This window comes from Spermophilus citellus (genome assembly GCF_964194105.1).
Source record: "Spermophilus citellus genome assembly, chromosome: 14".
NCBI lineage: Eukaryota > Metazoa > Chordata > Mammalia > Rodentia > Sciuridae > Spermophilus > Spermophilus citellus.
In genome coordinates, this window is record NC_138194.1 from 103,688,149 (window position 1) to 103,830,126 (window position 141,978).

General features: G+C 57.1%; 1 protein-coding gene across 5 annotated transcripts; it reads right to left on the reverse strand.

Annotated features, from left to right (window-relative positions):
* Positions 1-7,585: 7,585 nt before the first annotated feature.
* On the reverse strand, positions 7,586-120,652 carry TSNARE1 (t-SNARE domain containing 1). Of its 5 annotated transcripts, none has more exons than XM_081266748.1 (12): positions 120,245-120,652; positions 76,566-76,709; positions 68,052-68,558; positions 54,546-54,623; positions 53,869-53,938; positions 40,669-40,759; positions 38,333-38,404; positions 37,935-37,991; positions 28,928-29,089; positions 17,558-17,630; positions 15,058-15,507; positions 7,586-8,665 (listed from the first exon to the last, which is right to left on the reverse strand). In XM_081266748.1, the coding sequence occupies exons 1-12, from the start codon at positions 120,558-120,560 to the stop codon at positions 8,049-8,051; spliced, it is 2,637 nt and encodes an 878-aa protein (XP_081122874.1). In that variant the 5' UTR covers positions 120,561-120,652; the 3' UTR covers positions 7,586-8,048. The 5 variants fall into 5 exon arrangements, with proteins under 5 accessions (XP_081122874.1, XP_081122873.1, XP_081122872.1 ...); XM_081266747.1 differs by having other exon boundaries at positions 28,928-29,086; positions 38,333-38,407; positions 120,245-120,651; XM_081266746.1 differs by having other exon boundaries at positions 38,333-38,407; positions 120,245-120,651.
* Positions 120,653-141,978: the final 21,326 nt, after the last annotated feature.

The window sequence follows — 141,978 nt, forward strand, 5'->3', positions numbered from 1 at the left end:
GCCTCCCCTGGGGCACAGGGTGAGGCACAGCACGGCAGCAGTGCACTGTGGGAATGGACTGGCCTTGAGGAATGCGGAGCCATGGGGTCCAGGCGCCCTCCCTGCAGAGGCCAGGGCTCCTCGACACCCAGCTCTGCGCTGTCTCCCTGGACCCCAGGTCTCTGTCCCCAGCCTGGTGCAGCTCAAGGTCCTCCCTTCTCCAGGAAGCTTTCTTTGATATCCTGGAGCCATGGAGAGCTTCCTCCTTGGGCTTCTGCAGCCTTGAACCTAGAGCCTGACACCTGGCAGGCTCCCAACAGGGCAGGGGACACTCGGCCTGGTTCAAACCCCTAATCTCACAAAGAAGAAGAGAAGGCAGGTGTGACTGCAGGACAGTAGCTGAGCCTGAGAGGAAGAGCTCGGGGGAGAGAGGAGGGAAGAGGTCTGTGCCGCTCGCTTTCTCCAGGGCGAGGAAGACGGTCAGATGACGGTGGCAGTCCATGATGAAAGGCACTGACGCGAGGAGCCTGGGCTGGACCAGGCCTGGCAGACTAACTGGCTAGCGGATGCGCTGACATGATCCCCTGGAGGGAAGTGGGGGGACCATGATTTCCCTTCAGAGCCCCCTGAGCTCCAAAGAGGCGAGTCACATGCATACCGTGGCTTCCACCGTACCCCTGGTAGGCACCTCACAGAGCCCCCCAAGGGTACCCAGCTCTTCGCACACCACAGAGCCCCTCTTGTCCTTCAGAGCTGCCCTGGAGAGCACAGGGTCTCCAGGACCAGAATGCAAGAGTCTTTTAATTGCTATGCTCCTCCTGGACAGAGCTCCAGAGGCTGGTGTGCATCTAGGGAGCCACGGACCATCTCCTGATGGCTGCTTCTCCATCCCCACCATGCCAGGGCCAGCCAGCTCCCACACCCCAGCAGCCCTCAGCAGTCAGCACATCTCCTAGAACGTGAGGCCGGTCACCTCGCCAACCTGCTCAGGACTGTGGGGCTCCTCCTCTTCCTCCAGGACAGGTCCCAGCCCTGCTTCTGGCATCATTCAGATGGACATTCTCTCAGTGTGAAGAGGGCATGTTCTCCACCTTACTTACAGTTTTTAGGACTTCGTTCTCATTTTACAATCAGCTTGCCAAATCCTTCGAACACCCTGTGGGCGTTTTGAATCTCTGAATGGATCTGGGGAGCACTGACAGCTTCTTCCTGCCCATGAACATGGTACGTGTGCCAGGACTTTAAAAGTTTTTAGATAAATCTTCTTAATTTTCTCCATAAATATTGTCCTCAGATTCTTATGTGTTACCTTTTTGTTGCTATTATATCTGTATTATTTAAAATATGACTTATTTGTTGACTACATACAGAAATGCATTTGATTCTCACCTCTTGATTTTAGAACATGCCACTTTACCAAACTCATTATGATTTCTACTAATTTGCCCAGGACTTCTATGATTAAAGATACATTTTTTTCTTTTCCAATCTTCATTCGATATTTCATTTTGTTTTTTACTGAGCTAGCCATGACCCTCAGCTTGCTCCTTCTTTGAAAGTGTGCTTTTAATGTTTCACCATTGATACTTGCACTAGGGTTTTGGCAGATGATCCTGGTTAAGGAAATTCTTTTTATGTGGCCAAGTTTCCTTTTTAATCTTAATGGGCATTCAATTAAACAAATATTTTCTTGGAGATTTTTGCAGCGATCTCCATGTTCACCCCGTGAATGTGGTACATCTTGTCGACAAGTTTGTACTGATGAAATCACTGAATGGCATTCGCGTTAAGTGGCCTTGGTAGGGATCCAGCCCTAGCACCCCCAGGATGCTTTGGTGAGCATGTGCACATTCATGCTCCTGGGACAGGTCTGTGCCTTCCCTTTCGCATGTGCTTGTCTCTTAATTCTGACCTCATGCTATGCATTTGGGAATTTCCCCTTTTCCTATTCAATCCTTATAAAGGTTGTATAAGACTGGGCCTCTTGCTGAAAGCGAGGCAAAGCACACTTTTAAAACCATCTGGGCTTAATGTTTCCTCATGGGGAAACACCTTTCCTGATTTGATTACTGTAGTGGGTACACAAGTATTGAGAATATTTAGTCTTCAGTCCATGCTGGCATTTCCTCCCAAGTTTCCAAATTTCTTGGCATGATTCATAGAATTCGCTTCTTATTGTATTTTATATTTCTGCTCCTTTTTTTCTTCTCATCTTCCTAGTTGTCTGTCTCTTGTAATGGCCTTTCAAAGAGTGAGTTTTGCCGGGTACAGGCTCTCAATGGCACCTTGTGTAAATACATGTTGCATTAGATTCCGCTCATCTTTTCAAGATTTTTCCAATTTCTTTGAGTTTATTCTGTAGTTTTTACATTTTTCTTAACAAAGTCTTCTTAATAATCTTCCATTTCCTTTTTCTGTTGTTATTTTTAGTTGTCAGTGGATCTTTTATTTATTTTTATGTGGTGCTGAGGATCGAACCCAGGGCCTCGCACAGGCCAGGCAAGCGCTCTACCGCTCTACCACGACTCCAGCCCTTCGGCTGCCTTTGGCACTCAAGCATATGGTGCTATCACCTTACTTTGAAGTGTCCCACAAATTGTGCTTTGTTTAATGCCAGATGCTGGGATTTTCTTATCTGATGATGAGGGAACCAAAATGGAGTCAAGTGAGCAGACCCACCAGCAAGTTCTCACTGGGGCTTTCTCTTAGAAAGGGAGACAGAGCTCTGACAGGAAGTTGCTGAGCTGGCCACTGGGCCAAAGGGAGCTTCCTTGGGTTACTTGCAGGGCTGGGGATGTTACCTGGCACTCAGCTCAGCATTATGCCCTGTGCTAGATAAATCACAGCAGCTCTTCAGGACACACACACAGGGCAGCCTGACCTCAACGCAGCCGGGCTGACACTGGTTGAGGGTAATGCACACCAAGCCTCCTGGGGCTGATGACAGGCTGTGAGCCAAAGTGCACTTGCCCTTTGTCCCTGCAACAGTCCCTGTATCAGGTGAACCATCCCTAACTCAAGAGTCCCAAATCCAAAATGCTGCAAAATCTGTAACTTTTTGAGTGCTGATATGATGTGTAACAAATTCAGATTTTGAAGAATTTCAAATTTTGGATTTCAGATTATGAGTTAGGGATGTTCAACTTGCAAAGTTTCTGAGTTCACTCATTTGGACTCTATGTTGTATTCATGATTTGCATCTTTTTGGATGGGCCTGTCTTTATACTTTCAACTTTCCCTGTTCTTAAAGTTTTAGTGTCTCTCCTGAGAGCAGGGGTGTCACGGGAGTGAGATGACACCCCTTGAGTTTTGAGGGCTCCCTGACCCAACTGTGCTCACCTGGTCTGCTGGGCATTTCCAGATGCCTGCCCATCGGGAAGCCTCGCGTGGCAGTGCCATACTGTCCTGTGTACCGTTCTCCTTTCCTTTGGTTACCATTCTTCCCTGGCCCTTTTTGAATTCAGCAAGGATGTTGGTTTAATTGTTCTTCTTTCATTTCTGCCAGCATGGAAATCGTGTGCTCAGATATCATTGTTTTAGAGATTTCTTTGACCTTAAGTTTTATTTCACCGTATTTCTTTTTCACTTTTGGGGGGATGTGTACAGTTCTATGAAATCATCACACATGTAGGTTCCTGTGACCACCACAGCCACCGAGACTCAGAAGAGGCCCCTCACCGAAATGAACGCCCCACACAGCCCCTTTCCAGGCCCACCCCACCTATCATCTGGCAGCCAGCCACTGGCCTGGTGGCCCTCTGTAGCTTCATCGTACTTGAAGGCTCCCAGTGTGGCCTTTTCGGACTGGCTCCCCACCAAGCCCTGGAGGACCGTCCACGTGTCCCATGTAGGTTGCCACCACAGGGATGTCCTGGCTCCCTCACCCACCACTGAAGAGCGTCACAGACACTGTGCACACATGTGCACGCGCGTTGGTTCTCATTTCTTTGGGATTAGTGTTCTGGAGGGCACCTGGTGGTGTCTATTGTAAGCATCATGTTTTCTTTTTAAATTTTTTTAGTTACTGATGGACCTTATTTTATTCATTTATTGATATGCAGTGCTGAGAATCAAACCCAGTTCCTCACACATGCAAGGCAAGGGCTCTACCACTGAGCCACAGCACAGCCCCAAAGCATCAACTTGTTATTAAAAAAAAAAAGAAAGAAAAACTTCATACCAAGCAACTTTTTATGAAACGAACCATTTTTCCAAGTAGCTGTCACATCTTACACCCCACCCCAGGGTGTGAGTGACCCCTTTGTCCGTATCCTTGGTCTCATTTTAGCCATTCCAGCAGGCGTGAAGGGCCACCTCCTGGTGGCTTTAATTCGCATCTCCCTGGTGGCTGTGGAACATCTTTCTATGTGCTTATTTGCTATCTGCATATCTTCTTTGATGGAGTGTCTAATCAAATTCTTTTCCATTTTCTAACTGATTTTGTTGTTGTTGTTTGCTGTTGAATTTAGAGAGCTCTTTATATATTCTGGATGCAAATCCTTTGTCAGACATGTGATTTGCAAGTACTTTCTGCCAGTTAGCTACTTTTCTTTTCATCTTCTTAACAGGCTCTTTGGCAGAGCAGAGCCTTCCGTTTTGAAGAGGGAACCCTTCAGGAGTTTTGTTTCTGAATCATGTAGAGTTATTAATGGAGGCGAAAAGTTCCCTGCAAATAACACAAGGAGCTCCAGCTCTCCCATGGTCCAGATATTGTTCTGTCCTTTCAGACATTCTTGTCACCTGGGCTGACAAACCCTCGGCTCTCAGCCTGCCTTGCCCACCTTCCTCCAGGGGCCCTGCTCCCGCATCCTGACATCCACGCTTCAGACGTCCCTGCAGTGCACCTGGTCTCCCCCTGTGTGGAATGGCTCTGGAGGAGCCTGGCTGGTTGCAGGGTTCTGCAGGTCCTTAGGTACCGTTTCCTGGGCAGAACTGCCACCCCTCTCCCATCTTTCCTTTCTCCACGGTGCTCGGTAGCTTCCTACAGAGGATGTGCTCCTCACGGTGCCACGGGCCCGACTGGTGCTTGTCTGTGTGTCCTGGGCCCTGTGCAGACACCCTCTTCACAGTGCTTCCTCACTTGCTAGTCTTCTGGGATGCCCGTGGGGGGTGTGCTGGGTTCTGATCGCTGAAGCACCTTTGGTACCCTTAACACCTTCCGTGTGCCTCTCACTTGGGTCCAATACCGCGCGCACCCTCCTGCCCCGGTTTGAGTGTGGACACTGCCTTCCCAAGGCCCAGGTGTTAAAGGCTTGATCCCAGGGCAGTGCTATTGGAGGTGGTGGGGACTAGTAGGGAGTCCTTAAGTCACAGGGGTGTGCCCTTAAGGGAACTATGGCCCTCTCTTCCTCTTCACCTCAGCTGCTGGGCTGCGGTGTGTGGTTCTCCTTGGCCACACACTCTGGCCAAGGTGTGCTGCCTCACCATGAACTGCAAGCTCCAAAACCAAATGGGCCCTCCCTATTTGGAAGTTAAACTGCCTCAGTTGTTTCATTATAGTGACAGGGGAAAAATGACACATCCATCCAGTTCCTCATGTCTCAAGGGCACCCTGGGTGGTTCTTTCGTACGCCTGACAGCTTCTGACCATCTCATCCCCACCCCCCATTTTGTGATTTCGTCATTTTGTTTTGATTCACAAGTTCACGCCATGTGTCCGAGCCTCTGGAATGTAGCCTGTAATGCAGTCTTGCTGCTGCTTCTCTGGACTGCAGCTCAGGGGCCTGGTCCACGTGGGGTCCTGACCACGAGATGTCCTCCAGACAGGACCCTGCAGACCCGCCTGTGCCAGGCCCTCAGGCCCTGCCTTTCCTCTGCCTCCCATTCCTCTCTCTCATCGGGGATGGAGGGCTGTTGGGGAGACCCCGGTGACGGTGCCTTCTCCAGCGGACCAGCCAGGCACTTTGAGAGCGAGTTTTTCCACATTAAACTGCAGGTAACGGAAAGTTCTTTGGCTCATCCAACACACTGCCCACTGGGGCAGATCTGCCCAATTTCTGGGTCCCCTCCTCTGGAGTCAAATGGACGTGGCACCCTGGGAATGCTCGCATCCACCTGACAGGGATGGATGGGGGAGGGACACACACTTGGGGCCCAGCAACTTAGTGCAGAGAGCACCCGCACCCCCACCCCCACCCCAATCCTGGACATGCATTGCCATCTGGGCTCTGCTGAACTGCCAAATGGGGCACTTGGTGAGCGGCCCTAGGTCTCCCTGCTCTGATGGAAGCTGCCCTGGCAGCCCAGCCCACCTCTTCTAAGCCATGCTGCAGAAGATGCACCATCAGGCTGTCACAGAAACGTCTCCAGCTGTGGTCACTGGTGCCTCCGAGGCCCCAGACCAGGACCTTTTCCATCTTTGCCCCAACAGGATCCCGGGGCTCCTGTACTGCAGCCTCGGGAGACCACTCCAACCCCGAGCCGCTCCTCTGTGCCCTCTACATCCCAGGTGGGGGCCCCGGGAGCCCTGCTCATGCCGTTTCCTTCTAGGTCACACAGTCCCTAGAAGACTCGGGTCCCGACCAGGGCTTCGTTAAGCACCCATGCTGGGGGCGGACCTCCCCCTGCGGGATGGACGCTCACCTGGGCACCCCTGGCCACACCCCTGGTCCTTGCTCTAGGACATTAACCCTGAGCTCACTGCCCTCTTTGCCACTTCCCCCTCACTTCCCTTCACAGGTTCGTGTCTCCCACCATCACTCAGGGTCAATGTGTGGCCTGCTGGGGACAGAGCATGGAGCCCAGCCTAGGAGGTGGATGATGTCAGCCTGAACATGTCATGTCGTCACCCAGATGGGCTCTTCCTGGGAAACTGATCCTCCTTGGTTCCAGTTTAGGCCAAGACCCAGGCTCTCTCCAACGGGCCCCTGGTCAGCCCTGCTGCACACCTGGGGCACCAGCCCAAGTCTGGGGCACGGCTGCAGCCACCTGGTGCTCCTTCCACACACGAGGCCAGGCAGGCACCAGCAGTCCTGCCACCTGACTCTCTGCCTCACCCACTATCCCAGCCCTGCTCCCGCCCAGCTTCTCAGTATCTGGCCGGTGGGGGCCAAAGGACGGTGGGGGTGGACAGCCCAGGCTCCCCCCCCCCCCACTATGCTTTACCGGAGCCCTGCAGCTCAGTCACAAAGCAGACCTGGGGGGAGCCATTCTCCCCAACCTCCTTCTTCCACAAGCATCAGGCTGGAGGTCCAGGCCACCAAGGCCCCACGGCTAGGCCTGGCTCACACCTGTCCTCTCCTGCTCTCTCCCAAAAGCCACTCAATCTGTGGTGGCAGACTGTGCCCTGGCTGCTAGGGGCAGGAGAGGGTGTGGCCCACAGAGGGAGTTCTTGGCCAAGGGAGCTGAAGGGCGAGGAGGTCCTGAAAAGGAATGTGCTTGGACTCACTGCCAAGTGAGAGTGCTTGGACTGAGAATGGAGGCACAGCCACCAGGGCAGGAACAGGACCCCTTGCTGGCCCCCACCACTACCAGCAGCAGCAGAGGACTGCCCTCTCTGTTGGGATTTGTGCTTATATATGAGAAATACTTTTTGTAATAAAAGTCAACAGGTACAAAATAGCACGACACCCCATGCAGTACCAATTAACATTCATGTCTGCGTGTTTGTATTTATGTATTTATGACATTGATATAAAATTGAAGAGAAATAACTCCAGGCTCATGGACATGGCTCCCCTGAACCAGAACCAAGGAGTCGAGCCCGGGGCCCTCTGAGCCCGTGCAGCTGCCAAGTCCCCACTCCCCAGGGCTCCGAGGCCCCGGGCTGAGCGTCTTTTCCCCACCTCCCACTGGTGCAGGCCTGCAGAGGTGACCCGCAGCCAACTGCAGCCACTGGCCCAGTGGGCTCAAGTGGGAGCTGGCAGTGGGGGGTCAGACTCACTGCCACTGTCCTGAGTAGACCCGGCCTGGCCCAGCAGGTTGGTGCTGAGGCCAGACTGGCAGGTTGCCACACCCACCCAAGGCCAGGGACGGAAAGGCACGTGGGGAGATGCCCCACAGCCTCTCCAGGCTTCCTGCAGTCCTTGTCCTCTCCCTGGCCTGGTGCCAACGGGGTCCCTGGGCCAGTCCTACAGCTCTTCCTCCACCTTTAGGATCATCCCTGAGAAGACCTCTGGGCCTGGGTGGGCACCCTGGGGACTGTCCTGGGGGCCTCTGGTGGGTCCACAGGCCCCTCCACCAGCAGGGGTACCTTCTAGGATGGAGGGTGAGCCCTCCTGGGCTGGGCGCACTGCCACCAGCCGCTCCAGGGTCCGGCTGAGGGCCTCGACACCATCAGCCAGCCGCTGGCTCTGCTCCGCCAGCCGCTGCAGCAGCAGGTTCTGCTGGGCCATCAGCGCACCCTGCTGCTGCGACCAGGAGGCCAGCAGGGCACCCTGCCGCAGGTGGGAGTCCAGCAGCTGCTGCTCAAACACGGAGGCCTCAGACGCTGTGGACAGGGTCCTCCCAGAGGGCAGGGGCAGCGTGGATGCTGGTGCTGAGGAAGGTGGGGAGGGCCCAAAGGAACCCATGCCCGCGGTCCCTGGGGGCACAGATGCCAGGGAGGCAGGCAGGGAGGGTGAGGAGGTGGATGCACGGAGAGCTCCTCGGAAGTCCAGGGGGTCAGGTTCAGGTGGACTGGGCCCTTCCGGGGTCCTCAGGGGTCGCCACAGGCAGCTGGCAGTTTCATCCTCATCTTCCTCGTCGGCTAACAGAGGGAGACAGGGGAGTGTCAGTCTGGGCTGGCCACCAGTGGGCAGTACCAGGCACCACAGGGGAGCAGGTGGGAGGCAGCAGACGCACGAGGCCCCCTGCCTGCAGCCGTTTAGAGATGCACAAGGCCAGGTGCGTGAGGCAAAGGCACCTGCTGCAGCAGATGGGTTGGGGGGGGGCCCCCACCCCTGCCTTTCCCGTCTGCCCACCCAGGGGTCCCTCTATCTACTGGCACCCTGGCCGTTCCTCTGTCTGTCTCTCCACAGCCATCCTCCTGCCCACCCACCTGCTCACCAGCCACTCAGCCCTCACTTACCCTGTCATCCACTTTTTGTCACTTCATCCACCCATCCATCCGTCCCTCCCACTGAGCTTTCTATCCAGCCCCGCCCCCCGCCTGTCTTGAGTTCCCACAGTGACATCTCAGAAGGAAGGGGGGCTGCGCTTCCCAGGGTCCAAAGGACTTGAGCTCCCAGACCAGCTGGGCCTGGTCTCCACGGCTGGGCGGCACTAGGACCTCCCCTGCTTCTCTAGGCTGCCAATTCCTAACCTGAAAAGGGAAGGCCTGGGGCCTCTGGGCGGGGACAGGCCAGCAAACATCCCTTCCTGATGTGCTTGTGGAAGAGCCATGCCAATGGGGGCAGGGCATTGGGCTGGTGGCTTTTGGCAGACACCTGCTGTGTCCACTCACCCCATCTACAGTGGGGAAAGTTCTGGGCCCCACACCCACCGGGAGAAGCCCACTGGGAGGAGCTGGTCGGTGCGGCTACCTCCTCTCCTGCTTCCTCCTCCTCCCCATGGTCACATTTTTCCTCTGCTGCCCCAGGCATCTGTGCATCCTTCCTGACTAGCTGGTCCTGGGCACTCAAGTCCTCTTGTCACTCAGGACAAGGTCCTCTGTGTGTGTGCCTCCTGATGCACCAGCCTGCAAGTCTCACCCCAGGAAGCTTCTGGAAGGGCCCTGAATGGAGACCTGTCCATGCCACAAAGTGGCTGGGACTGAGGGTTGGACAGGAGCCTGAGTGGCCATCCCCAGGAGGACCTTCCACAAGCTGCCCCAGTCCCACTCACCAGCCATCAAAGAGCCACCGCTGGCCACACTGACCTTGAATCTGATGGCCACGATGGAAAATGGGGGAAGGCAGCTGTGGCCAGGCCCTGACCATCATTTCGTCACACATTCCTGCTGAATGCCAGCCGAGGCCTGCAGCCACCCACCCCAGCGTGGAGGTCAGCCTCAGCCTAGGGGCAGCAAGCCCAGGACTGCTCTTCCTCAACTCGCCTCTACCTTCTGCCCACCAAGGCTCTTCTTTCCCTGCTCTCCAAGGCTACCGAGGGCTTTTGCCAGGCACATTGCATTCCCCAGACCCCCCAGGAAAGCAAGGGCACTGTGGCTGCCCCTCCCTCGTCACAGCCCTCACACGACCATCCTCACTGGAGCGGGTGCAGTGGCCTCTCCTTGGGACTCAGCAGACCATCCCTCAGCTCAGTCGCTAGCAGATGTGTGCTCTCCGGGGAGCCCTCCCACCCCACCCGACCTGGGGGCCTCTGAACTCCCAGGGTGCCCCACCACCCTCATGTCCAGACTGAATGCCCACCTGTCTGGTCCTTAGGACACAAACTCAAACTCAAGGGACAGGATCTGCTCGTAGGAGCCAGCAGGGACCAAAGGAACACAGTGAGCAAGTGAGCCAGGGGACATGGCTGCTGGGCCCTCCTTCCTGCTGCACTAAGGTCTCCAGCCTGCCTGGCGCGGTCAGGCCCTCCTCATGGTGGCGGGCACAAGGCGATGGTGGCCCTCAGGTCTGCTCTGGGTCCTGCTCGTGTGCCACAGGGGAGGTTTGTCTCCCACCCACACCTCCAAGCAGCAGCCCCAGGCAGCTGCAGAGCCACAGGCTAGCACCCAACAATGAGGCCTGGAGAGCGCTCAGGAAGGGCAGACAGGCAGAGTGGCCAGCCTTCCTGGGACAGGGAGTCAGGGCTACCTAGGGCAGCCTGCCAGTGAGGGCCACAGTGCACTGGCCTCCCCGGAAGCACAGCCACGCTATGCCCACACCCCATGGGCCAGCTCCCACTGTGTCAGTTACAGACCTAACCACCACCCTGTAGGCCAGGCGGGTAAGGAAGCTGAGGGGTCAGGTGGTGGGGAGTCCAAATGAGAGAAGATGGCGCTGACCACTGCGGGAGCCACACAGACCTTGGCTCTGTCCCTTCTTCTCCCCTCCCAGTGCCCACACGTAAGCCAGTGGCCTGACTCAAAGACCATGGGCTTTCCCTTCCAGGCACAGGCAGGGACTGGCTTCCCAGACAGATGGGTGAGGGACAAAGGGACCAAGGCCGGGCCAGCCAGCGCTCCTACCCTCAGACCCACTTACTGGGCATGGCAGCCCAGCCCGGGGCTCCCCGGCCGCCTCCACACGTGCTGCTGCAGTACTATCTGCAAGTCACCACAGCCGAAGGCGGTCACCAGGTGCAGGCCCACGTTTTGACCAGCCTACATCACCTGAGCTAGCCCCGGGGAGCCCGAGCCCAGGTTGGCTGGACGTGCATCTGCCCCTGGAGTCCCTGAGCTCCTTCCCATGTGGGTTGCACACTCAAGAAAGGAGGTCCAGCCTCTAAAGGGTGAGAGGCTGCAGGGATGCGACTCAGGGCCCACTCAAGGATCACCCTGGTGTGGACGGTGTTCAGCCTTGAGAGAAGGACCAGGGCCTGGAAGTGTCCTTGGGGAAGCAGACTTTGGAGGGGGCAGGGGAAAGCCTCTCAGGAAAGAGTGAAGAGGAAAACCAGAACCGCTGCGGCTGCCTTGGGCGGCCTCCCATCTGGCCATGGCCCCCCTCAGGGACATGTCCTGCAGTGCCGCTGAGAGGACCGGGCTGTGAACGTGGGACTCTGTGGTGACTGGGTTCCAATAAGGCCATTCAAAGAGCACGGGGCTGGCTGGGGACCAGTGGCTTTGGGAAGGCAGGGCCTGGGCCCGGAGGTGCCACCCCTGTGGAGACAGTTGAATCCTGGGTCCAGTCGCCAGGACAAATTTTACACCAGGCAGCGGCCAAGAAGTAGCACCACGTGGCAGAAGGCACGTCCAGTTGTCCTGACTCCACTGGGCAAACTCAGGCCACACAGGGGCAGAGGGCAGTCAACACCCAGGCCTCCCACTCACTGGGAGCTGGGTCTGAGGCCAGGAGGGTGACCTGGGCCAGGCTCCATTTCCTCCCCTACCAGTGGGTAAAGAAGAGGCAACACCCAGCGCGGCAGGCCCTCGCCTGAGACACGGGAAGTCCTTGTGGGAGGGGCAGTGGTCGGAAGGCCTGCCTGGGGAATCAGGCAGTGGACACCCACTGCAAAGGGCCCACCTGTAGCCCAGGAGGCCGAGGGCCATTGAGCCGCTGCAGCGTGCGCCCCCAGCCCCATGGGGCCTGCAGAGGGAGCGGCGACTCCCAGCCTTCCAGCGGGGGCGGCTGCTCTATGAGAGAAGGCGGCCTCATCCCTGGAGCCCCACCTTTGTGAAGCCCCACCTTTGAGAAGCCCCTAGGCCTCAGGCAGACCCTGAGCCCCCAGTCTCTACTTTGCTCCACCCTCCCACCCCAGTCAAGGCCAGGCTACAGGGCGACAGGTCTCCAGGCCACAGCCCAGCACGGGGAGGGAAGGGGCAACAAGGGTTGCAGCACACCTCTTCCTCTTCTGGGCAGGCTGCAGCTGCCCAAACTCAAGGTGTCCTGTCACATCAGAGGGCAGCCAGAAAAGGAAGTAGGAAGGACAGCCGGAGGCGCCCCTGGGCAAGTGCACCTGTCAGCAGCCTCGGAGCAGAGAAACTGTGGAAACCATGCGCTCTGCAGCTCACTTCCCCAGGCCCCCAGGCCCGGCCCTCCCTAAGCCCCAGGCTGTATGGGGCATGACCAGGTGGCTCTCTGACAGCTCACAAGCCTGGGCCAGAACCTTCCCTTGCCTTGAAGCTCCAGGTCCACAGGGGGAGCCCAGCAGTCAGGGCACCCTCCTGTCTCCCGGCACAGGGCACTGCATGTGGGAGTTGCCCTGCCTCAGACAGCCTCTGAAAAGCCCCAGGGCTGTGCAGGTCTCCAGGGGCTAAAGAAGATGGCACTGGTCACCAACCACCCCCCAAGACAAATGCAGAGAGCCGGAGGCGCCCCTGGGCAAGTGCACCTGTCAGCAGCCTCGGAGCACAGAAACTGTGGAAACCATGCGCTCTGCAGCTCACTTCCCCAGGCCCCCAGGCCCGGCCCTGCCTAAGCCCCAGAGGCTACCCTTGGACAGGCCTGCTGAAGAGAGGACGAGTCCTGCTTCCCCAGGCTGGCACTGATCTGGGGCACTCCCACCCCATTGCCGGCCCTGCAGCTACTTCCCTGCTTCTGGCCTCAGTGCCTATCAGGGCAAGTCTGCTCCTCCCACACAGTCATTCAACAAACATCAGAGGCATGCAGGCCTTCTCACAAGAGGTTCCCGGGCACCAGAGAAGCTTCAGTTGGGTTCTCCTAATGGAGGTAAACCCAGGGCTACAAGGCCATAGGGGCTGCGGCTGATCTATCAGGGATGAAGGAAGCTGGGCTGGGCCTCACCCAGGGCAGGGAATGCAGGGTATACTCCAGAGTTCCTGCTGCCCTCCAGGTTGGGGACTTGCAGAAAGTACCTGAACACCCAGGCCCCACAGTGCCCACCCTTTCCTGAAGCACCCAAGCCTGCCTCAGGAACACAGCTGCAGGCCTCTGCCTTAAAGGAGAGGGCACGAGGCCTCCCTGGGGATGGTAATAGTCCCACACCCCTGGCCTACCCAGGCCTATCAGGACCTGTACATCCTGAGGCCCAGCACAAGGCCTATCCTGGACCTACACATCTCCCACCCTGCCCAGGCCTGGCCTTGTCCACATGTCCCAGCAACAGGCACCACAGAAGGGAAGGAGCAGAGCAGGTATGGGGCTCCGAGTCCCCCCAAGACCACCTGCTGGTCTGTCTGAGGTGGAGTCCTGCTGTCTGCTCCCGCCCTGAGAAGGCTCATTTTACTCCTGGGGTCTCACCCCCACGTCCTTCCAGAGCTTCCCAGGAGGAGAGTCCAGCAGGCCTGGCTGTGAGGCAGGGTGGTGAGGAGGAGGGGCAGCAGAGGAGGCAGAGTGGTGACAGCACCCGAGCCCGCATCATGGGAGGGCTCAGAGGCAGTGTGGGCTGCAGGACAGGCCCAGCCAAGAACAGAGACTTCTGGAAAAGGTGGTTCCTGGAGCAGCCCCGCAGAAGAAGTGTTCTGGGAGGCCAAGAGCACCAGAGTGATTCTGAAGGGCCTGCTGGGGAGGGCACGCAGTCCTGCTCCCCCAGGCCTGGAACAAGGCAGGCTGAGGCGGGAAGGCACTGGGCCTGGACTCCTCCTGGCTCTGGCCAAGTTCTTCAGCATCATTCACCAATACAGAGGCCACCTCTTACACCAAAAGGCAAAGCAAAGGTTAGTGGCTGGACGTGGCTCCGGCCAGGCAGCCTCCACCTGCTGGTGGCTTGTCATCTGATGGCATCAACCCTGGGCACTCTCCAAGCCTGTGGCCACCCAAGCTTGCTGCCTTGCTTGGTTCCTCTGGTATTAAAACTTGGTGGCCTAAGGACAGTCACTGCCCTGACCTTTGTCATGAGCACTCATGAGAAGACAGAGTGGACAATGGCCTGGGGCAAAAGAGGCCTCCCAGCCACACCACACCAGACGCAGCAGACATGGCAGAGAGAAGCGGGGCCTTGGAGACTGCCTGGGCTTTGGGCCTAGGCTGCTCAGCCAGGCCCCTGGACCTCAGTCTCTGCACCCCCCTTAGATATACAGGGTAGGGCTATTAGGCCCCGTCAACCATCCTTCACCATCCGGGGACTTGTCTCTCTAGAGTGACGGGGAAATGGGGCCACGGGGCCCCAGTGTCCTCTCTAGATGCCAGGGAAGGGACGGAGGCACTCAGCTCCCTGCTGTGGCCATGGCTCAAAGTGGCAGCTGCCGTGGAGCCCTGAGCCCAGCAGCAGGTCTAAGCTCCCCAAGGTGCTGCCGCCAGTGGTGGTGGCAAACGCACTGACCCCCAGGCCACATGAGACCCAGGGGCTTTGAGTGACTTCAGTTTTTGAGATAGATTTGAGGGTCCCCTTGCTGTACTGTGCCAAGGCTGGGGAAAGTCCCAGTGGACCGTGAGCTCAGGGCCAGCATGAAACTGACCCCTCCTCCCAAAATGGGCAGACCTCTGCCTGGGCCTGGGCCTTGGGTTTCCTACGCAGGAGCCGAGGGGCTGGGAGGGGGATGAGCTGTCTCCTCAGGCCCCCAGCTCTCCCCTGGAGTCTCGTTCTTTGGGGGCTGTGCACTGGAAGCCAGCTCACTGCCCAGGCCAGGGTGTGGGCTGTGGGGAGGGGCCCACTTACTTGTTGCCTGGCTCTTGCCCTGGGAGGCTGGGGTCGAGAAGGTCTCAGCCACCATGCGTTCCACAGGTGTGAGGACGAATCCAGGAGCCGGACTCTCTGCCAGTTTCTTGCGCACGGCCCCTCGTAGGTCCCTCCATTTGTGCTTGAGGTCACCCAGGTCACGGCGGCAGTAGCCCAGCGCATTCACAGCCTGTAGGATCCTGCTCCACACGTGGTGCTTCCGAGCAGGTGTGCTCCGCAGTGCCCCGAACAGCAGTGGGTAGTGGCGTGCCACCCTCCGCACCAGCACCTCTGTCTCCTGGGGACTGAAGTTGGGTTTGCGTGTCTTGGTGCGGGAGTGGCTGCTGGGCCGCAGGGGTGTGGTGCCCAGCCCCACCCCTGGTAGCAGGGCTGCCTCTGCTGGCTCGGGGCTGGAGGTCTGCCGGCTGGTAGCCTTCCTGCTGCTGGACCCTGGAAAGGCACCAGAGGCTGAGCACTAGGCAGAGACTGTGGACAGCGTGCCACCAGGCCTGTGGTCCTGGTCCTCACAGGTCCCCACATCAGTGTCCTACATACAGGTGACCCACACCCACCAGTTGGGGATCTGGCAACTCTTGAAGCTCCTGCCTGCCAGCTATCTAGGGGACTCCCCTGCCCATGTGCAGGTCAGCCCTGGCTTGTTCCGCTCCCCACAGCTCTCCCATGGGTCCATTACGGGGACTGGGTGGCCTTAGGGTGGACAAGCCATTGTGCACACTCTGACATTCCAGCCCAGCCAGCCAGCCCCAGGGGGCAGTGGGCGGTGGCCACTTCAGAGGCAGACAGAAGGCAAGGGATAGGAAGATGGATGGGGTGGGTCCTGGGAGCAGTGACGAGGCAGCAGGCCCTGCTGGAAGCCTAGGCTCTGAAGGGGAGCAGGGTGAGTCCAGGAGCAACAGGGAGGGCAGCTGCCAGGCTTGGGCTCCTGAGTCAGGCCTCCACCGACCTGGGAGCAGCAGAGCTCCAGAAGGGTGCCAGGGCCCACCCAGCTCAGGGCGCTTGCTCCTCGTTAGAGGCACAGGCCTAGGTGAGGGGACGGCTGTCAGGGATGGAAGAAGCAGATGAGTAAGTGCAGGGGTCTGGGTCCTGGAGGGCAACTAAGCCGAGGGGACCATTGCCCTGGCCAGGGCGTCTCCACCTTGCAGCTGGGGCCAGAACTCTGGGTGGCAGAAGCTACGGAGCAGGGTGGCACCCCAGGGGCAACAGGATGGCCCACATATGAGCAAGCCCTTAGAGTCCCCACCTGTGCACCCCAGCCCCAAAGCAGGTGGGCACAGGGCCTCTACCACACTGGGTAAAGACACCAGTGTCCCTGTGCCCCCAGGGCTCTGCACAAGCAAGGAGGCCACCCATGGAGCCAGAACCTCGCTCAGTCCAGAAGGAAAGTGATCAGAGTGACCACTTCATGTTCAAAATGCCCTAGACCTAACTAGGCAGGCACAGAGCCCAGCGGAGAGGAAGGTCTGAACAGTGAGCCAGGTCCTGTCCAGTGAGCCAGGTGCAGTGGTGCGCACCTGTAATCCAAGCGGCTCATGAGGCTGAAGCAGGAGGATGGCAAGTTCTAAGCCAGCCTCAGCAACGGCGAGGCACTAAGCAACTCAGTGAGACCCTGTCTCTAAATAAAATACAAAATGGGGCTGGGGATGTGGCTCAGTAGTTGAGGGCCCTAAGTTCAATCTGTGGCACCCCCCCCCAAAAAAAATTGTCCAAATATAAATGGCCAGTTGCTGGGGCCAGAACTTGTGGAGCACAGAGGAAGATAGGGAGGTCCTCTCTGGGGAGGTCAAAGGTGACCCCACAGCAAGGCAGAGCAGAAGGGCTGGGGTAGCAGAGGGCCTGGGCGGATGCCACCAGGCCTCTCTGGTCTGTGCCCCTTCTATTAGAGAAGGCCCCTCTGTCACAATGGGTGAGGACACTGTGACGTGACCCTCAAGCCTCCCTGCTCCACACTACCCCAGCAACCCTCACCAGCAAGGGACAGGCCTGGGCCTCAGCCTTGGCCTGGCTTCTTATTTCCTCCTGAGAAGCAGGGCAGCTCCAGGGACAAGGGCCTCTGAGGTGATGTAAGAGGTGTCCCCATTGGCAGAGCTGGCCCAGTTCCTTTGGGGTGAGGGGTTTGGGGGATACCATGCCCTGAGCAGGCCCGCAGGCCCAGCCACTGCCCGTTCCACCCAGCTCAGGCACACCCATTTCCCAGAGGCACACATGGCTCCTGACAGTCACTGGAGACAGCACCAGACCCTAAGGGGCTCTAGGCCCCCACCCTCCATATCCTCAGGGCCATGCTGCAGTCACCTGTCCCAGGCAGCTGGCCTTCACTCCAGGGAGTCCCTGGTCAGTACAAGGCCCAGGGTAGAGGTGGAGCAGGAGGAAACCCAGGCAGAAGCCATTCTGGGCCTCCGTCATCTCCAGGCAGCTGTGCCCACACCTGGGGGAAGAGGCAGCTGGGGCTACGTGGCCTGAGGGTAGAGTGGGTACCCACCAGTGGCATCTCCTTGCTCCGACGCCATGGAGGCCAAGTCCTTGATGATCTGGTTCACGTCCAGCAAATTGCTCTGAGGAAACAGGATGGAGCTGCGTTAGGGGCAGCGTGCTACAGGCCCAGAGACTAAGGACACCGTATATGGAGAGCCCTGGGCCAGATGGGAACTAGTGATCAGTTGGTCTGCACTCTTCCTGTCAGAGGAGCAATCTGGGCCCAGAATGGGCAGGGTCAGGCCCAGAAAAGGTGAGTTCAGGCCAAGGCTGCCCCAGGTCAGAGGTGGGGCAGGGTCTGAGTGCTCCTCTATCTTGCTCTCAGGCCAAGCCCCAAGCTCTCCAAGCACCCCAGTGCCACGAGCTTCTCAATGCATGCACGAGCGCCAGGGTCTGCCTGGGCACGTGTGGTCTAGTGCAGGACATCATGTCCCCAACACTGGTGGAAGCCTGATAGGAGCAGGCCAGAAAGTGTCCGGCACAGAGCACTTTCGCCACACCACCTGCAGAGCTGCACTCCTATGGATACCCCATCCCCACTCACCTGGGACAGAGCACACCTGCCCCTCTGTGTATCAAGAAGGGGCCAACACACAGGTGCTGCTCAGCAAATTGGCAGAGTGGGATAGATGAATAGGATGGGTGGGCGGGTGGCCAGGTGGTGGATGAAAGTCGAGTAGGCCATGGGCGGCAGCCCCACTGACATCCAAGCACTGAGGCTCTGGGAAGCTGGAGAACCGGGCACGGGAGCAGACACCAGGGCCAGAGGACTTGGTCCCTCCATGTTGCATGTTACGCTGGTCCTTTGCCTCCTTTACACTGTCCAGCTTCACCCTGACTTCTGCCCAGCAAAGTGGCCATGAGGGTCGTAAGGGACATGGCCGTACCTCCATGACCTTTTACATCAGGCTGTGTCAAGAGAAGGGTGCACACTGCCACCTTTGAGCTGGCACCAACCAAAAGGGACGTCCTAGCCCCAATGCACAGGGAGGGAGGGGGACTCAAGAGGCCCCAGGATCACCCTGGCCTTTCCGGGTAGGAATTCTGTCCCCAGTGCCCACTCCTGGACACCCCACCGTTCCTGAATGACGTTCACACAGGGACAGTTTCTCCTCTAGCCAGTGCTGAGACCCTGGGAGACCAGTCCCCTCCGAGCCAGGCCAGCTCACAGAGCCTACCAGGCACAGCCCTGCTGAGCCTCACACAGTGCCTGGCATGAGGCTGGGTTTACTCTCAGGCCGGGAAAGCTCCTCATGCCTGCTGAGGCTGCAGGAGGAGTGCCACAGCCCCGCCCCAGCACGCCCACTCACTCTGCAGCTCATTCTAGAGCCAGGATTGATTTCCACAAGGGTCATTTCACCCCACTGAAAATATTACAGGGAAATTCATTTTCTTTTTAGGAGTGTTCTGGGAAATGAAGCAATTAGCATGATCTTAAACCGACATGTACTATCAATTGCAATTCAATTACTGGGCTTAAATATGGAGCAGGGTGTGTGGCTGCTCTGTGGGAATGGCCATGGCCCGGAGGGTGCTGAGGAGCATGGGGCTGGGATCTCGGCTCAGCTAGTGTCTGTGGCACCCAGAGGGTCCAGCAGCAGTCAGGAGGATGGTGCTGGCTAGCCCCAGACCCAGCCAGTTTCTAGGCTTCTCCTTATAACCACATGCTCTGGAAATGGGGTTCCTGGCTGTGAGTGCAGCCTAGGACGGAGATGTCAATGTCAAGCTGAGGGCTCTTTGTTCAGCCGGGCCGCAGACTGATCCCACCTCCGCAGACTTCCAGGTTACTGACACAGCTCTTTCAAAGAGCAGGCGCTGACCCTGCCAAGCACCAAGCCTGGCTCTGGTCACTGCCCATGCCAAGGCCTGCGCCCCAAGCCCGGCCTTGGCTACACTGGGTGCAGACTCCTAAGGCCTTCCTATGGGCTCCACAGGCTGCAAGTCATGCATCTCCCCACCAGGAAGTTCACTCACTAATATCTACTCCACAGACAGGGCAGAGGAGCAAGCTGTCGCACAGAGGGCACCTTACATAGGACACACAGCTAGGAAAGGCTAGAGCCAGCACCCAAACCCACGGCCAACCCAAGCCCAGTCACTACCTACACATCAGTCACACCACAGGGAGGTGGCGGTACCCAGGACTTCCCACGGTGCAGGGGCCAGAATGGACAGGCTTAACATGTGCATGCACGAGCGCTTGTTTCCACAGCAGAGGGTGCTGGGGTGTCCTGCAGGAGGTATGGCTCAGAGCCCCTGCCCAGCCTATAGACCCCAGCCTTGGTGAGAGGACATGGAGAAAATCAGGGGGCAGGGAGGAGAATCAACGGCAGGACCACAGGCCTAGGGACCCCGTGGCCCAGGAGTCCCAGGCTGCTGGCAGGTGAAGCAGAGCAGCTGTCCTTCCCACAGCCCAGCCCGTTTCTCCTCACAGCTCCACAGGGTCACTGCACTAGCTATTCTCTGCCTGGGAGCATCAACTCCTACAGCAGGGGCGGGGAGGGGAGGGGACGACACACGAGCTTGGGTGTCCCCAGGTCCTACCCCTGACGCACCAACAGGGCACAACAGCTTTCGTTCTGGGTCTTGGAGAGCTCACTGGAAGTGGGGTGGCTGAGGCTGCTGTCCAGTTTACAGTGGGTGTGCTGTGGCTGCTGCAGGCCTTCTGCACAGCCTGGGGTGCCCTCAGCTGTGGCTAGGGCTGGCTGCATGTTGGCTGCCACTGCCTGGCCATCTCTGTCCATCATGGGCTGTGGGTGCCCCAGCCAGGTCCCCACGGGCCCAACTAACCACACCCACAACACTTGTCAGGGCCCCAGCAAGCTCTGTCACAGAGGACAGAGAATAGGCACAGCAAAGGACTCAGTCTATTCCTGCTGAACTCAGCAGAAAAGGACATGGGAACAGTGACAACTGTCCACTGGCATGAGCTTGGACACATGGGAAGTTAATTTGTTCCACAGTAGTGCAGGGACACACACAGACACCCAGGGCTGGTGCGGGGGACACACACAGACTGCAAGAAGGCAGTGGCTTCCAGGAGTGTGACCAAGACTGCCCCCAGCAAGGGCTCTGACCCCTGCCGTCAGGGCCACACCAGATGTTCTACTGGCTGGCCTGGAGTCCCACGCGAGCTTTCACAGGAAGAGCCCCTTCCTCCCGGGCTCCCTTCTCCTCACCATGCTGCTCAGCAGGCAGGGCGGAGGCGGTGCAGGAGCAAGGCCAGTCCCACGTCCCCCGCCCTCTCTATGGGACACAGAAAGCCTGCTACACTGCTCAGACCCGTCATCTCTCCTTCCGTGGAGCTCCCTGATCACTGCACACTAACCATCTTGGACAAAAGGCTGCCGTGGAAACGCCCTGCCCTAGGGCCAGCAGAGCAGCCAGGGCGCCTCAGGTCGCACCTCCACTGACACAGGGAGGCCTGCAGGCACGGCATGGTGAGCCTGAGGCCACAGACCCTCCCTCCTCCCTTGTCCCCACACGAGGCCTACCACCCAGGCCACCTCCAGGAGGCCAGGACACCACCGTGGCTGTGGGGATCTCCTGGTGCTGCTCAGAGCACAGGTGGACCCAGCCACACGAGCTCGAGGAGGAGCCCCATCTGGCCTCCAGGATGATCAGGAATGGGCACCTGTGCCCTGAAGACAGCCCTCGTGGCCCTGGGTGCCCCGAGGCCCCAGGCCCTCTGCAGGAGCTCCCTCAGGACGGCGAGCATTTGCTTTCATCCCCTTCTCCAGGAATAAGGCATGGCTTCCCAGCTACGTCTCCCCCTCCAGCACCCAATGCCATGTGCGAAACAGAGGGATGAGGGGCCCCAAATGGACCTGCAGTGATAGCAGAACCAGGCAGGTGGGACCTAGACCATGCGTCTATAGTGGGCCCATGGTGCCAGGGCGATCTGAGGTGGGCAGCTGGCCCAGAAGGGATCCCCCTGGTTGCCATCACCACGTGGGCGCTGGGCACTGGGCACTGGGCAGATCCCAGTGAGGCCCAACCCCCACATACACCTGGAGACAGGGTGGGAGCCATTCCCAGGCAGAAGTCTGCCTTGTGGTCTAGAGTGACACAGGTCAATCCTGGGCCTAAGGACAAGGGACCTGCAAGCCCTAACACCCTCCCACCTGGATCAGGGGCTGCCCAGGAGGGAGCCCTCTGGGGCATCAAGCAGGCCCAGAGCAGCATTAGAGGCCAGGTACTGTAGCTGCACATGCTGGCACGGGCAGCCGGAGGCAGGAGGCCGTGGGAAACTGGCCGACACCAGCCCTTGGTAAAGGCTGGAATCATGCAGTCATTTTTCTGATTCCTCCCGAGTGATCTCACAGAATCTCCCCTCCCTGCTACCATGGAGCCACCTCACACAGACATGATAAAACCTCGGCGTGTGTGTGCGCTCATGCACACACGTGTGGTATGCTTCCTCTGCTTTTACGGACAAGAAAACACCACTGCACTTGTCTCAATTACACACTCTCTCCTCGTTTAGGATCCTGGCACCATCTACCTACAATTGCAATTAACGGAATAGCCAAATTCTGTTTACTTATTTTACTCACCTACCCATAGCTGACAGTAGCCACACCAATCACACCCCGGCCACCAGCTGCGTGCGCCCAGTGCAGGGAGGGCGGCTGGGGCTCTAGGCAGCCTCCTCGTCTGGTCCTCCGCCCTCCTGGGCCTGCCAGGTAGCCACGGCAACATGCAGCTGGTATGCTCAGCGCCTGCACCTGAGCTGGGTGACAGGACAGCTAGGACACTCCAGCAGGTGAGACGGGCAAGGTGAGGGGACGCAGCACATGCAGCATCTGGCCAGTGGGCAGAGGCCAGGGAGCTGGACAGTGCCACAGGGCTGTAACACATGGGCAGTGGCCCAGGGCCACGTGTCCATCTCTTCAACCTCATGGCCCAGGGACCAGTCAGAGTCTGCTATGCTGCAGACTGGTGCAGCACCTGTGGCCAGGGGTCAAGTCACATCATAGGGGTGGCTGGCCTCGTGGGCTGGCTCTTTCCTCCTCTGAAATGGGGCTAACCACGAGGCAGCTGTGAGAGCATCGCAGCAGCCCAGCCCTGTTCTGAAGCCAGGCCAACTGGCCGCGAGTCCCGTGAGCTCGTCCACACATGAGCTGTGACCCCTGAGCCTCTGCTCCTCCTTTGCTAACCTCAGCCCCTGCACACCCACCCCCAGGGGTCTTGTGTGGGCCCAAGTTGTGCCCACCGCAGCAGCAGCACCCACTCCCAGAGTTCCCACAGACCCCCTCACCTACCCACCTGGCCCTCAGACCTCCACCCACCTGCATGTTTCCTCACAAATGGTCACTGGGCACCCCTGGTGTCAGGATCCTCTGCCGTGCCAGGAAAACAATAACCAGAAAGAGCCAACTGCAGACTCCATGGGGCTTATGCTCCAACAAAAGGCAGTAAATAGAACCCAGGCAATCAAAGAGCGTCCCACAGAGCTCCGGAGGGTGGGCTCCGGAGGCGGGCAGCACTCTAGTAGTCTGAGCCCACCGGTGAAGGGAGCTGCTCCAGTGTACGGAGCAAGGCTTCAGGCCAAGGGTCAAGTGCAAAGGGTGGAAGCAGGTCCAGCAGGTCCCGGGGCCAGGAGGAGGCCAGGCTGCTGGGGGACAAGCACAAAGGGCTGCATCTCCCAGAGACAGCGATACGAACCACCCACTCACTCATCCTGCAAAGTGACACCGGCATGGCTTGACAACTGGGGGTGATGGTCCATCTCCTGGTCCTGGACAGACAGAACCTGGCAGAGATGCTGCACAATCTGCAAGGCCAGAAAACAAAACAGGGCTGGCTCCTTGTCAAGACGTGATCCCGAAACACGACACTAGAGGTGACTGGAATGGAGTCCTGCCGAGACCCCAGGTCAACCTCCACCAACAGGCAGCAGGGCCAGGATGCTGGAGGGTCTAGAACCAGTCACCACGGGTTCAAGCCTTACCCCAGAGGTGCAGAGAAGCTGTGGCTTGGCCCTGCTGCAATCCTGACTCACTGAGCCTGCAAGCACAGTAACCAGATTTCATCCCTAAACTTCGAGGCAAGCAATTTTGACCACTATAACCAGCTCAGGGACCAGATTATTCTAAGGTCCTTGGGGGGCTTAAACCATGGCCTTGGATCCCTGGATGCTTCTGTCACTGGTGGTGGGACCCAGGTCCCTCCCCTTGAATCAGGCAGGTTTCGATCACTTAACTACAAAGCACCAAGGGAAGTGACACTGTATACCTTCCATGACTGCAACACACACAAGAAGAACTGAAGAGCCACACGAGAAGTCTGAGCACGTGGGGCGGCCATGTTGTGGGAAAGCCCAAGCTGTGCAAAGTGGCCAGATGGAGACAATCCAATGAACAGTGCAGTTGAGCCTGGCCTGAGACATCCCAGCCCACGTTATCAGAGGCAGAGTGGAAGAGTCTTCAGCCTCCAGCTGTCCAAGTCACCCTTGGCCACTCAAGTCTTCCCACTGGAGGCTCTAGACAGCACAGTATATACTACCCAACCTCACTGAGCTGTGTCTACATCCTGATGTTGAACTCCATGGTGGTTTTTTCATGCCACTGAGTTTTAGCACAATTCAGCAGGTGGGAGGCTGGACTAAAGGGCAAGAAGGAATGTGCATGTTGGCTGAGTCCTGGCACTGGGTTTCCTTTGCAGTGACAGCCACCCTATCACATCTTGGCCAAACAGGGAAAGGTCATTCAGGGCCCACCTTGGGGACAGGGGTGGGCCGCCCACCCAGAGAAGCCACAGGAGGGGATAGGAGGGAGGACTGAATGACTCCAGGGACCAGACAGGACTGAGAGCTACACGGGTTCTCAGAGAACCGAGGGGATGGCCAGAGAGAGCAGAGACGAGGCAAGGCCCGACAGGAAGGAGACACAAGAGCCAGGGGTGTTGGGAGCCCCAGCAGGGCTGAGAAGGGCAGTGCTTCAGGGACCAACCAGGGTTCACCATCAGCAACTGGGACAACAGAGAGGTTCCCAAATGCCATTCATCCCTGCCACAGGGATGTCCATTTGCAGAACGCCTCACAGCCCGTTGTATCCACGGTCTCATCCAGCCCAACTAGGAAGCCAGGACTCAGAGAAGGACAAGGAAGGAGTGGCATGAGGATGTCTGGGTCTTGACTTGCCACCACTTGTCAGGGGCCTTACTGTGTGGCTGCAGGCCCCCCCACCTCCTCTTGGGGTCTTCAGGCTAGGCCTCAGAGGGTGGAGATGGCCACCCTGGGTACAAACTCCCTTCTGGCTGAGCAAAAAGAGGTGGGCTGGTCAGCAGCATGCACAGAGTCCCTCAGCTGTGGAGCTCTTGGGCAGGCCTGGGTAGACAGACAGAATCCAGAATGCCAGGGCAGAAGACAACCCTGGGGACAAGGCTGCCCGCCCTGGAGAGGGACAGCAAATCCTGGACGTGACCTAATTGGGTACTCAGACACCTCTCGCCATGGTCCATCGATCTTGCTTCCTCTTCATCCACACCTGGCCTCGTGCTGCTCAAACACAATTAAAGCTCATGCTCTTGATAATGAGATGGACAGCTTCTCCATCTTCACAGTTCAGCCAGGCTGACAGCCAGGAGGCCGGGAGCTGCCAGCATCCAACACCCTAGGTCCTGGGAGGGTGGGGCTCCCTCCTGGGACCAAATCCAGAGAGGCACCCTAGAGTAGGAGACCAGAGATAGGCTGCCTCAGGTTCATAAGAGTCTAAAGGTAGGAACAGGCAAGCAGTGGGAGTGGTACAGGGCCCTGGGCATGCCTGGCACAACACCAGGTGCCTATGCCTTGCCCAGGAAAAGGCAGACAGCCTGGGGTAGAGGTTCCTTCAGAGACAGGCCTCCAGGTCAGGGGTCACACTGGGTTCCACCTCGTAGCCTCCGTCATGGGAAGTGGATGACATTCTCTCTCGAGGAGCTGCATGCAGGGTGGACACGTGGTGCCCTAGCCTACTCCTGCTTACCAGCTGGACAGGGGCCTGTTTAGAAGAGGCCTCAGTCACAAGGAGAAGGCCTGGCACAGCTTGAAGGCCAAGCAGGTGAGCAGGCTGTGAACACCCAGGTACAGCAGGCTCTTGCCTGGGTCCGAGTCTCTTCCTGCACTGGGTGGACTCTGCCTGAGTCCAGCACCATTTTAATGTTTTTCTTAAGTCCACTGTTGTACAAGAAGGAGAGAAAGGCTCTTGCAAAGAATGTGTCGTCTCCAAGAGGGACAGCCTACAAAACTACTCATCAGCACCATCAAGAGCGTCAGTCATGAAAGACAGACCCAGGAACTGTCATGGACTGGAGGGGACCAGAGACGGGACGAGTCAATGTAACAGGAACCCCTGGACTGGGTCCTGGAACAGGAGACAACCCTAAGTGGGAGAACCAGGGGACCTGGAGACAGTCTAGAGAGTAGCTAGACCACGGTGGCAACGCTAACCGGCTGGTTTTGATAGCTATACTACAGTACAACACTAAGAAAAGCTGAATGAAAGTCCAGGTCCTTTCTGTGCTATTTTGCAGCTTTTCTTTAAATATAAACTTTTTTTTTTAAAGTTAAATATTATTAAACAAACAAATGAAAACAAAGAGGCTCCCTGGCTTGCTGGGAGGATCTAGCCTGAGGCCAGGCATACACGCCAAGCCAGGTCATCCACTTTGCCCTGCAGGACGATTCTGGGGAGGGGGAAGAGGGAAAGGATACAAGGTGGGCCACCAGTTGACTGAAAGGGGGCTCCCAGCACAGACAGCTCTGCACACCCCCTCACAGTGCCCGGCGCCAGGCCCAATCCAGGACTTCTCATCAACCACTCACCCATAACCCTCCCACATCCCCGAGGGGCTTTGAATTTGCATGACTACCTTCAGATCTCCAGAGGTGGGACTTGGGGTTCAGGCATCCCTTAGTGGCCTGCCCTCAAGGGCTTACCTTAAGGCAAGGTGGTGGCATGAGGGCATCTGACACAATAACCCACTGTTGCGACATCAGTCATCCACCCTAGCCTCAGTCTCCCCATCCACACCCCCATGTTTACCCAAAAAGGCCAGTTCTGGAGGGAAGACCACAAAGGGGCTCCTGGACCTCAAGTCTCACTCAGTGATTCCAAAACGTTCCAAAACCCCCAGGGGATGTGAGAGGGGGGAGTCCCAACTCCAGTGGAAGTATGCTGTGCAGGGAGAGGAAGGCACCACTCTGTCCTCCTGAGGCTGCTCCCAGGCACCCCCCTGCGCCCACAGGCCTTGCTTTGCCATAACTCCAGAGCAACTGGCCCATGGGGCCCCCAAGGTGTGGGCCATCTGCTACAGTCACATTACTCCCTAGAGGCTGGCTGGCTGGCTCCCACCCTCCCTGATCCCAGCAAGCTGTGGTCACAGGACCCTCTGGAACCTGGGGGAAGGTTTTCAAAGGCTAATGACAACAGGTATTGTGCTCTCTGTGAGTGACCATGGTCCACATGACACATGCCACCCACTGCCCCTCTGCCCGGCACTTGGGACTAGCTGTGTGCTGGCCCAGGCTCCTAGGCATTGCCGAGGAAACTGAGGCTGAAAGGCGAAGCCTGTGCTGAGCCCCAGCACGCTGTTGAGCTGAGAGAGGCAATGGGCTCATACCAGCCCCAGCCACCCGCAAGGGCCTCTGGTCTGCACACAGGCCCAGACCCTCCAATTAATCCTGCATTAACCATTGTTCTAGAACAGTCCAGAGCCCCAGCTCAGAGCCCTAGGCTGGGTCCCTCCACCTCTCAGCTGAGCCCGTCACCCCTGGGAAAGCCCCATTCTGCACACACCCTACAAAACCAGAAAGCACATCCCCTCCCACAGAGAAGGGCCTGACACATGGGCCGCCAAGGCCTCTGATTTTGAACCCGACCCTGGGGTTACCTCAGTGGCACGAGCCACTTGACTGTCACTGTCCACCCAGAGCCATCAAAAAGGTCACATAGGTCCCAGGTGGCCCTGAGGCCTCTGCTCGGGCTCTGGGAGCAGGACCTGCAGGCTTGGGATGAGGCCTCCCAGTGAAAGGGCAACAGCAGCTCCCACGACCCGCCTCTTCGCCTCTGTTGTCAGGTCCAGGAGGCCCACTGCCCAGGGCCACCCTTCCCTGAGCTCAGCTCCACACCCAGGGGTCCCCGTGTGGGGCCTGGGACCTGTGGCAGCACACGCGCTCCTTCCGGCTCTGCTCCCTGGACTCAGCAGCTGGCATGTCTCCCTGCTCCCTCCGCCTTCTGAGACCACTCTGTGCTCAAGGGACAAGCTAAGCCAGTGCTTCCCAAGGGCTGTCCTCAGAGAGGGGTGGGGTTTTAGAGCTGCCAGGGGCAGGCCCACACCCCTCCCAGACTTTCTGGGATCCCGCATCCTTATCTTAGCTTCTCCAGGGTAAGAGGCCCTTGCAGTTCCAGCAGAGACAAAACCCCCGCGGATGTTCAGTGTTCTCTGGACATCTCCATCTAGCCAGAGATAAGCCCAGCTATCTCCCACCAGGGCCAGGCTGGGGCGGGCAGCGACCCTCTCTGAGAAGCTGGAGTGGGGGACGGCTTCTGCAGGCAGGAACACATTCAGCAGAGGTCCTGGGACATAGCTCTCCTCCACCAGCCTGGGGAGTAGGGTGCAGCAGAGGCAGGGAGGAGTAGCCCTGAAGTGAGGGCCCAGGAAGAAAGGGGAACAAGCCAGGGCCACTTGGGGTGTCTCTGGAAGGAGAGAGAAAGCCCTGCTAACCGTCAGGGAAACAGAGGCGGAGACAGGCCTGGGCCAGTGACTTGGCTTACTAACTCGCCCAGGTCCCTGTTCTACCACCTGCTCTCAGGGGCCTTGAGCTTCAGAAGCCCAGCCCCTGGGAGCTGCAGGCCCCAGAGCCCCTGCAGACAAGGTGGTCCCGGGAGTGGGAGGAGAGCACACTGGGCAGAGACCTGGGCCCAGCGGAGCCACAGCCTGCCAAGCTGCATTCTGCACACACTTCAGCATCGAGTAGGCCAGCCAAGAGTCCTTGGTCTTCAAAAACCAAGGGCAAGCAGCAGCTGCCCCACCCCGCGTGGGCCCTGGGCTCCCCTGCCACCTGGGCAGCATCCTCAGCCATAGGCTATTCTGGACAGGGGGCTAGAGCTCTCAAAATCTGCCATTGGGGGCCCCAGGCAGCAAGGTTCCTTCCACAGTGCTAGTGACCTCCTGGAAGCCTGAGTGGGCAGCCCAGCAAGCAGTGGGTGGTGCATTCACAGCCCCAGGGCAGGGCTGGCTCCCTACCAAGGCCAGGAGGAGGAAGTGGGCTGGGCTGCCTGGACTCTGGCCCCACCTCCCACCCAGGCTACCAGGGACTGCAGTCCCAGCCACCTCTGTGGGCAGGGAACCTGGGGTGAGCCTAGACACCCACACTACCCTCGCAGAGACCCACCTCCACCTGCAGGATGGCTTCCTCTCGCAGCCGGATAGCCTCCAAGTCCTCCTCGGTGACGTCTGGAAGCAGAGCCTGCTCCTGGCCCTGCCACGTGTGGTCACCGCCGTTAAAGATCTTCTCATCATCAGCCAGCTCCACAAAGGGGGACTGGGGACTCTGCTGATGACAGACACAGTCCCTGTTGTCACTCATGGACTCTTGCTTACCCCGTGCCCAGGACCTGGGTTTCTCCCCACAGCCCCTGGCCCCTGTAGGCTGCCTCGGCTCAAGACCAGAAGGGGCTGCAGGCAGCAGGCCTCGGCTCGACGACCCCAGAGCCACTGGAGTCAGACTCTCTGACGGAGCCAGGGCCAGGACTGAGGGAGTCTCCGCGAGGCCCCACTCCACAGCCACACCACAGCCAGGAGGGCCGCATCCCAGGCCCAGATGCAGGGCTTGGGACACAGTCCTAAACCCAAGGACACAAAACATTGTGACTTCCCAGCTTCTGGGGCCACCATTGTGGCCAGAGAAAATATGCCCTGTGCACACGAACACAAAGTCCACCCTCTTGTCTGGGGCTGTGGAGCCCATGCAGACCCAGTGTCCAGCTGCAGGACAGGACCACTGAAGACTGATGCTCAGAGAGGAACTGCCAGGACACCACACAAACAGGGCACAAAAACCAAGGGCAAGCAGCAACCACCCCGGGACCCCAGCTGAGGGACCAGGGGGAGGGCTTCAGGGGTTTTCTCAACTTGCCTTTATTCTCTATTGATTTCTTTAATCCACCAAACTTTGAAATCAAGAAAATGGTGCCTTTCCCTTCAACTAACCACATTTTCTCTGCTGGAACAATCTAGGAACACTTCTGGGCTTTCCATGGGAGAGGGGTGGGAAGGGCAGTCGCCAGGCCTCCATCTGAGCCTCTGCACTGATCAGGATGAGAGAGAGTCCCCCAGCTACAGAGTCCAGCCCCTCTGTCCCCAAGGACTTGGACTTGGTCTCCCTGAGCTTCTGTGGAGGGCACAAAGTCCTCTCCCACCCTGGGAAAGGTCCCCTTCTGACAAGCCTAGCCAGCTTGGTGCATCTGCCTTTGCTGCAGGGCCCAAGGGCAACAGTGTGGGCAGAGTGTGGCCAGCTTCTCTGGGACCTGGCCCTGAACAATGGCTGGTCCCTGTCCCTGGCCGTTGTCCTGGGACAGGACATAGGGTAGCCAGTGTGGAAATGACTGGGGGTGGGCATCCCAGGTGGGCCTCTGCCTCTTCCCCATTTCCCCTGGGATGGACCCACTCGGAGCATGCACTGTCCTGCCAAAGGCAGCTCTTCAGACACCAACCAGCATAGGACACAGGGACAACATAGGGCAGGGCTGCAATCCCAGCCCAGAACTCTTTCTGGGCTCTCCAGGAGTGTCGGCAGCTGGCGAATCCATGCCTGGAACCTGCCTCCCCCACTTCCACTGTGACAGGCTCTAGTACCCTCCACTCTGTCACCTGCAAAGCCACGCTCACTCATGTTCTGTGACCCTGTAGGATTCTGATATCTGTCTGAAACAAAGACCACCATGCTGAAGGCCAAGGTGGTCACATGCAGGTTCTGGTCAGCTCACGCCAGGGGGAGTAGCTATTGGACTCCATGGAAGTTACATGGTGACCTGCACCTCCTGTGTGGCAGTCACTGTACCCCTCTGGCCTCTGGCCTCCCCAGCAACACTTCTCTGAGAGCAGCCCAGTCTGAGGTCTAGAAGACACAGTAGGAAGGACCCAGAGTCTGCTATGGCCACCTGCGGGATGCCCAGTGTGCTGAGCCATGGAGGAGGGCCCCTGTCAGCAGGTGGGGACAGGACCACAGCTCAGGGCTAGAAGACAGGCCCCAGAACCCAGTGTGAAGGGGCTTCCACCCTGCCCTGTGTCTTCTCCTGGCACTCTTCTGGGGGGACGGGGTAGCCCGTACTGAGCCCAGCGCGCCCTGGGGAGGAGCCCCTGGCAGGTCTCTGACCACTGTGCACTCGTGCAGCTGGACCAGGGCTGGGCATCAGGGTGGCCCCTGCACCAGTGCCTAAGGCCTCTGGAAATGACAGAGCTGCAGGAAGGACAATGGCCACCCCAGGCCTTCGGAAGGCCAAGGCACTCTTTCTCCCACCTCCTCACAACCCACAGGTGAGTGTGGTGACTCTCCTGAAGAGTGGGGTGGGTGGAGCACCTGGTCGGTCCTCCTTCCCATGCGCCACACCGACACGGGGGAGTCAGCAGAGGCCTTTAAATAAATAAATACGCAGACAGATGAATATAAAATAAAAGATCTAAAAAAATCTGTCGACAAGAGCTACTCGTCCAGGGCAATAATTATCGCCTCCCCTTCCCGTGTGGGTGGGAGGAAGTGAGCAGTGCCTGGCAGCGGGTGCGGGAGGGGTGCTGGCCCTGCGCCAGAGCCTGCGCCGCGCCTCCTCCTGCGGCCACAGCCCCCTCCAGAGCTTCCAGGGTGCTCTTGGAAAACCCCGGCCCACGACCTGTGTGGCACTGGCACCTGCTGTGAGGTCCAGCAAGTCACAGACATTGTCTGGGCCCTGGGGCTCCCATTTGTCCAGTGGGAACAACCACGCTCCCCCACCCCCGCAGCCCACAATCTGTGCTCACCAGGCACTGGCCGCGTGGCCATCCTGCCTGCCGAGCACAAGACTCATGCCCATAGGGACCCACGGACATCGGAGTCTCCTGACTAACAGGAGGCCTCTTGGCTATGCCAGCCTGGGCAAGGGCCTCACTTCTCGGAGCCCTGGTCTCCACTTCTAGGACACAAAGCCAACAGCACTGCACCCAGAAGCACCTTGAGAGAAAAGACCCATGAGCAAGGGCCGGAGTACAGGGAAGGCCAGGACCAGGAGGTGGCACTTCTGACTCTCCATGGGAGACAAGGAAGATCCGTGCCATTCCTGGTGCCGAGTCAGGGACGTTAGCCACTCAGGCCCCTGGAGCAACAGGCCCTAAAGCAGAGCCCAGCTGAGGCCTGGCCCACTCAACACTTCCAAAAGCTCCCAGCACACAGAGGACTCCAGAGGCGCACCCAGCACACCTCCAGCCCTCCACGGCGACCTGGCCCGGAAGGGCTGGAAGGGAACGCCCACTTCCTTGGCAAAGCTCTAGGAAGCAGGCCACATGACCGCCTCAGACACACTGGATGCCCCGGGCCTCTCGGGATGTTTGGTTTTCCAAGTCTGGGTTTCAGGGGAAGCCCCCACAAGCTGAGAACAGAGTGGGGTATGGGCCACCCCCGCGGGCCACCAGGAATGGTGCCTTGGCTGGCTGCCCCACTGCGTGAAGGAGGTGGCGCTAGGAGACGTGGAGGGCTGTGGTGGGGCAGAGCAGACCCTGCAGGGCGCCAAGCCTCCCAGCACGACACAGGACAGGACACAGGACAGGGAGGGGCTGGGCGGACTCCTCAGCACACCCTGCAAGTCTGGCAAAGCTCCTCTATGCTGCCCACAGAGGCCCGATTTGGGTCTGTAGCTCAAAGCCAGCCGGAAATGAATTAGGGGTTTGGGGGCAGGTGCTGGGGGTATAGAGCACACAGGCCACTGCGGTGACTCCAGCTCAGAGACCAACAACGGTGGCCCCACTCGCCTCCAGGCCCGGGGCCAACCCATGCTGGGCAGGAGGAGGTGCTACAAAGTGCCACTGGAAAAGGGACTCCACAGTTTCTCACGAAGGAGACCAAGCTCAAGGGGCATTTGTTTGGGGACGATGATGCTTGTAGGGGCCCTGCCTACCCTCCCTTGGGGGAAAAGGAGCATGATGGTACAGACCCAGGGCAGCATCCAGGGCTTAGTTTCTGGGAAATGAGGCTCTTTCTCAATCCTCCAATCCTCCAGTCATGGAGGGCAGGAGACCCTGCACATGCCGCAGGGGCTTCACACCAGGTCCACTCCTGTGGGAAGGGCTCCCACAACTGGTCAGCAGTTCCTCCAAATGGAAGTCTCTGGAGGCTATCAAAACTGTAGCAATCCTGCCCCCAATCCCATATTAAACAAAAGGGGGGCCAGGGCAGCAAGACACAGCAACTCTGCCTGGTGCCCCAGACCTCAGACGGAAGCCAAGGGACTCCCGCAAGCATGGAAACAGAGCGTTTTGACCGTCTGGCCTGGGGACCATGTTCGGGCAGACAGCAAGGCCAAGCAGGCCCATGGTCTCAAGAAAGATGACCCTCCACTGTGGCTTGCCCCCCACCCTCAACAGTCTCAGCTCTGCTTACTGAAACTGACCCAGTTAGAGCCCACATCTGACCAGGCTGAGGTGGCCAACTCCAGCCAGGCCGAGTGGCTCCCCACAGGAAGCTCGCTGCTCAGGTGCCCCAAGTCTACAGCACCAACCTGGCAACACGCCCCTGCTTGAACAGGGTCACATGTCATCTCACTATTTATGGTTTGCAAAATTCCTGGAAATAATCTAAGCCTCCACAATTTCTCAGAAGTGCTGCTGCCCATTCCTTCCTCATTAACAGAAATTGCCATCAAGCAGTGAATCTGCAGTCCAGGGCACACGTGCCAAGTGTCCAGTCCAGAAACACATGAGAGAGACACTGCCCAGCCAGGGCTCAGCCGGCACCAAGACATCCTCCTCGTGATGGCTACCCAGGGCCCTGGTGCTTGGTGCCAGCCATTCCTCTGGCCAGACCTTAACTCCACAGCATGTGAGTCTCCTCCTGTGTGAGCCCAGCACAGATCGCTTGTCTCCTCTGGGCACCAGGTTCGGGGTCCTGCAGGGGTGTTGCTATGAGTGTTCTTACATGTGCCTTTCAGGGAACACACATATGCACCTCCTGTGGGTAGAACTACAATATCACAGGTAGGAAAATGCTGGACTTCACAGACATTCTATGTTCCTGAGCAGGAACAAACAATCCACAGTCACCAGCAGTGCACAGAGCTCCAGCTGCCCCACGGGCCTGCCAACACCAGGCCCTCTCAGGTATGCTTATTACACTCTTGCTTTGGTGGATGAGAGTTTGTGTGTAACAATACACTGTTATGGTTTGCTTTCCATTTTTCTGCTGAGTAGTGTGTTAAGTGTACATTCACATGCTTATCTGTCATTTGGAAATCCTCTTTAGGGATGTACCTAAGGCTGCCTTTTTCTTGATTTGGAAGAGGTCTTTACATAGCGTGGACATAAGTCCTCTCAGATGTGTTGTGCAAATGCCCTCTCTCTCAATGTCATATTCATCTTAACCAAGTCAAGTCTGCCACTCTCATTCTTCAGTTAGTGCTTCTGCGTTGTGGAAGAACATCCTGCCCTCAAAGGGGGGGTGAAGGGCCTTCTCCGGATGTCGGAGGAATGCTCCTGCCTTGGCTCTTGCATGAGGCTGTGCCCTGCCAGAAACATCTCTGTGCACAGGTGAGCTCAAGTCTGCAAAGGGTCCTTTTCTCTAGATCAAACACCCATGTGTCCATAAGCAGTCCACCTAGGCAGGCCACGAACTCTGACCAGCATGTGTGTGAGGGTCTGTGTCCACCTGCACATACCGCAGGGGCTTCACACCAGGTCCTCATGTCTGCTGGTGGGAATCCTGCGCTGTGTTCTTAGGCAGGACTGGCCCCCTGCTTTGGTCTGCTCTGTTCCCAGGTACACGTCAGGGTCTGTATGACCACATAGACAGCATGTGCTCTCAAGCCATGAAGTCTCCCTCTGGACGGGGAGCTGCAGACCGTCTACTAAAAGCCAGCACCTCTGTCCGCCTGGTATTGCCCTCCCGTCTCGGGCCCTTCCACCATCTCTCTCAGCAACGATGCAGTTTCCACAGTGGCCTCAGGCAGCTCTTCACAGGCTTCTCCCCACCCTCGATGCTACTGAGTTGGTGTTGCTTTCTCTTCTCCTTCGAGATGGTGTCTGCCATGTGCCCGGCTCATCCTGACCTCCTGGGCTCAGTGGTCCTTCCCACCTCAGCCCCTGCACTAGCTGGGGCTATGGGCACTAACTGTGAAGAATGACTGAAGTAACATCACGTTTTCAATGTAATTTCTGTCTTCCCAGATGCTGAGCTAGCATCTCAACTCTCACCAGTTCCAAGTCCCGGCAGGTCCTCGGAAGCAGCCTGCCCCGCTCTGCCTGGTTCTCCCACCTGTCTCTTCATGCCCACCACACTGCACAGATCCACACAATGCCAATGGAGGGGACAGAACTAGGTGCCCTATCCCTGAGCTCAGGAGACGACGTTTGCCCAGCAGAGTGCAATGAGCTTCGGGTTCTGCAGGCCCCTCTTACAGGTCCAAGTCACCCTGCCAATTCCTGCTCTGCCCGTTTCGCAGCATCCCTGAGTGGGGCTTTTCTGGGTGTGCTGGGACAGCCCTGGCGTCGGCCCATGTGTTCTAGCAGGTGAATCACACCAACTGTTTCTGAATTGACCAACCTTGCACTCCCAGAGCCGACCCTGCTCTATGAGGACATGTCCCCGACCCATGTGCCCTGCCTTCCTCTGCAACTGTGCTTCCAGCTGAGGCCACACTCCTGTCTCCACTCAGAAATGGAGCTGCCACTCAGGAGTGCTCAGCTCTGCTTCTCTGAAAAGGCTTCCACTTTGCCTAAAGACCCCATCTGAAGACTCCCAGCAGCTGCAGGGTAAAGGCCAGGACTGTCGGAGCTGCCCTGGAAGCAGACGCCTGTAAGTCCTGACGCTCGGGGTTCTGAACAGTCACTGCCTTCCTCTGGCACGGCAGGGCCAGGCCACAGTAACTGGGGCGTTACCCCAGCTCGGATAACACAGTGTGGCTCCAGGAGTAGATGTCACCTGCTGGGTTGAGTCCACTCACCTGTTCCTTTGTAGTCCTACCCCTTTGCCCTTTGGGGGTAGAACATTCCATGGAACAGCCTCCCCCAATAACACCCGGGTTCCAGGAGCACGCTCTCTCTTGCCTGCCTTGCCTCGTGTGGGAGCTGGGTTGGAGGAGCCGTCACAGAACCAGAGGAAAAAGGTATTTCTCTGTCTCTGTGTGTTTACTTGGTGCAGCCCAGTTCACCTGGGGTGACCCTGACTGGGTTAGTCACGTGTCACGACCCAGTGCGACCCAGTGCAACCCAGCACGACGCAGCACAGGGGCGCTTCCGCCATCTCCTGGCCCTTGCCTCTTCTGTGAGCTGTGGTTCCTGTGCCTTCAAACACAGTGTGGCCTTCTCCTCTGGCCTAACGTGCTTTTAAGATTTTCTGTGGTTTCAAAATCTTTTAAGATTGAATTCTGCCTTTGGTTTTCAAGTTTTTATTACTATATAACCAAGGGTTTTATTTAAATCAGGGACAAACTTACTCTACTTACCATAAAGTCTCTTGGGTCTGTGCCTGCAGTATCTGGACAGTCTGGGGAAATTTTTAGCCATTACTCTTCAAACATCAGTTCTATCCATTCTTTCCCTCTGTTCATCTAGGCCTCCAACTACTACATTCTTCTGTGGACCTTTTTGGGGACGTTGTGCCACCAAGCTGCACCCCCAGCCCTTGTTCTTTATTTTTCATTTTGAGACAAGGCCTCCCCAAGTCCTTAGACTGGGCTTGCACTTGGCATTCTCCTCCTCAGCCTCCCAAGTTGCTGGGCACGGCCATGGCACTGGGCACCTTCCCACCCTACCTGTGTCATTGCTTTCCAGTTCACAGTCCTGCCTTCCCCTGAGGTCCTCCTTAGTCGTGGTGTATTCAACGCCAGACTCCCCCATGTGCAGATTCAAGTTCTCTAGGAAAGTCCCACCACCTCATCTAACCCTTCCACATTTGCACAGCTTCATTAAGTTCACATCCAATCATTTCGATCCACACTCCCTGAAGACTGGTCACTATTTATTCTTCCCAGTGCCGGGCATGCCCAGCAATTTTGGTCAAAATCCTAGATGCCATAAATGAGCAACCAGAGACATCAGACCATGGACTTGTCTTCCAGAAGGAACACGACCATCCTTGGGCAGCCAGCGGGCACGGTGTCAGGGCTTACTGGGATTGGCCTCCTCCTGGTTCCTCTGATGCTCAGGGCTCTCAACTGGTCTGTGGTGCCCACAATAGCCCTTCCTCCCGTGGACCTTACACCACATCTGCCTCAGCACTCTGAGTGCCAGGTCCCACTGGCTCTTCTGCTGACGGCCTCTGTCCTGCTCCCTGGCCTGGCACAGCAGGCCCAAACAGCATGCAGATCAGCAGAGCCCTCAGGGGGCTGCACGGGGCGGGGCGGGGCGGGGCGGGGCTATCTTTCTCCAGGAGGACGTGCTCCTCAAGCCCTGGCTGAGGAAGTCTGAGCTCTAGAACCTGTCCTCCTGGCCCAGTGAGGCTGCTGAGGCTCCAGGCCACCCTGCCCAGTGTGGCCAATGGAATCTGTCTCTCGTGTCCCGGCTGGTTTGTGTGTGGCACGTCTCTGAGTCGGGGTGTGTGTATATCCTGGCTTTACATGGCTCTCACAGGCAGCGTGCCTATGCTAAGGTTGGAGGGTGTGAGATCCTGGTCCCCAGTGCGGTGACAGGAAGGTGGAAGGACCTTATGAGGTGATCAGGTGGCTGGGCCTGCCCTTGGAAGGGCCTGCAGAGGTGCCAGGGCAGCCTGCTTAGCCCTGCAGGATGAGGGTTGTAAAAGTGCACCTGACCACGTCGCACTCTAGCTTTCCACGCACCACAAGACTCCTGCCACTGGGATGCCAACTTCCAGGGGACCCTCAGTAGAGGCCAAGCTGGTGGGGCCACTTGCACTTGCAGCCTCCAAACTGGGAGCTCAATAAACATTTTCTTTATAAAGCCCTCGGCCTCAAGTATTTTGTTATGGAAAATAAGAAAGTGTGATGCTACACGCAACCATCAGCAGTCACTTGGGAGCTTCCTAGGGTCGGCACCATGCCAGAGCCCAAAGGTCAGAACGCCAGAGCTCTACAAGCTGGACACTGAGGCAGACCCTTGAATGGGCCTGTCCCCAGCTTCCCACCCTCTCCTGGAGCACAGATGGCACCGGAGTCGGTACTGACCCCGCAGCCACTGCCTGACCACAGTACCCACGTGGCACCCACCTGTTTGATGCCCCTCTGAGCTGTGGGAAGCAGTGCTCGGGACTTTTCTGCAATTTTCTGTTGGAAAAAGTACCAGAGGAGAAAGAAATGAAGAACGTTAAAGGTGGAAAGAGAAGGGTCAGATAAACCACAGGCCCTGAGAGCAAAGCACACTGGGGGAGCCAGGCCCTGGGCAGGCTCGCAGGACTGGCTGGACAGCCTCAGAGGGCCTCGTTTCCCTGTCTGTCAAAACGGGGTGAGGCCTGCCCTGCCTGTCCCCAGGACGCTGTTGTAAGATCCCCTCAGGGCAGCACTTCTGGAGGAGGAAGGCCACCCCACGCCACCCAGAGATAGCCAGCCGAGGTAGGCTCCAGGGCCCACAGCCCCCACTGGCCTGCACCCCTCCCGCGGCACCTCACCTTTTGGACCACTCCGTACCGCTGAATGGCATCTGCTAGCTGGATCTTCAGCCGGTCCAGCTGAAGGCGCTCCTGCTGCAGACAGAGGGCAGGTTACAGGGCGCTGAGGCCTGGCCCTGCCCTGCCGCCCCTGTCATGGTGCTCTCTGCGCCCTTCTCTGCCCAGCAGGGCCACAGCCCAGCTTCTCCATGCATCGTCACACCCCCACCCTGAGGACGTGGCTCATCGCCACTGCCGTCATCAGCCAGAGTCCCAGTGACACCAGCACCATAGGACCCACGGAGCGCGACCAGCACTGTCAGGAGCCCGGAGCTACTGTGGCCCAGTGTGTGGCTTGGCCCCTCAGCAGCCCAAGCACTGTGGTCGCCCCACAGCCCAGGAGACCATGACCTGAGTCCTGACTGGCCCAGTCCAGGCCTCAGGTACTGGAGCCTGGTCCGAGGGACCCATGCCTTGTCCTACTGCTGTTCCCCTCCCCCGCAACACCGCCTCTCAGCCTGCTCCCCTGCTGTTCAGCATCACACCCCGCCACCAAGACATGAACCGCCACTGAGCTGGTGCTCCAGAAGCATTTATCAGGTGAGGGGCTGGGCAGGACAGGCCTGGAGTCAGTGTCCCTGCTCAGGTTGGCCACGGACCCCACTGACTGATAGGGCCTCCCCTCCTGCCTCCAGCCCTGTGGAACTGGCACCAAGGAAACCACAGCAGCTCTAGTGCCCTGCCCAGCCTGGGTGCTTCAGTGTGGTCCCAGCAGACCTGGCTGTCCACAGCCACCACACACCGCCACCCACTGCCACTAACGCCCATGGCGAGAGGTGCTGGTGTGGGCAGATGAGCTGTGGCCCGTGCTGGAGGGACAGGCTTTCCAACACTGGGCCCACACGCCCACTCAGCAGCTGGTGGAGCCTGTTTCCGTGACCTGGGTGGGTGGCCTCTGGTCATTGATTATCACACGTGAACCCCAGGACAGAGCAAGTAGCCTGGGGGAGCACAGCACTGTCCCCACTGCTGCCCATGGTGTCTGTTTGCTGCTGGAGCATTCCTCCAGAGAGCCGCCTGGCACCCACCCCAGCACGCACCTCTGGGAGGCTGCACTGATGTCCCCCTGTGCCCTCCTCACCAGACCAGCTCAGGAAGGAGAAAGGGGACCTGGGCATGCTTCCTAGAGCTACCAGGCCACGGAGCCCCCAAAACAAGGGGCTCCACACCCACCTTGCGAGGGAGTAGTGAGCACCACACAGAAGGCAGCCAGGTTGCCAGGGTCCCTCCCTCGGCAGTGGAGGTGGCTACGGTGACCCAAACCATCTCATTCCCTAAAGCTCGGGCCGGGTGAGGGAGGCACCGAGAGCCACATGGAGGGTGCTTCGCCACAGACTCTTGTTAGAGCAAGGAGAAGCCCATCCTCAACCCCTGCCCACATGGGCAGCTGAACCCTCAGGCCCGTCTGCTGTAACCGAGACCTCCCTCCACCCAGCATCCCCCGCACACTGGGCAGCTGCTCCCCATGCCTCCCAACACCACGGGCCCACAGCGATGCCCCCTCCTTCAGGCCACGGCATGTGGTGAGTCCTCCTCCTGTGAGGCCCTGTCGTGTCCTGCACTTGCCCAGGGCCAGTGGACACTGCGTGGTCCAGAGTCCTCCCACGGCACTGTGGGAGCCACCAAGGAAGGCTCCCAGCCCATTTGTGCCTCCTCGCCGCAATTTCACAAGCAAGTCTGTGGGGTCTCAGGTGGAGTAGGGCAGACGGACACCCAGTAGGCTGTCATTTAGAACATTGCCACACCGGGGTCCACCAACAGCACAGAGGACTCAGGCCACCGTGCCTGGCGCAGCTCACCCCTGCTCTCGCCATCACCCCCATCAGTGCGCCTACCACTGGCCACAGTCTCTGCACCATGCTGGTACCCCAGGAGCTCAGGTGACCTGAAGCACACACGGGAGGGCGTGCACGAGTCACCTACATATGATACACCACTCTATGCAAGGGACTTGGCTGAACACGGACTTTGGTATCCAGGGGGTGACACTGACCCTGGGGTCATCAGTCTTCATTCAGGAAGGCCCAGCCAAGACTCGGACACCCTCACCACAACCACAAGGCAGGTGCCAGGAGAGCAGTCGCAGCAGCCACCCCTGGCCCCTGCTGCTCAAAGGGCCCACACACCCAGTTCTGGCCCCTGAGCCACATGTGGCCGAACCCAGGGCAGCCTGAGTATCCATCTGTGCACACGGATCCCCGTACCCCTCCAGGGCCACATCACCCCACCACAGGCTCCGGCCCCCTCCCCTCCCTCAGGGGCCTCCCTGGTCTGGCCCAGCCCTCAGGGAAACATACCAGACAGGAGCCCCGCAGGAGCTCTGACGTCTGCTTCAAGGCACCAGCACTGGCCGACACGGCTCTGTTGGTCTCCTGCTGCATCGTGTGCCTGGGGCAGGGAAGGGGCGGGGAGAAGGGGACACAGCAGGCAGAAGGGAGAGCAAGGCACCGCAGAGGCAGGCAGAGCCCAGCGAGCAAGTGGAGAGGAGCAGAGAGAAGGGAGAGACGCAGCAGGCAGGGCAGGAGGGGCAGGACAGGCAGAGGGCGGGAGGGGCAGGGACAGCAGGCAGACGACGGGGGGGGGGGGGGGGGGGGGGGGGAGGTGAGCTGCGTGGGAGGCAGAGGCCACCTCCAGGACCACCCCAAACATAGTTGCGCGGCTCAGAGCCGTCCAGCCCACCACGGGTAGCCTGGGCACCAGTGAGGAGGCCCAGCCAACCTCCCTGCAAAGGGGTCTCAATGCTGAGCAGAGCGTGGCTCTGGGGCCCAGGGTGAGCCTGTTGCCACCCCCAGAGCAGTGGCATGAGAGGGCCTAGGCAACCCTGGCTACAGTCCAGCTGCAGCTTTGAATGTGGCCCCAGCAGCAAATGAGACCAGGGCTTTTTGCAGGCGCTGACCCTCCCCAGTGGAGTGACACTTGGGTATACACATCCAAGTCACACCCAAGAGAGGTGGGACCCTGGCCTGGCAGAACCCAGAGAGTCCTCCTGACCCTGCGCAGGGCAGCCCAAGGCGAGGCAGCACTGCACTCCCAGGACCCGCAGTGGTCAGGGCAGTGCAGGTCTCAGGCTCTCAAAGGCCACCCACTGGTGCTGGCACCTGACCAGGTGACACCCAGCAGGCAGTGCACTGTCCGCACCACAGGTCACGGCCACCTGTTGAGGGGTTCACTGGCCCCGCCGTGCCTCCCCTCCACAGCCCTTCAGTGGCAGGGCGTGGCAGTCTGTGCAAGAGAGAGCTGGGGCAGGCTGAGGAGGAGCCAGGAAAGGCTGGTGACAGCAGCAGGGACAGGGGCCTTCCGGCCCCAATGACTCAATGGCATGGCTGCTACCCAGCTAGGTCTTGCCTCCTGGTCCTCCTCCTTCCAGGGGCTGCCCACTCACTGTGCCAACGGCCACGTGACAGAGCCTGACACTCCACCCTGGACCACCACCTCACTGCCACTCCCCACAAGGACCTCTTCGGCGAGCTTGCCAGTCCCACAGCCTGAGACCCACCTGGGCGCCCTCGTCCCATGGTCCTGCCCCCACCTGGACCTGATCTCCAGACTGTCCTCCCTAATGACCCTCAGTCCATCCGCCCGGGCATCCCACTGCTCTCACATTCGCCTGACTTCCCCATCTCTGCCCCTGGACCCCCAGTCTTCCTGTCTCTTCAGCAAAACTCTCGGCTCCCCTGGCCCCATCCTCCATTTCCCAGTCTGGCATGCAGGGGCAACTGCACAGCCAAGACCCGCTCAGCAGTCAGAGACACACTGCCCCTGCTCCTCTGCGCCCCAGGGCTCCTGCAGGCCTCTTGCCCCTCACGGCCACCGCGTCCTAGGCACAGCCCCTGAAGCAGAGGTGCTAAGAGCAGGTCATGTCCCAGCCCTCACACTGGCCAGCCATTCCACGTGTCACTCTCACAAAGCCAAAGTCCCTGCACAGTGCTCCAGCCTCCCCCGGCCCTATCCCTGCCCTTCACGGGCCCTCCCGCCCCACCCCTGCTGATGCCCATCCGGACAACCCCACATTGGTGCTTTGCTCCCCGTGACCCTGCAGCCCCTAGACAGCTGGGGCAACGACCCCGGCTGTGAACTGGCACTGTGGCTGCAGGGCAGGGGGCAAGACACTCGGCACAGCCCAGGGCTGGCTCCCCGGGAGGCCAGGCTGTGACTACCCACACCTGCCTCTGGCCGGCAATGATGCTCCTCTCCTCAGACTCCATCTCAAAAATGGTGGCCGCCACATCTTCATGGAGTCATCAGCACTAGAGCAAGGGCAGTTGGTTCTGGGCCGGGTCCTGTAGGTCCTCTTCCACGGGCATCTCCTCTCTGTCCCCTCACAAGTCTCCCTTACCCAACCCGGCACCCAAGGCCGTAGGCACAGCAGGTGCTCAGCCAGCAAACCTACGCAGCAGCAGTGAATCGGCCGGAGGGGGTGCCCCGCAGAGGGAAGGCAGCCGACTACAGGCCCCCGAGACCAGCCAGCTTCTGGAGACAGAGACCGACTGCAGTTACAGTGCCGGCCACCCTGCCCCCACTGACTCAGAGAGCAGTCAGAGGAGGCGCAGAGCTATGGGTGCAGCAGAGCAGGGCTCCTCCCAGGCGCTCAGGGCTCGGGCATCAGGAACGAGGAGAAGCTCCAGCTCCGGAGCCCTGGGGAGCCAGCCACCTACCTACACACAGAGAGGAGGGGTGTGACCACACGGTCAAGGGCAGACCCAGGTGGACACGGCCAATGGGGCCAAAGAGCTCTCTCTGAAGGTCAAGATTGCACAACTGTAGCTGGAAACGACAGGAACAGTCACAAACGAGCCATATGGAGAATGAAAAGGGACGTGACCGCAGACCCAACGTGAAGGGACACGCTGTGGAGACAAGAAGGACCAACACCACTCAACAGACAGGCCTGGGGACGCCGGCAGTGGTGAGACTGAAACTGCAACTGAAACACCACCAGACAGACCCAAGCGAGCCGGCTCCACCACCAGGGAACAAGCGACCCGGGGGCAGACTGCAGGAGCAGCCCCCACCACGCCAAAGCCGAGCACAGACCCAGAGAAGAGAGACAGCAGGCGCCCCACAGAGCCCAGGACAGACCTCGGACAGACAGCAAGAAAGGAGGCAGGGCACTGCCGAGGGGCCGCTGACCCAGGGTTCAGAGGTGGCCTGACACTTCAAAGTCAGGTATGAGCCGGGCACAGGGCCACACAAGTGATTCCAGCAGCTCAGGAGGCTGAGACAGGTGGCACACAGGTTGGAGGCCAGCCGCAGCTACTTAGTGAGACCTGTCTCCAAATAAAAAGGACTGGGGATGTAGCTCAGTGGAAAACTGCCCTGGGGGTCAATCCTCAGAACAAAAGGAAAGGCCAGGCACGTAACTGTGACTTGGACGGCTCACTAAGTTAGGAGGAGCCAGCCTTGATGCAATCCGACACTCACAACTGAGAGTGGGAGGCCAGGGTATCCATGTCCCTACACACAGGGAATCCCGAGGGCCCAGGGAAGAGCTCCTGGAACCAAGAATGAACCTGAGGCCCCACAGGACACCAGCAATGCACAAAACACAGCTGTGGCCAAGAGTGGGCAGTGGAACGTGGACAATGCCACCAAAAGCAGTGTTCAGCCTCAAGGTCCCTGAGCCACTTCCAACACAACAATGATAAACACAAGACCCACCCCTGGAAAGCCCGAGGCACTGCCGAGAGAATCAACAGAAAGGCGCACTCCGGGCACACAGGGCGCCTTTAAGAGGGCCATTCTCACAGAGGTCTGCAGACGCCATGCAACCGAGTTGAAACTACAGCAGGATTTTAAAACAGAAATCAACAAGGTGATTCTGAGATGTCCACTGACACACCAAGGACCTGAGGGTCCACAGCACTGCACAGAGGAGCAAGCTGGAGGGCACCAGCCTGCCTGGCCTGAGCAGGATTGCAGCCTGGGGACCCAGCACTGGCCGGGGCCACAGCACAGCACCATAGAGCAATCCAGGAATGTGGGCACACGGTGTTCAGAAAGGCACCCACGCAGCCCATGGGCAAAGATGGCTGTCTCGACAAATGGTGCTAAAAGTGTTTAAAAAGTGACCCTCAACCCTTTCTGAGGGCACATGCAGGAGTGAACTCCAAACGCACCACAAGTCTAGCTATGGGCGTGAGCACCGTGGACTCCCTGCAGGTGTCCGCAGGCTCTGCGTGGCTCCCCACGGCGGGCGCTGTGCTTGACTGGCGGCTCTGCAGTCCCAGGCCGTGCAGCACAGGCTCTCATGGGGCCACCACTGGGCCGCCGAGTCGCACCATGGTGGGGGTGGCAGGTGCCCCCTAGTGCACGATCTCTGCTCACAAAGCTGCCAGGATCCAGTCGCAGCTCCACCCCAGGGACCTGGCCCCATCACCTCTCAAGGGCCCGTCTCTGACACACAGTCAGCAGAGTGCCCACCTTTGAGGGCCGTGAACAAGACCCTGGGTCCAACTGCCACCTCAGGGGACACACCACATTCAGGATATAGCTATGGTGAAGCATCCCTGATCTGCCTAACGCTGAAAGTTCCTGCTCTTCTTAAGAGACTCTTAAAATGAAGAGGCCGCCACGATGCAAGGAAAAGATTCTGCACACTGGCACCGACCAGGGCTGCGCAGAGGGCGGCACGGATGCTCGGGTCCAATGCTCGGGACACACAGCCCCGGGAATCAGAGGCACCATGTGAAGAGACGCCCCGTGGGAAGACAGAGAAGGGACTGTGCGGGGAAGACGCCCCTCAGCCTCCTCAAAGAGATGCACACTGAGGCCGCAGTCAAGTGGCACTTACAGCCCCACGGCCTAGGCCCCAGGCTGCACTGGTCTGCCGGGCAGGAAGGAAGGTGGCAGGGCCCTGGGGAGCTCCTTGGCACCTCGCCAGCTGGGGCATGCTCCACTCCCAGCATCTCGCCCAGGAAGACCAGGCACACAGACCTGGAGATGCACACTGGCTGGAGAGGCCCCGCGGGCCCTGCGGGCGAGACAAGCAGAGTATGAGTCAGCCACACCAGAGCACCACTCAGCAATGAGGCGGCTCTTAGCACCCGTGGCCACGTGACACAACCTCAGACACCCCACACAGGAGACGACCTAGGCCCAGGAGGCCACGGACTTCATGGTTCCACAGGCACTGAGCTCAGAAGAGGCAAAGCTACTCACAGCATGGAAATCAGGCCAGTGGTCACAGGTGGGAAGGAGCCCACAGCCTCCTCCAAGTGAGGCAAGCACCCTGTACCTGCCTGGTGGAGATGCACACGGACGGCACACCCAGGGCTGGCACACCGTGGCACCTGGGAGGCCCACAGAAGACGAGGGGCTCATGGACCCCTGCCTGCCACTGGCCCCAGACCCAAGAGAGGCTGAGTGGGACAGGTGGGACAGGGCCAGTGCCCTGCAGAAGAGGCACAGTATCCCTGGAGAGCTCCAGGCAAGGCCAGGGGCTCCTGTGTGAGAGCAGGTCCTCAGAACCCCGTAAGGAGTCCTGGGCGGTTCTGAGAGCCACAGTCCTCTCCTGGGGCTGACGGACCTGCGTGATGCAAGAGCAGCCGCAGCCCCACCATGGGAACGCGCCCCGCACTCCCCCACCTGATGAGAGCCACCACCACACCTGGCCGCCCTCAGTCGTGGGGCTGAGGACAGAAGCAGTGACCACCAGCAAGAACTCCTCTGAGGCATGAGGGCAGCGGCCGGGTGCTCGGAGACCACTGAAGGCCTGAGCCGTCCTCAGTCCACACACATGCCATGGGAAGCGCAGCGCTGCCCACAGGGAGAGGGTGCTGCAGGGCACGATGGGCCACAGAAGGCGGCCACACACCCACCTCCCGGGTAACAAAGGACACTGCTCACCACATCTGCCTCCACAGGACCACCCAACACTCTCCGGGAGAAGCACAGCACAGCCACTGGGAGCCACGGCTTCCCAAGGCGCAGACCAGGGAACAGAGCTGGCCGGAAGCAGGGTGACCAGCACGCAGGGGAACAGGCAGCAACAGAGGCAGCCCCGCAGCGAGGCTGTCAGCGATCACTACACGGCTGGCAGGCCAAAGCGCCCACCACGCACGTGGGCACAGCAAGGGCAAAACGGAAGATGTACAAAGGAGCCAAGGGCAACTTTGAGGGATGAAATATATGATAAATTTCTAAAATGAAATTTCTCTAGAAGGGCTTAATAAGAGTAGATGCTACAAGAGAAAAGATCATCACTTAGAAAACAGCAACAGACACTGTCCCAACTGGTATCCGGGGAGAGCAAGGGAAAAAGAGGGAGACTGAAGCCTGCGACCCAGGGACAGCGGCAACGTGAAGCAGGGTGTGATCAGTGATCCAGAGGAGGAGGGAGCGCTCAGAAGCCACTGGAAGGAGAGTGACCAGACCCTCCAGATGCAACCAAGAGCACAAACCCACAGAACCAAGACAGGCAACAAACCAGACTAAGAAGAGCACAGAGTAACCACACGGAAGCAGACCACAGAAAAAGAGCTAGAGAGAGGACCGAGCGGCCAGCCAGGCAGAGGACCCAACTGAAAATCAGACACAGTAGGAAACAAGGGGAACGGACCAGAGCACCAGCTGTGGGACAACAGCAAACGGGCCAGCACGCTCACAGCTGGCACGGCCCTCGGGGAAAGGAGAGGGAGGGAAAACCTGAAAAGACGCAAATGAGATCCAGCCACAGATTCAAGAATCTTACAGGATCCTAAGCAGATCCTTACCCACAAATAAGAATGATATGACACTCATGTGCACCATGTTTCAATGGTTCAAAATCAAGGATGAAAAGTACTGAAGGCAGCCAGAGAAAAGGACACGCCGACTTCCCATCAGAAACCACAAGCTCCCAAAGGGAACGGGGAGACATTTCTAAAGGGGTCGGAGAAAAACCGGGAACCCAGAACTCAATACCCAGAACAGAATGTATTCCAAAATGGAAGTGCAGGGGCGACTTTCTCCAACAGACAAGACCAGAGAGGGTGCACCACCACTGCGCCCTCAGACTGCCTTCAGTAATGGCCAGCAGGGAGCCCCAGAAGCTGGGCCCACACAAAACAAGGTGTCTCTGGAGGTGACCAATACCAAGGCTTAACAGAAACTCTGTTACCTGAACCCTCGGGAGGTGGCCAACCGCCAAAAGCAAGAGCAGCAGTGAGCACAGTGGCCGCACAGCACTAAGAGCAGGAGCAGGGCAGGACCAGGCACTGCAGGGCTCTCAGGCAGTGAGGCCCAACCACGCTACATGCGAGAAGAGTGTGAGGAGACAGCGGTGAGTGGACACTGAGGCCCGAGGAAGCAGCAGCACGCACACACGATGACACACACAGCAACAAAACCGACTGACCCCTCGAAGACAGCAGGATGGCCTGGCCATGCAGCTCCGTCAAACCCACCCTGAAAAGCAAGCTGGCTTCCTAGTTTTTCAACTTGCAACAAAGAAACCCCAGGAAAACCCCACTGACACCCAGGAAAGAAGTCATACAGTCCCAACCGCCCCTAGAGGGAGGAGCAGGATGAAAACCCTCTGACCGGCCCTGTAGGCCTGCGCTCCTGCAGTGCACACAGACCTTCCAGGAAATGCAAGCACACACCAGTGCACCTGGAGACCACGGCCACGACAACCAGGCGCGTCCAGCACACACACAGGCAGGGCCTCATGCCCGAGCGGGGCTCTTCCCAGGAATGTACATAGGTCTACACCAAACACCATTTGAATCCACTCAATGTGTGACCAGAGGCCAGTCCTGGACTGTGCCCCTCGTCTCTACCTGCCATGGGGCCGTAACAGGCCCCGGCCCTTGGGGACGTGCAATAGGCACTCAAGAGTGAGTGAGCATTAACCCACTCCTGCCCCTGCCCTGTCTTGCCAGGCCACGTCGAGGCACCACGGGCAGAGTAAGGGGCACACAGTGGAAAGGAGGGTGTGACGGGAGACAGCCACACCAATACCTGAGCCCTGGGGCATGCAGCTTCAGGCAAGCGCAAGATACATAGGGACATGACAGGGGGCCACAAACGAGAGCCCAAAGATGACACCAACCATCAATCACCCAGGATGAGAGGCTTGATTTCACTGGTTTATTTACTGGTTTTTAATTGCATGCTGGACTATATGCAAATTTACTTTGTTTTTAAAAATAAAGAAGACTCATTACAATCCCTCAATAAAGGAGGCGAGTTTAGGAGAATCTGAAAGTGCACCATGGCTGTGGGAGGCTTCTGGGACACGGCAGCCTGCTGCCCTCAAGACATCTGGAGGACCCTGAGGCCACCTGCCGTTCTCAGGCTCACTGCGTTTGGACTGGTCCTGGCAGTCACAAGACGAGCTTCCCCACACAGTCACTCTGCAGCAGGGAACTCCCAACTGTCCAGGCAGGACATCAGGACACAGGCGGGCAGGGACTGTGGCACTAATGGGTAGGATAGGGAGGGAGAAAGGTGGCCAGGACACCATTCCTGCTGAGCCCTGCATGGTGTTTTGGGCACTAGACGTGAGTACTCGTGTCACAGAAGAGAGACCTCAGATACAGACAGGTCACCACACCTGGCCAAGGCCACTCCACCAGTCAGCCACCAGGGACAAGCCATGTCTGCTAGCTGGGACCTGCTGGAGCCCTGCGGGAGCTTTAGGAGGGCAGCTGCTGACCTTCCAGCCAGCCCCAGCTCCGGGCAGGTGGCTACACCACGCCTTGGGCTGGGCTCCTCATGTCCCACTGCGGCTCCAAGGCACAGCTCCTCCTCCCCAGAGCCCAGAGGTCAAGCAGGGCCTTCCTCCCGTACCCTTGCTCCTAGCGTCTGCAGAGCTCCGGCAGGCTCCCCTGGCTACAGGCTGCAGGGCTGTGGGAAGGGCTGGGCTCCTCTCCCAGCCCCACCCTCTCCATGGAGGCTGACCTGCCCAGGCACTGCTGCTGGGAACAGTGGCCTGAAGCTCAGGCACAGGAGCAGACACAGCCCATGCTGTGGGTGACACCCAGGCAGGGAATGGTCAAGGAGCATGACCGGGCAAGGCCTGCAGTGACCTGCAGGAGCTATGGAGAGCAGAGGGCAGGGTAGGCATGATGTCTGAGCCCGAGGCTGGGGGCTGGATACTGCCCCTAGACCCCAGGCTCTGAGCACACATTGCTATGGTCTGACTCATGTTTTTAAAGACCACCTTGACCTCTGCATAGAATCAACTATTAGCACAAGATGAGAGGTGGGAGGACAGGTGGGGGCGGGGAAGGGGTACAGTGGTTGGACCAGATGGTCGCATGGTAGGGGGTAAGAAGTGGTCAGGCAAGATTTCTCAAGAGGAGAGTGGATGGACCAGTTGATGGCCTGTGAGAATGGAGGCCTCTGACTGAGAGGTCCCGGTGGACAGGCCAGCCAGGAGACAGGAGGATGCCGTTGGAGGGCCACCAGTAGAATCTGAGTACCCAAGAGGGATTCCAAGCTGTGAGGCAGGCAAGACAAGGGGAAGGGAGCGGGGGAAGGGAGAGAGAAAAGGGGCCAGAGAAAGGCGAGCCGGCTGGGGCCCAGGGCAGAGCATCCACCAGCAAAGCAGAGGTTCAGGAGGGCGGGGCCGCCAGGCAGAGGAAACCTCCAAGGGAGAAAGCGTGGGCCAGGAACCTGAGCAGACATTCCTCTAGAAAGACACATATGGCCAACAGCACAAAAGAGGAGCTGGACATCGTGTGCCATCAGGAAAACACTAATCAGGGACAAGGAGATGCCACCTCATTCCTACCAGGAGGACAAAATCTGGAGGGCAATGATAAGCGGGGTCAGGAGGTGGAGAGCCCGGAACCCTAGCCTGCCAGGGGCATGCGGACGGAAGCAGGGGGCAGCTCCCTCACCACCCTCCCCTGGCTGGCCGCCACCCCTGCAGGCACTGCCTTGAGGCTCTTCACAGCTGCACCTCAGGCCACCTTCCTGGGGGGTGCCCAGAGGTGCCAGGTTCGGTCTCACCTGTGAAGTGAGGGAGCAGGGATGCTCCAGCCGCACCTTGGCCTCTGCCCACCCACAGCTCCCTCTACTCACAGGTGGTCCCTGTTCCTCAGCCACCTGAAATTCTCATCCCCAGCGCCCAGGGAGAGGGTCCCTATGAGACAGGCCAGGCCATGAGGTCAGCTCCTCACACCCAGCTGGCCATCCACTCACCATAGAGACTTGGTAAAACCTGAGGTCACTCCCTCAGCTAGGAATTTTTACGGGGGCTGTGAGCCTGATACGAGGCAAGAGAAGCCCAGACCCCCTCCAGCCAGCTCCGCTGCATGTTCTGGGTCATTTCCCAGATCTGGGGACCAGGCAAACAAGAGGGCCATTTCTCCAAAAGTCCTGCACAGCTCTGACTTGGTCTTCCAGGCCATCAGTCATGTGCCTCCCTTCTAGAACCTTCCACTGGCTTGAAGGGCTGTGGAATTAAAGTCAACAATCTATCCCAGATTCTGGGGTCCTATGTGGTCTGGCCCAAGCCTAACGCCTTCTCCCTGCCAATCTCCCAGCAGGGCCATCACAGAGTGGCAGTGGCCTCCTCTGGCTCCTCAAACTCACCCTGATTGACGCTGCTTCAGGGCCTGTGGTGGTGTGAGGAAATGGCTGCAAAATTCTTTGGCTTGCCTGTCCCCGAGAAGTAGAGTTCTCATCCTTCTCTTGGAACCCAGGCAGTCTTTGACCTACAAAGAACAGGACTGACCCCGGGCAACTTCTAAGAGGGACTATGAAGGACGAGACATCTGCCTTTTTTGCTGGAGTATTGGCAGGAGGCCTGGGCTAGCAGGAGAGGAGGTGGCCATTAGGCCACCATGCTGGCAGGGAGCCCCACTGCCTAGGGAGACCAGGCAGCTGCTCCAGGGGACGGTCTCAGCAGAGCTCAGACCTGAGACATCCCAGGTGCCAGTCCTGGGCATAAAGGAACCTACAAATGATCTAACCATCCCTGCACACACCCCACCCACCCCAGGGCTATAAACAGTCCCAGTGCAGCCCAGACAAAGGCCTCCCCACTGCTCATGCCAGACCCTGACCCACCAACTTGGAGGCCTTTCATCCCACTGTCATTGAGGTCCTGCGTGTGGTCCAGCCCCAGGGCTGCTCAACAGCTTCCCCACCCCCCAGCAGACTCCACATCCATGAACTCCCATCCCAGCCTCCATGGCAGCTAGCAAGCCCGAGGACAGCCAAACACAACCCTGCTCACTCTGCTCCCAGGCAAGGCCCTCCCCTGCCTTCGTTTCCCCGTGAGCCATGAGGGGGTTAGGTCTGGACAGCCAACCCTGTTCTGAGCGCGTCTCGGGCCCCAGGTCAGCTCTAGAGGGAAGGCCGACAGTTAGCCCAATTGCTCCTGTGCCCATGACCACAGGGCACAGGAGCAATTGGGCCAAATCCCGTTACAGAAGCCTTCTAGGGGCACAGGGCAGCCTGAGCCGGAGTGTGCCTCCCCTCCTGGCCCTCGAGCAAGTCCTGAGTCCTGCAGGTGTGTGTGCAGGAGTGCTCAGTCACAGGGGCCAGGGACAAGACACTCGCGCAGCTCTGTGTCCTGCCCGTCTGAGCCTGGCTGCCGCGTGTGGGGCTGTTAAGACTGAGCCCCTCCGAGAGTCGCCTGCACAGGCCCTGGCACTGGGATATCTGGATGCCTTCTGGTGCCCATCGGACATGCAAACCCTGGTGGGAGAGTGCTGCTCACACAGAGCTGGGAGCCCAGCCTGCCAGGACTCTATCACTGCCCACTGAGCCACAGACTAGAGGCCCCTGGAGGTCACCCCCACCTCGGCTACCCTGACTGCACATGACAGAACAGGGGTGAGTGGAAGACACCACTGTGAACTCGTGTGGAAATCGGGGAAGCTCGCCCACAGAAAGGAGCTGGAAAGCCTGGGAGCAGGACCCTCTGCCACACACCAGGAGGGTGCTGGTCCACAAGTCCCCTCCACCCTTCTGTGAACCAGGAAGCCCCCTGGTGGACTTTATGAGCAGAATCACCCAAGGTCCACCAACCAGGATGGGCAGGGGGTCAGGGCAAGGTCAGCAGAGAGGGAGGAAGGCAGTCCACAGCCAGTGCTGTGCCCATGACAGGCACAGAGTAGTCAGGTCATGGGGGCTCTGGAAGGCAGGTGGACAGGTCTGTGGCAGAGAAGCAGAGACACCAAGGTACACTTCTGGCCCCAGAGCCAAGGTGGGTGCTGCTGCTGGGGCTGAGGTCACTGTGGGCCAGGCCCTGCGTCAGGCCACCTGCCCACTCTGCGGACAGCCCTCTCCTCTCCAAGGCCCACGTTTGGGGATAATGTCTTCACTAACCAGACAGGTAGCCCAAGATATGTAAGTGAAGGCCACCTGGACACTCCCACCTTCTGGTCCCAGGGATACCCAGGAGACAGGCAGTGACACAGGGTTAAACACAATGATGTCACTGGGAATTGTTCCTAGTAACCGGCCACATTACGAGTCACACGCATCCAACAGCATCCACAGCCCCCACTACGAGCACATCTTCAAAGTCCCTGATGAGGTGCAGGCACACCACTCACCCCTAGCGCAAAACGCTGCTTCCAGAACACTCGCTACTTAAACCCAACTCTGGTGCTGGCCTGAGGATATGAGGAAAGGCGCCAGAGGCACCACGTGTCACAGTGGCTCCTCAGATACTCTGAAGGTCCACGCATCCTGGAATGGGCATCCAAAGCCTCTCTCACAACCAGAAACAAGGACTTCATTTTCACAAAGAACAAAAAGGGATAGCAGGCGATGTCTGCCAAGGTCCGCTGGTGCCAGGAACACAGGGCACCTGCACGCACGGCCACTCCCGCTGCTCCTGAGTGGAGCTGGAGTGAGGACGGGGATGTCCCACGCCCTCACTCACAGCTCTGTACAGGAGACACAGCAGGCGCACAGACGGACCGAGGACCAGGCCCTCAACGTGGTAGGTCCAGAGAGCAGCTCTGCTGACCGGGGATGAAGAACTCGGCATCCCTGCAGGCCAGAACCAGGACAGGTCCAGACTAGCTGGGGTGGCACTGCTCGTGCTGCCTGGAGAACAGGTCCCCAGAGCCCTGCAGGCCCACAAACCTGCCCAGTGGCCCAGGTGGAAGGAGCCTGCCCTTCTCCTCCCAGCCCACCAGGTCCTGGCTTAGCAGACAGCACCACCTGTGCCTTCTGGGGCTGAGACCTCATCCCAGCCCAGTCCCGCCCAGGGGAGGCTGATAGTGACTCTCTATGAAAGCCCACAGGTGCAGAATCAAAACCAGGGGTCCCCACTCCAGCCCAGCCTGTGTGTCCACAGGTGTGCACATATATGCAGGCCTGTCAGTGAGCTTGGGGCACTGCAAAGACCCCCTGGAACATGCTGGTGACGCGGAGCGTGTGCGAGCTGGCAGGCACACCACCTGAGCACAGGTGTGTGTCTCTGCAGCGTCCACTCCACCTAGACGCCCACCAGGGGAGGGTGCTCACGTCTCAGGAGAGGCAGTTTAGGGTGAAGCTGCATGTGTGCGGCACCATGCACAGGCGCAGGGATGGCAGTTACCACTCACAGGCTATCCCGAAGCTCCTGTGTGTCACTCGGTGTCCCCAAGGACCGGAGGCTCCTCTCCAAGGAGGTCACTGTCCAACAAAAGATGGGAAAGGTACAAGGATTAGAAGGACACTCCCCAATCCATTGCCCTCTGCGTGGCCATAGTGCAAACTGGGCCCTGCATCAGAGACAGCCAGACCCCTATGTGACCTGACACCAGGGCACAGCAGCCTCCTACAGGCTGGGTCCACCCCTCCTAGCAGAGGCCTACCCAACCCCCACAGGACCTCCTCCCCTATTGTGCCGAAGCAGGCCCAGGCCCATGTACAGTCCACCCAGAGCAAGCCCACCTGGGCCTGGGGAAGGCCTGTCCCTCTTCCAGGGATGTATAGGGTGTGGCTCTTGCTCCCCATCCTAGCCTCAGTGATCTCTGTTCCCCCAGCCCTGCCATCGGGGTTCACTCCTTCCTCCCAGGGACTCCTACAGCCACAGAGCCAGTGAGAAGAGCCAGGGTGGGACAGGATCGAGGAGGAGAAGAGCTGACTGGACATGCAAGCAGCCCCCAGCTGCCCCCAAGAACTGGGACTGTGGAAGGCAGGACAGTGGGGGCAGGGCAAAGTCAGGTACCAGCTAGCCTCCGATGTCACCTCAGTGACCCAGAGAGCCAGGAGAAAGGGGGCAGGCAGATGGACATACCGTTGGAGTGGATTTGGAAGACACTGGCTGAGGTCTCCTGGCACAGCTCCCGGAGGTCACAAGGAACAACCTGTGTGGCTAGAGGAAGACAGGAGAAGAGGAGGCACAAGATGACCATGTATGACCGGCACCACAAGCTTCTCCAGGTGGTTCCCAGAGGAGGGGCCCAGAGGGCCAGCTGCCCTGCACCCACCCCTCCTGCCTTCCAGCTCTGCTTCCACAGGCAAAGGGTCAGGACAAACACCACCCCTGCCCTCCCAGTACCCAAGCTGGAGGGAGAGGCGGCTCCTCAAGGAGAGGGGACGTGGAGGCTCCGCACCCCAGCAGTAGCCTCCTGGGCACGCACATAAGGACTCACATCCACACAAGACTCGCACAAGAAGGCTCAGAGCAGCGCTGCTGGGTGGGAAGGAGGAGACTTCCCGCATGCTGTCAGGCCACCAGCAAGGACAAAGACGGGGCCCAGCTACACTGCAGAGTACTGCTCCACTGCTCAGCAGTAAGAGGAACGAGTCCCCCAAACACCAGGCTGGGGACAGATGCCACCAAGTGTGTGATCCCATTCACACCACACATGCAGAGGTGGCAGCCCACAGAGATGGAGACGGCGGCTGCCAGCAGTCTGGGAGGGGGCGGTGATGCTAGCACAGGCCCATCTGCCCCGGTGGACAGACACGCTCTGCAGTGGGAAGGTGGAGATGGCCACACAACCCTGTGACCACACCAAGGGTCCGTGACTAGCACACTTTAAGAGTCCATCACAGGCTTTGTGCTAAGCACTTTTATCTCAAAGTAACAAAACCACAGAAATCGTCGTGGGGAAACTCCAAGTGCTGGGGAAGACAGTGTCCAGATGCGCACTGCTGGGTGACTGTGCAATGTGCAGCCATGCAACGAAGGTCTCGGCCACAGACACCGGGACACCTGCTGCCCTGCGGCCAGCCATCACACTCTGGACACCTACACAGAGAAACAAAGCCGAGGCCGCAGGAACCCTGGGTAAGAGAGTCCGTGGCAGCTATTCCTAAGAGCCCACCATGGAAGGTGCAAGTGCAGGGGATGCAGGAAGCTGTATAAGTATATGTGCCCTGCCTGCGGGAGCACCCTGGGCGTGACACTGTGCCAGGCATCAGAGTAACGGTCAGATCTCCAACAGAGGAAAGCAGTCTATGGTGGCTGGGGCTACGCTGGGCTGGGCTGGGGCAGGGCAGCAAGGACTTGCTGAATAGGGGAGGCCCCTTGCCTGGACAGGGCTGTGGGCAACACAGTGCAAAAGGCCCAGAATAGTACCATTTGGTTGCCTGCAGTTCACGCACTTAAAGTTCACCTCAAAAGGAAAGGAGAGGCAGTAACAAGGAAGTGAAAGAAGACCCGAGGGCTTCGGCTGCTCCAAAGGGCTCAGAGGCACCAGGAGGGCCAGCTGGGATGGCAGCAGGTGGGATCTAGGCAGTGGTGCACCCGTGGTCACGCTGCCACCCTTTCCACCTTCTCTGCGCTCACAAGTCTCCAAGATAAAACATTTAAGACTGAAGGACACGGAGCGAGGTCTGCCAGGGCATGTGGGGCAGGAGACACCAGGATGCCAATGGGTTGCTGTGGTTCAACTATGAGGTATCCACTCAAGCTCCTGTGTTGACATAGCAGGGGAAATAATGAATCACAAGAGCGATAACCCCGTCAGCGGATTAATTCACTTGATGGATTAATAATGGGGCATGGCTGGGTAGGCCACCAGGGGGTGTATCCTTGGGGATCATATCTTGTCCTCTGACTACTCCTTCCTTCAGCGACCACAGTGCACCTTCACCATGATGCTCCCCACCTCACCTCGGGATCCGTGCGATGGACTTGGCTAGCCATGGGAACCTCTGAAACTGTAAGCCAAATAAACTTCTCCACTAAACTGTCCCTGTATTCTGTTCACAGCAATGGAAAGCTGACTAACACAGAAACTGGTACCAGGAGTAGGGTCACTGCAGTGATTAACATGACCATATGGTTCAGAAGCCTTTGGAACTTGTTCATAGGAGGAGTTTGGAAAAGATTAGAGATGCAGGCTGGAGAAAGATCTGAATGTTGTGAGCAGAGCTTAAAGTGCTTCTGGTGAGAGCCCAGAGGACCAGAACCCTAATAGGAACGCAGACAGAACTACGCTCATGGAGTTTCAGAGGCGAATGAGGATTCCATTGGGAACTGGACTGGAGATGTTCATGTTACATTCTGGCAAAAAAAAAGTTGTCTATGTTTTGTCCTGAGAGTTTGTGTAAGGCTGAACTTAAAGTTGGTGGACTCGCTAATCTGGTGGAAGGAAACTTAAAGGTAGCATTAAAATTAAAACCACAGCTTTGAGGCAGTGGCTCGGATGTTGCCAGCAGCTTTTAGCCGGGTTTACTGTAAGAATCAAGAGCACAAGGCAGAAAGAAAAGATGTGGAAAACTTGCAGTTTGGCCAAAGGAACACGTAATATTAGGCCTCAGGAAGATGTGGGTGTTGAAGAGATGACTGCCACTAAAGAGAAACTAAGTACTTTGCCTCGAGACAATAGGACAATGCTGTGAGGCCATCTCAGGAACTAGAACACCACGCCCATGGCAGGTTCAAGGGTGTAAAAGTGAAAGAGATCACAAAGGCACCCTGCTTTCACAGGGGACCTAGAAAGTTGTTTCCCCAGGATTCATTTCACTGGGTTTAGCTGCCCAGGCACTCCCAGGACACTGTAGCCATGGTCCAAGGGAACCCAGCTACTGCTTAACCTGGCAGCAGACTTTGGCATCATCCATGTGGAGCTGGTTCTGCAGCAATGCACAATGCTGGAGGTAGGGGGCCCAGAGGCTTCCCCTGGACTTCAAAGGAAAGCCTGAGAGGACAAGGGCAGCAGGGTCAGAATCCCTGCCACTGGCCCTGAGAGGACCATGTGCAAAGCCAGGACAATGAAGCACAAACTGTAGTGGAGACCCCCAGGAGACCCCCCAGGAGATCCCCATGAGATCCCCCAGGAGACCCCCAGGAGATGCCAATACATGCAACACCTGCCAAGGAAGGCTCTGGCTGTGGTCGGAGCAGGCCTAGAGAAGCCATGTGGGTAAGAAAGGCCAACGAGGAAGGCTGCCCAACCCTCGGAGAGGAGATCTCACCACTGGGTGCTCCAGAAGTCAGACAGGAAGCTACAGCACTTTTTTGCCTAACTGGGTTTCAATCTTCTTTCGGTCCCAGCCTTCTGTGTAGGCCTCTAAGCCTTCCTTTTGGAACTGGAATATTTATCCTAGGCCAATGTATAGTGGATATATATAATTTGCTTTTGATTTTTACACTGGCTCACAGGCAAGAGTTTACCTTGAGTCTCAGAGGAGACCTTGAACTTTTGCTGGAAATACAGACTATGGGGACTCTGGGAGATGGACTAAGTGCACTTTACATTGTGAGATGGACATGAGCTTTTGGGGGCCAGGGTGGAATGCTATGGTTTGGATGTGAGATGTCCCCCTGAAGCTCGTGTATTAATTTAGGAAGTAAAATGGTGAGATTAAATTAGCGCTGTAACTTAGTGGACTAATAATGTGAATGGATTACTGGGCGTTGACCACAGGCAGGTGGAGTGTGCCTGGAAGAGGATGTGCCCTAGAGGGATATATATTGTCCTCCTGGCTCCTCTTCTCTCTCTCTGCTTCCCAGCCACCAAGAGCTGAGCAGCTTCCCTTTGACACTCCCTTCTGCCATAATGTCCTGCCTCACCTCAGGCCCAGAGCAATGCAGTTGGCTGACTTCGGAAACCCAGAGCCAAAGTAAACTGTTCCTCCTCTAAGTTGTTCTTGATAGCTGTTCTTCTTGGTTACAGCAATGAAAAGCTGGTTAACATAGGGAACACCCAAAGGTTTGTGCTCTCTGAGCCAGCCTATGAGCCTAGAACAAAGTACCACCTCCTGGGCTTGACGAGGTTTGTCACTAGGACACAGGCCCAAGCCCACTCCACAGAGTCACAGGGCTGGCTGGACAAAGGCAGGGTCAGCCCTGCCTCTCTAGAATGAGCAGACCCTGCTGATGCACTAGCTCATAGGCTCACAGGCCTGCCATGTCCCTCCCCTGCCAAGCCCCCAGGTCCAGCTGCTATACTCACAGCACAGCCTGGAAGCACAGCTGAGCTGTCTGCAAGAGAGGCTGCTTCAGCTCATGTCGCTGGCCTGAGAAACAGCATCTAACAACCCTGCACACACCTCTGCTGCACCTGCAAGGCTCTGGAGCCCCGAGATGCCTTCACCAAGCCCAGGCTCAGGATGGACACAGCCAGGGCAGCAAAGAAAGGGACAGGACAGGATGAGCTGTGCCCATGGTGGAGGAGTGACCACCACTGTCCAGCAGAAGCACACAGAAGGAGCCCAACGACCAGAGTGCCACTCTCCCCACTTACAGATAAAGAGACCAAGGGCAGAGGCAGGAGACCCACCCAAGGCCACACCACAACCCAAGGTCACACCACCAGAAAGGAAAATGTCAACCATCCAGTCCTGGGGGGCTGCCCTTGCCCCTTCCAAATTACCTGTTGGAGGCTTTCAGCCAAATTATTGTGCATGAACTACCACAGTCACGTGGGCAGGCTCCAAGGCCCAAGGTGGCTGTCCATTCTGCAGGATTCAATTCAGGGCTGGAGGAGGAGGGGTGGCCAGAGCTGCTGTACACAGAGCACCTGCCTGGGAGGAGGCAGGACCCCATGCGATCAGGCATCCTCCTCACTGCCACCCCTCAGCCAACTCATGAGGCAACACTGCAGGGTACTGTTCACTGCTAAGGAACCTCTGGTGTTATGGTTCGGATGTGAGACGTCCCTCAAAAGCTCATGTGTGAGAAAACGCAAGAAAGTTTAGAGGATACATAATTAGGTTATGACAGCCTTAACAGATCAGTAGATTAATCCCCTGGTGGGGATTGATTGATTGGTAACTGAAAGCAGGTGGGACGTGGCTAGAGGAGGTAGACATTGGGGTGTGGCTCTGGGGTATATATTTGGTACCTGGCAAGTGAAGACTTCTCTCTTTGCTTCCTGATCATCATGTAAGCTGCTTCTCTGTGTCATATTCTTCCACCATGATGTTCTACCTCACCTCAAGCCCAAGGAATAAAGCCGGCTATCCATGGACTGAGACCTCTGAATGAGCCCCCCAAATAAACCTTCCCTCTTCTATAATAGTTCTGGTCAGATCTGTTAATCATAGCAGTGAAAAAGCTGAGTAGAACAGAAATTGATACCGAGAAGTAGGGTTGTTGCTGTGACTAACCTGACCATATGGTTCAGAAACTTTTGGAGGTTTTTGGAATTGGTGGGAGGAATTTTGAGATGCTTAGCAGTACAAGCTGGAAAAGGTTTAGAAGTTGTAAGTGGAACTTAATGGCCAATTGTGGGGGGAGCTCAGAAGACCAGAACAGCAGGAGGACCATGGATAATGAAGATAGGACTCAAAGAGGGGTTGGAGGAAAAGAAGGACACTACTTATGTTACGTTCTGGCTGGAAAGTTGTCTGCATTTTGCCTGTGTCTTGAGACATTCTGTGAGACTGATTTTAAAAACAGTGGACTTTTTAATCCGGCAGAAGAAATTTCTAGAGAACATAGCATTCAGGAGGTAGCATAGATATTGTTGCAGGCTTTTAGCCAAATTATTATGATAATTAGGACACTTGAAAAAAAGTTGAAGGTGAGGGTAAAACTGGGACTAAGTAAATTGCAGTTTTTAAAACATTACTACCACTAAAGAAATGCTAAAGACTTTGCCCAGAGACAAGGAGAAAGATGGCCTGAGGGCATCTCAGGAGCTGGCAAGACCATCCATTTCTCAGATTCAAGGAGGTAAAACTAAAAATTCTCTTGAGAAGTGACCAGTGCGGTACCCTTGAGAAAATGCAAGAAGGTTTAGAGGACAAATAATTGGGTTACGAGAGCCTTAAACCAATCAGTGAATTAATCCCCTGGAGGGGATAATTGAGGGTGACCAAGGCAGCCAGGGTGGAGGAGGTGGGCATTGGGGCATGGCTCTGGGTATCTATTTTATTATCTGGTGAGTGGAGTCTCTCTTTGCTTCCTGATCATCATGTGAGCTGCTTCCCTCTGCCATATTGTTGCTCTGTGATGTTCTGCCTCACCTCAAGCCCCAAGGAATGGAGCCAGCTGTCCATGGACTGTGACCTCTGAGATCATGAAATCATTTCCTCCTCTATAATTGTTCAGATCAGATCTGTTAGTCACAGCAGCAAAAAAAACTGACTAAAACACCAGGGATCAGAGCAGGGACGCACGAGTCACCATGGCCACCCCACTACCCCTGATCTGGGAGCCCTCCAGGCCGCCTCTCACCCTGCCTGCCAGCAGACCCAGTGCAGTACACCCACACCACTCATGCTGCACACCTGCAGGCCTGGACAGGTCTTTGCAGGCGATGGATAAATGCCTATTACAACTAGAGTGGCCATGCTGGCCACAGGTCCAGCCTGCATCATAAGTAGAGTCAGACACAGGAAGAGCCACAGCAGGACCGAAGGGCGAGGGGGGCTGCTCCCCAGCTGAGCCAGTAGTCCCAGGTGGCAGTCCTAGCAGGGTCCAATGCCCCAGCCCAGGTTCCTCCCCAGCAGGGCGAGAGAGGTAACAACCCTTCCACACCACAAAGCCAGGGAGATTACCTGGTAGCTCTGACATTTCCTTCCGATGTGTCCCTGGGCTGTGCAACTCTGCCTGGGTCTCCTCACCTTCACTTGGCCCCAGGCCAAAGTCCACACAGCCCTTCTGGTCGAGGCTGACCGGGCCTTCTCCTGGTGGTCACAGTCAGCTCCAGGCCCTGCGCTGTGGTCAGCCTCCTGGAGATGAGGACTTACTATGGAGGACAGGGAGCCTGAGAAGCCTGACGAGACCTGCCTCCCAGATGGGCAGTCCTCACTGGCACCTCCTGGTGGAGGACAGTTCCTTGTGCCCTCCCCTCACAAGCCCTCCTGAGCCCCTCACCCAGAGGCGCTGCCCCCTTCCCCTCATGACTGCCTCAAGGAAGCCTCACTCCTCTGTACCGGTCCACTGCGGCTCCAGCTCCCTCGCACCCAGCTCGGTTAGTCCTGGCCACCCCTGTGGCCGACAGGGCACCAACATGTGCAGGTGGCAGCCGAGGCAGAACAGAGGGCAGCTGAAGAGTGCAGTAGGAGGAGCTGGCCGCTGACCAGTAAGGAACCATGGAGAGGAAACCCTCACGGTCCCCATCTGCCAAGGCAGGGCACTTGGGGCAGAGCTGCAGCAAGACCACTGGGGCACAGAAGCTGCCTGCTGGCCTCCAAGACAAGCCCTCAGTGGCTGTGAGTGTGGTGTGGGGAGGCGTGCGGGGGCGGCCCCACAGCCGAGGGCAGTACTCTAGGAGGCAGGACTCCACCACACGCCACTGCCACACGCACCCCTTGGGGAGGCCCCTCCGAGCCTGAGATCTCCTCCCAAACCCAGCCTGCCATCCACAGGCTTGGGTTCTGGGACCTGTCACGGGGGCTCTCACAGCCTCAAGTTCTCAGCTGTGGAAGGGGGATCATGACAGTTTTCCCACACAAAGACATGGAGCAAAAGCGCAGACAACAGCCACTCCCATTTTTTATTGTCGGCAAAAAGAAACCAAGGAGCTCTTTGGCTCCAAGCACCCTTGCTCTCCACAAGACCCAAGTTTAGGTGACATGGCTGTTTATGCCGGAGGGGACAGACCCTCCCCAGGCTACAGGGCAACATCCACCCCCACCCTTTTCTTTTTCTGAAGGCCATGGCTGGGACAGCCTCTTCCGGCAAGTGCTGTGGCTCACTAGCTCGGCCCTGGCTCACACAAGTCCTGCCCGGGACACAGTACCTGGTGCTGGCACTGCTGCTCCCACAGGAACGCATCTCCCAGGCACACAGCCCTGCATGCAGTGGCTGGGCGGGCTGCAGATGCTGCCTCTAGGCAACCAGGGAGACAGCAACAAGGCTCCACAGGCCACAGGGCTGGATCAGCACTCCCCACATGGGCCGGAGGCCGGCCTTCATAGGGCAGAGCTTGGCACCGAGGGCAGACACCACCTGCCTCGTTAACGGAGGTGTCCATGTGGTGGAAGGACACTAAGCCCAGGGCTGGGGGTGGCGGGTGGCTACACCCAGGAGCACATGGCTCTTGGGGCTCTCTAAGTTTTGTGCAGCAGCCCGGTCACTGCAGAGCCCTGGGGCCCAGGAAGCTGGAGGTCGTAGACCCATCCAGTGTGTCCCGGCTGGCATGGGAGAGGTGTGTAACCCAGCTCTGGTCCAGGGCCCAAGATGCCAGGCCTGACGCAGAACACAGGTGTGGGCAGCCCAGGAGGCCCTGCCCCCAGGGGGGAGCACCGGCATCTGGGCACACAGCAGAAGCACTGGGTCACTTCTGACCCTGCTGGGGGACCTGGAGAATGAGATCACAGGGAAAACAGGAGGGCGGGCTGCAGAGCCAAGGCAGGGTTGCCAGCTGGCACCCCGGGGTGCAGTCATCACAGGAGGGGAGAGATGTGTGTTGATGATGAAGATGGAGGCCCGGAGGCCCAGTCACAGAGCAAAGACAGCTACAGCGTCCATCCCAGGACTGGCTCTTTGCCCTCCACCATAATCTGGGGAGGGCACCTGTGCAGAGTCCCCATCTCAGCAGACAAGAGCAACACCACAGGGAACACTGGCAGAGACCGCCTGGCCATGCCAGCTAGGGCACTGTGGGCCATCTCTCTGAAATCCTGGGCATGTAGCCACATAGCTATGGGCATTTCCCAGCCTCCCTTGCAATCAAAGAGGTTGACTCTCGCTCCCCACGCCCCACCACCGCAGAATTTGAGAAGTGGAGTGTGCGAGCTCCCTCTCACACGCTTAAAAGAAACAGCCACCCGACGGCTGCCTCTCACTCAGTCCTCCTGTCCTGGCTGGGATGCCGTGGGTGCAACTCTGCTGTGACCACGCAGATGAAGGACAGCACCCTCAGGGAGAGGGCGCACACTGCCCACTTGGCCTGGCTGGACTGCGGTACAGGAGCGACACGTGCCCCATCTCCTGTGGGTCTCCGCCTCAACAGCACAGATGCCCTTCACCCAACACACGCACTTCAGCATTCACTAAGAGAGGACGTGCTGTGGACTTACCTCCTCAGCACACAAAGTGTGGAAGGGCAGAGGAAAATATGCTAGTCCTCCTCTCTGCCTCTTGCCCTCCCAGGTCACACAGCCAGAGGTAGCCACTCTCTGATGTGACAAAGGAGCCACACGACTCCCACCTAAGCCGCTCTCATTCGGGGCAGAGGACAGTTTAGGGCTGATGGAGAAAAGGGGGCCAGCCCAGACCCCCCAGACTGAAGCCACTCCAGACTGCAGAGCACGGGGGGGGGGGGGGGGGGCAGGGGAAGCTGCAGTGGGTCAGAGAAGTGACACCAACCTGAGCAGCACTCACTACTCCAGGACAGGGGCAGGGGAGAGAGACAGAAGGCAATGCAGGGGGCAAACACCAAGGCGGCAGATTCAAACAGAAACACAGAGCATCACACTAAAGACAAAGGAGCCAACGTGCCCGGCCAGGCCCGAGCTGCCAGCTGGGGCAGAGAGCTGGCATGAACTATATTGCGATTGAATACCATTATAAATCCAGTTTCTCGGCCGCCACAGCCACGTGTGCACAGAGCACAACACTCCCGCTATCTCCAGAGGCTCTGGCGGACAGCACATCTCAACCACTGCAATCAGAAAACAGAGACTGTCCAATCAGAGGAAGGGAAGATTCCACTGTACAACTACTCCAAAGCCCTGCTGTTGATAAGCAAGATCACATCTTCTAAAGCTCTCGCATGGAGCCAGAGCAGCTGCACTCCTCCCAGGTAGAGCTGAAGGCAGGACACCTACAACCTGGAGAAGAGACAAAACAGACCCAAACACATGGGAACCCGCATCCCCCCCGCCACCCCAGAAACACAGGTGCACAAACTGCAAGAAGGAACCTCAAACCATGGCGGTGTCCCGAGTCGACCCCCAACCCTGCACCCCCAGTCAATAGTTGTGGACAGAAAATGGGCAAGGACTCAGGTGAGGAGAACACGCCTCTGAGTGCAACCTGAGCACTCATAGGGGGTGCCCTGTGGAGGACGCGCGGAGGTGGACACACAGACACATCTGTGAGAGTGGACATCATGAAAAATACTTTCTCTGAACACAACAGAATTAACTAGAGATCAGCAGCAAAAAGAAATCTCCCAGCATGCATCATTACTTCACATGAAACAGCACACATCTAAATGAACGCCACGTAGAATAAATCACAGGGGAAACCAGAAAATATTTTAAATGAATGAAATGAAAATGTGATATATTTATATAAGTAAAGCAAAGCAAAAGAGAAAGTTTATAGCAACAAACATATTAGAAAATAAGAATGGGCCTAAGTCGATTATCTAACAAAAGCAAAATGAACCTAAATAAACAAAAGGAATAAAAAACAAAGATGATCAGACATAATTCAATAGACATTAGAGAAAATCAATATAATCAGGTTCTCTCAAATGATGAATAAAATCAATACATTTACATCAGACTAATTCTAAGACCACAAACTTAAACCAGACTAACCAAGGACAAAAGAGCCAATGCAAAGTAGCCAGCCCCCAGGAGAGGAGGGGAGCGCCACTGCAGACCAGCAGAGAGGAGACTTGGGGTCTCTGGCAGTCTCACGGGATGAACCTACAACTTACTCCAACAGACATTCAGATAGACGGAAGCAAGTGGGCAGCCAAGTGAACGGCCATCTGCCTGAGACAGAGACAGCAAAGCAGCCCAGCACCTAAAACCCAACTGACCAAACCCACCACGCACAACGCTGACTCAGCATGCGTCACAGGTTCAAGTGCAGAAGCCTGAGGCCCAGAACTTCTACACTTAGAGCAGCAGGGACTTCTCACAGCCTGGGAGTGGGCAAAGACTTATGAGGCAGGACACAAACAAAGGCACAGAGGGAGAAACTGCTCAAACAGTGAGACTTTTCACCTGCAAAAACACTGTTTAGAAAACAAAGACAAGCCACAGTCTGAAGAAAATATTCAAATTCAGACACGTGACAAGATAACATAATGTTCAGAATGATGAGCTCAGTGACACTGTAACCCGATATCACACTGTGATGGGTTCAAATAGACACTACAAATAGCCAGTACACACAGCAGGACGCTCCACACCAGGGAAAGGCAAACCCAACCTGCAACCAACCAGACACCAGTGCTCACCACCCACGGTGCCTGGACCCCCCCGAAGTCCCGCGACGCCAGCTCTGGCAAGGGTGGAGAGCAAGTGCGCTCGCTCCCACTGCTCAGGCACAACCACTGGGAAAAAAATTCAGCTCCTAGGTGTCAATCCCTGCCTAAGTAGAAGCACCGCCCTGTGAACACTGTCGCCAAACGCCAACAACACCAACTGCGGAGCACTCAATCCCACTCTCCAGAAGAGAAGGTTGAGGCTGGAAGAGTCACCAGCAACATGAAGGTGCATGGGAGGTGCCACCACAGAAGAGCTAGAGCACACAAGGCCAGGGGTAGGAAGCGGATGCTAGAGAGCACGGGCTGCCTGCGAGTGACAAGATCTGCTCTAGAGTTACATGGAGGTGACAGACGCATGACAGCAAGAATATGCTGAAAACCACTGAACTACACACCGTAAGAAGGGTGAAATGGCGAATTCTGATGTGTGACTAATATTTCATTTAAGGAATAAAATAATAAAATAAGAGACTGTGGTGCCTGCCAAAGGCCCAGCACCAGCTCAACTTAGCAAGACCCTGGCTGTGTGGCCTCAGGCAGCCCCTCAACCTCACCTCTGCAGGAAGCAAGTGAGGGCCCCACAGTCTGGACCCAGGGACCTTTCCAGACCTTGCCCTCAGAGATCCCAGGGCCCCCACCACCTGACAGCACACAGGCAGGTCCTACAGCTTCCAGGACACCACATCCTGCAGATAACAAGGAACAGCAGCCAGAAGACTGTCCAGCACAGGGTGGGGACCAGGCAGGTGCTGGTATCGGAGAAGGGGACAGTACACATGCCAGCTGCTAGTCAGATGGCACCATCTTCACAAGTCTTAAGTTCTCTACCTGTTTTAAGAACCTGGTTTCAAAGCTCTCCAAGGCCCACCCTCAGGCCAGGGGCCTGGAGCACCTGTTCAAACACTGTGCAGGCCTGCCAGCTCTGCCACAGGCAGCCGCACGGGGCACCTCGTCTTCATTGCACACGCCCCTAGGCGGCAGAGCAGATCTGAGCACACACACTAGGTACCGCCATGGTCAACCAGCCACAGCCCTGAGCTCTGGGGATGGGCCTGGGCCCAGTTCCAGCCATGACTTGTGCAGAACAGGGCCTCGACCCTCCACAACTGGGATCCTCTGCAGGGCCCACAACTCCTTCCTGGCCTAGTACAGCAGCTGCTGCCATGGCCCAGGGGTCACCCACACCTACACATATCTGGGCCCCACTCAGAGCTCCTGGACTTCAGGCCTAACTGACCTCTCTTGACCTCCCCAACCTGTCATTTGCCCCCAGAGTTACACCCTCTGGGTGCTCCAAGAAAGGCCCTGGGCAGCCCTGGGCAAACCCTTCCCCCAGCTCTCAACCTGCCCACCATGATGCAGCAGGTTGAATCCACCAGGACTGAGATCTCTGATGGGCAGGGACATAGCATAGGGTTCGGTGGCACTCTCCTGCATCCCAGCCACTTGGAGGCTGAGACTGAAGGTCGGCTTGAGCCCAGGTATTCAGGGCCAACCTGTCAAACACAGCAACAGGCCCCCTCTTAAAAATAAATAAGCAGAAGGATTTCAAGTTCAAGGCCAGCCTCAGCAACTTAGCAAGACCCTAAGCAACTTATAAATAAAAAAAACAAAATGGGGTGGGGATGTGGTTCAGTGGTTAAGTGCCCCTGGGTATAATCCATGATAATAACTAGATAAAAAAATAAATACCATTACACAGCAGCATTATCTCACATTACAGCTCTGAAACCAGGTCATTGAACCAACTTAGCAAGTCACAGTGAGCATTTTTTTTTTTAAATGAATAGGACAGGAAAAAGCAGGAAAATATCCGGCTTTGAAATGCCTGTAACTCAGCAGCGGTTACGATCCCAACATCTCTTACTCCCATCACATTGAAGAGACTGCCTAAATGACTAGGAGAAGAGAAGCAGGCTCCGCGTGGCTCCAGGACAGGGCAAGGCGGGCCCTGGCAAGAGCTAGGTGGGCAGTCACCACCCACTTCTGAGCACCTTGGCACATCAAAGATGTCTGAACATCATGAACAGGCATAAGTGAACGAGGGAGTGGGGCAAAGAACAATGAACGAGGACATTCTGAATGACAACAGTGGGGACAGAGGAAGAGATGGACAGGGAGGAGACCACTGTGGAGGAAGGTGTAGCAGTGCGGCCAAGGTGCAGCCACCCTCCCTCTGGCCACGGCACAGGTCTGGAGGGCGAGCTGGCCCAGGAACTCACCTTTGGGCAGCTCGAGGCCAATGCCCTCAGCAGGCAGGGCTGAGCAGGAGAAGGTCTTGGCCACTGCCTGCTCCACAGGTGTGAGGGCCAAGGCCTGTGGCTTGCCGGAGCCCAGGCCAGGATCAGGCGTGGCCTTCTGGAGGTCGCCCAGCTTGCGCCGCACAACAGCACGCAGGTCCCGCCACTTGTGCTTCAAGTCAACGACGTCACGGCGGCAGTAGCCCAGGGCATTCACGGCCTGCAGGATGCGGCTCCACACGCGGTACCTACGGGTGGCCTCGGCCTTCATCAGCCCTGTGCCAAACAGCAGCTGGTGGTGCTTGCTGACCTTGGACACCAGCACCTCCGTCTCCTGCAGGCAGAAGTTGGGCTTCCTCTTCTTGGCCCGGCTGGCACTGGGTCCCGCCCTCCGGCCAGGGGGCCCCACAGCAGGGTCCTTCCTCGGACCAGAGGCAGGGGGTGAGGCGGGCTCCAGGGTCCGGCGGCCCTTGGAGGCAGCGCCTAGTCCTGGAAAGGCACCAAAGCGGGTGTTTAGGTCCCTGGACCTGGCGGGGGTGGCAGCTAGGCAGAGCTCCCAGGGCGCCTCCTCTGTGGTTGCTGCTTCAGGACACAGACAGCTGCCTGCTCCTGACTACCTCCCTGCTGGGCACCCAGAGTCCTGGGTTCAAGACCCCCTAGCTTCCACTGGCCTGCCTGTCTTCCCTTCTTCTTCACCACCACGGCAGAAAGGCAGGGACAGCCACCCCTGGGCCCTGTCCATCCTGCTGGGGCTACCCCTAGGACAACCCCTGCCTGAGAACAGCCCTTGCCAGCAAAAGGCCAGAGTGCCATCTACACCTGGCCGCCTGCCAAAGCACAGCCTCATGAGCCCAGTGGGCACTGGCCTTGGCCTCCATGCCCACGTTGGAGAGAAAGCCCGATTTGCAGTACGCTCCCCTGCCACCTAGTGTGCCACAGCCCTCCCGCCCCAGCCCACCGGGGCCCCGGCCAGGCCAGCAAGCAGCACCAGAGCCTCCCTGTCTTTCCCTACCCATGAGCTTTGTCTCCAAGCTGTGGCTTCCTGGAGGCAAGGGCCCGGTCTGCTGCCAAAAAAATACCCAGCTCTGTAGGAGCAAGGGTGGGCTTCCCACAGGCAGGGGCACAGCCCCCAATGCTGGAAGACTTTCGGGGCAGATTTTTTTAGGGTACCTAAGCCCCCTCAAGAGAAGCATGCAAGACCAACAGCTCTGCCCTGCCCCCCTGGCCAGTTCCCCTAGAAGCACCAAGAAGAGGCCTCTCTGGCAGGAGGAAAGTCCACCCAGGCCCTTCTGCAGAGGCCACCATCCCTGTGCCTCCTCCACCATACACCTGCCTGAGGGCTGCACTGCCCCAAACTACCCTGGTCTTACAGACTCTGCGAGGGGGCCCATGCCTCCTGGCTCACTGTCCAGAAATGGCCCACACATACTCCAGTTCTGGCCCTTGGGACAAGGAGACCAGCCAGGAGGGGAGTATTATGGTTTGGATGTGAAGTGTCCCCCAAAAGCTTATGTGTGAGACAATGCAAGAAGATTCAGAGGAGAAATGATTGGATTGTGAGTCTTGACCCAATCAGTGAACTAATCCCTTAATGAGGATTATCTGAGTGGTAACTGGAGTGGTAGGGAGTGGGTGGAGGAGGTGGGACTTGGGGGCGTGGCCTTGGGGTATATATTTTGTATCTGGGGGATAGAAACTCTCTCTGCTTCCTGATCAACATGTGAGCTGCCTCCTTCTGCCAACTCTTCCACCATGCTGTTCCGCCTCCCCTCAAGCCCTGAGGAATGGAGCCGGCCTTCTATGGACTAAGACCTCTGTGAGCCTCTACAGTTGTTCTGGTCAGATCCTTTAGCCACAGCAGAGAAACAGCTAAGACAGGGAGGAGAGAGGGAAGGGTGCAATCTAGCTGCTCTAGGGGTGGAGGCTCCCACAGGACAAAGAACTGCACCCGGTGATCTTCAGAGACAGAGTAAGAGCAAATGCTCTGGACACCTAGGGAGAAAGGCCACAGATGCAGCCTTGGCCAATCACAGACGGGGGTGATGCCCGGACCTATGCCTAGTGTCTGAGAACCTGCTGGGCCCCCTTCCCACGCTCTCCCTGCAGGAGACACAGTCTCCACCCAGCAGTCACTGCCCAGCACGACAGCCTAGGAGGAGGTACAGACCCTCAGTGACTGGGACCACCATTTGCTCAGCAGTGGGGACCCACACTGCCCTGCCTGCGCCCCCACCATCACGCATCTCACCAAGCCGGCACCCAGCCACCCCAGCCAGGCTGCAGGGCCCATTATCTCACAGGGATCCCCCAAACACCCCTACAAGGGCTGGTCCAGTCTGCTCACCTGAATCACACAAACCTTGAACTTGGGGGTGGACAAGCCTGGGACATTTATTGTTTTAGAGTAGAATAATACAAATTACATGCAGACAATTAGGGCTAGGGCTGTAGCTCAGTGGTAGAGTGCCTACCTTGCACATGTGAGACACTAGGTTCAATCCTCAGCACCACACAAAAATAAAGATAAATACTTTTTAAAAATGCAGACAATTATGAATTTAAAAATAAATTATTTGCAACCAAGATATCCCCAGATGGGGCTAGGGCTGTAGCTCAGTAACAGAGCCACTTGCCTAGCATGTGTGAGGCACTGGGTTCAACCCTTAGAACCACATAAAAAACTAAACAATTAAAGGCATGCTGCCCATCTACAACTATAAATTAAAAAAAAAAAAAAGATATCCCCAGATAAATGTTAACCTGTTAAAATACTGTATATGGCTTTGCTTCTTTTATTTACCACATTTGTCACTAATTGTAACACATAGCAAATCACTCAAGGTCCTTCAACACTGTGGTTTATTTTAATTTTTTGCGGGGGAGGGGGGTACTAAGAATTGAACCCTCTGCAACTAAGCTACATCCTCAGCCCCTTTTTATTTTTAATTTTGAACTTACAACCCTCTTGCCTTCACTCCCAAGTGGCTGGGTCACATCGGCTGTGCCAGTGCCCCACTGCACTAAGATTTTAGTGAGGTGTCAGACTGCATTATGGACTGCCACTTGGTGGACCGCACCCCTGCACTGGTACATACAGTCTTTCTAGCTGGCACGGTGAAACCATGCTATGGCGAGCACCTCTGCCTGCCTCACTGACTGTTCCCTAAGACGGAGTCCAAGAAGAGGCTGAGAGAGGGGACATTCCGGGCGCCCCAAGCTGGCTGCTCTGGGACCAGACAGCTCAACGGAGAACAAGCCCTAAAGCTGCATAATTACGGATGGGGAAACAGGACCTGGGTGCCCAGCAGAGACTGGGTAAATGTAGCTGTCCTCACCCTGCAGGCATGTCCCTCCACAGCTGTCTCTGTCTCCCTGCTGTCCTGCCTGGAAGTAACTGGGCCTCTATAGCCAGCCCCACCGAAGCCTTCACAGGCCAACCATGGTAGAGGGGACTGCACCAAAGAGTGAGCTAAGTAAGACCCCACCAGCACCCTGACAAAGCCCCAGTGTGAAGAGTCAACGTGTCAAGACAACACCAGCCTTTTTCTGATGGAAATGAAATTACACTAGAAATCACTTTTAAAAGACATGAAAAAAAACATATGCTTAGAAATTAGTAAATCTATTTGTAAATAATTCCTGGGTCAAAGAAATCCTAATTGAAATTAGAAAATATTTAGAACTAAAAAATTTTTAAAATACTCTGTTTTTAAATGTGTGGTATTCAACTAAGTGGACCTCTTTGGAAATTTATTTATTTTAAATACTTTTATTAGGAAAGAATAAAAGCTGAGTATTGCCTATGAACAAGAAAAACATCCAATCTGCAAGTCAGAAAAAATAAAATGGCATCAATTCGAGAAAAGGGGGGGAAAATAAAGAAAATACAAGCAGAAACTATTAAATTTTGAAGCTAACATGTAGCAGAAAGATGAAGAAAGTCAGAAGTCACATCACAGAGAGATTTGTACACCTATTTCAAAGAGGAAAACGGGAAGGCGAACACACTGTCAGGAGTGAAGGGGACATCACTCGGACACTGACAACCTGCGTCAAACAAGGGCGACTGGCCACTGCATGCCTCCTGGGGCCCTGGCTACACAGGAAGCAACTCACTCAACCTGGACCCCAGGTGGCCCAGCGCAGGGGCCAACTCGCCTGCTACCTTCAGATGGTGCTGAGCCCAGAGCAGGCTATTTGGAGTCTGCACTCCAGCCCACACAGGGTGCTGCCCACGTGGCACCTGGCCAGGACAAGCTCTGTGCACATTCCTTCCACTTCAATACACGGGAACATCTGGATGAACCAGATGCTTTTCCAGAAATGCCACTTAACAAAATGATCCAAGGAGAAACAAAAACCTGAACAGATTTTTACTACAAGAGAACTTAACAGGAAGTCAGAACTCCTACAAACAAAACCAGTCTCCCAGCAAAATCCCAGAAACACACAGTCCTATGTGCCCACAAATTCACAGGAATACATGAGGGTTGTGACTCGGGACGGTTCGGCCCGACTTTTCACTGTAAGTGGGAAAGCAGTTACTAGAAATCAAGGTCTTTTCCTGGGCTGGTGACACACAGGGGACCCTCCCCTGCAATGCTGGGCAGATCCAGGCAATCCCACGATCACCAAGGAAGCTACCACAACTCCACAGGTTGCTGCGCTGCCACAGCCTTCTGGACACCATGCCTTGAGGTCCTGCACCTGGTGTCTGCAGACGCCAGTCTCCGTGCATCGGGAGTCAACGCTTCATTAAGACAGCCTTGGTGTGAGGCCATCTGCTCCCAGCTGTAGGTACTGCAGGGTCCTGAGCACCTCAGGGAGACTGGGCACGCCAGGGAGGAACACCAGCACATTCAAGCTCATGATGGCTCATGTGGGCAGGACCCTTCGTAAGTCAGGGCACCATCTGCAGTCACCAATTCCATCAAACCTCGGAGAGAGGCTCCAGCTAGCTCAGGAAGGGAAGAAAACAAACAGGATGAAGCCAGGGACAGGAAGAGACAATGGCGTCATCTTACAGGAAACTGAGGAGATGCCGCGGACAAGTCACGGCCATTAGGGAGAGGAGTTTAGCAGAAGCTGTATGCAGAACAGTGGGCAGAGGTCGGCCACACTCCACAGCAGCCTGCTCCCTCCAGCAAACAGACCTCGAGGCAAAAGAAATCGAGATGGAGGCACCCAGGTGATCATGGGCTCAGAAGGCACACAGAAGTGTCACAAGAACAGCCATGGGAGAGCTCAGTGACCCAGCATCGAGGCTGAGACACGCTGCAGCGCTGGAACCCTGTCACTGGGGACAACTAGATGTTCAGGCCAGGTGACCAGAAGCCTGACTCATCAGGATTCGGGAGGGTACAGACAAGCTCAGCCGGGCAGGAGTGGGGGGTAGCAACAGAGAATACAGAAGGCTGCCCTGGGGGTAGACACATCACCATGTCTACTTTTGTAGGTTTGAAAGTATCCATGTTTAAAAAGTTAAAAGAGCAAAACATTTAAATTAAGTAAAATCTCTGGACGCTGCTTTTTAAAATAACAACTGTATATGTACACCAGCAACAAACATTTGGAGAAGTGTCATACTCTGAAGAGTGCCACCGAAAATAGCAGCCAAATAGCAGCAGGTTTTTGTTGTTCTTCTTCTGTTGAAACAAATCTAAGATATGTAAATCTTCATGGAGAAAATGACAAGGCTCTGTCAAAAGACGTGAAAGAAGACCACACATCCAAAGACGACACGCCGTGGGCTCAGGGTAGGAGGTCCCCGTGCAGGCTCGTGCCTCGGCAGGCGGACCCAGAGCCAGCCAGCCAAACCCAGGAATGTGACACACTGATTCTCAACTTCATGTTCAATAACAGAAAGCCCAAAATACATAAGGCATTTCTATACTGCAATGAGAAGGGCGACCTGCCCTGGAAAACAGAGAATTACGAGAAAGCTACAAAAATCAAAACGGATCTAACACCAGGATAGAAACTGACCGAGAGGCCCCAAGGGGCACTGGCTCTCCTTGGCCAGCGCTGCAGGTCTGCAGAAAAAGGCAGAATACACGGTCTGCACCATTTGCTGCTCAACTCGTGGAAAAACGTTAGAGTCCCTCTCCCTGCTCACACGACCTCACGCCATCAACGAGGTCACTTTCCTGGAGAACACAAAGGCACATCATTAAACCAACTGACAGGAGAGTGGTGTGGGCGAGAGGAGTGGGAATTCCTGCCCACAGCAGGCACGACCCACGGGGGTGTCCACAACACGTCATTGAGGGTTTCCGTCCCCAACACAGAGGAAATGTAGAAGAACAAGACAAATCCAAGATAAAAACAAGAGCAATGAGCTACAGGAAAGACCTCAGGGCCCAGTAAACACGAAAGGTCACCCACCGGATCTAGGAAAACAGACTGAGGCCAGACAGACCGCCTCACACCCACATGCGTGAAGTGGCAACAGCCTGGCAACATCCCTGCCCAACACCATTTGGTGCTGACAAAGACATGGAGTGGGGCCGGAGGAAGAGGGTGGGCGGCATGAGAAGAGCAGGCGCACAGGAACCCCGCAGGACTGCGACCCTCGTTCCACCCGAAGACTCTGGCCACTGTCTGTGCTGGCATGGAAAGGGAAGCAACCTGGGCGTCCCTCAGACATGGAGCTGGCAGAGATGCCACAGTGCACTGTGGAGCTGCATGCAGAGCACCGGGAGAATGAGCCCAAGGAGCCCTGGCCGTGCCTTTGGCCTCAGGAACAAAATGCAGAGGAGAAGTAAGTCCCAGAACTACACGAATCCCACTCGATAAGGCCCAAAGCCATTTCGAAACCAGCACTAAGGAAACAGAGCAACACGCACAGGCCTCGGGGCCGGAGGGAGGGAGGCGGGCTGAAAGGGCATGTGCTGATCTGTAGCCCAGGATCGATGAATTCTGCACCTGAAGCACGAGCGTGCACCGCACACAGGGCCCTGAGAACACATGCAAACCAAGGGCCCAGAAAGGCGCTCGCCCTGCACCCTGCCGAGAACCCTGAGGGCTATCCCAGCCCCGAGGAAGGAGGCATTGATGGGACACTGTCCTGCTGCCCTTCCACCCACATCTCTCACTGCCACCCTGCCAGGCTCCAGTTGATGGCTCATAGACTGTCCCCATTCCAAGGCTCCCTCACCTCCTCGGCTCAAGCAGCCCTGGCTAGCCAGCCCAGTCTTGCTCTTCACACAGTTCACGGCACCCAGGTGAGGTGGTCTCAGAAACTCTCCCAGGCAGAATGTGACCCTAGGGCATGGGGCTCACCTGCTTCCTCTCCCCCATGCCTCCAGCTCCTAGAACACAGCCTGGCACACAACACCCAGCAGTGGAGAAGAGGAGGCTGAGGGTGGAGGAGCCTGGGCAGCTGCTGTTCTGTGGGAAGAGGAAGGGGAGGTCCTGTAGGGCAGTGGCCCCATGAGGAAGAGGGAGGTGGCCACTTCTGATGAGGTCTGGGACCCTCACCCTTCCTGCACCATCCACTTCCCACCACAAGTGAGAAAAACACCAGCCCCACTCTCTGCTAGAGACGCAGAGCTAAAAGTCAATGGCAAGACCAGTGGTGGCCCACGCCTGGCCTCCTGCTCTGAACAGGCAGCCTGGGGAACTGAGCCCTGGCCAGGAGCCTGGAGGGCCACAGAGAAGAGAGTCCCCAACCCACAGAGAAGCCCCCACCTGAAGCTCAGTGGAGTCAGGCCCAACACACGTAGGCTTGCAGTAGCCGCTAGGCTGAACCCATGGCCTGGCCCAGAGCTGGGGGAGGTGAGCAGAGAGCTCAGGCACCCCAAATTCCATGTCTTTCCTCACCTCAAGATGGCAGCTCATGAGGCTGCCCTACACCAGAGACTGCAGCCGGACGAGCCTGGCAGCCAGGGCGTGCCTAACAAGGGAGCCAGGGGTGCCTTACAGGTCACACCCACATGTATAAAACTGGCAACAGCCTGGCAAACAGCCAGCTCTACAGGGGGCTGAACAGGGAGGTGGCCATGAGGCCCAAGGTGGGGCCCAGTGCAGGGGACGGGACCTAGAGCTCAGTGACGCACACAGGCAGGGCTCTGGCACTCAGAAGTGTCAGGGTAGATCTCAGTCCTGCCCTACACCAGCTGCACAGCCCCAGGGAGTTGTCGTCCCCCGAGTGGGGGCTCAGTTTTCTTCTCCACATGCTACACAAATGGTCACCTGCTCCGCAGCAGCATCAAGAAGGCTGGATGTCATCATTCACGCGCTCAGCCACGACCAGACCCCTGGGCACCATCGACAGTTCAGCACTGAGCGCCAGCTCCTCACCCCACAGGAAGGCTGACCCCACAGTCTGCCCCCACACAGGACAGCCCCTCAGTCTGTACACTCCCCTGCATCTGGAGCTCATCAGCCACAGCAGTCTCTGGTCACGAGCCACACTCCTCAGGGAACACGACATGGAGAAGACCTGCCCACTGTCACCATGCCCACCCATCCTAGGTGCCAGCTGTGTGTCTTTACCTGGAGGCTGACAGCCTTGCCTTGAGGATCCCCTGAAAGGGCCACGGGTCCCCAGGCCACCTCCGCTGGTGATTGACCCATACGACATCTTCTCACAGCAGAAAGGGCAGGCAGCGTCCTCAAGAGCTGGAAGAAACACAAAAACTGGGGAGGGAAAGAAGAAAAAGAGAAGGGGTTAAATCCAGATCCAAGGTGGAGAGGGGCTTCATGCCCATCGTGAGCCTGGGTCCTCTGTGTCTTTTTCCAGCTGAACCCTTGGATTCACGGCAGCCTCCAGGGAGTGGCTCCACCAAGCCCCTGAGAGCAGCCACTTACCCCATGGAAACACGGCCCTGGGGAAGACACGCCCGCGCTCTCCCTGCAGAAGTCCCATGGGAGCTCTACTCCCCTATTCCCACTCCACCAAGTTTCTGGGTGGCTGGCTTTCCCCTGGCTTGCCCGCATGGATTGGTGCTGCCCAGGAGCTGAGGCCGCCGGCGCATCTCTGCCTCCAACACCGTCTGCCTGAGCGGCCCCTAGTGGATGGCAAAGCAGGGTCAGGCTGCAGAGGGGATCTGACCAGCCATTTGTTAACCTGTGCCACTCTCCATAAGCCACTGATCCCTCTGGGCCTCAGTTTCTTCCTCTCTAAAATTAGGGCAGTGAAAGTACCTACTCCCCAGGTTTGTTAGGAGCCATGGCACACATGACATGCTCAGGGCACCCAGCTCTCAACTCCACAGTGACACCAGCCACCCAGTGGCTTGGCACCCTGCCTCCAAACCAAGCCATGACCAGGGGCCATGAGATACTCTCTGGCTGGACGCGGCCAGAGCAGCGCCTCCAGGCTCCCAGACCCTAAGGTGGTCCCTGTGCATGCCTCCCCGGGGGACGCCCCAGCCCTCCAGATCCAGCTTGTCACTTGTCACGCCTGCAGTCTGGCCAGCCTCAGTTCTGAAGACCCTACAGTGACCACCCACAAACCATGCAGCCCTGCAGGAAGAGGGGGTCTGGAGCAGAGGGAGCTAGGTGCACAGAGGGTCAGAAGCAAGCCTGAGTCCCAGCACCTGAGGAAGGCCAGCATGCCCCTGCATCACCAAGGAGTCCACCTGGGATCAGCTCCTGGGCATGGTCGCACTGTCATCCACCAAAGCAGTGGCAGCAGGGACTCCAAGCATCCTGGTCTCAGGCCCCAGGACACTGCTAAGAATCACTGAGGACCAAAGAGCTTTAGTTTATGTGGAGTCTATCCATAGGTATTTACTCGTCTGAAATTAAACAGACTTTTCAGTTGTTTGTTAATTCATTTTGAAATAACATTGGTTAACCAATTATCCTAACCTAAATATTTTTGTGGAAAATGACTACAGTTTTCAAAGCACAGCACCTCAGTGAGAGCTACCTGGGTTCATGTCAGTCTCTAGGCAGGCTCGGCCACACACCTGGGTCTGGGGCAAGCTGCATCCTCATACTGATCTGGTCGCTGGGCATAAAGAAATCTAGCTATGCAGGAGATACAGTTGGCAGAGGGACCCTGCAAGCCCCAGGGAACCCTGGGGACCTGCCTGAGGCCTTGTGCCCTGTGGGCGGGGAGTAGGGCTCAGGGACTGGCTCGGGGAAGAGGCTGTGGAGGTCTACTGGCCCAGAGGGGCTTAAGGAGCCCAGGGGCTCCATGTTAGATCTGGTCATGTGAGGCAGACCTCAGCCCTCGAGGAGGCCTCCACAGCAGGGCCTCCTAGGGGGACCTAGGTGGGTACAGCAAGGACACAAGGGGACCCAACTTGAAGAAGAGAGAAACTCTTCAGAAAAGAAACAGTAGAGAGCTGACAGTTAACGGACAGCACTCCCACACACAGCACCAGCACTCATCTGAGTCCACCACCTTCACAGGCTCAAGCCCTGTGAGATGGCAAGGTCACCTTTGCCTTGCAGGGTGTGGAAACGAAGGCCCAGAGACATGGGATAACTTGCCCAAGGTCACACAGCTGGTAACTGGAGGAGACAGGCTTCAGAGCCAGGCAGTCTGGCTGCAGTGCCCAGACACAACTGCACTGTCCCCCACCCCCCGAGGAAGAAGCCCAGATAACAAAGGCCCCACAGTCCCATGGAGACTTGAGGACTTCAGGATGTACTCCATAAAAACCAGGGGTCATCTAAGGAAGGAAGTCAGCTGGGACTGCCTAAACCAGAGGCAGGAAAGGGAACCAGGACTGCGGCTGAACAAGGTGGGCAACCCACTGACCATGCCCCATAGAAGGTTCTGGACAGACTTGCTCATGAAGATGAGACAACAAACCACTGACATGAAGAAACATGAGGCAGAGTGGAAGAGGGTTCTATGTCTAGGACTCAAGCATAGAAGGCAATCAGGAACCCAGGGAAACCAGAAAGGCAGGCAGGAGATGAGAAGTGGCGTGGCATGTGCACAGTATGCTTGGATGCCACCAGCGTAACATGTGCAGGTGTGTGCGTGTATACACACACGTGTGCATGAGTGCCTGAGGGGGTGTGCGTGCCTGTAACTATACACATGGGTGTGAAAAGAGACTTCAATCTCCACATCTTGCAAGTCAATATAATGCCTAAATGCTTTTTAAAAATCAAGTAGCAATGCAGCATTTAGAGAAAAGATAAACATCAAAAGAATCTACTCTCAGAATCAGACGTACTCGGCTCTGGGGAGGGCAAAAGAGGAGCACCAGGGATTGCTGTTTTTCTTAATTAATCTTGTAGAATGCATTTACTCTCTAAACTATATGCATGTACAACTTTAGAGTACTAAAGATCATTTGCAAGATTCCAGTGAAACATCACGCAGACAAATTTGCCTGGAGATGAGGTGGAGGGCTGCTGGGGGCTCCCTTAGCAGACAGGAGTCAGGCAGAACCCAATGCTGTGCTCAAGCCCTTGGAAGATGCCCCAGAGCCCCTCACTTTGCCATGCACACCATCCCACAGATATGCCCCGCATGCCCACTGGGCTCCAGGCACTGTCACAATATGTGCAGTGCAGGCCTGCCTGGCCCAGGAACACACATCCTGGCATCAGCCCAACCAGCCTGAGAACTCCAAAAGGGCCTCCCGCAAGCTTGGGGAGCTAGAGCCCCAGACAGGGAAGTCCAGCAGCTCAGGAGGCTCTGAGCTCAAAGGGCACTCTCGCCCGTGAGGGCATCTGGACACTCCTAAGAATGACAGACAGCAGTGGCCAGAAGTGACGGACATGAGTTGAGCTGGTGGGGAATGGGTCTCCTACTGCTCCAGTACCAAGAATGGACTGCTGGCGGGACACCAGTGGGACTGCTGCTGGGGCTGGGCTCTGGGGGGCAGAGCAGTGGAGCTAGCAAAGGGCTGGCAGAACCCAGGGAGGGAGGAAGGAGGACAAGCCCCGGGTTCCTTCCCGCTGAGAAAGCAGGTGGGCTGTGCTGTGCCCTCCCCACTCCAGAAAAGAAGGGGCAGCTGTTTATGCTCGAAGGACCCCAAGGAGCTCAGCAGATGACTGAAGCCCTGGGTGGGCTGGACAGAGACGGGGTCTGCTGTGTGAATTCCTATGGAGACATCCTGGAAGAGAAGCTGCCGCAGGGTCAACACAGGAGGGCCAGGCAAGGCGGGCAGGGGACGAGAGGCCCAGATAGCCTCTGAGTGTGGGTGCAGTTACCGTGAGTTGCTGCCAAGGGCAGAGGGTCTGCTGGATTTCGTGAGAAGGGGGCACAAGAAAACTTGATGAGGGTCTGAGAGAGGTGGGAGATTCCTTAGACGGAAGTGGGAAGGGATTCAGAACTCCAGGCACAACTGCAGAGGGTTAGCTGGAAAGGGGCTGAGCAGCCCCAGCACCAGGACCCGCCAGGTGCAAGAGAAGCCCTGGGCAGCCTGCTCTCCACCAGGCCGCGACGGTAGTCCCCACCTCATCCAGCTTGCAAGTCCATTCTGCTGAGTGATGGAAGGTGTCGACACCTCTGTGTCTGCTCAGCCCAGCCTGCTGGAGAAGCACAGCGAGTCACAGCAGCAGAGGAGGCTGGCCTGAGTACACAAATGCCTCCTGGCCAGCACCCTGGGCCCCAGGGGACACCTGAAATCCACAGGTACATGTCCCATTTCTGAGAGACAAGAACACATGGGGTACTCAGCCCCACCAACCCAAACTGGGAGTTTGGCACCCTGTCTCCAGCATCCCATGTCCCCCTCCCCCAGGCCCCAGAGCCAACAGGGCGATCCAGGAGCAGTTTTAAGTGGCCCAGGAAGCACAGCCAACGCACGTCCCAGCACCTAATGCCCCACACTTTGAAACCACCAGGCAGGCACCTGTGCCCTCACAGGCTTCAGGAAGCTGGCCATGCCTCAGCTCATGCTGAACCCAGCCCTGCCATCTGGGGACCCTGCCCCCCCCCCATGCCCAGGCTGTCCCCTACCTCAGTGCCTCCACCCGGGCTGTGTCCTTGACTTCCTCCCTGCAGTTTCTACCCATCAACCCCACAGGCCAGCCAGGGGCTCCCACCCCACTTCCTGCCCATGCCTGACCTCAGGGTCCCATGCTTACCCCCCACCATGCCAGGCATCTCTCTTCTCCATAAAACACACATTTCTACTAGGCAGGATACTGCCTGCCACCCTTCCTGAGGGAGCCAGGCACCCTCAGAAGCCACACCTGCCTGTGCCCAGCCCCATGCAGTCCTCATCCATCCACTTGTTGTGACAATCAGCCAAATCCTAGCAAGCCAAGACACCAGGGCCCAGAGCAAGGTGGCCTCCAGGCTCTGTCCCTGGCCCTTTACTGAGAGGCAGAAGAACAAGATTCCTGGCCCTCACCGGGGACCAAAGTGTGACCTTAGGAACTAGGCACAGCTCACATCCCTGAGCAACCCCACGACTCTGAGATTGGCACTCACAGGGGTCTCATGTACAAAGCAACCAAAGAGACACCAGGAGATGACATGACGGGCCCCAGGCTGCCCACCTCACCTGCACCCTGCCCAGGTGCCTTGCTCACGTGAGTGTCTTTAATCCTCATGGCTCCCTGCAGCGCTAAGTATAACTCCATTTTAAAAAGAGGAAAACCGGGCTCAACCCGCCCAAGGTCACTCCCAAGTGCCAAAGCAGACTTTGAACAAGCAGGAAGGCAATCAGACTCTCTCACTGCAACACACAGCTTCAGTTCCAGCTAGACCACGCTGCCCACATCACCAGCCACCTGGAAGACAGGCAATGCCCTCCCGTTGGCAAGGTTGAGCAAGGCTTTACCCAGGACTCAAGAGCCTCCAGGATGGGACCAGCACAGGGAAGCGCGTCTGTGCCTAAGCACAAGAGGCAGGGGCACTGCAGGGCACAGAAAGAGGGGACGAGCCGTGGGTGGGCCAGGCAGTCGGGGCTCCAAGCTGGCTGGCATGGCTCTTTCCACAATGCTCCAACTCCTCGGGTGGCTCAGGGTGCTAAGAGTTTCGGACACTGTGATGCACCAGAGGCTTCCAGGAGGCGGCGGGCCAGGACAGAGCAAGGGATCCAGCAAGAGCCAGCACTCAGAAAGGCGGGGCTGGGCAGCAAGAGGAAGGGCTAGGAGGCCAGGAGAGCGGTGGGGCAAGGCCTGGGGAATCTGAGAGGTCCTCCGCAGAGCGTGGAGGCCAGAGTGGGCAATGGTGAGCTAGACAAAGAGAGAGGGAGGGAGGGAGGGCTGGACAAAGGCTGCAGAGGCCGTGTGCAGCCCAAGCAGGCGGAAGCTGGCAGCAGGGCCAGGCAGGAGGGGTGGGCGGAAGCTGCCAGGCTATTGTACCCCAAAATGGCCCCAAACCCGGGGCTGCCTAAGGTTGAACAGAGGCCAGAGACAATGCCCACTTGCTCCTGAGGAGGCCTCCTACCACACTGCTTCCGTGATCACCGGCCAAAGCCTGCCACCAGTTCCTCCAGCCTCAAGCCCTCAGGCTGGCGCCAGACTCCTCCCAGGGACCCCAGCTCCTTGCCAGCCTGAAGGGAGCTGTCTGTCCTCATACTGCGCAGATCCTGTTTACAAGGTGCCAGAGGAAGTGGGGGTGCCAGGGAACGCCCCCCTCAGCCCTGCTCCCAGGCCCAGGAGCAGAGTGACGCCAGTCAGCAGACTGCCAGTCAGCCCTCCCAGCCCAGCGCAGGCTAGGGTCCCAGCACTCAGACCCCTGAACCAGCACACAGGGCTCAGGTCCCCTTGGCCAGGCTCCCAAGACAACTTCCCAGAAAGGACCCCAGCCTCTGGCAGAGGGATGACTGGGCCCCCTCAGACAAGGAATCCCCCAGGCTGGGGCTACCCTTCCTAGCATCAGACAAGGAACCACGTTCCCTGGAACAGGGTCCCCAGAATGCCCCCTGCCTCCCCATGGCTGAGGGGTCTCCCAGCTAGGGAGCAGGTCTTCTATGGGGTCACACAGGAGACGTGGCAGCTACAATCCTGTTTTCCCTGCCAGATGGGCAGTAGTGCTCTCTCCAAAGCTAGGCAAGGGGTCAGTCAGCTCATGTCACAAGAACCCAATCCCTGCTGCCCAGACCCCAAGCCCCGTGAGACACAGAGCAGAACTGGATAGGCCTGGCCTGCCTGAGAGGGTCTCATGCTGCAGTTGACAGACACAGAAGTTGATGACGCTTGTCACATGGGGGAGGAAAAGATGAACTGCTGAAAGGGAGGGCCCAGCCAGGGACAGACACCCTGATAACTCAAGCCACTGCTTCTCAGGTGATCTCAGGGCTGAGCTATGGCCAGGATATGCAGTGGCAGAGGTGACAGGAGAGAGCACTACTGTGTCCCCAGGAGCAAAGGGCAAAGACACGAGCCAGGGCCCTACGTCAACTAGGAGCTAGACCCTTACAGATGCAACCTCTGACCTCCTGTGGGGTCAGAGACCCGTGAGGAATTAAAGACACTCACATGAACAAGGCACTGGACAGGGTGCAGGTGAGGTCGGCAGATCATGAGGACATGAAATCCCTGGGGCTGATTCTGGCCCCAGGTGGGCTGGGCTCACACCTGTGTTCTCCCCATCTCTCCAGAGAACAAATGGTGGCACAGGATGGCATTTAACTCCTCCCCAAGAATCTCAGCTCCAGCCTGCCCAGTGCATAGAGGGAGGGATGCTGCCTTTGTGTTCATCCCAACTGCACCTGTGCAGAGCTCCACGGAGAAAAAGAGAGTCAGCAACAAACAATGGGGTTGAGAGCGGGTGAGGTCCAGGTCAAGGGCAGCCCTCACTGCAGAGCACTGAGAACCCCTGGCCCTGTCACACACAGGGCAGGCACAGGCTGCACCAGAGCCACGAAAACTTGCTCGTGAAGCCTGCCTGCGGGGAAAACCACTTTCCAGAGCAAAGTTGAAGAGGAGAAGTTGAGGGCTGAGGCTGGGGCTCAGTGGTAGAGAACCTGTCTAGCATGTGTGAGGCACTGGGTTCGAGTCTCAGCACCACATACAAATAAATAAAGGTCCATCAACAACTAAAAAAATTAAAACAAAAAGAGAGAGAGAGAAGATGAAGGAGGCGGCTGGGAGCCCGGGCGCCAGTTTCTGGAGGGGTGTGCTCTGCAGGGGCCCCCTCCAGCCAAGGTCCCTCAAGGGCAGCTCCTGCAGGCAGGAACAGGCACCGCAGAGGGAGGGCAGCAGCAGGCAGCACTGGGGCCCCACCCACGGCCTGGTTCAGCCTAATGAGCCCCTGTTTACAGCAGCTGGCACTCTCACAGCCTAACACACAGCCAGCCTCTCTGGGTCTTGGCCAGTCTGAGGCAGAGAACACAGTCCCAGCACAGGAGCAGAACCTAGGGCCAGGTCACACGGCTCAGCCTTGACAGCCACATCTCATCCAGCCCTGTGGCCTCCAACCTCAGTTTCCTCACCTCTAACGTGGAGTCAGAAGGACGACCCCAGGAGGTGAGCATGCAGACCAGCGTGGCAGCCATGCGGCCCCAAGAAGGAGCCACAGGCACTGACAGCCCCTAACATCTGGAGGGGAGAAGGCCTCTGAGTACCAGCAGCCAGCACACCCGGCTGACAGAGGCCACGCAGCAGCCGCCGCCTGGAACCATGCTGCTGTCTCCCACCTGCTGCTTCAAGCTGCAGGCGTGAGGCTCCCCGTGCCGTGGTGTCTGCCAGGGAGTAGGGAGGCCGCCTGCACTGCTCCACCCTGAGCCCCGTGGCCAGCGCCAGCCCTGGCCGCACTGCTCAGAGCTCAGCAGCTGCCCCTGGGAAGGCGGCACTGGGGGCAACGACTCCACACTGCTCCCACCCACATGAGTCCAGGATGGTGAGCTGCCCGGCTGCTGCCCTGCCCAGGGCCAGGCAGACAGCCTGAATCAGCCCACACAGGAGCCTTCAAGCTGACTAACGCCATCTGGACCCCCACCTCCCTCCACTGGCCACTACCTCCCCAGGATGGCGTCAGCTACACAAATGTGTCCTCAGGACACGAAGCCGGAAGGCACACAGAGACCTCAGAGTGAAAACCACCACCTCACAGGAGGCAGGGGTCATCCGGCAGCAAGCCCTGACTCACCACAGCCCGAGCCCCGAGTCTGGCTACACCTGGTCCCAAAACTACAATGTTGTATAGACCTGTTTAGGGGACCACGGGCCAGGTGAGGGAACACAAGCACCGGTACCGGGAATTCCTGATGTAAAGCAAGCCCAGTTTTTAAGACAAGAAAAGGGAACTCAAGAGGGAAAGTGCTGAGCAGAGTGAGGCAGCCAGGAGCTGGGCAGGGTGGCCGACCCCGAGCGGCAGTGCCTCCTGCCATCCAGCTTACGTGCCACACCCTCTGCACCAGGCACGAGAGTCTCAGGTGTGTCCTTACGTGGGCTCCCTCTGAAGGAGCGATGGAGGAAGGGTCCATAGCACCCCTGGCCATACCCCGAGGCCAAGCATGCCTTCACAAGTTCCCCAAGCAGGGGCACTTGATTAGAACTTGAGGTGTCCGTATGAATCTGCTATTTTTTTTTAATTTTTATTTTTTATTTAAAGTGGATACAATATCTTTATTTTATTTTTATGTGGTGCTGAGGATCGAACCCAGTGCCTCTCGCATGGTAGGGGAGTATTCTACCTCTGAGCCACAGCCCCAGCCCTGAATCTGCTATTTTTAATATACAGAAAAATACAGATACAGATGTGCGCGGGTTTATGTATCACCTGCTCGTACACATTTGCGTAGTTCTATAATGGCAGCTAGCCTCTTCCTAGTTTAGTCCAATGACAGGGCAGAGATGCCAGCGCACCCCATGACAATGAGCATACCCAGCATATAAATCTTGGCTACTGAACACTCTTCTTCATCAAAAAAGAATCGCAAGGAATTAAGACCCCTTGGAGAAGTATTGGATTCTAGAGCTGCAGGGGAAAAGTAATAGACAGGCCGGGAGCACCTAGGTCCACAAATGCACACGGAGGTGCCCAGGTAAGGCAGGGCCGTCTTAGAAACACACAGCACCAGCCTGGAAAAGCCTCCCTGGCCATGTCTGGAACAGTCTGAGCATGAAAAAGGCAGTGACAAGGAGAAGTACAACCCGCTGAATAAAGACCCACGAGCCCACATCAGCAAGCAGGAAAGAGGAGAGCTCTCCCTCACAGTGCAGGCGGCTGCGACCAACAAGGAAGGTGGTTCCCACCATCACGACGAGAAGGTCCTGTGGACGGACAGAAGCCAGCCAGTGGAGAGTGGACATCAGGACACAGGACAGGATATTCACGTGGCCTCAAAGTGTCTTATTAATTAAAAATGGAAAAAGTAACTACATAGGAGAAGCCCAGCAGACCCCACGTTACCACCCCCCCAAGGGGACAAGCCAGCCCCACACAATGCTCCTGCCTAAAGTACACACCCAGGGAAAGAGCGGGAGCACCACTGAGAAGGAGAGGAAGCAGCCCTCAGAGGAGTCATGTCAGGGAACCAGCCAGACCAAGAGCTGTCCTGCATGAAGGGTGTCCAAGAGGCAGGGTCCCAGAGGCCACAGGCCTGGGCACCCCTTGGCAGCACAGGACCACTCACGAGGTCTATCCTTCGAACAGCAGCAAGATCTCAAGGCCACAAGGCCAGTCTGATTAGGACTATGGCACTGGCATCAGCACAGGTGACATCTAAAATGCTTTCTAAAACCAAGAAGTCCCTTCCACTTAAAAACAACCTGCTAAATGACTCCTGGAAGAAAAGGAAAAATACAAACTAAAATGAAGGAATTTTCAAAAAATAATAATGAAAATACAACATAGGGAAATCAATAAGGTAAATTTAAAGCAGGAATCAGAGTGAATTTGTAACTCTAAATATTTCTATGAAAAAAGAAAAACAAATTCACTAAATTCTGAGCTCAAAAGGTTAGAAAAAAAATAATAATTCAAAACAGCCACAAGGAAGGAAATAATACAAATAAAAGCAAAAACCAATGAAGTAGAAAATGGAAAATAATCAACCTAATTAATAAATCAAAATGCTATTTTCTAAAAAACTACTAACAAAAAAACAACCCAGAGCCAACTTAACCAAGAAAAAAAGGAGCAACACAACTACACAACACACCAAGCTACACGGGAGGAGTAAGCACCGAGAGAAAGCGCTGAGGACCAGAGGCTCTGCTCTGCACAGGGCCTCTCTCCAAGGGGACTGTGAGCGGCATCGTCGCAGGTCAGAGAAATCAGCCAAAAGTGGCTCTGGACACAAAGGCTTCGGCCCACTGTTCCAACAGAAAAAACACAAGTTATCAAATCTGCCCCAACGAAAGAGCCGCAGGACCTGAAGGTTTTGCAGAAGAATTTGGCCAAATCTGTCCACTGACAACAAAAGGAAAGTTCCCTATTCTTTTTTATGATACCAGTAAGACACGTGCATAACATTGACACATTGATTCCAAAAGCTGGCACAGGACAGTTCAAGAAAGAAAGTGGGGAGCGGGCAGACTGTAAGCCAATGTCATAAAGAGCAATGCAAAAATACTAAGTAAAACACTAAGAAATAAGAGTCAAAGTCCCACCTGCCAGTTTTTCCAGGAACGCAAGGCTGATTCAGCACAGGGGTGCCCATTACTGTAACACACCTTAACAATAAACCTGCAGGAAAACCCTCATGAGGTTCTCCGTGGGTGCTACCAACCGTATCCATGAAACTCAACACTCCTGCCTGATGAAATAAATACCATTCATCCTGAGTGGGTGCCTCATTCAGTAGGAAAACACCCGGAGCCATTCGCAAGGATCAGGAAATGGAGAAGCCACCACATCTAGTACCTCTCAGCACCCTTCTGGTGGGCTAGCCAGTGCCACCAAAGAGACTGCAGCAAGAAGCATGAGAACCAGGAATAAGACGTGCTGCACCTCCTGCAGACCCCACGGCAATGCACACCCTAGAGACAGTGCTGGGGCCAAACCGCAGCAGGCTCTGGGAGCTTCAGGGTGCAAACCAGGAGCCTTTGCACACACAAGTAACCAGCTAAAGGACTGGACAGTGGTAGGCAATACCTGAGAGGACACTGGGCCTGGGGAGAGTGAATCGGGACACAGGAAACCCTGAAAGGGGATCCTGAAACACTGCATCCCGCAGGAAGACACCCCTTGGTTTTGGCTAAACACCACCATTTCATGAACCGTCGATTCTCCCCTCCCACTAAATACCAACAAGTACCAAGCATCTGCATGGAGCCAGAAAGTGACTGGAAGTTCACAGAGATATACACAAACACAGGGAAGCACCAAACAGGAAGAGAGGACTGAGTGAGCAGACGCTCAAAGGTCCCAGAGAAGCGGAAGCTGGCACAGGCCGCAGTACAGGGGCTGGGAACAGCGGCACAGTGGAAGAGGCCAGGCACAAACTGCCACCTACAAGAGTCCCCTACACGAGATGGCCAGAATGTGCACAATCAAGAGACAGAAGGAGACCAGCAGGATGAGGAGTGGGAGCTGGGGAGCAGGAAGTGACTGCCAACAGCAAGGTGCTCTTTTTAGGGGGAATTGAGAGCGCCCCCACTTGACAGTGGCGATGAGCACTCAACACTACTAACGACTAAAACCACCAAACAGCACCTTTGAAAGGGGGACCTATAGGTACAGGACAATGCCACGTTAGAACTATTATTACAAACGCTAGAACGTCTCCATAGCTCAAAAGCTGCACAAGAAAACACAAACAGCAGCAGAATAAGAGGGGTCTACGAACAGAGCCGGTGGACATGGAAATCCCATACATAGGGAGTGCGGCACCGTGAAGGGCTCTCACCCATGGTGCTGTGACATCTGGTTAGCCATGCAGAAAGACAGAATGAATGCAGCCTGAGCCTCACAGGATAAAATAACATACTCCAGTGGCCACAGCCCTCGACACAGAAAACAAAACCAGGAAGCAAGGCAAAAGAGCAGCCACCCATGGGCAAGCCTCCCAGGTAGGATTCAAAGTCAGGATGTGGCAAGGAAGGCCATGCCCAGCAACAGAAGTGAACACAGATTACTGGCAAAACGCTGTGAGCCAAGCAGTAAGAAAACATGGCTGCACGTAAAGAGCTCAAAAAACTGCAAGGAAAATGGGCAAAAGACACAAAATTCTCACACACAGAGTGTAAAACCGGGGCTTAAACACATGAGAAGAAGTTCAAACTTGCTTCAAACAAGAAAACGCAGCTCCCACAGTTACAGCCCTTCCGCCACCTGCCCTGCAGGAAGCTCCAAGGGAGCTGCCCTGAAACAACAGTAAGAAAAGACTACAAAACTACAAACTCATCATTTTCTTGACTCATCAGAGCTGAAGTCTCAGGGCAACAGTCAGTAGATACCTACAGACAGGGGAGACAAGACAGAGCCCAAGGGCAGGCAGCCCAGAAATGGCAGGGCCATGGGGCACGCAAGCAGGTAAGCACTCTGCCAAGGGCGGAAACCTCCTCTCCTGGATCCAGGTGTTGACCAGGAAGCCTGGAGCGGGACAGGCAGTATATCAGGGTGCACGGGCAAGAAGAGTGGAAGCCCAGCAGCCCTGTAGGAATGCCCTCTCCCCTGATAAACACTGGGGGGTCGAGGACAGCAACTGCTGACCCATAGCTCCAGGGCAAACAAGGCACCCACAAATTCTAGAGAATAAAGAAATTGCCCTCCATCCCTAGAAATGCAGGAGGAGGCCCTTCCAGGCCCACCAGGAAGGGGCAGGAGATGCTCCCATGCAGGATAAGTAAGGGAGTCAAGGCAAAGGAAGAGCACAGGGCCCCTGAGAAAGCCACAGGCACAAGACCACACCTGCCCAAGACCAAGGCTGCCGCAGGGCACCACCAGGCCACTGAGCACCCACACCAGGTCACCCAGTTCCCCACATGGGGCAGGGATGGAGAGAGGCTGCCCCTGCATGTGCGGTTGGGGAGCAAACACAGGCCCATCCCACCCACCCAAGGTAACTCCAGAGGAAGGTGAGGCTGCGTCTTCATGGCAGTTGCAGCTGCAGCAAAGCCCAAAGCCAGCCACATCTGGCCAGCTGAACCACCCCCGTGAAGGGCCCAGAAAACAGGGCACACCATTGCTGAGCATGTTAGGTACCTCACCTGACACCCCACACATGAAGTCAAAATCAGTTGAAACCAACCCAAAACAGGAGACACACAGGAGCACAAGGAGAAGTACCCAAGAGTCAGCAGAAGCAGACCTCAACGTCAGAAATCCTGGGAATTCACAGTAACCATGACTGCGACATCAAAGCCCGTGGAAAAGATGGCCCACAGGCGGGAAGTGGAAATACCAGAGTGCCAAATGGAAACGCTGGCAGTCGTACACATGGCGACAGAAGTGAAGCGCACGTTCAAGGCACCTGTCAGCAGGGTCCCTGCAGCCAGGGTGCAGTGAGCAGAAGAGCCATGGCCAGAAATCCCCAGGCCGATGCATCAAGAAGGGAGTGAACAGGAAAGGGAAAGCCAGCCCCTGGGAGCTCCTAGACACCATGGATGCCCCGGAAGGTGAGGAGAAGAGACAGGGCAAGGAGGCATCCAAGAGGACAGCAAAGAGCTCTCCATAGCTGCTCCTCGAGGGACTCTGCTGCAGGCTTAACATGTATCCCCCAAAAGTTGTGTGCCAAGTCTTTACCCCCCAAGCAATGGTACTGAGCAGAGGGAAGGGCCTCTGGGAGGTGACTAGGTCACAGGGCAAAGCTCTCGTGAAGGGGAGAGAGGCCCCCAGGGGCCCCTCGGCCTCCCAGTGGAGGACACAGCAAGAGGGTCCTGTCTATGACCCAGGAAACGGGATGCTGCAAACACCAAACCAGCTGCCCCCTTGGCCCAGGCCTCCCAGCCAGGAGCAAGGTCTGCGGCACTGTGGCGACAGCCTGGGCAGACTGAGAGCACCACACCACAGGCCCGAGCCCGGAGGACACCGCATCGACAAATGCCAAGCCCAACAGAAAGGAAAAAGAGAATATCATTAACTTGCTGGAAAGGAAAAACTAAAACCCTGGAACCTGGCAGGGAAAAGACACAGACACCAAGAATGGAGAGGAGAATTACAGCCAACACACCATGGCCTCCTCAAGGGGGCGTGAGAGGGCACTGGCCAGAATTCACACCCCCACCCCCACCCCAGCAGGGGGGGCGGGAGACCAGCACTGACCCTGCTCCTCCAGACAGCAGCGCTGGGAAAGCCAGAGGAGCCGCACACAAACTCCATCCCGAGTGGGCACCACTGCCTCACCCCACACAGGGACATCACTGCCATGAGGACCCTACCGGCATTGAAAGGAGAGCGATGGAATGTCACCAACAGTCACTATTCTGTAACTCACAGTCCCGCCCAAAAGTCCAGCAACTCCGATGAAGTCAAGGACTCCACACAAGACACAAACCAATATCATCTCGCAGACACTCAACAGGCAGCTGACCTCCCCCAAGAAGCCTCCCGGGGCGACACGGCGCTCCTACAGACCTCGAGGGGAAAGGACACGAACCCCACACAGCGCGTCAACGCAGGGGCCTACAGAGCAGAAGTCACATCAGGCTGCGCCTGAGGCGTAGGATCAGGGACAGACCATCAGGCAGGAGAAAGGCACAATGCTCCAATCTTGACTGGAACTCTCCTGGAGCTCACTGGACACTGCAGCGAGTGGCACTATGCATCTGTCCCGTGTCAACAGACCTGGCATCACAGGAAGATCAGGCAGCGCTTACTTGTGAAGACAGACACTCACTGGCAGCACCCTCTGAGGGGCACGAAGGCACCAGGTGGGTGCTAGGAAAGCCGCTTCCCTGTGGGGCACCTGGGTGGACACAGCTGCAGTCTGGAGCTACACGGGCAAGGCCCATGTGGTCCCCAGAGGCCCCGAGCCAAGGGCAGGCGCATGGGGCTGAGGTCTGAGTAGAGCAGGGCCAGGCCCACTCACCTAGCACTGCCTAGCGCCATCTCCTCGGCACCCCACAGCCAGAGTCAGGGGAGGCCTGGGAACCCCAGATGCTAGAGTCTGGCCCTTGCAGGGACAAGCCTGTCGGCCCCTGGCCTAAGCAAGCAGAAGAATGGGACCGCGGTCCGGGTGACTCACCCAGATGGGGAAGGCTGTGGAAGGAGGGCTTGGAAACTCAGAGCAGAGCCGGGTTCAAGCTATGGGCCAGCCACCTGAAGAGAGCAACAGGGTTCAGGGCTAGGGCTCAGAAGAGAGGTCCAGACTGAAGCACAGAGGACACACCAAGGCCTCCGCCACACAGTTGCTGGAGAGCTGGGCAGAAGACGGCAAGAGACAGCCAGCCCCTCGCTGTGGCCTCCGCTTCGGGGTTCAGTCAACAGTCCCAGAGCCCGGGGCTCCTCCAGAGGACTTGTTGAAGGAGGAAGAGAACAGTCACGGGAGGGGGACGGGGAGGGCTGGGGCACCATGGACACCTGCGGATGACAGTGCTCAGTGCCAGCCCTGCAGGTGGCCTAGAGACAGGTGGTGTAACAGCCAGCCGGGGCGGGGCGGGGCGAGAGGGGAAGAGTGGGACCAGCAATCAGAAGGCTGCAGGTCCCGGGGAAGGGAGCGCTCTCTGACCTGCTAGCCCTCTTTCCCATGAGAGGTGGGGGTCCTGGCCTGGCCCTGTGGCCTCTGGCACTTTCCGCCTTCCTGCACCTCGGCCCCCTCCTCCAGACCAAGCCTCCTCAGCAGTCCCCCAGGGCAGCTGGAGGGAGCAGTGAGCTCACACTGCACTCCCTGACATGGGGTGCTCAGGTGGCTCCTGCCAGAGCCCCAGACTGCTGTGCAGGACTCCACAAGTCCCCTGGGCCTCTCCGGAGCTGAGACCTTCCTCTCTGCTGCTCCACAGGCTGCTCCCCACCCTGCCCCCATCAGTCTCTCCCAGGACAGGGTCTTCTCCCTCAGGAAGGCGAAGGGGCAGGAAGGTCCAGGTCTGGAAGAAAGCACATGACCCTAGCCTAGAGCTGGGCACAGCTCCCTTGGGAAGCAGACCATCTGGTCTTTGAAGGGGCCGCAGGATACAGACCTGGGCCAGGGCCATGGGAGCTGGCTCAGGCCCAGCCAGCTTCAAAGCCCAGCTGGGGTGGTCCTAAAGGCCCTGTGAGGCCACGGCCTGGCCCAGCAGGACCTCACCCAGCCTTGTGGCTGGGAAAACATCCACCTAGGAGGGAGGCAATACGATGGTCATGACAAGCTGTACTCCCCCAGGCCCACCCCCACCTGACCCAGAAACCAGGATGCAGGCACTAAACACCCCTGGGTAGAACTAGGAAGGGCTTGCTGCTGTCCTCCAGGGAGGGCCCCGCCTATGGGCTCAACAGAGGCCTCATCCCCTGCCCAGCTCATGGCCAGAGCCAGGGCAGGTCTGGTGGGGCCTGAGAGCAGGAGCCAGGTATAGCTCTCTCCCTGTGACCACCACCCATCAGCAGAGCAACACTGGCCCTACTCTCTGGGATGACCACCACAGACGGTGCAGGATCAGGCTGCAGGCTGGGTGGGAGAAAGCATGTCAGGTCAAGGAGGGGACCTGGCACCAAAACCTTGCCCAGAACTCCAGCCACCTGTGAGGCCAGAGATCAAAGATGAAGGCCTGGGCGGTGGCGGGAGCTGACCTGGCTACAGTCAGGAACAGAGCAGTAACTCAACGACCTCCAGGATCCAAGACAACAGCTGCACCCCTCCAGGCTGGCCCTGGGAAGGAAGGAAGGGGAGCAAGACTCCAAGCAAAACCAGTGCCTCGGGGAGGTGCCCTCACGCAGTACATGTGGGCACACACACGCAGACTGCTGCTGCTAGACTAATACACATGCAACAAGATCCATGGGACACAAGGCCAGGCCCGTACCCAAACACCAGTAGCTCCTGTCCCCTTTCCCCAGGGAGGCCACAGGCTGGCTAAAAAGAAGACGCCTAAATTTAGGAGGGCCACGCCTCATGGCCACCAATACAAGGTAGCCCTCCCACCAGGGCATCCTTGTGGCCAATGCCCAGGGAAGGAGAGGAAGAACATACAATCACATGGGAAGGGCAGAGAGAATGTGGCCCTTAGGAGAGGAGGGCCAGGCTGGCAGAGGAAGAGCAAGCCCTGGCAGGACAGGCCCTGGGCCAGGATCAGCTGCATTGACCCTGCAGACATCTGCCTGGTGGGCCTGCAGCAACTGGCCCAAGGGCTCAGCCACTGGGCAGCCTCTGGGCACCGCCCGGTTCCATGACAGCGCACTAGCATGGTCTCTTGAAGCCCAACCCTTAAATTAGCAGATCAAGCCATTCTGAGAAAAACTCAAAGCACACCTGACCCTACCAACACTGGGCCACCTGGCCAACCTACACGCCAAGACCCCTGGTGGTGACAGCAGAGACCCAGAAGACACAGCTTCCTCAGAGCAACAGCCAGCCTCCTCCCACCTCCACGGGTCCCTAACGCCCAGCCCAGGCCAGGTTGTTACTGATGGGGATCTGCTGAGGCAGGAGGCTAACGATGGGGGACAGCCCAAGATGGAGAGGGCGGGGAGGAGAAGAGGCATGGCCGCCAGCGCAGCCACCCTCCGGGCTGGGAGCACGGACGGCTGCGCAGGCAGATAGCTCACAGAAGCTGTGACACACATGGGCAGTGCCAGGCCCAGCAGCCAGGGAGAACTGGGCTACAGAGGCAGCGAGCCTGACTCCTACTCTGTGTTGGCCAGTGCAGGACCCCGAGAAAGGCCCCGTCTCTTTCAGCCGGTCCACACACTCAAGAACGGGGAGCGGCCAGTTGCTGATGCAGTCACTGGAGGAGAAGGGCAGGCAGGCCCGCAGGCCTCACACGGCAGACTCGGGCCCCTGTGTTCCCCCTCAGAGGGAGCCTGGGAGCCTGCTGGGCTCTGCTGTGGTCTGAATGTGTGTCCCCAAACTCATGTGTGAAAACCTAACCCCTAGGGTGACAGGATGTGGAGGCATGGCCTCAGGAGGTGCCCTTGTGGTGGGACAAGCACCCCTGGGAGAGTCCCAGGACAGCCTGCTTCTCTGCTTCTGCCATGGAAGGACACAGCAAGAAGGCGCCATATGCAGCCCAGGGTAGGCATCACCAGACCCCATTCTGCAGCCCCCGACCCCAGGCACTCAGCCTCCGGAACCCAAAGAAATATAAGGCACCCAGTTACAAAAGCTCACATGGACTAAGACAGGTCCTGTGCCCGGGAGAAGGACAGGGCAACAGCAGGCAGTAGCCAAGGGGCTCACCCAAACACAGGACTCCAGGGCCTGGCATGAGGCAACAAGCCTGGTGGGAGCACAGGCCTGGGTGTGAAGGCGGGCACACTGCACCCATCTCTGGACACCCACAGAAAGGTCTGTCCCCCAGCTGGACACACAGCAGGCAGATCCACCAGATCCTGGATGGTGGGAGGGCCAAAATGAGGACCTGGGCTCAGAGCCACCTAGGAAGCAGAGGGCTGCTCCTGGCAGAGCACAGAACCACACACCTGGTGCCTGGTGCCTGGTGCCCGGCGCCCTGCTGTCCCTCCTCCCCTCCCTGCGCTACACGGAGATTTCCCCACCACCTCAGAGCCTGCCCACCAGGGAGGGGAAGGGCCAGCACCCGCAGTCTCTCCCTCCGAGACCTCCTCCATTATCCCCTCATCTGACACACAGACACAGCAATGAAGTAGGAAAATGCTGGCCAGCTCCTCATCTGACACTCACACCAAAACAAATTCCAGATGGACGGAAGGGTTAAATAGTTTTAAAATAAACACAAAACACCCACCAAATACCAAAGTGCTGCTAAGCAAGCACGTGTGGACGCAAACACACATACCGGGGAAAATAGATTTGGCAGCACATTTTCAAAGATTCCGTAAATCAAAATGCAATATAAGCAAAATTAAAAGGCAAAAGATAAAAGTGAAAACATGTTTCCAACAAAATGATGAAGGTTACATCCTGAATATATAAGGCACTGCTGAGATTTAGTCTAAAAAAAACCAATTCAAACATATTACAAACTAAAGCAAGAAAGAGAGACGGCAGGGGACAACCCCCCCAGCACAGGGACTGTGGGGGCAGCAACCCGCCCCTCAGGACACACAGTGGCCCACCCAGTCAGGGCACAGAGAGGAAGGGGCAGCACCACGAAAGCCTCTGGGCACACGGGGCCACCACAGTTCCCACATCCTAGGACTTCACACAAGGAATCCAGAAGAAGCCGCCAGAAGCCTGAAGCATCACAAAACAAGAATGGGCTACAACCACCCGGAGTCGACAACGGCGCATCAGTGCACACCACACACACCACGGGCGACTTCCCACTGCCACAGGTGCCCAGGCAGCACGCCCAGCTCACGTCCAGGCCCAGGACATCACTGGAGTGACAGTAAGCCCACAGCTGCGCACTCAGCTGGGCTACAAGGGCTGCAAGGTGCTCATGTCCTGCCTGTGGGTACACCATGGGGCCGCCAGTCAGCGCCATCTGGCAGTTCTGATAAAGAGACAAGTGCCCTGGCGCAGCCACCCTACCCTAGGAGAGCAGAAAACACACGTCCCCAAGAGCCCTGCACCCATGGTCAGAGCAGCCTGTCACCCACCCAGAATGTGTGCAGGACGGACGGTGGCCCGTCTGCGCAGCACACAGCCCAGCGCAAAGGCAACGTGCGCCACACAACCACACTCAGGGTCGGACGCTGTGCAGCATCAGAACAGAGAGAAGAGCCGAGAGCCCAGGGATGCGTGGCGGAGTCACGGGTGTGAATGGCGTGCATCAACACACTCCCGCATGACTCGAGCTGCAGGAAATTCCAGGACAGGCCAAACCCTGCAAGATAAACAGAACGGGAAGGGGTAGGACATGAGGGCTACTCTGGGGCTCGGGGCACTAGGTGGCTACTTGGGGACGTGACACCACGAGACAGATGTGGAAACTCAAATCGTGAGCCCTCGGCATCTGGGTCTCACTGTGTGCACAGCAAACCTGCCATGGGTAGAAAGAAGCCTGGCAGGAGGTGCCTGCCACACACACCACGAGGTTTCAGAGAGGCGGGATGACAGGCACAGACCCTGACACGTGGAGCGCAGTGTGAGAAGCCAGTCACGGAGGGCCACACTGTCAGACTCCTTCCAAAGGGAAAAGTTCAGAACCAGCAAAATCCCTAAAGCCAGAAAGCAGGCTGGGTTGCTGGGCAGAGCAGAGCTGGGAACGGAAGTGCCTGCCAGTGGGCATGGGCTCTTTAGGAGCTGGAAGAATTCTGGAACCAGAAGGTGGTGGTGGCCAAGCACCGTTTCAGCACCCAAGAGCCACTGAAGTGTACACTTGGTAAGTGAACCAGGTCTCAAGCTGTGACACATGCCCCAAGTGGCCGCGGCTGCAGGCAGGCTGGGAGGATTGGTCTCGCCTCCACCAGACTGCTGGTGGGTGCTCTGCATGTGGTCCCACACTCAGGACCCTGCACCTAAGAGGCACCTCAGATGCCACCACTGAGGCTCTCTGAGTCTCTGCCAGGCACACCCGTCACTGTCTGCAAAGATGACAAACCGAATGAGCGTCATCACCTAACCAAGAAAGCTGCTGGAGCCCCCAGGTGAACTGAACACAGGATGCAGCTCCTTAGAACAAGGGGGCCAGAGCGGGCAGGCTCTGCCAGGGCAGACCCTTACTGAGTCCCAGGGCCCAGATAGACCCAGATCATCAGACCTTACACACAGGCCACCAGATGCCCAACCCTAGTATGGCAACCACCCAGAGGAGCATGCATCTGCAGGTCAAATGGCCAGGAGTGACCAACACATCTAGTTCCCATTCCCGGCCACCCTCCTCTAGCCTAGACAAACAAGCTCATCCGGTTTGGCTCAAGATCATTGTGTTCATTTCCACAATTTAGGAAGTGGGATAACAAGGCCGATCCACCACTGGGGTCTTCACCTGGGGAAAAGCTCCCATCCGTCCTGAGCCAGCTCCACCAGCCCTAGAGCACCCAGGACTGGTCATGCCAAGTCAAGCCACCAGAGATAGCCTGTACTCTGGGAAGTCAGGTTCCTGGACTCCCAAGCTCTGTTGCCTTGGGTGAAATGAAGGCCCCTGACTCCCTGCATCTGTAACAAAGTACCCCCTTCTGGGGGTGGCCATGGGGAGCGCATGAGCTAGGACCGGAGCTGATCCACGCAGGCCCCATCTGGTCATCCACATGTGAGCTGCTCCTGACCCTGGGTAAGTCAAGTTTCTCTTCCCAAAGCCAAGGCAGGGGCTGCCTGACAAGCTCCAGGATCTATGATCGCAGAGCCCGGCAGCGCTCTGACCATGGTTCTAACACCAGCTTCTCCCGGGCTGGGCTGGCAGCATCCTCTGCAGAAGAAGAGCCTTGTAGCAGGAAGGTGCCTTCCACCTCACCATGGCACCTTGCTCAGTGGGCTTCACCCAAGAACCTCCGTCTCCTCAACCACCATGCCTCTGAGGGCCACTGCAGCAAGGACGGAACGTGGCACACAGCAAGCCTGGGGGAGCATCAACATGGCGAAAGGTGCCAGTCCCCTCCCCAACCAGCCCCTCCTCCCAGCCCTGTGGCCCAGCCCCAGTGTCCAGTGCCCCACCCGACTTCACCCCACGCAGCTCACCACCCAGGGAGCTCACCAGAGCCACAGCTTCTGAACAGCCACCAAGGCTCCCAACAGGAGCACTCTGCAGAAGGTGACAGGGAAGCCCACTTGTCCCTATGCCCTAGGGAGGAGAGCGAGACCCTTGAAAGTCCTACCCCCATGGGGCGGTTCCAGAAGGCACCAAAGGCCAGGGACCATATGAGACAAAAGAGGGCACCTGGCCAGCCATGGGCAGTGTGAAGCAAGCAAAAGGCTTCCTGACGCAGCAGTCTCCAAGTGCCCCCTCGTGGGGCAGGCTAGCGGCTATGCTCAGCCTCTTGGGCTCCCAGCTCCATCTGCTGGGAAGGAAGCCTCCCCAGGTACCAGGCAGGGTCCCGAGGTTCCACCCTGCCCTCCCAAGACTGAGCAGGCTGCCTACGCAGCACCCAGCAGAGCGGAAACTGAGCCCTCCAGCACCTATTCCTATGAAGCTGTGGTCACAGGACAGCGACGTTGACGAGGAGGGGCAGGAGCAAGGGACTTTCTGAGACCTTTGCTGCATACTCACCTGATGCCAAGTGCTGTCCAGTGCACTTCAAATGCATTCACCCACTTCCACCCCCCACAAGGTCACAGGTGAGAAACTAAGGCACAGAGAGAACTGAGGAACCCAAAGTCACAGAACATCCCCCGTGGAGCCAGGCCTGGCTCTCGGGCCAGCGACAGACAGGGGAGACACGACAGCCCAGAACACAGGTTCACAAGGTCACACAGCAGGAGAGGCACTGCAGGCACTCTCTCAGGGGCACTAGGGAGCTGGACAAGATGGCAACATCCAGGAGCCTCCTGCTGGCCAGACTGCCTTGGGAACAGCAGGAGAGAGGACCCCAGGAGGCTGTGTCCCTTTTCCAGGGCACCCCTGCAAACACCCACTGCCCCAAGCTCTTCCCCACCTCCCCCAGCCCAGGCTGATCCCACTTCTCTTGGCAGCCCACCAGATGGTCACCCCTGGCTCAATCCTCTCCTCGCCAGCCACCCTCCCAGCAGATGACCCTAACTCTCAGGTGAAACAGCAAGGGTGCAAGTAAGTCACCTAGTGAGGACATAATTCCATCAAATACCACAGCAGAAAAAAGACGGGAAAGAGCTCGAGGGTCTGAATGATCACCACCAAGCAGTGGCTGGTTTCCTTCCTCTGCTGTGAGTCTGCTTTTTGGAAACTGAGATAAAGCTTTTCCAGTGCTCTTCATCCCACCCTTACCCACACGCGCGCACACACCCCTTCGCCTTCAGCTGCATCTCCACAGGACCCTGCTGCGCCTCATATCCCAGCACTACAGACTTGTGTCCAACCAGGGCCGGGAGCACCAGCCTGGCCCAGCCCACAGGGCTCCAGGTCGTCTTCAGAATTACTGGGGCACTAAGAGGATGTCCACAGAACCAGTCCAGCCCCCGAAGGCCACGGACAGCCCGAGGCCAAATCAAACCCACTTCTCTCACCAGCTCCTGCCCACTCAACACAGGTCCCCAGGATGAATGACTGAATCCCCAGCAAGGACTGAATGACTCAAGGGCCTCCCATCAGCCCTGAGGACGCTCATGGCCAGACTAACCCCTTCCAGCACCCAGTGTGGCTTCCTCCTTTAAAAACCTGCCAGTCCTCTGAGGCCTTAGAGGGTCAGGTGTTGGCTGGAGTCAGAGCTGGGGGCAGAGGCAGGTGGGGTCTTAGAGCAGCCCCAGCCCCACTGGCGAACCTCTGGCCTGTCTCAGAGGAAGGAGGAAGCAGAGGCCAGGGCCAGCCTGGAATGAGGTGGCGACCGTGGCACCAGGAGCTGCTCACAGCAGACTGCAGTTTCCTGTGGGACAATCAGTGGGATGGTGGGCCCTAGGCTGGCATCCCCTCTCGCTGGGGCCCCAGGAAAGGCCCCCGCCACATGGGTGAGCAGGCTGCCCAGACTCAGAAGCAGCAGGCATTCTGGGGTCCCTTGCTCAAGCTGCACGTGGGAGACACTGAGTCACAGAGCATGGTTCGTGCCCACACCCCCCTCAGAAGCTGCCCAGTCCTGCCCCCCCCCCATAGAGTAGGCTGCAACCCACTCCCCTGACTGTACCTGACACCTCACACGCCAAGGCACACGCTCGGAGGCATCGCGCCAAGGTGGAGGAGGCCTGGCTGTGCCCAGACCCACTCAGCCCTGCCCGGCGCCAGCCCTCGGGGTCTCCACGTAGGTGAGCTCGCGCAAGCACGTGTGTCTGTACATGCCTCAGAGCCAGAGAGAGGCAGGGCCCAGCCAGGGGAGCTGCGATTGCATGAATCAGTGTTGTTATAGCAACTTGGATTCCACGTCAGACAGACTGCCAGCCGGGCACCCCCAGGCACCTTGCAAAATGACGTCCGGAATCAGCCATGGAGAAGCGCAATCACTAGCAGCACAAAAGGGCAGTCAGGATGTCCACAGTGCATGCCTCCCTTCCTCCTGCCCGCGTTGCCTCTATGCCAACCTCCTCCCTTCCTGGGAAGGGAAGCATCCAGGTCCAGCTGTGCCCACCACCCAGCTACTACTTCTCACCACGTTCCCTCTCCCCAGGACAGCAGAAGCAAAGGAGCAAGATGATGACGCTCAAGTCAAGCAGCAGAGGCAGGAGAGCCCCCATCTGCACAGGCTCCGAGCAGGCTGTGGGTGCAGGGATGGAGGACAGTAAGGCGAGGGGAAGACCAGAGCGTGCCCCGATTCACTTAGGCACATCCTGCTCTGGAGGGAAGTCACTCCCCTCACCACACAGCATAACTCTGGAGGAGAGAACGGGACAACTCTCTACACTTGTGACTGTCAGGCTCACGGCACGGGGGCTTCTACTGTCAGCACTTCCCAGCCAGAGAGATGAGGCTCAGAGATGTCAGAGCCTGCCCCAGGCCACCCAGTGGGCCAAAGGCCTGGGTGGAATCCAGACCCAAGTCTCTTTCCCCTAAAAGCTGTGCTAGCCCTGTCCACCGGGCTTTGGCACCTGCTCTGAACAGCCATCACTCCAAGCTGCCATAGCCATAATCCGGGAGCGTGTCTGGGCATTCATAGCCTGGCTCCCCATGAGGTCACCGAGGATAGGCACAAGCTCAACCTGATGAGCTTGCAGCCAGTGGAAGGGATGTCATGTAGCCACCATACCCAGGGCAGCTCTAGAGGTCCAGGGGAGGACTCCCAAGAGAGGCACTCCATCACCACCACAAGCTTTGGAAGACCCACCCCCCCCCCCAGGTACCAGACAGCTGGACCAGGATGGAAGAGGTGGGGCAGATATCCCTCCATCTGCAGCGGCACCGGCACAATGCCAGAACCTCCTCAGCAGACTCAGCCAGCCAGCTCTTCAACTCAGCTCTGAGCTTCACACTCGGGAGCCACCAGCACAGGCAGCCAGCCTGGCAGTCCCGGGAGGCCCACAGCATGGCCAGAGGCAAGAGCAGGAGAGAATCTGGGTGCTCCACCAGGAGCCCCAAGGGCTGGATGGGGTGGGAGCAGTGATGGAATGCCCAGGAGTTCACAGAGTTTCAGAAGCTCTCAAATAACTTGAGGAGTCACATGTCTCCCTCAGGCTGGGGAAGTGGTCAGTGTAAAGACACGACAGATGACAGTTCACCCACTGGCAAACACTTGAGCAGACTCTGCCTGGGCTGGGGGGCTCGGAGCCAGTGACAGACACACCTCCCCAAACTACACATACCGGGGAAGGATCAAGACATCCTCCCTTGTACCTGGGAGGTCCTCACAGGGCCTCAGCCCCCGGAGGCTTGGAGTCCCCTTGCACACTGACAACAACCAAGCCTGTTCGGTCCCCCTCCTCCACCACAAGGCGACACTGATAAGTCTGCTTCATCAATGCAAAGGATGACTGCTCCTCTCGGCCCTAGGGGCTCTCTTCTCCTCTCCATAACTCCTCTCTCCTCCAAAGCTTTTCCTGCCCTCAGCCCCTCCACAGCTGCCCTCGCACCAGCTGATACTGAGCGGCACTGAGCGGCAGGCCAGACCAGTGGCTGGGATACCAGGGCAACCCTGTGCCTCCTGCCACTTGTCCAAAGGCCTGCAGGCAGGAGGTGCCAGGTGGACAGGACAGCTACAGATGCAGGCTGCAGATGCAGGGCAGGCATCCATGCAGGTACTATCCATGGTGCTGAGAGCAGCAGTCCCTGAGCCTCCTGCTGGCCTGGCCCACAACCCCTAGGAACCGCGAGTGGTGCTATCAGGGTTGGCAGCTCTACTGTCCCAGCAGAGAGGTCAGGGTGTGGGTGAGACCTCCCATTTGCAAGTGCCAGAGAAGGCAGGCTCACACTCTGGGGGGTCATCAAAGGGAGGGCCCTCATGGCAAGCAGACCTGGCAGTATATATTGGCATGTCTTTCCTATTTCTTTCTAGAAATCACACTCAAACAACAAGAAGAATGCTCCCCAAACTAACAAAGAGTTTAAGAAGCCAAACTTCCTATTTAGACAAAACAGGAAATGCAATCCAGACCCCGACCTCAGGTGAGGGCTGGCACCCAGGCAGTGAGCGAGTAGACAGAGCCTTGCCAGGAGGGAACAGGTGTGGGCATGGTGAGGCTACAAGGCCTGGGAAGCAGGTCTAGGGAGCACCCACAGAAAGGCACTCCCCCTGCATGATGGGCAGCCTGAACCAGCAAGGAAGTGGGCCTCCCATGAAGTCACCAAGACCAAGCAGTGGAGAGGGGACCGGCCACATCCAGAATCAGAAGGACCCAGCAGAGGTCTGCAGGAAGCAGCCTGCCTCTGTGCAGCCCCAGGGAGAGCACAGGACTCGCAGAGCTGCCCAGCTCCCATCCCCATCACCACCCCATCCTAGACGGGGGCTGGGGGGCTCTCACAAAGAGCCGCCCAGGAAAAAACCAATTCATTCCAAAATGAACAATAAACTTGAACAGCCAACAACAATCTTGAGAAAGAATAGAGTCACAGGTCACACTCTTCATGATTCCAAAACTTGTACAAAGCTGCAATCATCACAATGGTGAGCCTGACTGTGGCACAAAGACACACATGCAGACCCAGAGACTAGGACAGTCAGCCAGACACAACCCCTCATATACGGCCCAGGGATTGTGACGAGCTGCCGAGACCATTTCACAGGGAAAGGAGCGTCCTTTCTGCAAGTAGTGCCAAGTAAACTAGCCACATGCAAAAGAACACCACTGGACCCCAACCCTAAACCCCACACCAAGGCGAACAGGAAGCACACCCCACAACTGAACGCAATGCGTGGGAAACAGGGACCTCCAAGACAGAGTGGCAGTGGTCTCTAGTCATGACACTCGATAACAAATGACAAAAGAAAAAGGCAGACAAATGAGACTTCACCAAAATCAGGACTCCTGTGCATCAAGTCCACCATCAACAGCAAGGAGGAGACAGAGACTCCTACAGCCTGGGTGAATTCCTAAGACGTAATCAAAACACAGTCAAAAGCATCACAAATGCCAGAGACTCAGATGGTGGGCAAAAGTGAGGCAAAAAGAAGGAAAGCAAATCACTTGTACAGGGAAGAAAAACCAAGCCGGTCAGGTTTTTCCAAAGCAACCTTCCAAGTCAGGAAAGGGGGAGTGATATCAGCTAAAGAGTCAAAGCCCAGCAGTGCTGACCCACAGCCCATGCTGTCCCACACTGCCCTGTGAACCCACAGTGCTGGGGGACAGCAGTTCCCACCAGCCCCCCAAGAAAACACTCTGAACAGGCTGTCAGCGGGCGCTGGATACATCCACCTAGTGCTGGATGACCAGGCCAGGCAGGATTCCGGAGACAGCAGGCCTGGCCGAGGTAGAGCCTGACCCAAGCAGTGACAGCTGCAGGGACGAGAGGGGAGAGAGGAAGCCAGCAAGCACCAGAGCCGAGGACAGCATTTAAAGCTACAATCCAGTCACAGAAGACAAGAAGATTCCACAGCACAAAGGCCAACCCAGACAAAGGACTATGGGTGACTAAAGCTGGGAACGGGAGCTAGAACACCAAGCACAGTAACTGTACAACTGCCCAGAGAAGTGGATGAGCGTCCTACTGCTGGCACATCAGATGGCCAAAACTTAGCTTCCAGAGCCTGCTCTGTGGCAGCAGCTACAGGTCAGGGTCTCCAGGCTGGGCTGTGCCTCCTGGAGCAGGGAAAGCACCTCAAGGTTCAGGCAGACGCAGGTCCAGGTGGCTGCATGACTGAAGTCTGTGTCCTGGCCCATGCCAGGGGGCCGGGGCCTCAATTCCAGACCCCTCTGCACTCCTGAATCTTGGGGCCAGCAGGGGCTGGCCAAATCGTTCCCACTTCTGCAACTCTGCCGGCCCCGACCCATCTCCCCACTGATGCTACAGAGTTCTCTGTGTTCAGGACCAGGTTGGGGAGCCCTCCCAGGTGATCCAGGACAGCCCACCTGTCTACCTCACAGTTCATAAACATAAGCACATCTGCAACTTCATCTTGCCATTTAACATGGCACACTGGGGGGAACACGGCATGCTCTCAGGTGTCTTGGGTTAGAGTCCATGGGAGAGGGACACTGAAAGACAACACAGAGATATTATTACAATATCTCATGTAGACAAAGGCACCGACTCCCCCCAAATAGCAGAAAAATCTGATAAACTTTAAAAAAAATACAAAAAGAATGGAAAACTGAGTTAAAAGACTTAAAAGTAAATACACACACACATGCAAAGCAGAAGAAAACTAAGATCAAACACATCCGAACTATCAATAAAAATAAATTAGTTTAACTAGCAAAAGAAGAAAGATTCTCAGGTTGAATCACAAAGAAATAAGAGCTTACATGACACGTAAAACAAGGAGTTAAAAGGGGAAGAGAGGCGAGGAAAGCCACGCAGGGCAGATCCAGGAGTGCCGTCTGCAGGAGCAGTGGGCACACAGACAGTCAAACAGCTGTGCGCCTGGTAAGCAGCCACCTGCCAGCAGCCCTGAAGAAGGTGGCGAGATGCCCTGCTCTTTGCCACACCAGGAGGGCCGAGGCCCAGTGCAGACCCACAGGCTGGAGTCACACAGTGAGATGTGAGCCTGGTCAGCCTTTGATGTCCATCCACTCTGTAAGCCAGAACAGAGACTCCACCTTCTCCCCCACCACACTGGAATGGCAAGGCCACAAGCAAACCCCAGGACCAATCGTGCGCAGAGAGCAGAGCTGGAACCAGTGCCCAAGGGCAAGCAACGTGTCAACAAAGTGCTGACGAACACAGGAGTCAGAAGCCTCCACTCCAAATGTTCGCGCTTGCTCCTACAGCTCCTGGACCACAAGAAAAGAGACTTACTGCCGAGCCCCAGAGCAGCAACAACGCAGGGAAATGATGTCCCCCAGGACAGCAGCAGCAACCCTGAAGGTCAAGACTTTCTAGAAGGAAGGGAACAAATGAACCAACCACAAACCAAGCATTTAGAAAAAGGGTGATGAAATAAAATGAGGAAAAGCAGAGGGACTAATTATTAGCAAAAAGTAATCAGTTAAAAAGTAGAAAAGTAGTTGGATACAATGGTGTACATCTGTAATCCCAGCAACTCAGGAGGCTGAGGCAAGAGGTTCCCAAGGTGAGGCCAGCCTCAGCAACTTTGCAAGACTTTGACTCAAAGTAAAAAACAGAAAGGATGAGGGACGTGAGTCAGATAGCACCCCTGTGTCCAATCCCCATTACCAGAAAGAAAGAAGAAGACAAGCAGAAATAGGACAATTCTTTTAAAATCCCAAAAACTGAATCTTCAAAGAAAAATTAACACAACAAAATGGAACTACTAGCTAACCCAACCAAGAAAAGGGAGAAAATGAGAGGGAAATAACCACAGAAACTGAAGAAATCAGGAGTCCTAGGGGTCATTTTACTTAAGCTTTCATGAATAAACATGATGAACTGGAAGAAAGTGATAATTTTCTAGGAAAATGTAAGCTTAAAAACCAATCCCACCCAAAAAAAGATTTAAACAGAATCTTTTCCAAAGAGAAATTTCTTTTTTTAATCATAAAAGAACTTACCCCCTCAAAATAGAAAGGCCCCATGTCGACTAGATTCACAGGTAATGCTATTGAGCCATTCCAGAGTATGGCAAAAGAAATAAAAATTTTACATTATTTTTATGAAATAAGCATAACATGGACATCAAAACCAAAAAGTCACACACACAAAAAAAAAACTTCAGAGCAACTTTACTTACCAACAGCAATACAAGAACAAACACTGACCACCAGCAGAGCATCCCGCAGCACCTTAAGGAGACCAAGGCCATCACTGTCACTCACCATACTCACGCATACCAGGAAAGACTGCGTGATTATGTGATTATCCCAACATGACTTTAGAAGGCAACTGACAAAATCCAACAACTCTTTATTTTTTAAAAAAGGACTCTCATAATAAGAAACACAGGTTCTGCCTTTACCACCTACCTCAATCCAAAGCCACCTTCTGCTTAGGAGGTGACACCAGGGACATCTCCAGTGGAGCAACCTGGGAATCACCCTCCTCTGAAGCCCTCAGGTCACAAGATGAGGTAAGAGAAAGAAACTGGGGGTAAAGCTGGGAAGGAGAAGGCTCCCCATCACGGGATGAAGCTGACATGACGAGATGCCTGGAGAACCCCAGATAACCAACCCAGATCAACAGACTTCAGAAAGGTGGCCACAGACAAAGGGACACCCAGAAATTAAAGACACTCACACACACAGACGAAAACGCAATCAAAGAAAACTCCTTGTAATTATAACAAAAGGACAAAATTCCTGAGAATAAGTAAAACTTGATTCAAAGCACACAAAAACCACAACAACCAAAACAGCATGGTACCAGCAGAAACACACAGAAACCAGAAGAACCGATGGAGAGCCCAGAAAAGCAGAAACACACAGAAACTAAAAGAACCCAGGGAGGGCCCAGAAACAGAGCCTCGGGTTACAGACAGGGATGTCAGCAGAGTTTCCAAGAACTCCCGGTGGGAGCGCACAGGCCTGCAACACCGCACTCACAGACGAGGCCCAAGGTGCCCTTGAAAAGGACAGCAGACCTGAGACCGTCAGACCTGCTGCCAAGGCACCAGAGGAAAACACAGGGGAGCCATGCTTCAGGACGCCGGCCTGGGCAGCTGCCTGTGGCTGGGACCTCAGAAGCAGACAAAAAACAAGAAAGCAGATGACTACATCCAGCTAAGAAGCTGCACAGGGGGACACAGTGAGAACCTGCGGAGCGGACAAGACGTGCAGAGCGCACCTCTGACAGGAGGGAAAGCCCAAGCTCGTGAGGAACCCCAGCATGAAGGCACACCACGTTACTGAGACACGGCAACAAGCTCAACAGACGCCTCTCAAGAGACGACGCACTCTCCATCCGAAAACGCCAGGGAGACCCCGGAGCTAGGACCCCACCCTGCAGCAAGGACGTGATCAGAGAGAAAGAGAGCAAGTGCCGACCAAGGAGCAGGAAAGGGGCCCGACACCGCCGGGGCCCCGCAGGTGGCGGAGTCGGAGGCTCCTCACACCCCGAGAGGCAGCGCGCAGTCAGAATGTGTCATGCAGCCGGTGCACAGCAGCCAGGAACGTGCGGCCCGAGTGTCCATCGGCTGAGGAGTGGAACAGGAAAGTCCCTGGGTGTTTGAGAGAAAGGAAGTCCTGTGGTCTGTGACAGCGGGAAGACTCAAAGACCCTTCATTAAGGGAAACAAGCAGGACCAGAACACCCAGGACTGCGGGGCTCACCCACTCGGCATCGCAAAGCCACCTCCGAAGCAGGGCCAAGGGCTGTTAGCGTGGGTGACGGCTGGGGAGGAGGGCAACAGGGACAAAGGACTGAGGGACAAGTAGGTTCAAGAGAGCCAGCACGCAGCATTGTGCTGTGCTGCCCGCTCCTGCGGAGGAGAGGAGGGGCGAGGCCCGAATCCCGCCAGTCCCACCACCCTCCAGCAGCGCCACACCCCAGGTCGCACACCACGAACACAAGCCATTTTAACAAGAATTTTAAGCACTACTGAAGAACAAATGGGACTATACTGAGAAGACATACAGCATGCTTGAAAAGGGAGACTCCGTGGCATGAGGACACCCTCTCCCTGCGCTAGTTTATCAGTTTAACCCAATTCCAAGCCAAAACCCACCAGGCTCGGGGTTAGTGCTGTGTGTTGTGTACATGAGTGTCAGCACCTGTGTTTCCAGTGGAAGGCCGGCATGAAGAACAGACAAGCAAATTTAAAGTTCATATGTAAAAATAAATGAACCAGATAGGCTCAAAAAATCTGACAAAAAAGCAATGAATTCGGGGGCTGGGGCTGGGGCTCAGTGGTATAGCGCACACCTACCGTGGGTGAGGCACTGGGTTCCATCCTCAGCATCACATAAAAATAAATAAATAAAAATAAAGCATTGTGTCCACTTACAACTGAAAAAAAAAAATTTAAAAAGCAATGAATTCTTTGGTGTATTAAAACAGCACAAAGCTGGGCTGGGGATGTGGCTCAAGTGGTAATGTGCTCACCTGGCATGCGCAAGGCGCTGGGTTCGATCCTCAGCACCACATAAAAATAAAATAAAGATGTTGTGTCCAAGGAAAACTGAAATATGAAAAAAAAACCTCTCTCTCTCTCCCTCTCTCTCTCTCTCTCTCTCTCTCTCTCTTTAAAAAAAAAAAGTAGCACAAAGCTTTAATAATCACAATACCGGCTAGGATGCACATCAGCCAACGGAACAGCCTGCAAGAAACCCACCTAAACCGAAATGGAAATTCAGCATGTGACTCTGCCGGAGGAGAGAATCAGCAGGAGATGTGAGTTACCCGTGGTCTGGAGGAGACAACCGGGAAGTCATCCAGAAAGAGTCAAAGTCAGAGCTACAGGTCACTCTGCACACCAGGACACAGACAAATCAGTCGAAACTGTAAAAGTGAAACAACAGAAACTAGAAGAAAATGCAAGACTCCTTTATAAACTCGAAGCTCCTTCCAATAACTATAACTCAAAAGCCAAAGCTTCAGCTTGAAAACCCACAACCTGACTCCTTCCAAGCTTCTGCAGTGACAAAACAACAGGTCAGGAGGTGTCCCAAGGCAGGGAAATCAGCTGAGCTCAGACCTCCCGGGGCCAAGCTGCAGCACAGACCAACCACCAACATTCACAAACACACCCCGGAGGAAAGGCCACAGAGGAAACATGAATGGTTTCCACTCCTGAAATGATGCCCAACTCACAACAAAAGGCAGGTGCACTCCAAGACGCAGAACCCAGCCTGGCAAACCCACTGGCCATGCTGGGCAACACAGCATCAACACCTGAAGAGCTACGTGACATGCACCTGTGACCCAGCACCTGCTCCTCCCGTGTGTGCTGGGCCAAGACAGGTGCAGCAGAGCAGAGAAGGCTACTGTGTCCTACATGCCCATCATAGAGGGCGAGACGCATAGTATGAGCACATCCACACCAAGGACCACAGGAGCCGGCACAAGGAAAGGGAGTTTGGGGTCAGATGCAAAGAACTCTCTCCCCAGCAGGACCGAGTGTGTGGGAGGTGGGGGCAGCAGTCCACCAGGGGATGGCCTGTGGAAGGCGGAAGGAAACTTGAAGATTCACAGCAGCGTTTTCCTGACTGCATCGTGAGGCATCGTAGAAGGAAGTGTGGGAAGGCCACCACACAGTCACAGTGGAGACCAAGGCTAACCAGTGGGGATGTGGAGACCTGAACTTCCCGCTGCGTGCTTCTTCCCATGTCCTTACTGTTGAATTACCTGAACAATTCAAAACACTAAAATAAGAGGTCGCCACATATTTCAGCTGTGGACCACCCACGCTGCAGAACAGGACCCAGCAACATACAAACCACTACGGCCCAGGCAGGAGCTCCAGAAAATGAAGCAGTGAGTTCCTGGAGGTGGCTCATTGCTTGGCTCCACCCGGCAACACTCGGAAGTGACGTGGCAGACCTGGGGAAAGGACAGTGGCTCCTGGGCACCAAGTAGCAGTGGGTGGAAACAAAGCAGGTACGGCCCAGAGGGCATACACCCCAGTGAGGCTTCTGGTGACAGAGCCAGAGACCCCTCCTGGGTACACTGTTGTGCTAGTTCTCCAAGATGCTATACAGGAGATGCTGGGCAAGGGTGCTCAGGAAGGCAGTGCCTCCTTACAACTGGGCATGAAGTAACAACTGCCCCACAGAAGGTCTCCTTCCTTTTAAAATGGCCCTGCAGGGTTCCAGGCTAACAAAGAGCAGAGCCAGGCTGGCCGGATCTGTCCCCTCCACCTCCCTGCATCCTGGTGGTCACAGCAGAAGATCCATGAGCCCTCACATAGTCTGAATGCTCCTGAGGCAGAGGGGGTGCCAGAGGACTCGCAGGGGGATTATCCAGGGAGGAGGGTGGCCTGTCCAGACCACAACACCACATGGCCAGATGGCTCACGTGGGCATTGCTTGATTCAGCCACCCACGATCTCCAGTCCTCCTGTCAAGGGAGCATGGTGGCACTGTGCTTCCCATCCTAGTCAGGGTACAGCCGTTTGGCTCCTCTGGCCACAAATTCCAAATTACCAATGGACATGGACCTTTGCCTCCAGGCTACTGAAAGCTGGGGCTGTCTGCCAGTGAGCATGACCTGGCCTGTGCCCGTCCACCCACATGTATGCCACCCCTCACAGCAACATCCACCAGCTGCCTGGTCTCACCTGCACACTCAGGCCTCTGGCACCAAATAAAGACAGCCCCATGAGCTTCAGTGGGACCACACTGCTGGCCCTGACCTTCCCCAGCCTCCACAGCCCACACACACAGGTGAGGTATCAAAGCAGCAGGCTCAGGTGGGCAGAGACCCAGAAGTCCTGTTGGGATAATGGAGGCAAAACACGGCTGCAGCCCACAGCAGCAGGCCACTGGGACAGACAGCTCTGGCCCTAGCCACTCACTGTCCCCAGCTCTCAGTCCACCCTACCAACAGCACTCAGAAGACACCAGGCCTACTACAAGAGTCTCTGCAGCCCTCCTAGACCATGAGTGAGAGCCATCTCCTGACCATACAGACAAGCAGACCAAATCAGAGTTGCTCTGGTAAACAGGAGAGGCTGGTGCTCGAAGAGAGGTGACTAGAGCCCTGACAGTCCTGAGAAGCAGCTAACCCCATGCTCCCATCCAGGACCTGGACCCCTGCAGAGAGCAAAGCAAGGTAGACCAGAAGGCCCAACCGGATTTGACTCCCAGTGCTATCTGCATGTTTTGGGGGGGGTTCAGTTCTTTTGCAATACTAGAGATTGAGCCCAGGGACACCCTACCACTGAGCAACAATCCCTAGCCCTTTTTATTTTTGGAGAGGGCCCTGCTAAGTTGCCCAAGCTAACCTCAATCAGTCTCTGGAATTCCAGGCCGACACCACCACACATCTCTGCACCTAACATAAGGTCTTGGGAAATCACATCACCTCTCAGGCCAGAGAGAAAAGGACTCCACTTCCTTCTGAGCAGTGGCAACAAGACCACCAGCCCACTCAGCTCTGAGCCATGAGACATTCCTCAGGGCCACTGCAGCACTGACCACTTCCTACCCACCAGCATGGCCTGGCCACATCCCCTGCCAGACACGCCTCCACTCACAGCATCTGGGCTGTGTCCACAGAGCAAGGTGCACAGAGAAGCCAGGCCTGGGGACAAGTCTCCACAGGGCAAGACCAGGGCAGGATTTGCAAGCCAGGCTCCCTTCTGCAAAAGGGGGGTAAGGGTGTGGCCTCGGGGACCGCTCTGCAGGCAGTATTGCCCTCGTCAAGCACCTACTGTTATCAGGTCCCCAACACTCCCTATCATTTTGAGGGGTGAAGAGCCCAGGCACTCAGAGGCTGAGGCCAAAAGCTGAAGCTGAAAAGACAGTGCTCCTCCAGCTGTATGCCCATGCCTGAGTGTTTACCGAGTGCCTACTATGTGCACTTTCTTATATTGGGGATGCAAAAAAAAAAAAAAAAAAAAACCCTGCCCAGCCCTATACTCAGCATCCAGCACAGGAACAAACACCCGGAGTCCACACGGAAGGAGCCAGGCCAGACATTTTATTGATACCTTGAGCCTTCTCTCTGCCTTGTCTTTCCCAGAGGAGACAGATGCCAGTCAAGGTGCCAGGCCCTCAGGCATGGGCAGGCTTCCTCATGCTTTAATAAGTATGGTGACTTCCTCAGGGAAGTCACCAGCTGGGACCATTCCAGGTAGAGGACAGCCCTACCAGACACCCAAGGACAGGCTGGAGGCAGCTTTGGGAAGTCAGTCCAACCGATTTCTAAGGCTGGAAGGAAAAAGTGCAATGCCAAGTGAGAGTCTGACTTTATGTGGCAAGGACAGGGCACCCTTAAGGACTTTCAGCCAGGGTAACAGGGCCAGACAGCCACCAGGCCAGAGGAGCCAGAACATTAAGAGCAAATTAAAGAGCTCAGGCTGGAGGCTGAGGACCAGCTGGGAGCCCCCTGCCACTGAGACTCACTGGATCCTGTACCAGGAAGAAACAGAACCAGCGTCCTCCCAGCCTGGCCCCCGTGCCATGCTCATTAGCACCCTCACTGGGGGCGACAAGCAGAGGAAGGAGGCCAGACTCCAAGAAATGAATCCAGCCACTCATCAGCACTGCCACTAAGAGCCTTTGCCGAAAGGGCAGCCAGGCCCAGGAAGGGCTGTTGTGTTGTGTGCTTTTTAATGTTGGGAGAAGTGGTTCTGGGATTCAGCTTTAAAATTATGTTCCTTTCCAAAGACATGGCCTAAAAGGATTGTGGATCTGGGCAGAGGGCAGTCAAAGATGGTCAGGTGGGACAGGGTGGGAGCTGCACCCCTTTTCGCCCTCACCAGCTCTGCCCAGGGCAAGTTCCTTGTGCTTCCTGTGGCCATGATTCCCTGACCAGACCTCAATGCCTGGGGACCCCCAGGGACACCTGGCCCTCAAGTTCCCCAGACCACATCCCACTCTAAGAGTCCAGCATTCCTTGGGTACAGGCCTATCTGCACTCCTCAGACCACACCCAGGGTCAGACTTAGGCAATGAAAGGCCAGGCAACAGACATGGACAGACAGATTCCCTGAGTATGGCACCTGCCCCACAGCCCTGGAGCTGGAGCTTCCCAACTCAATGACTTATCACCTCCACCGCCAGGGGCCAGCCACAGCCACCATGAGTTTCTTCTACCTACCTCACAGCAAGATCTCCTGGGAAAAGGAATCCCGAGTTTTGCCCCATTCTCTCCATCAAGAATGCCAACCTGCACACCAGGACTCCTCAAGCCCTCAAACCTGTACCACATTCTCAAGAACATCACCTGGCCAGGGAGGGAAGGCCAGGACAAAGACCTCAACAACACAACAGCCACCATGGCCAACAACATCTCCAGCTCCCAGCACACCTTCCAGTTTGAAAAGCTTCTCCCAACCTAGCCATCCCAGAAGCAGAGGAACAGGAATACAAGGCAGGCAGGTGGCACAGCAGTCGATACACGCAAGGACTCCCACCATGAGTGACAGGGTCAGAGGAGCCAGACCATCAAGAGCAGGTTAACGTGCCCAGGATGTAGGCTGAGGCTTCAAGTGATGACCTGGCCTTACCTGGGATAAGCTACTCAACCCCAGAAGTCTGCCGACCTGGCTGTAGAAAGAAGCAGCAGGTGCCAGCAGATACCCAATGATAAACAGTAGTACCAACTACTGACAATCCAATGATGGTCAGTTCTACCCCAATCCAGGAAAAGCAGACCACGCCCTGGAGGACTGTGCAGAGTGACTTGCATCCCTGGGGGGTGAAGAAAGGCAGACCCTCCGGGCTTGGGGCTGCACTCCCTAACCTCCCCCAGCCCCTTTTTGCCTTGGGAGTTCTTCCCAAATCAGATAGGTAAGGACTCCTGCTTCCCCAAAGGCTGAAGTACAACACCAGAGAAGCACGCGAGGCAGGGTAGAGTGGAAAGAAAGGCTTTATTAAAGGACAGCAGAAAGGCCCCCAGCTCCCAGGGAGAAGGGGATCCAGGGAAGGAAAGGTCTTCCTTTTGTATCTTTTTTTTTTTTTGTCTTCCTGCATTCCTGATTTTATTTTGCCTATCTCCCTCTATCTGGCAGGTGATGGGGGATGCAGGTGGGAAGGACAGAGGGCGGAAAACGATGGGGGGGGGGAGTGAGCTGGGGGAGTGATTTGATTAGTGTCTCCCCATTTTGCTGGAAGCTACTTCACTAACAGGTCTTTGGGATGGACCTGGGCCTTGGGAACATTAACATTCCAATCTCCCAGGTGTTGTTCTGGCTTCCCAGGCTCAGACTGGACTCCATTTTCTTTATTCAACTCAATATTAGACCTAATTTACCTAGCTACACTAACTACCTGTCTTTAAATCTGGCTTCAAATCCCTCAAATGATATCTCAAAAGGCCCTGAGCATCCATGACTCTGAGATGGCCATGCTGCCACCCACCCCATGGAGGCTACTGGGAGCAAGAGCAGGGCTCAGGAAGGACTGCGGATCAGCAAGCTTTTCTTTATTCAGGATTCAGCAGAGGATGGGTCAAACACCTGGCCTACTGGGCAGAAAATGGCAGAGGGCTGAAACAAGGGTCTGGGTTTCAGGCTTTGTTCAGGGTGAGACAGGAGGGTACTTTAGGGGGTCCAATGCATTGGGGTTGGCTGGTTAATTAGGGTAGGACAGTAGTGTGAATAGGGAATTTCCTGGGGCTTATGGTATCGGGGTCAGCTGACCCATTTGGGTGGGGGTCAGGTGCCAGTGAGTTCCTTTTGGGTTTGTTCACTCTGGCCAAGGCCTGGGGTTTAAAATGACAAAAGCTTAGGGAAATGTCCTTGAACTTATTCTCCATATCCTTCAATACACTGATCCTTCACCAATTTTTCCCAATGACAAGACAGGCCTCAGGAAGCGATATCCCTAAACTTTCCCAGATATTGACCACGGACCCCACACCCTCCATCTGGCCCAAACTGACAAGCCCATTAACGGAGTCACCTCTCAGTGTAACCTATAGAAGCCTAAACTCCCTTTTTGGCCAGTGGTTCATTTTCCACCAAGAAAGTGGGTCCATCAGAGGCGTCACTCCGTCCTGAACAAAGCTGTGCTGATCCATGAAGTCTGTCTGGCCCAGTCCTTCTGTGCTAACAAAATCAGAGGCAGAAAACAAGACAATCTTCTATCAACCCAGCAGAAAAAAATAATAAAGGTTTATTGGGCCAGAATACCTGGCCAGGGTCTCACAGGGCCCACAGAACCACCTATCCCTGCTCACTCATTTCCAGTCAGGGAAGGCCACTCTCCCATAGCCCAGAACCCAGGGACCCAGTGAAGGACATGGAGACTAGTCCAAGGACATTTCCCTTCTGGCCAGTTCCCCCACCAGTCTTATCTGGGGTAAAATCGGTGCTTTTGTCATTTAAAAGCCCAGGCCTCAGCCACAGTAAAGGAACAAAAAGGAACTTGCACCTGAAATTCCACAAACTACTATCCCACCTATACCCAGGAGCTACCTTGCAGTCCCACCCTAAAGGAAGCCTATACAACCCAGACTCTTGCTTCAGCCTGCTGCCATTTTCTGCCCCATTTTCTGCTGCCACATCACTGATTGACTCCAGCAGGGCCTCCGGCCTTGTCATTGGTGCTTACAACCAGGATAACAAGCAGCCCGGGCTGCCAGCCCAAGAAGGACTCAATTGCCCCCAGCTAGTCCATCGATCCACCAAAGTGGGTATGGTGCTGCTACCACTACAACCCAGCCATATAATGCCAAGCCCCGGGCCCAGACAGGCCTGGACACTGTTAGCAATAGCCACAGGCCCTGGGTGGAGTCTGACCCAGACCAGAGCGCCCTCCCCCACTTCTTCCCACAGCTCCACACACGGGGTGGGTGCCCTCTCTGTGCCCCCTCACTGACCACTCTCTATGTCCTCACTCTGTCAGGTGAACAGCAGTGTCCCCACTGAGAGCAGGAGAGCCTACAAGGCAGCCCCTTCCTGCTGGCCACTGAGCCCATGCAAGGCAATGGTCTGAGACTATCCTCACACAAAACTCTCATCTTTTCAGATAGAGGTCCTGACCACAAGGGCTGTGGCTGGGGCCCTGCCAATGACCCTGTCCAGGTAGGGAGACCACCCTAGCAGACCATCCTTGCTTGCCTGTGGTGACCACAAAACAGGTTCAAGTCCTAATAGAGCCCACCCATGCCAGGAAGGAGTCTACCCAGTGCAATCTGGTGAGCCAAGCAGAGTCATCCTCACCCACCCTGCACTCGGAGAATCCTATAGCAGGGATAAGGCCTGAGAAACAGCTGCAACGGGCTCTGAGGACAGCCCTGGATGGCAGACCCAGCAGCTGAGCCAAGGCCTCCCCAGAAGCCCCAGCCCAAGTCAGCTCCTCCAGCAAGGGCACCACCCAACCATCTTCAGGAAACTCCTACAGAACTTTGGACTTATTGGCAAAGTCGCACCTCTGTACCAGAGGACTCAGGCCAAGACAACTCTTCCTATAGAAGGTTCTCAATGGCTCCTGAGCAGTATTCACAAAGCATATTGGAGTAAGAATGGTGTCAGTTCAGGGTCAACTGTGCTATGACACCCCCCACCCAGCCACACACATTTCAAATATCCACCAGGGCCAGGTCTCACAGGTCCTGGGCCACAGTGACAGATAGGGAGTCAGAGAATAACTGCAGTCCAACTTCTCACCAAAAATCTTGGGATAATAAACCTTCCCTGCTGGCCTCAGTATACCCTAGTAGGACAGGAAACAGATGCTGCAAACCCAAACATCAGAATTAATAGGCAACAACTGAAAATAACCCCTGAAGAAGAGTCTGGCCTTGTGCCCTTCCAATCTGTCCACTCTTTCTCCCCTTTAGTCTTTTGGTCACTCGGTGCCCCATCCACACATCCATCAAATACTCAGGAGCCAGGCGGCGGCATCGGGCATGATGGCAAACAGAGTAGTCAGAAAGCTGGTCACTCTCGGCTGTTAACCAGCCCATTGTTACAGATGTTGCACTAAAGTCAGAGTCTGAGGAACATAATTCATTACAGCTGGACTGAGCCACACAGGCCGAATTCCATTCATACAACCAAAACAAATCCCACAACCACAGGAACACTTTGTGCATTAAAAAAAAAAAAAAAAATCGGAATGATAAAATGCCCAACAACCTCGGAAGCAGTACATAACATCTAGGTCTGGTGGACGGTGTCTTAGAACTTCAGTTAAGGGACTCAGCCAGTTCATCTTCCAATGGCCCAGACTCTTCATCAGTAAAATGGGGATGGCAGCAGGCCCTCCCCCAGGGGGACTGCTAAGTGGGTATGAATAGTATAATCAATGTTAACGCCTGCAAAATGACCCTCCTGTCTGCCAACCAGACCTCGGCCACACAGCCTAATTCAAACTCCACAACCTGGGAAGACCCCCTCTAGGGCCACCACCACATACTGAAGTCTTGCTGTGAATGGCCAGGTTCACCTGTGGTCACGGTCTGCGCACCTTTTCTCCCCTCTGGGAACTCCTGCTCGGAGGTTCCCAAATCTTGAACTTCCATACCTGCACTTCTCCTTCTGCCTTCTCCTCTCACAGCTCACTCATTCATCAAAACCTGCCCAGTGCCCACCCTGCTCTGGATGCTAGGCTGGGTGCTCAGGGCACAAAGGCAACCAGGGTGGAAGTGCTTGAGACAAACATGCAAGTACAAGGGCATTCAAAGTGGCAGCTCAGCACACACGCCCACACGCATAAGAAAAGCCATGCAGTGTGCAGAAAACAAGGACCTCTACAGTTGCTGTGACACATGAAGCAAGAACTGAACAATGTGGCTGGAATCCTAGGCAGAAGCCACATCCTGACCTACCCTACCAGCAGCAGGAAGCCATGGAAGGGACTTGAGGAAGCCTGCCTGCCCATGAGCCCCACACCTAGATGCCTGCCCAGGTCTAAGTTGTCACTCCAGTGCCTGCAGAGGACCAGGCCTGAGGTGTGTCCAGAAAAGACAGGCTGGGCAGTCAGGGCAGCCAAGGGTGCTGGATGTGCACAGACCATGTCAGCTGAGGTGAGGGATGGAGGAGACCCAGCCAGCAGGAAGCCTTCTAGGATCCACCAGCCTCCCACAGCCATCTGTAATCACAACCTGGCTCCTGACCCTACACTGTCCTTTGTGTGCCGCCATGCGCTGCCCAGGATCTCTACCAAGGACCTACAGTGTACCAGGCTGAACCACATCACAGTGTGGTTTAACCACCTGAGGCTATTAACAAACTTCATTTCTATCTTTCCACCTACTACTGTGCCCACATTGAGGTATGGTAAGGAACAATCCCAATCTCTGCCTCACAGACACTAAAGACAGTAAACAACCAGAAAGGTAGCAATGGTCAAATAAGAAGGGCTAGGAAAGATGCAACAAGATCCGAAATACCAGGAGACAGGGCAGGAAGTTAAGCCAGTGACCAGGAGCCCATACCTGCAGAGGATAGGATCTGCCTGCAGGCTGGGACCTAAGGGAAGGACAGTAAGGGGTTCAATCAAGGAAAAGGTACCATGTATGGCTGGAATGGAGCCTGACAGGGTGAGGAGCAGCACCCTAACCTACAGAACTTTCCATGATGTCCCTATCAGCACTCTGCAATCCAGCAGCCACCAGTCAATGTGGCTTCACTTTAAGGTCAATTTAAAAAGCTTTATGTGGCTACTGGCTGCCATCCTGAACAAAATGGTAAGAGTTCCCAGGGCCAAGGGAGAAGGAGATGCCAATCTGAAAATAACAGGTGGTCCCTGGGGTAAGTCCCCAAAAACGGCACAGATCAGAGCCCCCTGGAACTCCCTGGGATGTACCTGGCCCCCAGTACCCACAAGGCACCTTGCACAAGTTCCAGAAGGGGCAGAGGATATGCACAGGCGCTTAAAGTCTCCAGCAGCGGCTGGAAGGCAGGGTCCACCGTGGAGCCACGGGAACCACACCTGACAGCAGCCAACAAGTGGACAAGGGGACGCCCCTGGCCCAGAGCGGTCCACAGGGGTACCAGCAAGACGCCAGGTCAGGACCCATCCGAAGCTGCTCTGGAACCGCCCACAAGCCCCGTATGCTGCACTGGAGACCCTGGCCACTGTCCCCGGCGTCCCCATTCCCCTCCCCGAACTCTCTCCCCAGACTCCGCAGACCCCAGGACCCCGTCCCCTGAGTTTTTTTTTCCCCCCAGACCCTCAGACTCCCTCCCCGGCTTCCCTGCCAGGCTCTCTCCCAAGACCCTCGACTCTGTCCCCAGACTCCCTCCCCGGACTCCCGGACCTCCTCCCCTTCGACCACGATCCGCCTCCCCGACTCTCCCCAGATCCTCGGACCCCGGGACCGCCTCTCCGGCGGCCCCGGTCCCCCTCCCAGGACTCTGTCCGCGGACTCTCTCCCCAGACCCCCAGATACCCTCCCCGGACCCTCTCCCGGAACCCCGAACTCCCTCCCCGGCGACCCCGGACCCTCGCCCCAGCCCGCTCCCACCGGGCCCGCTGGAGCCGCCTCCCCGTGCCGCCTCACCTGCCTGGGCACAGGGCGCTGGGCGGCTCAAGGCAGGAGGGCGGCTCGAGGCAGGAGGGCGGCTGGGCGGGCCGCGCACCCAAACATCACGTGACGGCTCTGCCAGCCAATGGCGCGCGCCCGCCCAGGCCCGCAGACTTCAAGCCCCAGCGTGCCCCGCGTGGCCGGAAGCTGCGCGAACGGCGGGCGGCGCGGCCAAAAGACCCGGGCGGGCGGACGCGCGGACCCTGTGCCTGCCCGGGAGGTGGACCTCGGACGTGCCTGAAAGTGAGGGCTCCCGCGGGTGTCGGGAACCGGGAGTCGGGTTGTCACGCTGAGCAGGCTGCGCGGGCCCCTCGTGGGCACTCGGACGAGGAAACCGAAGCCCAAGACAGTTGAAGGGCCCTTGCGAGGACCTTCGCTCAAAGCAGCGTGCGGAGTGGGGCGTCCACGGGGGCGCCCTCCCTCCTCCGCCCTGGCCCCGGGCTCCCTGAAGGCGCCCTCCGCCCGCTGGGTGGCCCACGGGAGGAAGGGACGCACGCGGCCCCTGGAGGAGCTGGGCCAGGGGATATGTGACAGTGGCCCTGGTGCCCGGCATCCTGTCTCCCCACGCCCACAGCCGGGGGGAGGGGGCGGAGCGATGAGCCAGTCCCTCTCTGACACATGGTCCTCGCTACTGCTGTCTTTCCATGATGGCCATTCTCCTTAGGCACAGGTCACACCTGGTGGCAGCGCAGGGTGCCAACCTGCAGAGGCCGCTGAGTTCCTATGAACGGGCTGTGCCCTCCACTTCCCTGGTCTGCGTGAGGATGTAACACTGAGCTTGAGGAGTGCACACCAGTGTGTGTGCTAGCGTAAGTGTGTCCATGCACACATGGGAACAGCAGGCCTCTGACCCAGGCAAGCCGCCTCCCCACATTTCAAGATGCAGTGTAGTCACAGCGCCAGGCTCAGAAAACAAGCTCCAGCGTGACACCTAGCAAGTAGTCTCCCTGCCAGGGCATTGAATGCCACCTGAGGGGGGGGGGGCAGTAAAGTAAAAGGAAAGAGCCAGTGGAAGGGTGTCAGTGTTGTCTTTACTGATTACATTACTGGGGAAGGAAGAGTGGGCCTCCCTGGAAACCTGGAGCCTGCTAGCCCCTCACCCCTGGGGCAAAGGCAGCAGGCGGGGTCTCCACAACCCAAGGGGCACCATTCAGGCTTGCTGCCTGGCACAGTTTCCCGTTCCTTTCTTGCCAAATCTCATCTTTGAAGCCTATCCTCCATCATTTATTCATTCCACTAATCTTTATTCAATGTCAGACAACATGTTAGGCTCTGGGGATACCATACAATTGGATTTGGTTGCTAATGACAGAAAACCCCAAGTAACTGTGGCTTAAACAAGATCAGTGTTTGTTTAGCATTCAAATCCAGAGAAGGCAGCCTCAATCATCAAGACTCTGGGGGCCTTCACTTTTCTTCAGCGATCTCCAGACAGGCCTTACTCATGGTGGGATATGACTGTTGAGGCTCCAGACAGGATGTCTGCTTTCTAGTCAACAGGGAGAAGGAGACCATGGAGAGGCATGCAGGCATACTCTCCACAGCCTTCTAAGGATGCTCCCTGGGTTTTGCACACTCCATATCTGCTTTCACCCCTTGGCCAGAACTAGGTCCCTGGGTACTTCTGGCTGCAGGGAAGCTGGGAGATAACTGCATCCTGGGCCCCTGAGCCCAGTTAACATTTGGACTCTGGTACCCAGTAAGAAGAGGAGGACGGGGTTGGCCTAGAATCTCCAGCTGCATCCAGACAGCTCTGTTCACTACTATCAGGCCAGAGTTGACAGTCACACATGGACTGCAACCTAGCTGAGGCCACACAGGACAGAACCAGGGGATGGGTTACACCAGAGGGCTGGAGGCCAGGGAAGGGACATGCGAGATCAGCACTGAGCCCCTGGTGACATCATCCCACACCCAGCCAAGACAGCCCACAGCACACTGCCTTCCCTCCATGGGCTCAGATTGTGATGGCCTTGAAGCCACAGACCCGTGCAGCCACTGTGTCTGGGACATTGGGGAGGGATTTATGCAGCAGTTGAGGGCACACAGTTTGGCTCTCCTGCATGTTCCTTACATGCACGCATTAGCCCATCATCTAAGTGAGAGTTGGACCCCTTAGGGGCAATAAGTGTTCTGGACATGCATACTGGCACAAGGCTCCTTGCTGGTCAGCCAGGACCTTCAGGGATTGTGTGGTGGGTCCAGTGAGTTCATGGAGAGCAAAGGCACTACAGACTGTAGGAGCAAATGTGATGGTGGTGATGGCCACAACCCACAGTGACCACACTGCTACTCACCTATCACTCATCCCTCCCCTCAAAGCTCCTCTGTCATTCCGACCACTGGGCCACCCTGATGCAGGAAGGTGCACTGTAACTCCTCTCCTGGCTGGCCACCTGCCCCCTGGCCTGGAACCTCCTGCTGACACTGAACCACAGGAGAGAGGAACCAGGTCCAACCTGTCTTATCCCAGGGCAATGAGCTGCAAGAGACAAAGGTTGAGGTAAAAGGGACAGAGGTAAAGGCACCACCCTGAGCTAGCCCTTGGCCTCCATTATTTTAGTCAGCTGTTTCACTGCTACGACCAACGGACCTGATAAGAACAACTTAGAAGAGGAAAAATTTATTTGGAGCTCACCATTTCAGAGGTCTCAGTTCATAGGCAGCCATTGTCATTGCTCTGGGCTCAAGTTGAGGCAGAACATCATAACAGAAGGGTGTGGAGGAGGAAAGCAGGGTGAGGAAACAGGGTGGTGAAAAGTGTGCAGGGAAGATGTCCACTCCCACAGCACACTCCAGTGATCTACCTCCTCCAGCCACTTCCCACCTGCCCACAGTTACCACACAGTCAGTCCATTCAAACCAGGATGGAGGTTAGATTACAGCTCTCACAACCCAATCATTTCACCTCTTAATATTCCTGCATTAACCAGAGTTTTGGGGGAGCATCTCATATTCAGACCATAACATTCTACCCACAAAACTCATGTCCGTCTCCATTTAGTCCATCACCAAGAGTCCCATAGTCAGTTCCAGCATGGCTCAAAAGTCAAAGTCCAAAGTCTCTTTTGAGACCCAAGGCAAACTCTTGGCTGTGTGCCCCTGTAAAGACAAAAAGCAAGTTATATATACTCAATATACACTGGCACAGAATAAGCCATCCCATTCCAAAGCAGAGGAATAGGGGCAGGGATGGGGCCAAACAAAGACCAAAATTCAGCAGGCAAACAGATCCTATTACCTCGCATACAGTGTCTAGGACGCATGGCCACAGGATGTGCTCTCCAAAGGGACTGGGCAGCCCTGCCCCTTTGGCTTTTCCAGTTGCAGCCAGGGCCTTTCATAGCCTGCTTTTGCAACCAACAGCTTTTTTCTGCAGATGGTCCACATTATTGGCAAGGAACAAATGGGTGAGGCTGAGGGACAGTTTTCCTGATCCCTAAAAGCCTTCGCCTTCTGAGCTTGATGGGCCCCCGGCAAGGGAACAGGATATCCTTGGTGCCTGGATGGACAAGCACCTCTGGCCCCTAGGATGTGATGGGAGCCATGATTAGGTCATCTAGACTGGGCAGCAGGGGGCTGCTCCCTTGCCAGTCTGCAGGGAGTAGTCAGAGTGAGAGAGACATGGGGCATTTTGTGGAAGCTGGCCTGGCATTGGCCATGCAGATGACCACGCACGGCCCTCTATTTTCACCAGGGTGGGAGGAAAAGAGCCCACAGATATTACAAAGGAGAAGGTGCCCCAGTTTATTAGGGGCAGGCAGTATAGCAGGTCCCTGGGGCAGACGGGCACAGCTCCACCCAGTAGAGCATCTGCTCTGTGCCTGGCCCAGCAGGGCCATGGGAGAAACAAGTCCCTGCCCCAGACTAGGGGACCAAGCCCCAGATGGTATTCAGTGTTGGGAAGGGAGGCCAGGGGGTCCCAACCCAGCCGCACCCAGCAGCCCCGGGTCCTCAGCACCATTGGCATTTCCTAGTCCTTCCCCATCTGCAAAGGGGGGCTTTGGCAGTGGTTCTATTTCTTAATGGTCAGTGTCACCTGCAGGGTGGCAGATCTGGGTCCACTAGCTGGTGGTCCGGACAGACAGCCCCTGGTCCCCTGGTGAGAGTCCCACTTGGAGAAGCAGAGCGTGACTCAGTGTCCCCTGCCTGCCCCTCAATCATCTGTCTGCACCCTGACCTGGAGCAGCTGGGTCTTGCAGCCAGCATGCACCTGGCCTGCTCCCCAGGTGTGAAGTGGGCAGCTGCGAGAGGGTCCTGAGGAGCCCTGTTCTTTCAAGATGCCTCTATCACCAGGTGGGACGGGTGCAGGGCCCACTGGCCACAATGCCCTAAGCTGGAGCCAGAGCAGCCCCAGGGAAGCCCAGCAGGGCAGAGCAGGGGCTCGCCACGTCCACCCACCGAGGGTCACAGGGCCTCTTAGCTCCTCTGCACCCTGTGGGGCTGCACAGCAGGGCCTAGAGCCTTCTCTGAGCTGAGACCCAGTGGTGTTGGCTTGAGGCCGTCCCCTCCCCCTCCCCTTCCATGGCAGCTGTGGGCGGGACTTTCCACCTGGCTAAGACCCTCGTTGGCCAATCAGAAGCTGACCTGACAACCCACCCCAATCATCAGGGTTCCCGCCAGCTGAAGCAATCGCCCTGTCACCTTACATCAGTCCTGACCAAAGCGCAACAGACAATGTCCCTAAACCTGGCTGGGCCATAGCTGCAATTTAGATGTCCCAGACCCCCACCCCCAGTTTCCCTTATTAGCACTCTTCCTGCCTTTCCCACCCGACTTCTCCGCCCCACCCTCTTGCAGACGGCACACCTCACCCAGGAGCACCCCTAGCAAACCTCCTTTTGGTGCCTCCTTCTTGTTCCCTGGCTCCTGACCTCCCACCCTTTCGGCTTTACAAGCGCACCAGCGCACCCCAACCTCCCCTCCATCCCTCACCTAGGACTTGAGGGTGTGACCCACCTGGAGGTGTTGGCGAGGTGCCATCTTCTAGCACAGAGACCTGTGTCTGCTGATTCCCAGGCGGGTAGAGGGCACAAGGGGCCAGGAGGGAGGCTGCCCAGCCTCGTGGGCAGAGGCTCAGGAGCACCCAGCGTGACAGCATCTGGCCTATGCTGAGTGACCGCATTGGCCCCAGGCCAGCTGTGGCTTCAGGGGTGCTGGAGCCTTGTCCTCAGGGGGTGGAGGAGGCCTGGGTACAGGGCCCAGCCTCCTCACCATGCAACCTGAGCCAGTGGCTCCATCTCTCGGGGCTCAGCTCCTGGTAGGGGAATCGGCCCCTGAGACTGCACATGTGGGCTTGGCACAGGCACCAGGGCTGCGAGGGCTGGGTCCCACTGCAGGGCCTCTGCCAGCCTCTCCAGGGTCGCCATCCTCCTGTGCCTGACAGGTGTGGGAGGCCTCTGGTCCACAGGTGGCTGGGCACTGTCCCTGCCTTGTCCTGGGGCCAGGCCATGGAGGGCAGGAAGTACTGTGATGAACTGCAGTGCCCCACCCCCGCCGCCCCTCCACCCCAAGCCCTTGGGCTCGTCATTCATGTCATCCACGCAGCTCTGCACTGGGAGCAGCCAGGACACCAGCAAAGCCCGCCCCTTCCGAAGAGGACATGGTGGGGGCTGGACCACACACACCTGGATGCTCCCCTCACTTCTCAGGCAGGAAGACGTGGCATCTCCAGCACGCGGAAATGCGTGACTTGTGCTTTGCTCTGTAACCAAGGGCGCCAAGGGCACCAAGGGTGCAGGTCACCAGTGGGTCCAGGCTGAGGCTCTCTGCCTCCCAGGAGCACCTGGCCTCTGCCTCAGGTCCACCCTGACCTGGCTCCACACCACCCCCTGGCATCGGGCCAGCAGCAGGGGCGGAGACGTGGGGATATTGACAGGATCTGGCCACCGTGGCTGTATTTATAGGGCTCCATGGAGACAAAAATAAAGCTAGGAGGAGCCTGCTGAGTCACTCTGCCCGGCCTTCCAGCGGGAGCAGAGCACGGGTAGGTGGGCGGGGCAGGGCACCGGCCCAGGATGGAGCTGGACCCAGGACAGTGTGGGGACCACTGTGGAGGCCCAGGCCGTACCCTGCCACGTGTGAGCCCAGTGGCCACACTGTGGACCTCTGCTTCTCAGAGCCAGGCCCTTGAGGCCAAGGCCTGTGCCAGTGGTGTGTGCAGTGAGGTCAGGGCTCAGAGTGACCAGGATCAGGTCTCAGAGTGTGCCCAGGATCAGGGCTCAGTGTGACCAGGGTCAGGGCTCAGAGTGACCAGAGTCAGGGCTTAGAGTGACCAGGGTCAGGGCTCAGAGTGACCAGGGGTAGGAAGGGCTCCTATGATCCTGAGACCCCAGATGGGGTCCGTCCTCAGGTCCTGCCCTGGGGATCTGCCTGGGTGAAGTGTCCCATCCAGGTGTGCCTGGGGTGGCTCTCCTGCACACCTCGGGCTGTTGGGAGGACTCTGCCTCTGCCGAGGGGCTGGGCCCACCTGTGTGACTCTGCCCAGTGCCCCCCAGGGAGCCTGCTCACCTCCTGGTTACATCCTGTCCTCCACTTTGCCCTGAGCTCTGCTGCTGCCCGTCCATGCCACAGAGGACACGGCCCTCGGGTGGAGAGACAAGCAGGGCCCTGCTCAGAGAACTGTGAAGCTTGGGAGCTTGTTCCCTAGCACATGGCCCGCTCCCAGCTGCCTCCGTATAGAGAGGTGCCAGCCTCTCTGGACATGGCCTTTGGTAAAGGAGCTTCCCCGACCCCAGGGCAGCCTTGACCAGGACTGGGTGGTGTCTGGAACCCCAGCCCCCAGTGGCTCTGGTCTGCAGGGTTGTCCCAGCTCCCTAGACTCCACCCAGTCAGTGGAGGTTTCTGGGGCCACAGGACCTCATTTGTGTCTCCCTTTGCCTGAGAGCTGTCCAATCAGTTTTCCCAATAAGCATTCATCAGGAAAATGTCCACCTTAGAATCTAAGGTTCTCCCAGCAGAACGGCTCCCTCCCATGGGGACCCCATTCTGTGTAACTTAGGGGGAACTTTCCTGACGCTCCGTAGTCTGGTGAGGGTCCTAGACGTTTTATACCTTCTCATCTGGTGGGGCTACTGCCTCCATGGACTCAAGTTTTGAAGACAGGGGACACTAGCTTGTTGGCTGCCAGGTGGGCACTGAGAGCTGAGGGGTGGGTGAGATGGGACAAGCAACATCCCATGAGCTCCTGGGTAGATCCAGACTTGAAACTGGTTGTTTCGGAGGTTTACCGGGGCCCCTTGCTCCTTCTGCTTGGACAGGTTTGAGTTGGGTCTTATTCTCTGAATGGACCTCCTCACAGCTTGGCTCTGATGAGCTCTGTGCAGAGGGCAGCTTGGGAAGCTAAGGGTTTCGAGGTACATGTGGGGCCCAAGACTGTGCAGGGCCCCATCAACCCTAAGGAATCCGGGGCATGAGCCATGTGTCCTGGGGTGGCCTCAGCGCCTCACATCTCGCCCCCAGCTTCAGGAAGCAATGCTTGGGCTCTCTGATTTCTGCCAGCAGAGTGGGTCCCTGAGCTGGCAGGGCGTTGGGGCTGAACAGGGTGCATCCGGGGCATGGGTGGGGCAAAAAGAGCCTGGGGAAGGGCTGCCGTGGAGCACCAAGCCATCAGCTCCTGGGACCAGCTACTGTGCTGGGGCGCCAGTGCTCCCCTAATGACATCCAAGCCTGACCCTGCCCTCTGCACTGTCCCTGCAGCCCTGCCTGTGTGGACCTGGCCCCAGGACCTGCTCCACCCCGAGGCTGTTGGGCCAGCGGGCAGTCACCACACCCTCAGAGGGGCCTCATCGTGGGACCTTGGCTGCCAGGGACAGAGAGCTCGGGGTGTGACAGCCTGCTTCCCTTGCCTGTGGCCAGGCCTCTGGCCCCTCCTCTTCCCAGGCCCACACCATGCTGCTGGCCAACTCCTCTCTCTGCCTTGGGCCTCGTGTGCCCTGTGCAGCTGTGCTGTGGAGCTGCAGTGGGCGCTGGGACACTGCGTGGAGTGTTCCGGAACAGGCCTTCATGACACAGCATGGCACCTCCTCTTACGATGGGGAGACTGAGGCTTCAGCAAGGAACGGGGCTATGGCCAGCCACTGACCTGCAGACCTCTCCAGCTGACCCCCCTTGGGCTGCTGGAAGCCCAGGGCCTGGGTTCTCTAGGCCAGTCCTCTTTCAGCCTGGAGTGTCACTGCAGGCAAGCAGTGGGGGACCTGAGGAAGGGCTGGTGTGGACAGCACAGATGCACAGCGATGCTGAGGTGTGGCCACACCTAGGAGGTGGGAACAGGGCCATCAGGCGGGGAAGGGGGACAGGCCATGCTGAACTGGGTCAAGGAGACCTGGAAGTCAGTGGGTGAGATGGCAGAGGGTGTGGGCAGGCAGGGGCAGGGGCAGGGGCAGGAGAGGCCATGGGACTCCAGGGGCACAAGGACGGAGACCTCTGAGACATGGGTCAAAAGTCACCTTGCTGGCCCTGGGCCTGAGCTGCGGTGCTCAGGCAGGCAGCAGGGATGAGCTTGATGTCCCCAAGGCCCCTGGCCCTGCCAGTGGGTGTCCCCACAGGGAGCTTTCCTAACCACATCACCAGGATGTCCTAGGTCTGGGTGGTCCTCGGAGTCTCCATCTGTGGGGTGGGTACCTCACAGCACACCAGCCATGGCATCCCGAGGGGACCCGCCTGGACCCCACCCTCACTGCCACCCTGGCTAAGGTTTCTGGGGGTGGAGCCTGGCAGAGACTGACCTGGCTACAGCGCTGGGCTTGCAGTGGGCAGGAGGCAAGAACAGGCTAGGCCGAGAGCAGAGCTGATCTCCAGCCCCGCCTGAGTGGTGGCCGGGATGGGGGCCACCCTCAGACGGTGTCCATGGGCGGAGAGCAGGACACTCCTGCTGCTGGAGACGGGCTGGCAGGGGGTGGGCTCTGCCCCTTGGCTTTCTTCCATTTGGAGTTGGTGGGTGCCCCTGGATTGTTGAGGCAGAGAGGAGGGGCGCTCTTGGTTAAATACTGGGGCTGCAGGTCCAGGTCACCGAGGCCAGCACACCCCTCCCTGCCCACTGAGCAAGGCTTTGAAGTGTGGGGAGAAGGGAGGGAGCAGGTGCTGAGGGCTGGGACAGCAGATAGAGAGTGTGGACTGGGAAAAGGGCTGGAAGGTGATGCGTGCCCCAGAGGTGTGTGCCTCCACCTCTGGGGTCCTCAGGCCTGGGCTCAGGCCACCTGCAGCCTGGACATGGGCACTGGTCCTGGGAGAGAACCAGAAGGGACCCCAGCCGTAACCCTGGCCCAAAGAGCCAGAGAGAGGCTCCCAACACTGAGAGGAAGGGACAATTTCCTGTTTTCTTTTCTCTGGTGTGTCACACCCCAGCCCTTGGGCAGTCTGCTGCTGTGGCGGTGGCAACAGGGCCCATTGCCCCTCAGAGGACCAAGGAAGAGGATGTTTCTCCTGCAAGGACAGGCCTGGGCTCTCAGGGAGTGGGCTGACCCTGAAGCCTTCCCCTCTTTCATTTGGAGTTTCTTTGCTCCAATTGGTCCCAGATAAGGGGACAGTCTTAGGAAGTGCTCAGCAGAATGTCTTAATGAAGACCCCCTTCAGGCCCTGGGGAACACAAAGTGTCAGGGAGAACCAGAGAGGGAGCTCTGGAGGTGGTCCATAAAGCTGCTTTGGATTGCCCAAGATCAACCCCAAGCTGGCATGCATGGACCCTAAACCACATACTACCCACTTGGGGTATCATCCAGCGGGCAGACACTGCTTGAGTGCCAGAATGGCCACAGAGTGCTCACACACAGGAAAGATCTGCAAGGCACTTAACAGCTTTGGCCTGACAGAGAACCACCCCAAAGACTGGTCAGAATGGTCAGCCACGACCTGACTGGGTCCATTAGTGCTAAAAACAAGAGGGTCTCCAACTCCCTAGGTCTAGACCAGATCCAGAACCATACAAAATAATACTCAAACTTTTTAGGATCTAATCCAAAATGACCTGGCATGTGAAGAACAGGAAAGGACAATTTGCGGTTTTCCCAGAACAAAACAGTAAAGGGAAGCCAACTGACCCAACACAAAGGTTAGGATCCAAACAAAGACTTGGAAGAGGCTGTCATAAAAATGCCCCAACAAGTAACATCAAACATTCTTGAAATAAATGGAAGCATAGGAAGTCTCAGAAAGGGGAGATGGGGAGGGTCAGGGAAGAGCGGAAACGTGGCAACTGAGAAATATACAACAAAAATAAAAATACTTGTGGTACAAGACCAATTGCAGGATGGAGACAGGAGAAGGAACAAACTATTGAACATGAGTAGTGGTGGACAGAAAGTACCCAACATGAGCAACAGGAAGAAGGGTAAGAGAAGAAAACAGCTGCTGGCCCTGCGGGACCACATCCGGAGATCTCACCTTCAGAAGTCAGAGTCCCAGAAGGACAAGAAAAGAGTGTGACGGAGGAAAAAAATATTTTGTGTGATTGAAATTGTGGTTGAAACTTCGCAAATTTAGTAAAATATACACACACAGAAATTCAAGAATGCCAGCAAATTCCAAGGAATTTAATCCAAAGAAATTCATTCTCAGACACATTGAAATCAAGCTGCCAAAAACTAGAGACAGCAGTGTTGGTCAAGGTGACACACACCTGTCCTCCCAGCTGCTTGGGAGACTGAGACAGGAGGACTGCTAGTTTGAGACCAGCCTCAGCAACTTAGTGGGCCTTGTCTTAAGATGAAAATAAAGAAAGACTGGAGGTACAGCTCCGTGCTAGAGGGCCCCTGCCTTCACCCCCAGTTCAGGGTGGGGGACGCGGGATCTTGAAATCACAGAAAAATTCTGAATTATTTAAAAGGTAAAAATCCCAATGCCAAATGACTGTGTGTCATCAGAAGCCACAGGGCCAGACAGACACAGGGTGATGGCCCAATCTGACAGGTGAGGACCACAGGCCAGACTCACACACCCAGTGGCAGCACCCTCCAGGGAGGAGGACTCCCAGGCACTCTCAGGGAACCTAGATCAAGACCCTCGGTGGCTTTGGCCTTCCAATCATCATTTAGCAGTAAGACGTTCAGGGAAAGGGCTGAGGTGCAGCTCTGTGGCAGAGGCTTGCTAGCATTGCAACAAAAAGACCAGACAAACACCCTTCCCGGGAGGACATCTGGGTGGCAAGGAGAGAGATGCTGGGATGATGGGCGTGGCCACCGCAACCGGTGGGCGGGTTCTTAGACTGTGGGACCCAGACGTCCCACTCCAGGCCGTGACCCACGTGGAACAGAAGCATGCTCACACACCCCTGCACACAGGCCCTGGTAGTTCTGAAGACTGCCCACCATCCACACCCTGGCCAGTGGCCGAGCACATCGTGCCACAACCACACGGGAGCAGGACTCAGAGGCAGGCACAGAGCTGACCACCTGCACAGAGTGGTGGACAGTGGGCTCTGCTGCATAGAAGCAGCCAGCCTCGGGAGGGGGCCTCTGCCTCTCTACAGCAGGACACAGTGTGTTCGGGAGAGGGGCAGGAAGGTGCTGCTGGGCTGGATAACAAGGGGTGGCTTTTTGTGGTGACAGTCTTCTGTACCCTGACTGTGCTGACAGTTACACATAAAACCACAGGCGGACTTATAGGAGCCAATAAGGGAATCAGTGCTGCACTGATCTGGGGACCTTGGACCCAGGGAAGGCCTGGAACCTGGGGGTGGTGGGCCTTCAGGAGCCTTCCTGGGGGAGCCCCCTCCCCCGGTTCCTCCTGGTCTCCTCCCCTCCACACTCTTCCTCAAGGTGTTCTGGTTCCCCATACCCCATTAACCCGGGGAGCTCTCCAAAGGAAGTGAGAGGTAGACACTGGGATTTAGTGAGCACCTACTGTCCACCAGCCTCTGCCTGGGGCCTCATTTATCTGCATATCCTCTGAAGTGGAGCTGTTTGTCATGTCTTACCATGGATGAGGACTTAGGGCCTACAGTGGACAGGGCTGGGCAGCAGGGCTGAGATCCACCCCAGGGCTATTTGAAGCCCATGGTGACCCTGACCAGTGCACAGCCATCTCTCCTCTGCCCTTGGTTCAGCCTCTAACATCTGTCCCCTAGAGAGAGTCTGCAGAGGGTGGGGGTGGCCAGGGATGCCAAATGGGAGTGGGTGTCAGGGGCAGGAGCTTCTCTGGTCCCAGCTCTTCTGGTTATCTGGAAGCTAGGGGCTGATGGCTCCTGTGTAGCAGCGAAGCTGGGCTGCCCTGAACGTCTCCTGGGCTGCAGCAGAGAACATGTTAATTAACTAATTGACATGTGGCCAGTGAGTGCAAGTGGCCCCATAGCTCTGTGGGGGCTGGGACAGGGCCACGAGAGCAGGAGACAGGTCGCACTGGTGGCCCACCAGGCTGGGACTCACCAGGGAGGCGGGGGCCGAGGCTGGGGGGCCAGGGTCCTGCACTTTCCTGCTGGCCTGGTGGGCGCTTGGCAGGCACCAGCATCTGGACCTGTGGGGCCGGCACACTTTATTCTCTGCCCCCTCCTGCCAGACCCCTTCCTCCTCTGGACCACCTACCTGGGGTTGCTGTTGAAGGGCAGTCTTTGGGGGTCTGCAGAAAGTCTGTGCCAAGCTTGGGGCCACCCCAATCTTGCTCCACCTTGCCTGGCCGCTAAAGCACCCCAAGTGAACCCTGCTTCCTCACATTTGAGTCCCTCGCCTCCCCTGGGTCCGAGCTTGTCTTCCCCACCAGACTGTGGGTTGACCAGGGTAGGACAGTGAGTGGGTCATGCCAGAGTCCACTACCCCAGCAGCTGGCCTGGCATAGGGCACAGAGACCAGCCCACTGAGCCCTTCTCACTGGGGCAGGCCGTGCTGTGATAATCTGGGAGGTGCTGCCTGCAGCCCAACTTGCCACCCCCAGGACCCCTTCCTACTCAGGAGCAGCACCTGGGACGTGAGCTGGTGAGAAGCTGCCCAATAAGGAATTCACTTCCCAGCCGCCTTGCAGCCGGTGGTTAATTTCTGACCAGTGGAATTCATGGAAGCTGTATGTACACTTCTAGAAGTGCCCTTAAAAAGCAGCATGGGCCTTTCCTCTTCCTGGTGATCGTCTGAAGATGAACGTGCCAGCTGGAGCGCCAGCAGCCATCTTGGGCCACAAGGTGTAAGACACGGGGAAGCCAAGGACACTAAAGTCTTCGGCTCCTTGAAGTAAGCCATCATGGACCCATCAAGCTAAGGCAAGGCACAGAGGACCGCCAAGAGGCAGGCCTGGCCCTGGTGATGCCTGGAGCCCAAACAGCCCGTTTCCATCTACCTGAGTCAGGCCCTCCCTTGGTGGGTAAGCTGGCCTGGGCAGGGATTTCTGCCAGAGGCCAGGGGAGGCGGTGGAAGCTGTGTGCTGTGGGCCTGGCTCAGCCACCCTGCTCCTGCGTGGGAGGGGCGGGGCCTGGGAAGGCTGCCGAGGGGAGGAGGATCACTCCAGGCCAGGGGCTAGAGACTGTCATGGAAATGAACACCTGGCAGGCCCAGTTCACAGTCTCCATTTGGGCCATCTTACCGTCCACAGGCAGCTCCTCACCTCTTCCTGCCGCTGTGGGAAGCACACCTGGCCCTTGTGTGATCTCGCTGTCACTCGCCGCACCTCCCCCCGTGCCTCCAGGATAGCGAGATCTCCCACTGCTCCTTCCCTGGCTACATGCATGTGCCAGGCACACATGAAGGGGTCCACAAACACACATGTGCGTGATATAGCTCTGTGCACCTGTGTGCACACGCCTACACGTTCATACCCACACACAGCCACGGGGTGCATGGTGCACATGCGTGTGTGCTCATGTGCACTTACACACATAAGCACGCGCATGTGTGGCACAGGCACATACACAACAGGTTGCATGGGCACTGCATGTGCAGGTACACCTGCAAGTCAGCCCACACGTCACATGGTGCACACATGACACCGTGGGCTGCACATGCCAAAATGCCCTTCTTTCCCTGCGATTCAACAGACCCTGAAGCCCTGGGAGTGGGCGTGGGGTGAGCTGGGCCCCACTGGACGTAGGGAGACCAGCCCACAGTGCAGGGGAGGGAGCTACGGCTGGGGCAGAGCTCAGGGCAACAGCTTCAGGCTCCTGTGCCATGACGCGTTCCTGGACCTGGGACAACCACAGTGCCACAGCCTCTGTCACCCGTCAACAGGCAAGCCACCTCCCTTGGTAAAGCCAGCAACAGCATCGATGGCCCTTCCATCGGGACAGGTCCTTCCCGGCTCAGAGCAGTGTCCCCGCTGGTCCCCCTATTTCTGGGAGTTACTGCTCCCACCCTCAACCTCTGACCTCAGATTTCAGGGTGGTTTGCCTGAGTTCGCATGCCATGGGCAGGCTGGGCTTCAGACAGCCCTGGGTCCCTTCAGTGGCCTCGGTTCTCATGGCCAAGGCAGCAGAGGCACTCCGTGTGGTGTCCCATCCAGCCTGGGAGCGGGCAGATGGCCCCTTCCTGGCCCAGCAGAACCTTAGTGCGAGTGTGGGTCTCAGCGAGCTGTGCACCCATCTCTGAGGAAAGCAGGTGTTCCTCTTGGCCATATGAGGTCACCGGAGCAGGAGTGAGCGGCACGCTGCAGGCTGAGGACGAGGGGGGCACCCTCCAATCAGCAGGGCTGAGACACGCTCCTGGCCTCTGTCTGGGGCTTCCATTCCTCTGTGGCCAGGGATGGGGTGGGGGCAGGGCGTGCCTTCTGTCTTGTTCTCTTCCTTTGGGGACAATAACCTTCCCCACCTTCTCAGGGTTTGGGGAGCTGCTGTTCTTCACGCCATCTAAATCTGGGGCCTGTAGGTCACAGGCAGCCACGGGCCCTAAGGAGGTCAGCCCAGGGGGACGAGTCACACAAGCCGCAGCCCTGCTGCTGACCCACATCGCCTGCCTGCCCCACTCCAGGCTGTGCATGGAGCACACAGGGTGGGTGTGATACTGGGGGTGCGTGGGTGTGTGCTGAGATCGGCACCTCCTCACACGCAAGACCCTTGGCACACTGTCCTTGCAGAGACCCTGGGTGACAAGTCCCAGACCCTGTCCTCCACACCTGGCTCATGGTGGCCCTGGCCCAGGGCAGGGTCCCCCCAGCGTTGTTGCTGTGTGGTCCTCCGGGGTCAGCCCTGCCCAGGTGGTGGCCATGACTTCCTCCTCCCACAGGTCCTTGGCTTGTCTCCAGAGTGGGAGCATCCTGACTGCAGGGCCAGCTGGGGACTCTTCTCACAGATGCATGGTGTCCCCCAGCCCCACGGCTACACCTGCAGCACAGCTGCACCACCACACTGTCCCCACGCTGGGCACAGCGCCTGCACTGTCCTGAGCCCCGACCTCAGTTCCAGCACCTCCTGCGTCAGCCCATCACCAGCAGGGACAACTTTGTCACCATCGAACACCAGAACTGTGACTGTGGGTGCTGACCATGCCTCCCACGACGCTCTCCTGCGGCCGATGGCATGGTCGTGAGATCCCACCACAGTCCCGAAAGGGCGCCAGCTGTCCGCCTGCGGCCATGGCACAGGCCTGGGCGGCGGCCTGGGCTCAGGCTGGCCGGTGGGCTGCCCGCTGCCTGCCTTGGTGGGTTTCTCCTCTTGGCTTCTAACCCGTTCCGCCCTCTGCACGGCGCTGTGTGGGGACTTCGCGATTCCCCTCCTGCTCCCTGTGTGTGCTCTCTCTGCTTCCTTAATGATCTAATTTGTAATATTTCATCCCCCTCCCTTTCATCTCTCTCTGAACACACAGGCCAGTTAAAATAAATATGTATTTTTAATTTCAAGGCGCCTAATTTAACCTGGCGGGCAATGTTCCACCACTTACCAGTAAGCCCCTCCTCTGAGCCAGAGCACAGGCCGCCAGGCTCACTGGCCTCCCACCTGTCCACCAGCAGACCTGAGCAGGGAGAAGAGGGTCAGGATGATGTGCCAGAGCCAGGAAGCCACAGAAACCTGCACATGGCTCCCAACCTGGGACCCATGTGTCCTCTCTCGCGCACCTTCCTGTCTCCTGGGTCTGGCTCGGATGCCTGGGCTCACAGCCTAGAGGTGAGTGGACCACGGCCGGCAGGACATGGCAGGCCTGTCCTGTTGTCTACACGGGGCACATTTCCAACATGCCCCTGACCCCCCTTGGCTTTGCCTCAGGGTGGACTCCAGTCTGCTCCTCTAGTGTCCTTCACACCACTGGGGTCCCCAGAGACCACGTCTTCCCCGCTGGCAGACAGACCCCCCACTGTGTTGCTGTCCTGGGACTTGGCCTGGGACCCTGGCCTGAGTGCCACACATGGGCTAGGGAGTCAAAGAGTGAGGAGCTCCATCTGCCTGTTACCTGATCTGCTTGAGGACCAGGATACTCAAGGGGACAGGAAAGCAAGGACCCCAGTGCTGTGTCCCTGGCTGGACCCAGTCCACCATCTCAACCAAATGCGTCCAGGGCGCGGGAGCGGGCGCGGAGCAGCAGCCGTGGGAGACACACAGCAGGCCCTGTCCTCAGTTTGACACAGGACAACTCCTTGACTCTATGGAACAACTGGGGATTCAGAGGCCCAGGAATGGCACTTAGGGCCAAAGCACCGCGTAGGATCCTGCAGTGGAGTGCGGTGCAGCCCACCAACCCGCGGCACGTGCAGAAAGCCAATGGAGCAGCCCGAGCGCCGTGCCGTGGCTGGTCTCGGGACGCTGGGACCCTCTGTGCGCTACTTGAAGGGAGGCTGGGTGAGGGAGGAGCAGGGAAGGGGCTGCAGGAGGGAGGCTGGTCCTGAGGCCAGGAGAGGCTTCCCGTGAACTCAGGGAGATCTGAGCCAGCACGGCCCCTCTGAGCCCCCTGCAAGCTGCAGAGCGGCCTGGCAGCCTGTTGGGTGGCCCACCTCCTCCTCCACATCATTCTAACATGACACAGAAACTGGCACCTAGGGACTGCACCACAGGGGCGGGGGATGTTGCCATGGAGAGCCTGGCGGGCAACAGCGCCTGGGGGCAACAGCGCCCTGAAGGGGAGGGCTCAGGGGCATCCTGGTTCCAAGAAAATGTCCAGTTTGAGTGGACATTTTCTTGGAACCACTGCAAGTGGCTTGGGCAGCTGGGGCAAGGCCATAGCATCAAAGCCCCCTTAACGGACATGGCACTGACCCTCCCCCGGCTCCCAGAGAGAACTCAGGTAGCTGATTCTCTGAAGAACCCTCCTACAACCATGGCTTCCTCCTGGAGCATACGGTTGTGACTGGGCAACGCCCACAGATGCCCTCAGAGATGCAGTGGCATTTGAGGCTATGTGGGGTTCAGCCCAGTGACCAGGACCCGGGACCAACAGAAAAGACTTCCAGAACCCTCCACCTTGCCTGGCCATGTGATTCAGGGCCACCCTCACACCCTGTTGGGCCAGTGTGTACATGTGAATCTGCTGGCTGCAGGTGTGTGTGCTTGTACACATGTGTGCACATACGTGTGCACCCACACCTGGGCTGAGCTTGTGGGAATGCAGCCAGAGCAAATGAGGGACAGACAGAGGCCCTGAGTCCAGCTCTAGGTGAGCACAGAGAGGACAGGGAGGATGTAGTAGGCCCTGGGCCACGGCACTGCAGAAGGCTAGGGGAGGGCTACAGAGTAAGGGAGCCTGGGTGTAAGGACTGCTGCCCAGGTGCCTCCCACCTCCATACCTGGACTCCTCCATCTGCTGCTCCTCAAACAGGGGCCAAGTCAGCAGAGCCTGAGCCCAGCACTGAGCTGGCACTGGGATAGATGCAGAAGGAAGGACCACATGGTCCATGCCCCATTCCTCTGGGAGAGATGTCAGCACAGCCAGAAGGGGCTCTCTAGATGGAAGATTGCGGAGAGCATAGCAATCACCCCACCCTCATAGAGTGCCAGACTGGAGAAGATGGTGGGCTGGCAACAGGAAGGATGACCCAGGCTCTGGAAACATCCGGGAAAGCACCACACCAACTCCCATCCTGGGCTTCCTGAGTCATCCAAGCCAGGCAGGACCATTCTCTTCAACATTGTCAAAGTCACCATTGTCATCACCATCCACGAATGTACCACCACTATCACCATCTCCGTCATCATTACCAGCACCACCACCAACTATAACCACCATCAACCATAACTACCATCACTACCACTACCACCATCACTATCACCACCATAACCACCATCACTATCACCACCACCATCACTATCGCCATAACCACCACCTTAAACATAACCACCATCCCCACCACGAGCATCACTAATATTACTATCACTACCATCACAGTCATCACCGCGATCAGTGGCGCTATCTTACCCATCAGGTGAGGGCAGGTGGCTGGATGGCACAGCTCACCAGACACGTTGGTCTAGAAGAACAGGAGAGGATTTGTCAGTTACTTGCTTGCCATGTGACCTTGTGCCCTGTCTTGCTCTCTCTGAGTCTCGGTTTCCCCACCTTTAAGAGCCGATTATCCTCTCAGGCCTCTCTGCTTTCCAGCGTGGTTTTGAGAATGAAGTGATTTGAAGTATTTGAAAGAGGTATGTAAATTTTAGTGCCGAGCAAATGTTATTCATTATCATCACCACGTGAGGTCCATTCCCAGTAGTGCCCCCTCCGCAGGCCCCTCCCACAACCACATATTTGCCGGGTCTTGGGAGGGCTGCGGTTCCAGGAACCAACCCCAGAAGCTGGAAGATTGATTCTGCCTTTGACTGGAATGTGTACAGTATGCAGATGAACATGCAAATTCCCTGTGGTCCTCCGGGAGAGCCCAGCTGGGTCCTCTGGGTGGGCTGCCCTGCCTGTGGCTCAGCTTGGCTGAGGGACGGGGTGGAGGAAGCCAGAGAGGGAAGTAAAAGGCTGTGGAACAGGGGCACTTGCTTGAGAACTTGACTGCTCCGTGCCCAGGCCGCACCTCTGCTTTGTAAAGAATCCATGGTCCTTTCAGAGGCCCGGGCCTCCCTCCCTGGTCTCCACTCTCCTCCCCTCTCCTCCCTCCCTCTCTCCACCAACTCTCCCTCCAAGGCCTGTGCTGGCTGTGCTAGTGGGAACTCTGGCTTCCGGGCACAGAGGATGCCGTGCCACCCCGCAGTCTAGTGGGGATCCCACCCTGCCTTACAGTCCTTACCCTGCCCCAGGACCCCCCACACAATGTGGCACTAGGTAGAGTTGTGTGGAGACCCTGAGGCGGGGTCACCCTCACCCAGGGACATGGGGGCCTCCTCCCCCGCGACTGGGCCCAGGTAACTGGCAGGACAGGATGTGCCAGAGCAAGCACAGAGCAGAACAAGGAGGAGGAGGAAGAGGAGGAGGAAGAGCTAGCTGGGGAGGCAGGACCCCGGTGGAGGAGCTGGGCTTCACGGGAAGGACCAGGAGCCACAGAAGCTCTGAAGCCTGGGAGGGATGAGGTCACAGGTCCTCAAGAGGACCTCAGCTTGGGTGGGCACAGGCTGGGAGGAGAGGACAGAGCTGCTTTCCAGTTGGAGGATGTGGCCTCTTGGGTTGGGGGGTGCATCCTTCTTAGAGGGAACACAGTTGGGATCCAGGCTCAGGCCTCATGCCCCGTCCAGGTGCTCCATGCTAGGGCTGGAACAGGGGCCACAGGACTAAAGCTGGCGCCCATGTCACTGTGGCCCCACGCAAGCCCCCAGCAGCCGTGGTGACAGCAATGGCCACCTGGGGGAGCCCAGCATCTGTCCCTAGGCAGCAGCCCCCTCATGGGGTGGCTGGGAAGGACCCCAGCGCCTTGGGAACCCCTAGCCTCCAGTCCGAGTGGGAGGGACCAGTTCCCAAAGTTGCCACAATGGAGTCTGCCTTGGTCCCCACATCTCCCTCGCTAGGCTCACCTGAGGCCTGTTCTAACCCGAGGCTGGCCCCCGTCTCTGCCCTGGGCTGGGGTGCCAAGCAGGAGGGGCCAGGAGACTGGGAGTAGGTCCCTACCCTCAGCTGCTCCAGGGTTGTGGCCTGCTGAAGCAGATAGTCACACACACCCTCAGAAGGGACAGACCCACACGTTGTGCCCACACGCATGTTCCTGCATGCTTGCTCTCACTCGTGCCCATGCGTGTACACGCACACGGGGCTGCACACACTTGGAAGCTGCTCCTGGTGCCAGCTCTGTCAGTGACCCAGGCCTCCTCGCCTCCACCCCAGGCTCTGAGCTCCCAGCAGCCCACTGCTGAGACGAACAGCACGAGGTAAGGCACAGACCCCAGGGCCACGAGGGTAAGGCACAGACCCCAGGGCCACGAGGTAAGGCACCGACCCCAGGGCCACGAGGTAAGGCACAGACCCCAGGGCCACGAGGGTAAGGCACAGACCCCAGGGCCACGAGGGTAAGGCACAGACCCCAGGGCCACGAGGGTAAGGCACAGACCCCAGGGCCACGAGGGTAAGGCACAGACCCCAGGGCCACGAGGTAAGGCACAGACCCCAGGGCCACGAGGGTAAGGCACAGACCCCAGGGCCACGAGGTAAGGCACAGACCCCAAGGCTCCCAGAGTCTGTGCCCATCACACTGCCACCCCAGGTCCGGCCTCCTCCATCTGAGTCCCTGCCACCTCGAGGCAGCAGGGAGCAAGGGGAGACCTGGGGGTTTCAGAGGGCCCTGTCCTATGGCCACACCTAGGTGCACGCAGGGGCTGCGGGAGGCCAGTGTCCAGGAGAGATGAGAGAACAGAGGTGGCACCACCCCTTCTCTACCTTCCTCAGGGCACCTTCCGCCGCCATCCTGGTGCCTCAGCCCCCAGCCCAACCAGGACTGTTGTCCCAACCAGCACCTCTCTTAGCTGGCCCCGTGGCTCCTGGCCCAGTGGGGCCTGTTCCAATCCCAGGGTCTCCCAGGCCCAGGACAAAGCCTCCACAGGCCCCGTGGGCCTCCTGCTTCTTGCCACCCCCGCCCTTTGGGGCCACACAACAAGCCACCGGCTCCTACAGCCTGAGAGAACCATGGTGCCGCGTCCTCGGAGTCTGTGGGTCCAGACTCAGGGCGGGGGTCGTGGGCCAGGGTGGCCTCACTGGTGGAGCAGTCCTCGGCCACATGGCCACAGGAGGGCCTCAGCTGGGGTCCAGAGATGGTGGCCTGGCCTCCCCAGCTGCTGGGCCCTTCCTCACCACATGGCCGCTCAGAGCATCAGCCTTTCAAACACCCCTTTGTAAAAAAAAAGCTGATTCAGACTCAGAGCAACTGAACTGAAAGTACACAGAGCCCGCACCTCCCGCCACCGCCCTGCTCGACTGCTGCCGCTGCCACCCGGTCCCCTGGGTCCCCTCCGCCTGGCTCTTCTCTCCCCTGGTGTCTGCCCAGGGCGTCCTGTTTCAGGCTCACTCCACAGCTCAGCGGTCAGAGTTCAGAGCCCTGTCCCGGGGCTCAGTGGCTCGGTCCTTTTGAGCTCTCCAGGACAGTCCGATGTCTGTGTGACCATGGCTCCCTGCTGAGGGACGCCATGCTGCCTTCGGGTTTGGTACTCATGAGTACCCCGCCCTCCCCTCCTGTCAGGAGGGTCACTGCTGTGGGCCTGGTTTGTGGGAAGCTGCCCACCTGGCCTCCTGGGCAGCTCTTTCTGGGCAGCAGTGTTCTGGGGTGGCCACTCTGCTAGCTGGCCTCAGGTCGCCCTTCCCCAGGGACGCGACCGCGACCTTTTCTGTTGTGCTCATTTTCCCAGGTACACCCTTGGCCCGGGGTCTGCGGGTCTTTTGTCTGTTTTTAGATTGAGCTGTTTTCTTGGTGCAGCGTGGGTCTGTTGGGTGTCCTGGACACCCGTCCTTCATCAGATGTGTCCTGGTGGTGTCGCCCCTGGGTCTGTCTCTCTTCATTCTCTTAAGGAAGTGTTCTGTGCAAAGCAGTTTTTAATCTTCATGAAATTAAATTTTTGTGGCAGTTAATGGCCCTAAAGTCAGTGTGCTGGTCACCTCCACCCATGCTGGTGGCCGGCAGGCCCCAAAGCTGCCCTCCCTGGAGTTCTGTCAGCATCATGGGATGGGTTGCCACAGTCGCTTTTGGAAAACCCAACCTGCCACTCTTCTTGATGTCGAAGC

Coding starts and splice junctions, on each gene's coding strand:
- TSNARE1 (XM_081266746.1), bottom strand. CDS start 120,560: ATGCCGGGCACCAGGGCCACTGTCACATATCCCCTGGCCCAGCTCCTC. Junction 76,710..120,244: donor GCGGGAGCCCTCACTTTCAG/GCACGTCCGAGG, acceptor TTCCCTCCCCAG/TTTTTGTGTTTCTTCCAGCT. Junction 54,624..68,051: donor TGGCCTCGAGCTGCCCAAAG/GTGAGTTCCTGG, acceptor GTCTTCCTCTAG/CCACACAGGTTGTTCCTTGT.